Source organism: Giraffa tippelskirchi, chromosome 4 (assembly GCF_054371585.1).
Source record: "Giraffa tippelskirchi isolate mGirTip1 chromosome 4, T2T-mGirTip1v1.2.pri, whole genome shotgun sequence".
Lineage (NCBI taxonomy): Eukaryota > Metazoa > Chordata > Mammalia > Artiodactyla > Giraffidae > Giraffa > Giraffa tippelskirchi.
In genome coordinates this window covers 73,265,860-73,395,514 of record NC_137278.1, presented here as the reverse complement: position 1 = coordinate 73,395,514, position 129,655 = coordinate 73,265,860, and the positions used below count along the sequence as shown (strand labels likewise).

Here is a 129,655-nt window from a genome sequence, read left to right as displayed (position 1 = left end):
CAATGAGACTAGGCTCTTTCTCATTTTACCTATGCAAAAGTTAAGGCATTCAGATGGCAAATGAGTTACTTGGAGTAAACTAGTAAATGCACGGCAACCCTGGGGCCAGAGCCTACAACCCCAGAACTCTGGCCTATAAACCACACCAATTTCCTGATGCAAAGGCTGTTAGTGCTGCCTGGAGAATAAAAACAATGATTAAGACCCTCAACTGAGATCTAAGTGTAGATGCTCTCCAGTGAGCAAGAGCCTGGGGGCAGGGAGCATGCCCTATTTCTCCTGTCTTCAGAGTGGGAATGTCTAAGGCCTAAGGCTTTCCCCCCACACTCCAAACTCCTCCACCCCCAACACACACAGCCAGCCATGTCCCCCAAAACAGGCTCCCTGGGAACATGCCTTGGTCTTGGATGGAGAAAGAGGCCAATAGATATGTAGCTTATCCTCCCCCACACCGTCTGGTGTACAGTCTCACCAAGAGTCCCCAGAGGAGGAGGATCAGGGGCCCCATAGGCCAGTATGTGTCAAAGGTTAGTTGCAAACTAGATAGGCACTAGACAAGCAAGCCTGGAAATAGCATCAGGACATGTAGGTTGCCAACGGGCACGGTAAAGAATGCTCAACATCGCTAATTATTAGAGAAATGCAAATCAAAACTATAATGAGATACCCCCTCACACTGGCCATCATTAAAAAGACTGCAAATAACAAATGCTGGAGCGGGTGTGGAGAAAGGGGAACCCTCCTATACTGTTGGCGGGAATGTAAATTGGAGCAGCCACTATGGGAAACAGTATGGAGGTTCCTTCACGCTAAAAAATAAAGCTACCATATCTAGCAATCCCACTCTTGGGCATATATATGGAAGACCAAAAACTCTAATTCAAAAAGATACATATACCCAGTGTTCAGAGCAGCACTATTCACATTAGCCAAGACATGAAAGCAACCTAAATGTCCATCAACAGAAGAATAGATAAAGAAGATGTGACATATATATATATATAGACACATATACAATTATTTATATATATATATATAACATATACAATTGAATATTACTCAGCCATAAAAAAGAATGAAATAATTCCACTTGCAGCAACATGGATGAACCTAGAAATTATCATACTGAGGTAAAGGAAGTCAGACAAAGACAAATATCATATGATATCGTTTATATGTGGAACCTAAAAAAAAAAGATACAAATGAACTTATTTACAAAACAGAAATAGACTCACAGACGTAGAAAACAAACTTATGTTACCAAACAGGAAACAGGTGGGAAAGGGAGGGACAAATTATGAGTTCGGGATTAGTAGATACACAAAACTATACATAAAATAGATAAACAACAAGAACCTACTGTATAGCACAGGGAATTATATTCAATATCTTATAACTAGCCTATAATGGAAAAGAATTTGAAAAAGAAAAATACATATACAAATATATTTTTTTCTTTTATATATAAATAAATATATATAATCACTTTACTATATATCTGAAACTAACAACATTGTAAATCAACTATACTTCAGTCAAAAAAAAAAAAGAGAGAGAGATCAGAAGAGGTCAAGCCTCAGCGACAGTGGGCCAAGCCAGCAGTGGGGAACTGGAGAGGCTGAGGAACCCCAGGGAATCAGGTCCTGGTCCCTCATGTAACAGAAGGAGATGTGACTTGCCAGGGTCACAGCCAGACTAAGCAGGAGTAAGCCTAATCCAAAGCACAAAGGAATTAGTCAGAGACCAGGCCACAACTCCATAGAGCCAGGCTTCATTAACTCATTCAAGATATACCCAATGCCATTCCTGCTGATCAGATCTTCCTCTTGTCATGGGTCCAGAACCAGTACCCTGTCCCCAGTCCCCTCTCCTTTGGGGATCATATGACCTCTATGACTCAAGGTGAGAAAAATGTGGATGTCACAAGCAAGGGGGCAATTACTCCTCCAGAGAAACAAATTCAAATTCCACAGCACAGAAAACAAACAAATGGGCTGAGTCCAGCGGTGTGACAAGTCCAGGGTCCAGTGGGGAAAGCTTCCAGAAGGCAGGAGGAGTCAGACAGACATATGACTCGAGTGGTCCAGCGGGAGTACTTGGATAGGGTGATTTCTGTAAACGGTACATTTAAGCATTGTCCCCAAACTGGAACGGAAAGCATGGAACACCTGAATGTGAGCAGTTCCTGCTACTGAAGACAAAGGTGAAGGTAATGATACTTTCTGTAAAGAAAAGGGAAGTGACTGGCCCCAAGTGCTATTTGCAAAGAGGATTTGGGGGAAAAAAATCTTGCCTATGAAGAGACCTGTCCATTGGTCTGAGCTGATGATAACTGGGTGTTTGCTTTCCTGTTTCCAAGGGGTCTGTGGGATTTCTTTTGAGTAAAGAAGAGGTGCAAGTGCTGTGCTGGGGATCTAACAGAGAAGCAGGGAGATGGTAAAATGAAATCATGTCCATTCCATGCTTGCAAACCCTCAGTGGCTTCCCACTGTATTTAGAATAAATTCAGATTCCATAAGTGTGACATGGGATCTGGCCCTGCCCCTTCTCTCTCACCTTCACTCACTCAGTGAAGCCCCACTGACCTCCTCTCTGCTCCTCAACCCAACAGAGCTGTCTCTGCCTGGTGCCTTACACTGTGGGTCTCTCTGCTCAGAACATCCATCTTTTCTGCTCCCTTCTCCTGGATGCATGGCTGCCTCCTCCTGCTTCCCTCTGCTCCCTACCTAAGCATAAACTTTTACTTGCCGTAGTACTTAGATCAACCCAAGTCGCCAGTTGTCTACCTGCTCAGCGTAGCCAGTATCTCCACCCCACCCCCCAGCCCTGACCCCTCCCACTTGTGCCCCACCCTCCACCTCAGCAGGTTCCTCTGTAAAACCTGGAGCTTAACTGCCCTGCTCACTAAAAGGGATGTGGTGCCTGGCAGAGGGCCTGACATTGGGAACCAGCCAATACATATTTGTGGAGTGAATGAACGAAAAGGAGATCTGCTGCTCAGAATGTAACTGAGTGAACACTCAGAGCTCAAATTCCAAAGGAGAAAAGATGAGACTCTTCACACACTCCCTATTGCCTCCCTCCTTTCAACTGAAACCAATGCAGCTTGCTTCTACTTTCTCCTCCTGTCCCTCCCATCCTTGCTTCTTTCTTTTACAGAGGCTCATGAGCACTTATTCTGGCTAGGTGCTGTGTGATAAGCCCACCTTCCCACCCACTCTGCTCCCCAACATGTCCCCAGTGCCCTGACCTCACTCAGGGCCCCAGTCTAACCCTAGGCTCCCTCAAGTCACATCCTTTATACACTCACCCCCACCCTTGGTACCTCTTCTCTGTGGACCTTCATTGGACCTCTGTGCTCTGAGGACAGACACCCTGGGAAAGAGAAATGAAGGATTTAAGGAACCTGCTATAGGCATGTATTTGCTAACATATTTGTCCTCTTGGGAGTCAAAGTTTTGGAGTTCCTTATACACTAAGTTTTTCATAAAAATGAATGACAACAACCTGGTCTTATCAGGTTTTTTGCATGTAGTCCCAAGAGTCTTATTAGCTGACTATGACCCAGGACTACTTTCTTGCTTCCTTTGAGCTTCAGATTCAAATGAACACTTGGCTTTTGAGATCCCTTCAAGTTTTAGATCTTGTGTAATCTTTGGCACATGAATCCACTCAGACTTAGTAGCAGCCAGGATGAGTCAAACATCACCCTCTATGGGCTCATTTCCCAGTGACAGAAAAAAAAAAAATGTGCTCAATTCCATCACTCCAAGAGTGTACAGGAGTGGGTGGTGAGCTGGGCCAAGGTCTGCCAAGACTCTCTCTGAACTGGGGATCAATTTTGCTGTGTGTGCAAAGAGAGTGGGGTAGCTTGCCTTATAGTGAAAGGGGTCCCATACTGCAGGAAAAGACCACAAGGTGAGCTGTGAGGTTGTGCAGGAAAGCTGGGGTGCTGTGACAAAGTGAGGGTTTATCATGCTTTAGAACAGAGCTTAAGGGGAAAAAAAAGAACAGAGCTTAGGAAAGTGGGGGTGCAGGAGAGATTCAGTCCTTCCTAGTGTTGTCAATGGACTTCCCAGGCGGCAATAGTGGTAAAGAATTGCCTGCCAATGCAGGAAACATAAGAGATGTGGGTTTGAGCCCTGGGTCAGGAAGATCCCCTGGAGGAAGGCATAGCAACCCACTCCAGTATTCTTGCCTAGAGAATCCCATGGACAGAGGAGCCTGATGGCTACAGTCCACGGGGTCACAAAGAGTTGGACACGAATAAAGTGACTGAACACGCACAGTCAATGAACAGGTATAATGTCAGAGTAATGGGCTGGAAAGGTATGGAAAGGATGCAGAGAAGAGAGGAAGTGGGCAAAGACTTGAGCACCTCCCTGGGGAGTCCAATGAGGGGCTGCACTGGCTCCCCAGAAGTGTGGAGGTTGGGGTTGGCCCAGTATAGGTCTGCTGATCCCTTCAGGGGTTCCTGGAACCCTAGAGACAGAGAGGAAGCCCTGCAGAATTTTCCGAAACGCTAGCACGCTAGCACGTGTGCAAAGCTCCCTCTCCATTTCTGGCTCTCCAGGCAGCTCAGGCTCGGAATGAAATCCACACTCTGCATCCACCAAGTTATCCTTACCTTCCTGGGGCAGCAGGCCTCAGTGAAGGGCAGGGCCTGGCCACCCAGTGTTCAGCTCCCCCCAGTTCTCCCAGAGCAGGGAGTGAGCCTGCAGAACAGCCTCGGCTGGAGCACAGCCTGGGACTGCGTCAGCAGCAAACAGCTTCCCTTGCACCTCGGCAGGAAGTGTTAATGAGGAGAGCAGTGAGGAAGGGTTGTGCCTGCCTGCGGTTGTAACAGTTTGCTCCTTCTGGCTCACAGGCACTGAGGAACTTATACATGGAACATGCCTCCTTGAGGGTAAGATGGTTAACGCTAATAATGTGTCAGTTTGTAGCAGGTATCGAACAAAGTGCCCAGTGCAAACATTTCTAAAGCAAAGATCTGGACAGCAGTGCAGCTGCCGGAAAGGACAGGATGCTGACCAGCAACCGACCAGCAACCGATCCCCGCAGGTCGAGGGTAGGCCTGGGGGCTACAGAAAGGTGCCCCTTCATGGCGGAGGACCTAGCTCATCCACAGCCCCTCTACCTTCGCACCCAGGTCCAAAGCAAGCCCCTCCCCGTTTGTTTCCCAGGGAGGGAAGGGACACAATAAAACCCAGATTTGTCCAGAAGGAACCAACCCTGACTGAAGCGAGTCCTGATTGAGTTCAGGCTCCACGCATCTGCAGCCTTCCCCGCCAGGAGCAGGAGAGAGGGATTCTCTTATCAAACACCATCCCTGTGTTACAGGGTGGGCAATCCATAGTTGAAGAGGAGACAGACTCTGGAAGCCTCCACCCAGAAACCAGCGCCAGGCCAGGGCAGGAGACTGTAACAAGCATAAACGTCTGTTCAGATCCTACAACGTGCACTCCCAGTGTCAGCACTAAAACAACAGGGCAGCAGGGGGCACGGGGAAGGATGAAGACACAGTCCTGCACACAGAGAGCTGTCCTGAAAAAGATGGTGGGCCAAGCAGACAAAGCTGCTGACCGGAAATAAAGGCAATGAGGGGAAAGATCTCATCAACCGGGGCTGTGGTTCCTGGCAGCCAGGGGCTGGGAGGGCAGGCTTGGTCCACGACTGGTTTTTGTTTTGTGGAGGGAACATTATGATGGTGTAGACTGGAACACACAGGTTGAGAGGCTGAGAAGGAGGCTGGGGAGAGAGAGATAGTATCAGGCAGCTCTGGAAGAGACATCTTGGAAAACAGAGAGACACTGAAGAGGGACTGGGAGAAATTTTGTAAAGCTCTCAACTTTCCCCAAAACTTTTCATTAAAACAAGTTTGCAGAGGAGATGAATTCATATCAATATGGGGGACATGGATGATCGTTGGGGCCCCAATAATGGATTGAGGCCAACTCAGAGGGTCAGATCTGGGGTTGGCCAGGGGATCAGACACTCCTGGGTTATAGAGCTTGAAATGGGGTTAGAGTTCCCAGAAGGGGAGGCAGCTAGGGGCTCAGGCAGCTGGGAAGGGAATGCTTTCTTTACTGGGCCAGGAATGATGGCTGGGAGAGAAGGGGGTGGGCTGGGTGGGGTGTCCAATGGGACTTGTCAGGTGGTGTGAAACTCTGATGGAAAGTCTCAAGCCCTGGACAAGTGAAAGGATTTATTGGGATGGAAGGAAGGGAGGTGAGAGTGGGTAGGACACAGGTCAGTGACTCGGAACTCTTCCAGCCTGTGTATCAAAGAATTTAACCTACCTCACCAAAAAGATGGGGAGATTATTTGTCATCTCTCACCTGGGCTGACGAACATTTTCCGACGGGGTCCCTGCCCACAGTCTCTCCCTTTCTCCAATGTGTCCTTCACATACTGTGGTGCTAGAAGAGTCTTTTGAAAGTCCAGCTCTCTGGGATTTCCCTGGCAGACCAGTGGTTAAGACCCTTCCAATGCAGGGGGCGTGGGTTCGATGCCTGGTGAGGAAACTAAGATCCCGCATGCCATGCAGCTTGGTCAAATATTTAAAATAAATAAAGTCCTTCAATGACCCCTCATCACCTACACCCTGCCTCCCTTACCCGAATTCATCTAATTCCTGAGCAGAGCACAAAGCACCATGTAATCAGGCTCTGTCCATCTTTTCAGCCTCATCCATGTCACTTCCTGTCACTCCCACACTCCATCACACTGAACTACACACAGGTCCTCAAACACAACTTGCTTTTACACATCTCAGGGACTTTCCAAATGCTTTTCCACCCCCCACTCCCATCTTTACCTGAAGTTCTTTCCCCAGTTCAACTGCCAACACCCCAGAGCCTTCTGTGACCCTTTCCTTCCACCTACTACTGTATTTCCATAGCATGCTGTACACAGCACTTCTGCACTGTTTCATCACCAAGTTAACATCTGTGAATGTGTCTGTAACTAGTGAAAGAACAGGGCCAGATGGTATTCTTTGCAGCCGAGCAGTCAGCGCAGTGCCTAGCTCATTCCTGGCATTCAGAAAATTTTCAATGAATGACTGAGTTTGCAATTCAAAAGGGCCCACAAACATGACATATTTTAAGGAGTCTGTCCAGCTAACAAAGACACCCTTTTCTCATAGAACTGACCCCAGACACCAACTGGACTGGAGATGGACATCTGATCTGAGCTGGGCCAAATGGACTCCTTCTTGGAAAAGAAGAACTGACTCTAAGAAAAGCAAATTTGTTTCTGAAACTACAACATGTAGTGCATGCATGCTTAGTTGCTCAGTTGTGTCTGACTTTTTGTGACCCCATGGATCCCTCCAGGCTCCTCTGTCCATGGGGGTACTCCAGGCAAGAATACTGGAGCGGGTTGCCATTCCCTTCTGCAGGGGATCTTCCTGACCCGGAGATCAAACCTGCATCTACTGCATTGCAGGCAGAGTCTTAACCACTGAGCCACCAGGGAAGCCCACAACATGTAGACTCTGGGATATAAAGTGTATGGGGAGTGCAAACTCTACCATCTAAAATGGACAGTAAAACATTCTTCTTTAAAAAAGGAGAATGAAGTAACCATCTAGAGGACTTCATAAAGCTTTCTGATACTCAGTTCTAGCCCTCCCCTGAGACTATGACAGATGCCTGTCCCAAGCTTCTGTGAGGTGACTCTGTTTATGGATAGCCTGCCACCTATTCTGTTTTTGAGCTTCATGGGATTTCTGTTACTTATAAATTCCTGACCACACAAGCCAAGCTTTGCCCTTGGTAGAATTGCTTGCAGGTTCTTTTCTTCAAAAACTTTCTACTTTAATACAAAAATCATACTCAGGAATAAGTTAGACTTTAAATCACCATACACAGGCAGAACCAGCTGCATAATTTATGGGCCCTAATGTAAAATGAAACTGTGGGATCCTGTGTTCAAAAGTATAGTTAGGGCTTGACTGGTGGTGCAGTGGTTAAGAATCCACCTTGCAATGCAGGAGACATGGGTTCGATCGCTGGTCTGGGAAGATCTCACGTGCCATGGGGCAACTAAGCCCACATGCTACATGCTACATGCCACATGCTACAACCACTGAGCCTGTGCGCTTGAGCCTATACTCTTCAACTACTGAAGCCCGCGTACTGCAACTAGAAAGCAGCCGTCAAATGCAGCAACGAAGATATACCACAGACAAAATATAAATTAAAAACATTTTTTTTATTTTAAATTACAGTTGAGTGAGTGAAAGTCGCTCAGTCATGTCCAACTCTTTGCAACTCCATGGACTGTAGTCCATAGAATTCTCCAGGCCAGAATAGTGGAGTGGGTAGCCTTTCCTTTCTCCAGGGGATCTTCCTAATCCAGGGATCGAACCCAGGTCTCCCGCATTGCTGGCAGATTCTTTACCAGCTGAGCCACAAGGGAAGCCCAAGAATACTGGAGTGGGTAGCCTATCCCTTCTCCAGCGGATCTTCCCGATGCAGAAATTGAACCAGGGTCTCCTGGATTGCAGGCGGATTCTTTACCAACTGAGCTATCAGGGAAGCCCAAAGTACAGTTAAAGGCACAGCTGCTGCTGCTGCTGCTAAGTTGCTTCAGTTGTGTCCGACTCTGTGCGACCCCATAGACGGCAGCCCACCAGGCTCCCCACTTCCTGGGATTCTCCAGGCAAGTACACTGGAGTGGGTTGCCATTTCCTTCTCCAATGCATGAAAGTGAAAAGTGAAAGTGAAGTTGTTCAGTTGTGTCTCACTCTTAGCAACCCCATGGACTGCAGCCTACCAGGCTCCTCTGTCCATGGGATTTTCCAGGCAAGAGTACTGGAGTAGGTTGCCATTGCCTTCTCCATAAAGGCACAGAAATACTTATAAAGCTTTTTACTTATTTCTCCAGTCTCTCTTTTGGCTTGTCATGGTGTTTATTTGCTATTTAATGTCTGGGTAAATAAAAATTACAATATAAAATCCTTAGCATGAATCTGATCATTTATCTTTATATTGTGCAATGCCCATATGAAGAATCACCAAAATGACTATTTCTTGGCTTCTCCCAGAAGATGCATCCACCTGGCAACAAGAGATGAGCCCAAGTTCCCCCATGCACTGAGTTGTCTAATGGAGGACTCCGTCAGGCACAAGGAACTTTACAAGGCAAGTACAGACCCTCATAAGCTTCCAAAAGTCCCACCCTGAGACTCAGGCCCAGCAACCCTAACAACTGTTATGCCCTCCTTCCCACCAGTCCTCAGATCTATGTGTTGTGCCAAGCGTCAGGGAAGTCAAGCCATGCATCTCCCATTCCAATAAGCTGGCTGATCCAATTCACAGTAGGCAGGTGAATCCCAGGGTCATTACTTCCACACCAAGATGTGCTGGGTATCTGGTGGGTAAGAAACCCATGCTCACCAAGTTACCTGCTGGATATGCCATAGAGCTGCCAACCTGGGGCAGAGATGGCCACCATTATGCCCAGCCCTAAGCTTCTATGAAGGATACAGAAGCCTGCATACAATGGGCCCTAACCAGGGGCAGAGGGCACTAGTGTTCACTGGTTGAGGGAGAGGAAGGCAGGATCTTGGAGTACCAGGAGGCTGAGAAGTAGGTGGTCAAGAACCCATCCCAGAGAGATGCGTAGACTTCAAGAGTTAGTAGTTGCACACATGAGCCAGGGCCCAAGCCCCTGCCACACGCACTTAAGTCCTACTTGACTTCACTTATAAAGCACACATTCAAAGATAAAATTAAGAACTTCAAGACGGTTAGCTACAGAGAATTAGACCCCAGTTCAGTTCAGTTCAGTCACTCAGTCGTGTCTGACCCTTTGCAACACCATGGACTACAGCACGCCAGGATTCCCTGTCCACCACCAACTCCTGGAGCCTACTCAAACTCACGTCCATCGAGTCAGTGATGCCATCCAACCATCTCATCCTCTGCCGTAGACCCCAACTGCTGGGCAATTCTGAGCATGGAGCTCTGTGTGACTGCACTCATCATACGCCCATGAAGTTGACCCTCTACACAAGAAAAAGAGTTCTGTGCGGGTGTGCATGCTAAGTCACTTCAGTCGTGTCCCCCTCTTTGTGACCCTATGGACTGTAGCCCACCAAGCTCCTCTGTCCATGGGATTCTCCAGTCAGGAATACTGGAGTGGGTTGCCAGGCCCTCCTTGAAAAAGAGTTATAAACCTTATTAAGTAACCTAAGAACAAGAATCTGAAACAAAAGAAGAAAAACACAATTCAAATATGTATTAAGGAAATTTAGGACACCCAGACGCATATATCAAAATTACCATTCACATCTCAGCTGAAAGATGAGCTAACGAGCAGATGTCTCTACTTCTTTCAGCCCAGACTATAGAATTGACCAGGAGCTCTAGAATGTATAGATAAAATGGAATTAGATTTATAAGCATTAAGTCAGGCTTTATTCCAAAGTATAATGCCTTTAGCTAGTCAGAGAGTATTTCATAAAGATAGACTAATCCCAGAGCAAAACAGAGGAGGAGATATTACCAGTTTGCTTTGCCCTAGTAAGTTATGCTTTTACGGCTTAGAAGTTCAACAGGAGCTTCACTTTCCAGAGGCTTATATAAAAAACTTCCTGTTGGCATTGGCTCCAAACAAGGCCCTTCGTATTTCTGGCATCTTTTGCTGGGATAAGAGATCCAGTCGACTTTCCAGAGTATTAGAAACCATTATTCTCTGATCGCTACTGTAGACCTCCACACCTCCAGTTGTGTCTGTAGCCAGTTGCACCTCTTTGTCAACTTGAACTTCCACACATCTGTGGGAGACGGTGGTGTACTGGGGGATGGCTCTTTGCACTGCAGCCTCCACCAGGAGGTGATCCTGTGGCCTGCAGCGTACAATCACCACAGGCTCCAGCAGTCGGAGCAGACCCTGGAGCACTAGTTTATCCAGCAGCCCCCGGTAAAATTCTGGGTCTGACACAATCCGGCTGAGTCTCAGCTTTGCTTCATTCAGCAACTCTGAGATGAGGTCATTTCGGACTCTCAGGACTTCCAGCCTTGCCTGATTCCTCATGGTAGACATCCGGATTTTCTTCTGCTGCTCTATCTGTTTCTCTTTCTTCTCATAATACTCCATAATCTTCAGTCGCTGGGTTTGCACAAGGCGTCCTTTCTCAATGTTGAACTCTTCCTCAGCCTTGGCATCTATTTCTTCTGCCTTCTCATTGGCTTCCTGCTCAATAAAAGCCATCATGTGCTTAATCTGCTTCTGCACATCGACATCACTCAAGGCCATGGCTGCTCCTGGAAAGGGAGGTAAAGGGAGAACTGGTGGACCCTCTGGTTCCTCTGATTTAGGGCAGAATTTCAAGTGTGCTCCACTTTCTGAGCTGTGGAGCATATGAGGGGAGGAAGGATAGAGTTAGGGTCCAAAGGGAAGGATCACGGAGACCATTTAGTCACGACTCATTTCACAGATGAGAAACTGAAGCCCAGAGAGGGAAAGCAACTTGTCCAAGGTCATATCCTAGTAGAATCAGACTCAAACTTGGGTTCCCAGAGTTTCATTTCTACTACACTCACCACGTTTTTGTCATCAAATAAGATAAGACAATTAAAACAAAAGATTTCTAGCCAGCAATGGCTCAATCACAGATAACAAGTGGAGAGAATGGAAAGGTTAAATTAATACAAAAATGGAAAGTGTAGGCACATTTCAGGTTGGAGAGGGCTGGGGGAGTCATAAGAAACTTGTGGTTAAACAGGATTCAATCCAGGAAGGTTGCCTAGAAAAAGAAAGATTTTTAGTGCCTCAAATGATATGAAGAGACACAATACTCATGGGCAGATGGTGGCATCCTGGAGAGAACTGGAGGTGGGAGAGGTTGATGGTAATCCTTTAACTGGAAGTGGTTTCCAAACCTAGATGTACATACAAATCACCTGTGGACCTTTCAAAAATACAGCTTTCCAGGCCCCACTCCAGAATACTGAATTAGAATCTCTGTCAGTAGGGTCTGGGTGGGAATCCATATCTTTAAGTCTCTCTGGGCCCTCCTACACTGTTGGTGAGACTGTAAATTTGTGCAGTCACTATGGAGAACAGTTTGGAGGTTCTTCAAAAAACTAAAAATAGAGTTGCCAGATGATCCAGCAATCCCACTCCTGGGCACACATCCAGACAAAACTATAATGTGAAAAGATCCATGCACTTCTATGTTCATTGCAGCATTATTCACAAAAGCCAAGACATGGAACAATCTAAATGTCCATGAACAGATGCATGGAAAAAAGATGTGGTATATATATATTCACACACACATATATACAATGGAATATTAGTTAGTCATAAAAAAGAATGAAATAATGCCATTTGCAACTATATGGATGGACTTAGAGATTATCATGCTAAGCAAAGTAAGTCAGAAAGAGAAAGACAAACATCATGTGTATATAACTTATCTGTGGAATTTAAAATATGACACAAATGAACTTATCTACAAAAAAGAAACAAACTCACAGACATAGAAAACAAACTTGTGGCTGCTAAGGTGGATGGGATGCAGGGGAGGGCTGGATTGGGAGTTTGGGACTAGCAGATGCAAGCTATTATATATAGCATGGTTAAACAACAAGGCCCTATAGTATAGCATAGGCAAGTATATTCAATATTCTGTAATAAATGATAATGGAAAAGAAAAAGAGAAAAAGAAAAAAAAAGACTCTCTGGGATGCTTAATGAGTCCAGGCAAATGATATATGAAATTTTTTAAATGACATATGAAAAAATAAGACTAGCAATAAAGAGGTAGAAAGAACCATTAAAAAGAACCTAACAGAAAATTTGAAGCTAAAGAATATAATAGCTGAATTGAAAAATTCACTAGAGGTGTTCAACAACAGACTTGATTATGGAGAAGAAACATTCAGCAAACTCAAAGATAGGCCATTTGAAATTATCCATTATTGTTGGAGAAGCAATTTTTTTTTTAAGTGAAGAAAGTCTAGGGACATATGGGACACCATCAAACGGATTAATATATGCACTATGATAGTCTCAGAAGGTAAAGAGAAAGAAAGAAAGAAAGGAGCAGAAAGCTTATTTGAAGAAATAATGACTCCAAACTCCCCAAATCTGAGGAAGGCAATGGACATCCAGATTCACAAACAAAACTGACAAAGTAACCAAATCATGTCACTAAAACAAATCAGTGAAACACGGAGACAACAAGAGAGGGACAAAAAATGCTAGAAGACAGACAGAAAACAATGAGCAAATTGACAATAGCACATCTTTCTTTTATAAGTAATTATTTAAAATGTAAATAGATTAAACTCCATAATCAAAAGCTATAGAGTGGCTAAATGAAATTAAAAACAAAACAAGATCCAGTCATATACTGTCTACAAGAGACTCAGTTTAAGAATACACATAGGCTGTGAAACACATATCCTTTTACTTTCAGTGAACAGATAGAGAAAGATAGTCTGTGCAAATGGTAACCAAAAGAGAGCGGGAATGGCCGTACTTAAGTTATCTAAAATATACTTCATGTAAAAAACTGTCATAAGAGTAAAAAAAAGACATTTTATAATAATAAAGGTCAATTCAACAAGAAGATATAATAACTATAAATAGACATGTACCTAACATCAGACTACCCAAATATATGAAGTAAACATTGACAGGAATGAAGAGTAATAGACAGGAACACAATAATAGTAAGAGAGTTCAATATCCCATTTTCAATGATGAATAAAATATCCAGAGAGAAGATCAATAAGGAAACAGAGGACTTTAACAATGATATAGATCAAATATACCTAACAGACATAGCAAAATATTCCACAAACAGCAGCAAAATGCACATTTTTCTCAAGCACAATTTTAACATTCTCCAGCATAGATTACATGTTAGGTCACAAACCAAGTCTTAACAAACTGAAAAAGACTGAAATCATACCAAGCATCTTTTCTGACCACAATGGAATGAAACTAGAAATCAGTAGCAGAAGGAAAAATGGAAATTTCACAAATACGTGGAAATTAAAATGCTCTTGAACAACCAGTAGCTCAAAGAAGACATCAAAAGGGAAATTAGAAAATATCTTGAGACAAACAAAAATGAAATACAACATACCAAAACTTGGGATGTAGCAAAAGTAGTGTTGAGAAAGAAGTTTCTAGTGTTAAAAGCCTACAATTAAACAGAAGAAAGGACTGCCCTAGTGGTTCAATGGTTAAGAAACTGCCTGTCAATGCAGGAGACACAGGTTCAATCCCTGGTTCAGGAAGATTCCATATGCCTCAAGACGACTTAAGCCGGTGCACCACAACTACTGAAGTCTGCACTCTCTAGAGCCTGTGCTTCACAACCAGAGAAGCCAACACAATGAGAAGCCTGCACACAGCAACAAAGACCCAGCACAGCCAAAAATAAAATAAATATTTTTTTAAAAAAAGAAGAAAAATTTCAAATAAGCAGCCTAATTTATACAGTTAAGGAACTAAGAAAACAAAAACTAAGCCCAAAATTAGCAGAAGGAAATAATAAAAATTAGGGCAAAAATAAATAAAGTAGAAAAATGGGGGAAAAATCAATAAAACTAAGAGCTTTTGCAATGATAAAACTTACAACCTTTATTTAGACTAAGAAAAAAAGAGAAGACTCAAATAAAATCAAAAATGAAAGAGGAGACATTACTAATGGTGCCACAGAAATAAAAAGGATTATAAGAGATTACCATGAACAACCATATACCAACAAATTGGAAAACCTAAAAGAAATGGATAAATTCCAAAACACATACAACCTACCAAAACTAAATATAAACAGAAAATCTGAACATAGCTATAACAAGTAAGGAGATTGAATCAGTAATCAAAACCTCCCAATGAAAAAACCCCAGGACCAGATAACTTCAAAGGAGAACCCTACAAAAAAAAAATTAAAAAATTAATGTCAGCTCCTTGCAAACTCTTCCAAAAAGTGGAAGAGGAGGGAGCACCTCCAAATTCACTTTAAGAGGTCAGTATTTTTTCTTGGGCTCCAAAATCACTGCAGACAATGACTACAACCATGAAATTAAAAGATGCTTGCTCCTTGGAAGAAAAGCCATGACAAACCTAGACAGCATATTAAAAAGCCCTTTGCCAACAAAGGTCCATAAAGTCAAAGCTATGGTTTTTCCAGTAGTCATGTATGGATTGAGAGCTGGACCATAAAGAAAGCTGAGCACCAAAGAATTGATGCTTTTGAACTGTGGTGTTAGAGAAGACTCTTGAGAGTCCCTTGGACTGCAAAGAGATCAAACCAGTCAATCCTAAAGGAAATCAACCCTGAATATTCATTGGAAGGACTGATACTGAAGCTGAAGCTCCAATATTTTGGCCACCTGATGAGAAGAACTGACTCACTGGAAAAGACCCTGAAGGTGGGAAAGATTGAAGGCAGGAGGAGAAGGGGATGATAGAGGATGAGATGGTTGGATGGCATCATTGACTCAAGGGACATGAGTTTGAGCAAGCTTGGGGAGATGGTGAAGGACAGAGAAGCCTGGTGTGTTGCAGTCCATGGGGTCACAAAGTGTTGAACATGACTGAGCAACTGAACAACAATAATTACCCTGATAACAAAGCCAAAGACACTACAAGAAAAGAAAAATGCAACCCAATATCCTTGATCAACAAAATATTAGCAAACTAAATGCAAGAGCACGTTAGAAGAATTATACACCATGACCAAGTGGGATTTATCCCTAGAATGCAAGGATGGTTCAACATACAAAAATTAATGATCATACAAATGATCATTCAACATGCAAAAATCAATCAGTGCAATATACCACATTAATAGAATGAAAGATAAAATCACATGATCATCTCAATAGATGCAGAAAAGGCATTTGAGAAAGTTAGACACCCTTTCATGATAAAAACAACCAACAAAGTAGGAATAGAATGAAATTACTTCAATATAATGCAGGTCATATATGAAAAGTGCACAGGTAACATCATTCACCTCGCTTCCCAGGTGGCGCTAGTGGTAAAGAATCTGCCTGCAATGCAGGAGACATAAGGGACATGAGTTCAATCCCTGGGTCGGGAAAATCCCCTGGAGAAGGAAATGGCAACCCACTCCAGTGTTCTTGCCTGGAAAATCCCATGGACAAAGAAGCCTGGAGAGCTATGGTTCATGGGGTCACAAAGAGTCAGACACGACTGAATCGACTTAGCACACAACATCATTCATACTCAACAGTGAAAAACTGAAAGCTATTCTTCTAACATCAGGAATAAGGCAAGGATGCCCACTCTTGCCACTTTTATTCAACATAGAATTGGAAGTCCTAGTCACAGCAATTAGACAAGAGAAAGGCATCAAAATTGGAAACATACAAGATCAACATACAAAAATCAATTGTTTCTATAATATTAAAATGAATAATCCAAAAAGAAAATTAAGAAAACAATTCCAATTACTATATCATCAAAAAGAACAAAATACTGTGACTAAATTTAACCAAGGAAGCTAAATACTTGAACACTAAAAAATAGAAATTACTGTTGGAAGAATTTAATGACTCAAATAAATGGAAAGATAACCTATGTCCATTAGAAGACTTAATACTGTTCATACTACTCAAATCGATGTACAAATTCAATGCGATCTCTATCAAATTCCCAATGGCATATTTTGAAGAAACAGAAAAAACAACCCTGAAATTAATATGAAACCACAAGGAATCCTTCACAGCAAAAACAATCTTGAAAACAAGCTGGAGGCTTCACACGCCTAACTTCAAAATATATTACAAACCTATAGTAATCAAAACAGTATAGTACTGGTAGAGAGACCAATATAACAGGATACAGATCCTAGAAATAAATCCACACAAACACAATAAAATGATCTTCAACAAGGGTGCCATGACTACACAATGGGGAAAGGACAATCTCTTTAACAAATGGTACTAGGAAAACTAAATATCCTCAAGCAAAAGAATAAAATTGGACCCTTATCTTACACAGAAATCAACTCAAAACGGATTAAAGAATCCCATATAATCCAACAATTTCACCTCTGGATATTTACCCAAAAGAATTGAAAACAGGATCTCAAAAGAGATCTGCATTCAGTGTTCACTAGAGCTTTACTCACAATAACCAAGAGGTAGAAGCAACTTAAATGTCTATTAATGATTGAATGGATAAAGGAAATGTTGTATATACATTCAATGAAGTATTATTTTGCCTTAATATGACAAGCAAATTCTGTCATATGCTATATCATAGATGAACCTTGAGGACATTATCGTGCAATGTGAAACACGTCAGTCACAGGAAAAATACTACATGATTACACTTAAATGAGGTATCTTAAGTAATCAAATTCATAGAAGCAGAAAGTATAATGATGGTTTCCAGGGGCTAAGTGGAGGGGAATTAGGAAGTTGCTGTTTAATGGGTATAGAGTTTCAGTCATGCAAGATGAAAAAGTCCTAGAAATCAGCTATACAACAATGCGTATATAGCTAGTACTGTACTGTACACTTAAATTTTTTGTTAAGAGGGTAGACTTTATGTTACCTGTTTACTTTAATTGAAAAAAAAAAAAAAAGAATGCTGTCCCAGAAAGATGTACCACTCACCAAGCTTGTTGGAAAAACACCCCCGTGTTCGTGACAAAGACCAAGACTTTGAGTTCAACTTTGCAAACTGTCATCAGAAGTTAAAAAGAAAATAATTTAGCCCATCCATTCTCCATTATTTTAGGATGTAATTTTCCTTAAACTGTGCTTTTGTAAACAGAGCAAAACATTCTCTGCTCCTAAATAAGACAAGTCCATTAAATTTTTTTTTAAGGCTCTCTGGGTAACCCTGCTGATCACCAGCTTTGAGAGCCACTGTGAATGAAAGACAGAGAGTGGGAGATGCAGGAAGTCGCAGGTTAAGTGTGTAGAGGAAAAAATGTACCAGACAAATCCTTACCAGCCCCCCTGCCAAGGGCCAGCCTTTGCTCTGGCGCCGGGCGTCTGCAGGCGGAATGTGGAACTTGGAACACCCACTGGAACCTGGCACTGTTGCTTCCTTCTTTCTGCAGATGACCCTCTCAGTTTGACCTGGCAGCTCGAATCGAAAGAGCCAGGCTGTCACTGGGGAAGGTGAGCCAAGCCAGCCAAAAGGAGGCCAAGAGGAATTTCCTTGGCACACAGGCCTGGGCTGGGGGCTATGCTTGCACACCCAGAATCTCAATTAAGTTGGCACACAGTGGGCTTCAATTCTGGGGTGGGCTCACCTTAACCAAACCATCAGAAACAGATATGAGTATGAACCCAGGAAGCCAGTTTATTAATTTACTAATGAAAAATACAGCCGTCAAGCTGGCAGGTCATGGCCCTCTTTCTCTGTATGTGAGTCACATGGGAAGCCAAATGCAAAAGTTGTCTAGTGAGAAACCAGGGCAAACAAAATGTGCCAGATGGTCTCTAAAAGTGGCACAATGGCCACAGGCGCTGGCATGCTCTGGTCCATAAGCGAGGACATCCTCTCCAAGTCCAGACAGGGCTTAAAGGGGGCATCACTGGCTTCCACAGTATGGGTTCTGGAGTAAGATGGCTGGAATTGAGATCCTAGTTCTGCTCTTAACACTTGTATGACTTTGGGGAATCAGCTCATGCCTTGAAGGCTCAGTTTCCTCAATGGAAATAATAATAGCATGCACATCATAGAATTATTGTGAGGCTTAAATGAAAGAAGTGAATGTTTAGCATAATGCTAAGCACACAGTTAATCGTCATGCTTGGTAGTTACCATTATCATCAGCATCACTACTACTACTGCTACTACTTTATAACTAGCTCTTCTCCTCTGCTTTAAGCCTCATCATCGTAACTCTGTGTTTGTACAGAGTACTTATGACTACTTTGATTTCCATTCTCAAAAGTAAGTAGAAACCCATCCTAGTCTTGCTTCCTTGTATTAAACTTAGTAGCCCTGCAAGGAGCTTGAGAACCTCCTAGCGCTTCACAGCATATTCACCCATGGTCTCAGGTGGCCAGCCATATCCTTGGTGATGGGAGGTGAAGTCCTGGAATTTCAGTGCTCTTGGGCTGAGGGTGAGGTGGAGTCATCTCACAGCCTGTAACAGTCCCTGAAACTGCAGTCCTGAGTTCTCATACCTCCTCTGGGACTCCCACTTCTAATCAGTCTTGGTGCTGGGACTTGAAAGCAGCTGCAGGGTGGGGCAGGGCTAGAAGTCAGGGATTGAGCAAGTGTCTCCTCAGGAACGCAGCTGCCCTTATAATGCATCTGGCTGATGAAACTTCCAGTCTGTCTGGGATGAGGATTATGAACTCACATGAGCCTGTGGCTCAAACAAAACAATGAAAAGGAGCTAAGAAATGTGAAACATACATGTCTGCTCTTGCATGAGGGCACAGGACTCTCCCGTCCCACGAGGCAGGCTTGCACTGTAAGTGGCATCTGTCCTGCCCATGCTTGGTAGGGGACAGCATCTAGCGCACTCAAGACAGTCTTACTCCCATAAACTATTCAATACTGAGGTCTCTTCACTGCCCCCCAGACACAGCAGGCTCAGCCCTACCTAACTCACGTAGCTTGTGATCACACAGTTCCCTCAGCTAAACAGCCTTCCTCTGCTTCTCTCCACTTAACTAAATCACATCTACATCTTCCGCCCAGTGTGAATCCCACTACCTCCTTGACCTCTGGACTCCTCCTCAAAATGACAGCATGGCCTATTTTCCAGATATAATTCACAGTCTTTTGATGCTCCAGTTACCTTGCTTCCTCCAGGAAATTCCTTGAGGACAAAAATCTCCTTCTCTAGCAGGAGTTGGATGTAGATAGGCACTCATTAAACATGAATTGATTGGATTAAAGGCTTGAGGCTGGGGTGGAGGGAGTACTTTTTTTTCCATCATGAATTATAACACACATTCAGAAAAGTATATAGTTTAATGAATTACTATGAGGCAAACATGCAGTAACCAGCATCCAGATCAAGCACAGGGACATTACCAGCACCCCCAGAAACCCCTCCTTAAGACCTTGGGGAAGAAGACATTTCAAAACTGATGATTTTATATTCGTAGGCATAAGAGGTGTTCTTAGAGGAAGTGTGGGCTTGGAAATCTCTCTTTGCCAGTCCTCACCTACAGGAGCCTGTGTGCACCTTGGAGAATGAGAGGGAGGAGGGGAGGTAGGCATGCTTGGGGGCCAAATGTGTCTGTCAACCTGGAGCCCTGTCCAGACCCTGATGCTACTGTTCCTCATTCCAGCTGGGATTTGTAAGTCTGAGGGGTCATGTGTCCAGGTCTGGGATCCCTGGTTTAAAGACAAGCAGCACCAAACCAGGGCCTCCAGACACTTGGAGATGACAGAGTGAGCAAGGAAAGGGTGCATGGGGCAACTTGCAGGACCCAGGAAATGGGTGAGAAAATTTAGAAAAATAAGGACTTCTTTGGGGGGTTTAAAATACTTAATATGTGGAAAGGGGGTGTCCCCTTTTCTGTCTTTGGACAAATATTTGCTAAACATCCACTACATGCCAGGCACTACATAGGCACTAGAGATAGAGAACAAGCAAACACCAGCCCTGCCTCCCAAGCCCATGATGTCATAAGGGGGACCAGCAGGTCAACAGGAAGTCACACTACAGGGTGGCCTGTTAGCAATCAGCAGCTCCAAGACAGCTAGGTGAGGACTTCACTGGTGGTCCACTGGCTAAGACTCCAAGCTCCCAATGCAGGGGGCCAGGGTTTGATCCCAGATCAGGGAACTAGATCCCATACACTGCAACTAAAGATCCCACATGCCACAACTAAGACCTGACATGGCCAAATAAATATATAATAAAAATAAAAAATAAAAAAAGGGTAAGCAAATAAAGGGATCCAATGCCTAACCCCCCCCTCCAAGTTCACCATGGGCTCTTTTATAAAAAATTGCTCTGCAACCATTAAACTATGTAGTGGGTGGTTTGAGACACACCATTAGTGACAACAGATGCTTTAGATGCAGGTCACTTCCCTGGTAGCTCAATCAGTAAAGAATCTACTTGCAATGTAAGAAACCCAGGTTCTATCCCTAGGTCGGGAAGATCCCCTGGAGAAGGAAATGGCAACCCATTCCGGTATTCTTGCCTGGAGAACCCCATGGACAGAGGAGCATGGCGGGCTACAGTCCATGGAGTTGCAAGAGTCAGACACGACTTAGTGACTAAACCATCACCACCACTTGGAAAAGGTAGCAAGTTGGTAGTATTCATGAAGGAGGGTTTTCCAAATAGATAAGGTATCAATCAAGTTGTTAGGGATACCTAACTCGAAGCAATGCCTTGGGGTTTCCAGAAGGACTGGCTCAGAAATATGGAAAGGTACCTGGACCCAACATAGGAAGGAATAAGAGCAAGGAGAGGACACAGGCTGAGTGACTGCAGACTTCAGTAGAAGGAGTGGTCCTCTGGGCAAAGGGTCAACCTAGGAGGGAGAAGCACAGATGGGCGTTGAAGGACAGACACTTTCGAGAAGCAGGAAGAGAAAGTGAGAGTGTTTAGACAGGGAGAACGCTGTGGGCAGAGGCACTGTGCTGGGAATGTGTAGGAGTTCTGAGCACAGAGAACAGATTGGATCAGCAGCAGCAGACAGGCCTCCAGTGGCAGTGGGAGTGAGCGATGTCTAGAAAGTCGGAGCTCAATTGGGGAAGATTTGAAATGTCAGACTGAGGGCTGGGACATGAGGCTAAGGAGGCCCATTAAAGGTTTTGAGTAGGGATATAACTTGGCCAAACCCGGGCTTAGAAAAATTAGCCTGGTGGTGGTGAAGGCTGGAGAGTCTGGCTTTAAGTAAATGCCAGGTTGAGACTGCATGGATGAGGGCTTGGACAAGAACATGAGAACAGAGGCTTGGAGTGGAAGGAGATGTGGTACAAGAGCTGGCAGGTTTGAAGATTCGGGGTCTGGCCCCAGCAGCACCTGCCAAAGCTCCACCCACAGGGTTGAGCTGCTCAACTCAGTGTGAAGATGTGGGAGAGCAGGTGTGAAGGACCCTGCTTCTTCCAGAGCCAGCTGTGGGTAGAGAAAGCAACAGCCAGAGAGTTCATTTGGTTTGGAATTAAAGGAGAGGAGTTAAAAGACCCGTCCCCCCAGAGAGGAAATCAGAAGTGTCCACAAAGCTTTATCTCTGCTTCAGTTGCTGATAACCAAGGGGACACATACAGTTTTAATCTAAGAACTCCATCCCAGTGGTAAAGCAGGCTGTGGTTGGAACTAGAGAAAGCTAATGCCCACAAGAGGCAGGCAGGTAATGTAAAGGAGAGAACCAGGTAGGGTCAGAGACATTTCTTCCCCCAAATAATGTAGATTAAGAATTTACAACTTAGTTTCTCCTTTTCACACATCTGCAGGAAGGTTACTTCAAAGGAGTCAAGTTCTCCCCAAGAGCAAGGTGCTACAAAGTTGCTCGGCTAAAGGTTTTCAGTGGTGGCTCCCCCCACCTCCAAAACAAAACCCCTCCTTTTCATCCCTGCCTAAAGGGCCCAGGCTGCTGAGTCTTTTGGAAATGAGATTTGGGTGCACAAGTTCTCATATTTTAGAGAAGCTGGAAATCCCATTTGATAAGTAAAATCCTTTTATCTTTTTTCTTTGTCTTATTGTGGTAAAATATACATAACAAATTTTTGTCATTTTAACCACTAAGTAATGTTCAGTGGCATTAAATACATTCCCATTATTGTGTGACAGACATCACCAATCATCTCCAGAATGCTGTACCCATCAAACACTAACTCCTCATTCCTTCCTCCCCCATTTCCTGGCAACCACCACGCTATTTTGTGTCTCTGAATTTGATCACCCTCAGTTCAGTTCAGTTCATTTCAGTTGCTTAGGCATGTCTGACTCTTTGCGACCCCATGGACTGCAGCACACCAGGCTTCCCTGTCCATCACCAACTCTCGGAGCTTACTCAAACTCATGTCCTTTGAGTCAGTGATGCCATCCAACCATCTCATCCTCTGTCATCCCCTTCTCCTCCTGCCTTCAATCTTTCCCAGCACCAGGATCTTTTCCAAGGAGTCAGTTCTTCACATCAGGTGGCCAAAGTATTGGAGTTTCAGCTTCAGCATCAGTCGTTCCAATGAATATCCAGGACTGATCTCCTTTAGGATGGACTGGTTGGCTCTCCTTGCAGTCCAAGGGACTCTCAAGAGTCTTCTCCAACACCACAGTTCAAAAGCATCAGTTCTTTGACGCTCAGCTTTCTAGAGTTGACCACTCTTGAAACCTCTTGTAAGTGAAATAATTTGTCCTTTGTGACTGACTTATTTCACTTAGCAAAATGTATTCAAGGTTTATCCATGTTGTAGCACTTGTCAGAATTTCCTTCCTTTGTAAGGCTGAATAACATTCCATTGTATGTACATATCACATTTTGCTCAGTCGTCAGTGGCATGTGGGTTGCTTCTACCTTTTTGCTATTATGAATAACATTCCTCTGAGTGTGGGTGTACAAATATCTGTTTCAGTCATTGACTTCAATTATTATAGGTATTTACCTAGAAAGGGAATTGCTAGATCACATGGCAACTCTCTAATTTTTTGAGGAAACTGTGCCATTTTCCACAGTGGCTCCACCATTTTATATTCCCACCAGCAATGCAACAAGGGTTTCAATTTCCCCACATCTTCACCAATATTTGTTATTTTCTGTGTTTTTGACAAAAGCCTTCCTAATGGGTGTGAGGTGGTACTCATTATAGTTTTGATTTGCATTTTCCTAATGATTACTGATGTTCAACATCTTTTCATGTGCTTATTGGGCATTTGTGTATTTTCTTTGGAGAAATGTCTCTTCAGGCCCATTTTAAAAACCAGGTTGTTTTTGTTGCTTAGTTGTAGGAGTTCTTATCACTTTGTGGTCCTGAGCACTCCAGCCACCAGCCAGGTAGCCAGCCAGCCAACAAACAAAGCTCCTAGATAGGGTTTTTCAAAGTGTGGGCTGTGAAACCAAAAGGAATAGAAAATCCAAAATTCATTACAGGTAGTGAGCTTAAGTGTTGTTTGTCAAATTTTTGTTGTATATATGATGGATACGTACATATGTATTCTGGTGCACAATGAAAATGTATTTTTTTTTGCAGCTTTGCCTTTTTTAAAAAAATTAGTTTATTTAACTATTTTTTAACTTTACAATATTGTATTTGTTTTGTCATACATTGACATAAATCCACCATGGGTGTACATGTGTTCCCCTTCCAGAACCCCCCTCCCACCTCCTTCCCCATCCCATTCCTTCCGGGTCATCCCAGTGCACCAGCCCCGAGCACCCTGTATCATGCATCGAACCTGGACTGGCGATTCGTTTCACACATGATAATTTACATGCTTCAATGCCATTCTCCCATATCATCCCGCCCTCACCCTCTCTCATAGAGTCCATAATACTGTTCTATTTATCTGTGTCTCTTTTGATGTCTCTCATACAGGGTTATCTTTACCGATTAACTAAATATCATATATATGTGTTAGTATACTGTATTAGTGTTTTTCTTTCTGGCTTACTTCACTCTGTATAATAGGCTCCAGTTTCATCCACCTCATTAGAACTGATTCGAATGTATTCTTTTTAATGGCTGAGTAATATTCCATAGTGTATATGTACCACAGCTTCCTTATCCATTCATCGAAAATGTATTTGTTAACTGTGATTTAACGTACAAAACATATGAACAACAGTGACCTCTGGACTCTTCTGATGGTCTAGTGGCTAAAACTCTGTGCTCCCAATGCAGGGGACTTGGGTTTGATTCCTGGTCAGGGAACTAGATCCCACATACTGCAACTAAGACCCGGTGCAGCCAAATAAATAGTACTTTTAAAAACAAAACAACAACAAAAAACTCTGACCTCAAGTTAATTGAATCCAACCTCCTTAGAAAGCAACCAGTGTTACTCAAGCAGACCCTGGAAGTTCTCCTTCAATCTATTTATGCAAGTATTCATCCCCAAAATACGTCTCTTCTAGGTGGGGATGGGGGTGGGTGGAAGTGGTCTGAGATTCTGGCTACATGATGTATGAGGAGCATGGTCACTCAGTCATATGCAACTTTTTGTGAGCCCACGTACTGTAGCCTGCCAGGCTCCTCTGTCCATTGGATTTTCCAGGCAAGAATGCTGGAGTGGTTGCCATTTCTTCCTCCAGGCAATCTTTCTGACTCAGGGGTTGAACCTACGTCTCCTGTGTCTTCCTGCATTGGCAGGCAGAGTCTTTATCACTGAGCCACCTGGGGGGAATGAGCAACTTACATGGCTAATATCTACTGAGCATGCCCCCAGGGGCTGGGAGTTCACAGGACATCATGGGATGGTAACTGAGGGTAGGAACCAGGCTGCCCCTGAAGTAAGAGGCCTCTCTCTGCCCTGGATGCCCCCATGGGCCATAACTGGTGTCATGAGAAGTGCAATGGATGGAGCATCAGAGGCAAAATGTTCAATCCTGATGTCACTCACAGGCTGGGTGATCTGGATAAAGGCTCACAATCTGCCTGAACTCACTCTGGATAAAGAAACAAAGCCTCATCTGTTTACAGAGAGGGTGTTAATGAGGAATTCTGTGAAAACCAAATGCGGTGAGGAGTTACGAAGCTGTGTTAAATGCTAGGTGAATAACAGGTGTCCTCATTCACAAAACACCATCCCAATCATCCTGCCCTTCCCAGAACCTCAAGCTGCCTTGAGGTAGGAGCAGGCCAGCAGTCAGAGCCCTAGAAAGCCTCCAGGCAAGTGGAGGGTGCACTTGAGGTCATCCAGGAGCTCCAGGACACAAGCTTTTCCGAGGGAGCTGGCTGGCCAAGTCTCCAGCTGGTGAGCCACGGTCAGGGACAGCCTAGAAGAAGCAGATGCTCTGCTTGTTCAGGAACATTAGGAGCAATGTTTGCTACCAGTCCCAGTTCAGGGATGCACTCAGATGCCAAATGCTCCTCTAGTATTGACTTAGCGCTCACTGCTATAGGTACTGACTGGCTTTACCTCTGCTAAGAGACACAGCTCAAGCCCAGAAGCAGGGAAGCTACTGGCTTGCAAGGAAGAGAGTGTATCCACTCAACTGTGTCCCTCACGGTGCACAGGGACTTCCATATGACATAGTTGGGAAAAGTGCTCTTTCTGACCCCCTCTGCGCTCATCTTAACACTTCGCCCAGAGATCAAAGCAGTCAATCCTGAAGGGAATCAACCCTGAATATTCACTGGAAAGACTGATGCTGATGCTGATGCTGAAGCTGAAGCTCCAAGCCACCTGATGCGAACAGCCAACTCACTGGTAAAGACCTTGGTGCTAGGAAAGATTGAGGGCAGGAGGAGAAGGAGGCAACACAGGATAAGATGGTTGGGTGGCATCACTGACTCAATGAACATGAGTTTAACCAAACTCCAGGAGATAGTGAAGGACAGGAAAGCCTGGTGTGCTGCAGTTCATGTGGTCGAAAAGAGCTTAGCGACTGAACAACAACAGAGTCCAGTACATAACATTTAAGCACTATCTGTTGGACTCATAGATAAATGGATGGATAGTGAGGAAAGAGTCTTCTGTATAGACTGTCACAATCCTAGGGATCTGCAACTCTTTTTCAGATGGAGGAGAGAGGAATGTGAAGAGGTGTTTCAGTGGTTGCCCCAGGGAGACACCTCCTCCTGTTCCACCCACATACTTGGAACATAGAGCTCAATAAGAATTTAACTCCCTGTGGCATTTCACTCTGTGCCTGCACATGAGTGGAAACAGTGACAGATTTTATTTTCTTGGGCTCCAAAGTCACTGCAGACACGTGACTGCAGCCATGAAATTAAAAGACGCTTGCTCCTTGGAAGCAAAGTGATGACAAACCTAGATAGCATACTAAAAAGCAGAGATATCACTCGGCCAACAAAGGCCCATATAGTCAAAGCTATACTATTTCCAGTGGTCATGTGAGAGCTGGACCATAAAGAAGGCTGAGTGCCAAAGAATGGATACTTTCAAACTGTGGTGCTGGAGAAGACTCTTGAGAGTCCTCTGGACAACAAGGAGATCAAACCAGTCAATCCTAAAGGAAACCAACCCTGAATATTCATTGGAAGGACTGATGCTGAAGCTGAAGGTCCAATACTTTGGCCATCTGATGTGAAGAGCTGACTTGTTGGAAAAAGACCCTGATGCTGGGACAGATTGAGGACAGGCGGTAAAGGGAGCAACAGACGATGCAATCATTGGATGGTATCACTGACTCAATGGACAAGAGTTTGGGCAAACTGGGAGACAGTAGAGGACAGGGAAGCCTGGCATGCTGCAGTTCACGGGTTCGCAAAGAGTCGGACACCACTTAGCAACTGAACAATGAGCAACTTAGCATAAGCAACAGACTCAAAAGAATACTTCCTCCTCTCTGGTACTCAGTCTTAAAAAGTCTCCTCAACTCAGCAAGACCACTAAGGTCAACTTTGGTTCAACTGTGCACTGCGATTCAGAAAGTGCTTCCAGCAGAAAGGGTAATAGTAGAGTTTCTCTCATTTGCTCCTTTCTTTCAGAAATCACAGTCCTGTGCTACATTCAATATCTGAAAACAGGGATTTGGGTATGGTAGAAGTGGGAATCTCTACTCGCACTGCATGAAGCACATTGAATACAGTGATCCGGTCCTCCAATGTCTTCTCAGGAGGCTGGAGTTGTGAGGAACAGAAGCTTGAAGTGGTTCAGTTCAGTTCAGTTCAGTCGCTCAGTCATGTCCGACTCTTTGCGACCCCATGAATTGCAGCACGTCAGGCCTCCCTGTCCATCACCAACTCCCAGAGTCTACCCAAACCCAGAACAGAAAAGGAAATTTTAAGGCTCATGCATAGCTCACAGGATAGTGGCAGGCTAGAGAAGCTGCTCAGGACTGTCTTTACAGGAACCACGCCCAACATATGCCTCCGGACCTGCTCCGATGAGAAAACCACTTCTGGTATCGTTGCTGCCAACAAATTCTAGATAGTCAGTGTATACAGTAGTCACTTCTGCACCAGGAACTCAATTACACCACAACCAACTCCACCACCCACCCTATGTGCCACTTCCTGTATTCAGCACTGAGTTGTGTACCCAGCACCAAAGCTGCAAGAGTGTGCTCTGTATTTAACTGTAGTCACTCCAGCTCTTGAGTCTGACAAGGAAAGCAAGAGACTGTAACAGCTTCTACAAGGGTGATCTTTTTCTTCCCACCAAGACTTACAAAGTGGAAGATTCCCCAAATTCAAAATGTGCTTATAACATTCAGTGACCACAGGATCCACTATGGAAAAACAATCATCAACAAAGCTTGGGTGGTTTTCTGGCACTGTTAGAACTGAAGCCTGGAATAAAATCATTAATTTCATTTCTGGAAGATGGATCTATGATCCGGCCTCCTTTGGACCTTACAGGAGGCGGCCACTCCCAGATCATAGAAGTATTCTGTACCAGCAGCCTCTAAGAAGTGTCCTTTTCTATGATTCAGCAATGGTGGCAATGCCATCTGTTATAATGGCTGGTCTCCTGACCTAGGCTGCAGCAAAAGATGGTTAGAAATGAAGATGGGAAAACATTATTAAGGGTGCTTGAGCTAAAATTCTAAAGAGGCTGGGATTTACTTCTGAGTTTCTGGTATGTAATGAGCTGGAAAAGAAGAGATCTAGATGTATTCTAGAAACATAACTAGAAACGAAACCAAGTGAGCCAGATGTATTGGATGTTTTAAATCATCCTGATCATCAGGAACCCTTGACCTTTAAGAAATTGCTGCAGTGTTTAAGCCATTAACATCTCAGCTAAAAAAACTGTGTAATACATTACATCTGAGCCTTAAGAGAAAAGGATGCAGATGGGAGGTTTTATGGTAGGAAGAAAAAGAGGAATAGGTAGTGTGATGCTACAAAGGTGGGCCAGGTGGAGTCTGGGAAGCAAGAGAGCCCTGGGGAGTGAAGAGGCGGCAATCTGAAGAGACTGGGAAAGTATGGAGGAAAGAAGCATGATATAAGAGCAGAGGAGGGACTTTCTTGGTGGTCCAGTGGCTAAGACTCTGGGCTTCCAATGCAGGGGGCCCAGGTTCAATTCCTGGTCAGGGAACTAGCTCCCACATACTGCCAACTAAAGATCCTGAGGGCTGCGACAAAGATCAAAGATCCAGTGTGCTGCAACTAAGACCAAGTGCAGCCAAATAAATAAAAGAGCAGAAGGAAGCAGGTAAAAGAATGATTACCATTTGACCTCCTTGCCAATAACTCTAAGAAGGAAGTTTGAAGGGGGAAAGGACTACCTACTATCAGCCAAGAATTAGGGACTCACACCAAGCCTGGATTCATGTACTGACAAATCAACTGACAGAAATTTATAACTAATCATAGATTTGACTTCGATCCTTCTCACCTCCCTCCTCCCTTGAAATGTGCTTTTTCTTTATTTCTAGTATAGCTTGGGGAGACCTTGAAACTTTGACTGTTGGCAACAATCCAGAGGTAATAGGTATTGTTGGTTGCCTCCCCAGCCTATATTACCCCCCAAGCCCGCTGTCCACTGTGCAGGAAACATAGAATTTGAGAGGGAATAAAACTCTGGCCTTGGGGTGGGCCCTGACAGGCCTAACAAGGATAGTTCCAAGCTCCTGTCCCAGCAATGGTTTCCGGGATAGCCAGTAGCCCAGGCCTAAGGCAAAGAGCGTCTGACATTCTGCTGGCCACCGTGATGAACTCAGTTAATCTGATGAGAGGAAGTCCAAGAATTCTGCGTATTAAGTGAGTCAAGAGAAGCTCTCTCTCCTGCTGGACAGTGTGGTATATGGGTGGTAATGCCTGGAGCTGGTATAACCGTTTTGCTTTCAAGAGAGAAAGCAACCTAAGTAGGACGCTGACCCAGAGAGAAGAGAAAAACTGAGAGAAGTGCAGGAAAAAAAATAGATTCAGGGTTTCGATCAAGCCATACTTGAAGCCTGAGCTACTTCTGGTTGTTTCAATCAAAGAAGTCCATACACTCCCTTTGCTGTTGAAATCATTTGGGGTTGACTTTCCTATTACTTGTAACCCAAAGCGTCATGACACCAAATGATCTAGTAGAATCCAGTTGTCCACTTCTGGAGTAAATGTGAAGGGACACAAACAAAACGACAGAAAGTGAACACATTTTAGAAACTTAGGGTCCTTCTGGAGTTCTATTCTCAGCTTGATTTAGGTAGTTGGTCACATGTTTAGTCACCAAGAGGAGATTGGTAAGTTTTGAAAAGTTAGGAAGAAACCTAAAGAAGTAAAGAGGATAAAACAGAGAAGATTTAAAAGGAAGAGAGAGAAGGAATATGTCAATGGAATCATAACATAGACACCTCAGAGTATCCTAGCCCTTCTCTGTGTTACCAAGCCCTGTGAACTTGGTCATCTAAACATCCTGCTACTCATGGCTTCCTCTTCATTTTCACAGCCATGCCTGATCCAGACCTTCATGACCTCTCTCCTCCTCATTTTCTCTGCATTCACTCTGGTCCCCTCTAAATCCATGTTCTACACCACCCCCAGAGTGATCATCTCAAAAGATAGCTCTAAACTTGTCATTTCTAACTGAAAACTTTTAATGCTTCCTTCATGTGGAACACGGGAAATAGCATGAACTCAGACCAGTCATTTTGAAAGCCAGCTCTGCCACTTAGCAGCTACATGACTTTGAGTAAATGTCTTAATTTCTCTACACATCATCTATCTTGACTGTAGTGATAACACTATCATAGACAAGATTCCTTTAGTTACCAGTGACAGAAAACCAATCTACATTGTCTAGGCAAAAAGGAAGGGAGGATTTATTAAGTGACCAACTGAAGCCCAGTAGTATACAACAGAGTTTCAGGGATACCCAGAATCAGGAACTCACAAATATCCTGTGTCATCCCTGCCACTTTTAAGGAGGATGGGTGGAGAGCATCTCTCTCCATTTTTGTTTCTCTGTGCATTGTTGCTTCATTTCCTTGGGTTGACTATTTTGTAAATGTCTTAAACATGAAGCAGGAATGAGCCACTGCCTTTGGGCTCTTATCTTCCAGTTTAGTTAGTACCAGTTTTGAATCCCAAATTCAAACTTCTCAATAAGGGTTCTGGTCATCCCATCTGGCGTCAGGTGCCCAGGGCTAATCAATGGAGCTCAAGGACAGGATGTATAAGAGGGTATCTACCATTTAACCATATGATCGGAACTTCCCTGGTGGTCCAGGGGTTAAGGCTCCACGCTCCCAATGCAGGGAGCCTGGGTTTGATTGCATGCCACAGCTAAAAGATCCTGCATGCCACAACTAAGACCTGGAGCAGCCAAATAAATCAATAGATAAATGTTTTTAAAAAGAAAAAGACAATAAACCACACGATCACAGAAAGAACATGTAACACAAGCAAAGGGTGTTGTTTTGGATAGAGAAGCCAATAGGTATTCTCTATGAAATTTATCTTGCGTGGTTATTTTGGGGGTGTAAAGGATGACCTATGAAATGAGCGGCAAATACCCAGGACAGTGCCTGGGCACAGTACACAGAGATAGCACACAGCAAATCCTCCTTTCCTCCCTTTATCACATCCTTACTCCCAGAGCCACTGTTTACCTAGCTAGTGCCTTTGTCTGGATAGCAAGGAAATCAAACCAATCGATCCTAAAGGAAATCAACCCTGAATATTCATTGGAAGGACTGATGCTGAAGCTGAAGCTCCAGTACTTTGGCCACCTGATTCGAAGAAATGACTCATTGGAAAAAGACCCTGAGCCGACTCACTGAAGGCAGGAGGAGAAGGGGATGACAGAAGATGAGATAGTCGGATGGCATCACTGACTCAGTGGACATGAGTTTGAGCAAACTCTGGGAGATAGTGAAGGACAGGGAAGTCTGGCGTGCTTCAGTCCACAGGGTCGCAAAGAGTTGGACACAACTTAGTGAATAAACAACAATAACAAATAGAAAAAGATGTCCCTCTGTGTGTGGATGCCACCCCACAGGCATAGGTCTGATAAGCAGAAGTTGCCTCGGTGATAAGAAAAAAGTGCCCCTTCTTCCCATGTACAGAGCCTTAGGCCAGGGTCATGGCTTTGTGGGTATCACGTGGGCCTTTCTGGGTATATTTTTCCCTATGCCTTTGTGCAGTGCACAGACTGCCCAGCCCAGGTTGGCCCTGTATGCCCTTAACGTGGCATCCAGAGGCCCATGGCCTGGTAGTATCACACAGTTCTCACACAGTTCTCAATTAAATACAAACCAGTTCTTTCACACCACTAATCCTGCACTCTGTCCACCCTACATGGCTCACCATTCCCAAGAAGTTGTGTGCTGTTTCTTCTTGCAGTCTTTCCCAGGCATTCTTATCTTATCTTACTCCTATTAGTCTATTAAACCCCAGGCCAATGACACCCTTCTGCACACCCAGAGCTAGGTACTAACAGCCTCCCTGCACTTCCCAAAGACTGTTCTTCATCCTCTACCACAGCACTAAACACATTATATAGTACTTATCTGTTGAGGTCTGTTTGGTCCTTTTAGCTAACCTATCAGTGGGCTGACCTGGGCATCTGGGATAATACTCCCCTCTGGCTCCTACTCCATATACAACTGGTGGAATCAACCCAAAGCTTGAAGTACTCCTGGCAGTCTGTTTTGGCTTTTCTATGGGCCAAAGGGATGAGGTCACCATCATCAATGAAGTCACCACTGCATGATTCATCTGACATCATTTCCCCACTTGGAATGTCCTGATATTCCCAGAACTTCTCCCAAAGGATCCAGAACCTGGAGACCCTTCCATCTGTCATGGTTCTGGAGCTATCATCCAGCTCCCTGGATCCCCAGTAAATATCTGCCCTTCTGAAAAGCAGCAAAAGAACCAAGAGACTGGAGTCTTGAATGAAGGAAGCCTCCATCCTCCCAGTCCTGGGACAGACCTCATTATCCCTCATAAAAGCCTTCCCCATGTCTCTAGCAGAGCACGTTGTGAAGAGCTCTAGAATTGTCAAAGGTGAGCCTTGATCACACTCTATGGATGAGCTCACAATTATAGATGAGAAACCTGAGGCCCCGAGAAGAGGCGTGGCATGCTCAAGGTCACACTGCTAACTACTGTCAGTCAGTTCAGTTGCTCAGTCATATCCAACTCATTGCGATCCCATGGACTGCAGCACGCCAGGCTTCCTTGTTCATCACCAACTCCTGGAGCTTACTCAAACTCATGTCCATTGAGTCGGTGATGCCATCCAATCATCTCATCCTCTGCCGTCCCCTTCTCCTCCTGCCTTCAGTCTTTCTCAGCATCGGGGTCTTTTCCAATGAGTCAGCTCTTCACATCAGGTGGCCAAAGTATTAGAGTTTCAGCTTCAGGATCAGTCATTCCAATGAATATTCAGGGATGATTTTCTTTAGGATTGACTACTGTCAGAATTGGAACCAAATGACCTCTCTCATCTGAGAGTATGCAGTAGCTCCTTAACCTCTCTCAACAGACTCCTTTCAGAATTCTAGTCCCAGCAAATGCTGCCCGAAGAAGTGGTCCTGCAGGCAAAGGAGGCAAGTCCTCCTTTCTTCCCCTCTAGAAGGAAAAGGCAGAGACTGGCCTTGAACCGAGATCTGACTTCAATACACTGAACTGCCTTCCTTAACTGGTCATTCAGTACATACAAAGTGTCCTACAGATTGAGTGCATAATCTAAAGCAGCTGGCAATGTAAGTACTCACACTCAAACACGATGCAGGGGTCTGATGAGACCTCCAGTGGGACTCCACAAGGAACTTCTGAAAAGCCAGAATGTCTTTCAGGACAATGGTAATCATATTTGGGATTTGAGAGTTGAGGCCTCGGAAGCATGGCATGAGGACATAACTAACTGAGCATTTCCCACGGTGTGTTCCCAGAACCTGAATGCTGGAAAGAGGTGGAGACCTTTGGGATAACCACTTCACCTGTCTGCGTCTCAATTTGCTTACCTACAATCAGAGAGATCTCAGGGAGACCGTCTGGTTGACCTCTGCTGTGCCTCTCAGCACAGCGTTTTTTGATCCTGTGAACAGATGACAGGAAGTGATTTATCTCGTGTCAGCAAGGGGAGGGAGGGTGTGGTGTCAACGTGGAGTGTATCCTCCCCGCCTCCTCTCTCCTCCAAGGCCTAAACTTAGAAGCGGCACTTTTGGCCAGTGAACAGATGGGTGTTTCCAAGCTTCGCCCAGGCGGGAGGGCAGGGGTTGTCGTCTGGCTCACTGGCCACGTCTTTGAGCTCTGGGGTGTATCACTCCTCAGGGATCTCAACCTAACACCTTCGAGGGATACTGGGACTGTAAAGAGAATGTCGCCTCTAGGGGGAGCACAGGTACACCCGCAGCATCCAGAGTGGCCCAGTCTACCTTTTCTGGCAGTTTGGGGGGGGGGTATGGGGGGGTGGAGGGTGCGTCAGTAGTTCAAGATGCTGTAACTCCCTTAGTCACCAGTTTCATAGCAAATGATTCAAGCTCTGATGTGGACAGCATGGATTGGGTTGGTGGAGGGGAAGGAGTGGAAACCAAGCCTCAAGTCAGGAGTTCCTACTTTCCAGCTCAGGGACTACCGCCACCCCTCCCCCGTCACCCCCGTGCGCCTGAAAAAAAAATTTTTTTTTTCAAACTCTTGGCCTTTCTTCCTTCCCGATTTCTAGTTCTATTGTGCATTTAGAGGCTGATAGAATGGATCCTGCCTTCCGGATGGAGTTTAAATATATATGAATAATTTTGCACGACTATTGCGTCATTATAAGGGCAGCAAGAGTCGTCGTGGTCCCTAAAGAGGGCTCCACGTCTTCTCCCAGCTTCGGGGCCTTGGGACGCTTCTGGGCGCTGCGGGCACTTTCGCGAGGAGCCCTCGGCTCCGCCCAAGAGCGGGTCTCTCGGCCCCCCTCCCCCAGCCTCACCTTCCTCCCCGCTACGCTGCTCCTCGGCTCCTCCTCCACGCCCCCTCCCCGCAGCCCTCGCGCGGAGCCAAGCTAGGGTGAGCCGGCAGGGCAGAGCAGCGGCTGCGGGCGGGGCGCGGGGCTCTGGAGCCGGCGGGCGGGCGGGCGGGGGCGCGAGGCTGGCTGCCCGCAATCCGGGGAGGCGCCTGGGCCCGCCCTCCTCCGGGGCCCAGCGGGGAGGGGGCCCCGGCCCGGCGCGGGGCGGGGTGAGCCGCCTGGCCCCTCCCCTCCGCTGCCCTCCCCAAAGTTGCCGTCTCCCCCGGGGCCGGCCAGTCTTATGATCCAGTGGATCCTCCTGGGGAGGCCGGGCCGGGGAGAGGGCGCGGGCGCCGAACGGCGGGGGCAGCAGGCGGGCGCGACGACCGGGGCCCGGGCGGGGATCCGGGCAGCGACCGAGGCGGCGGTAGCGCCCCGGGTCCGTCGCCCCCTCCCCTCGGGCGGGGGGAGCCGCTGCATGGGGCCGGGGGGTCGGCCCTGCTGCGCTGAGCGGCGGCGGCGGCGGACCCCCCAGGCGGGCTGGGGCTAAGCCCGGGGCCGGGGCGGGGGCTCCGGGGGGACCATGCCCGGAGGCCGGCCGGCCGCAGCATGGCTCACGGGCCCGGCGCGCTGATGCTCAAGTGCGTGGTGGTCGGTGACGGGGCGGTGGGCAAGACGTGCCTACTCATGAGCTATGCCAACGACGCCTTCCCGGAGGAGTACGTGCCCACCGTCTTCGACCACTACGCAGGTAAGCTTCGGAAGTGCTGACTAAGGGGCAGCTCCCCAGGCCAGGAACTTTGGAGCAACTTTGGCTGAGCCCCCTCGCTGCCTCCCCTGCGTGCGCTCCCCGGCGCGCCCTTCCCTGGGCGCCCGGCCCCACCCCCAGGCTATCCCTTGGGCAGCCCCCTTGCCGGCTGGACCCACCCCTCTTCCCACCCCGCCCCCCAATCCCGGTGCCCCGTCCCGCGTCCAGTGTCCCGGCGCCCGGCACTTCCCAACCCCCTCGGTGCTCCGGGCCGACCTCCTTGACCTTCTTCCAGTCGCCTTCCCAACAGTCTCAAACCCCAAGGGGGAAACGTGGCTACGGGATTTAGGAGAAGGAAGTGGGCAGCTGGGGGTCACTTCATCCCAGCCTCACCCCCACTTCACCGTGAGCCTGGGAAAAGGGGTGGCATCTCCCTGGGAGCTCCCGCCTGCGAGCGCTGGTTTGGGAAGGGAGGGTTCTGGTGGGGAACAGAATTGCCCCAGAGCCTAGGTAATTGAGCTTCTCTCCCCGCCCCCACTTCTGCCCTTGCAGTCAGCGTCACCGTGGGGGGCAAGCAGTACCTCCTGGGACTCTATGACACAGCGGGACAGGTGAGTGTCTTGGCCCTGGCCAACACCCCCATCCCTTTCCCCAATTTAGGGTGGTCGCGAAGAGCCTTTAGAAACTGAGGGGTCTAGGAGCGAGGGTGTGTCTTCGAGGGTCCCTCTGGATTAAGTATTTCTTTGAGTCAGCACATTGGGAAAAAGATAAAACCTCAGCAACAAAGGCTGACCAGCCCACCCCATGTGAACCCCTGGGCTGAAAGTTTTTGCCTGTGTGTGCCTTCTGTGTGGTGCCTGGTGTGTGGGTCCCAACTCCTGTTGCAAAGTGGCAGCAGCCAATCCTGAAGCGCCCTTATTTTTAGTTGCAGATGACCAGGTCTCCCCTCACAGCCTTTGTCTGGTCCCTCATTGGTGAGTGGTCTGCCTGCCCGAGGAGCCTGATTGGTGGGAAATGGCATCATCTAATATGATGGGAAGGCATTTGGTCCTGGTTATGTTTATTACAACATCATTGCACTCTGGGACTCAAGTCCCTGAAAACGTAATTTGTGGTGTTACTGAGGACCACAGGGAAAAAAAGAAAAGAAACAACAACCTTCCAGCCACTCCCTGGGGCAGGGAGAGGAAGGAAGGGTTAGGAGTTCAGCCTGAACCTTGGAGGAAGAGCTTTTATTGTTGTTGTTCCCTAGGAAGGCCAGGTGACTTTGGGTTTTCTTTGGTAGAGATCACTGTGCAGAAAGAAAATGCACTCTCTTCCTGTCAGCCTCTAACCATTATTGGCAAATTAGAGGTGGCTTCTGAAGGATTGAAGTCTACTTTCTGACTCTGTCCCAGCTCCACCCTTTTCCCAAACCCACTTTTGCTGTGGGCCTAAGATGTGTGATGAAGTTTTGCAAAATCCAGCCCTGTGGTTAGACTTGAAAATTCAGATGGAAGTTTCTACGTGTCATCCTGACTTGAGTTCTTGAGGACATGTGGGCTGTTGAGGGCCTTAGAGAGTGTCTGTAGGGAATGTCCAACAGTACAGTTTCCTTATGCGCAAGATGGGGTGTAAAAAATTCAGACCATTCCTCTGGGCATATATTATATGCTAGATGCTTAGCGTTGAGTCTGGCACATACTTGGTAGGTCAATAAAGAAAAGGTTTTCTTTGTAACTCATCTAGATCTGGGTTTCAGAATTGTAGTATCAGGTTAGATTCTGGAAAATGTCTTCTTGGAGGGGCACCTCAATGTGACCTCTGGTTTCTGTACTGTGAAGTTAGAGGAACCTCTGAGAGAGACTGTTAGAATAGACTATAGAGTAATCTCAAAAGAGAGACTGTTGGCAAGGAGAGGTGCCTAAGGCCACCCCCTCTCATCAAACTGACCCAGGTCAGTATAACCCTTTCTTTTTGGATGTTGTGTTTTTTTTTAATGTGGATGGTTTTTAAAGTCTTTATTGAATTGGTTACAATATTGCTGTGTTTTTTTGCCCTGAGGCATATGGGATCTTAGCTCCTGATTAGAGATAGAACCTGCACTCCCTGCATTGGAAGGCGAAGTCTTAACCTCTGGACCACCAGGGAAGTCCCAGTAGGACCAGTTCTTAGCTTTCCAGGGCTACTTTTCATTACCTGCCTTGCCTTGTAGCCACTCCTTCTGTCATGGGCAGCAAGAGGCAGAACCTATCCAATCAAATAAGACCAATGTTTAAGCAGTACAGCTGGTAAACAACAGGTTGAAATTATTGGTTGAAAGGAGTGAGGTTTTTAAGAATCGTCTCTAATTTTAACTTCTCTCACTAGCGCCTCTTCCCTTTTTTTTGTTACTTGTCATCATGACTGTTTTTTGACCACGAGCCCTATTCAACAGGACGTGTATTTGTCAGAGCTGTTCTGTGCACATTCAAATCTGACTAATATTTACTGACTTTCTTCTATTGTACATATCAGGCCAGGGTCATCCACATGCAAATATTATATCATTTTCTCCATTAAACAACCCCATGAGATAGGTGATCCACTATCTTTGCAGATGAGGAAAGTGGCTCAAAGAAGCTAGGTCGCTAATCTAAGGTCACACAGCTACCAAAGGGTGTTGCTGGGGCTAGGACATGGGTCTGAATCTGCCCTAGTTAGAGGTGGTTATATACACAGGAAGCCATGGGAGGTGCTGAGATGCCACCTGGGTTGATTGGGTTGCTTGTGTGTCTGTAGACATGGTCCCTGGAATCTTCACAGCTGTTCTCTGCGTGGGGGTTATATGCCAGTCCTGCAGAGGAAAGAACCCAGGTCCAAAGAGTCAACTGCTCTTTCCAGTGGAGATCATAAGCTGTATACCTAGTGGGATCAACCTATTAGTGACTAAAGTTTTTTATTCTTTTTACCCAGTGGTGGATCACCTATTCTGTTGACCAAGAGGTGGACTAGGCCCCCTTGGTGTTTCTTCCAGTGTCTAAGACTTTTCTTAGCAATAATTCATCTTTCAGCATTCAAGCATTTATTACTAATAAGCAATCTTAGCAACATAGTCCTCAATGAAATTAAATGAGTGCCCACTTCATACCTGCATGTGTCTGTGCTCAGTCGCTTCAGTCATATCCAACTCTTTGCAACTCTATGGTACCTAGCCCTGCGCTAAGCACCTGGGGGCTACAAAGAATAAATTTAAGATAGGGATCTGCCATGGCCAATGACAGCATAGGTGGAAGTGTTTGAATTAGATGCCATGTGTGTTATATAGGAGGTACTTGTGTTATACTTGGGCATTAAGGCCTCATGCCTTTATGAATCGATATCAGATTAATCTTACAATAATAATAGTGATCAAGAAACACATATACATATATAGAGAAATTTTAAAGTCTAGTGGGCACCAGAAAAAAGCCCGTGGGCTTTGGAACCAAATTAGCTTGGGCCGGGATCTCTACTTGGCTGAACTGTTCTTGTGATTCTTACCACATTATTAACCTTCTTTGTGATCTAGTAAAAATGTAGATAATTAAAATCTGCACTGCAGTGTTGTAGGCCAACTTAAATTGTTTAATGTGTAGAAAAGCAGCTGACACTATTCTTCATTCATAGTAGTAGATGTGTAATAAAATATTTGGAGAAATTACTGTGCTCCACTGTGGGCAGTTTTGTGGGGTGAAGGGGTCGCAGGTGGAAGAGGGCAGCGTGTTATACTTGGAGTTGATAGAAATTCCACTAGGATGCCAGATCCTAGAGCCTTTTGAGTGGAGCCATGGTGCCAACTTTATACGTCCGAATTCCCACAGTCCCCATCACTACCCATGGACACAGTTGAATGCTCTCTTCTCTAAATGCCCTGTTGTGTCAGATGGTTTTCCTTTCTCGATCAGAACCTACATCCCCAATGATAGAACTCTTAGCAAAATGAAGAGTTCAGTGTAGAATTTGAGAACCAAGTGGGATATGTAGGTTTCAGTTGATGCTACTTTGGGAGGTAGGTTGGAATGGGGAAGGAACTCACACTTCCAGATGTTCACTTGTGGGTACTTCCCTGGTGGTTCAGTGGTTTGGATTCTGCACTTCCAATGCAGGGGGCACAGATTTGATCTCTGGTTGGGGAATAAGATCCTACCTGAGGCCAGAAAAAAATAAAAAAAGTTTTAAAAAATAAAGTACAATGTTCACTTGTGTACTTGAGTTCTCTCTGTATTTGAGTCATAGCAACAGCACCTTCCTTGGGTTGGTTGGGACTTCTAGTCTGTGCACCTACTCTTGGGTTCCCTCTTTTAAAAAAATTATTAATTTTTATTTTTTAGCTGCCCTGTTTGGCATGTGGGATCTTGGTTCTCCAACCAGGGATCAAACCTGAGCCCCCTGCATTGGCAGCATGGAGTCCTAACCACTTGACCACCAGGAAAGTCCCACTGGGTCCCCTCTTTGACCCCAGTCGAGTTCAAAGCCATGTAACAATGGCCCAATTTGTATATTAAAGAACATATTAGAACAATTCAAGAGGTGGCTGTAGCAGATGACCTCTTGCCTTCCAGAGCAGGCAGTTTCCCCCTTCACCTCTGCTGCTGGCAGAGAGAGAGAACGTGAGTGTGATGGGCAGTGTTACTCTGGTCACGTGCTCTGCCTGGGCCCATCCCTCAACACCATCAGCATTAGGCCAAAGGGAAGCCCCCCTCTCTTGGCCAAGACCCTGGGTGGCCTAGGAACAGGCCCAATATTTTACTGCCAAGCTTTTCAGAGTGGAAGTTGAGGACACTCCCTCCTCCTCCCTGGGGCCTGCTGGAGGGTCTGGCTTCCGGCCTGGGCGTCTGCAGTGCTTCTCCTTTCTTGCCTGGCTTTCAGAGCTCTGAGGTCGGCTCTGCAGCCCCTCTGTCTGCTCACAGAGGGGCTAGAGGGTGAAATTTTCCCCTCCTGCCTCTGTACAGGGAGCTTGGGGGAAGTGGAAAGGGCTCTGGCAGATGAGCTGGTGGGAGCTGCCTGGCAAGCTGTTCTCCAGCACCCGGCTGATCTCTTAATCCTTGGCAGAAAGGCAGAACTTGATACCTTGAAGAGGGAAGGACAGACGCCCAGTTTATCCCAGGTCCCGGAATACCCACACTCAAGAGGGTGTGTGTTGGGGCTGAGTTTGGGTTCCCGAGAGTTCCAGATTTAGTCACTGCCTCAGTGCGTACACATCCATATGTGTGCTTTGGGGTGTACTGTTGCTATATGTGTTAACTTGAACACACACAAGTTCAAGGATGCATACAGGAGAGCTATAAATACCTTAGCTCAGGTGTCCCCGGGGCTTGGTTCAGGGACAGGCGAGGTCTGTTTCTTACTTGTCATAGCCCAGCAGCTGTGGCTCCCTTGCAAGCCCTCTGGGTGCCCAGGAAAGTACTTCCTTTCCAGAAGGGAATCTCTAGGGCTGGCAGCCTGGGAATGCCCCGCCTTCTGGAATGCCCCGCCTTCAGTGTTTCCTTGGGCAGCACCCAAGGGCCCAGGGTCATGGGAAGGGGGAGGGGAAAGCCCAGGGAATTGCCACGCATGGAACACCTCCTACCTTCAGGCCAACATCCTCATGAAACCTTCCGAGGTGGACTCTTCCCTGCTGATGGAGTTGAGGGAGTGGGCTTGTGAAAACTAGACCCAGAGAAAGATTTTCCTTAGTTTGGAGGGGTCTTCAAGGAACATCAGTGGGACTCAGGAAGTGCCCACTCACGTCACCAGGCCTCCAGGTCCCTGTACCCCCTCACTCATCCTGAGGGGCTCAGGGAGCAGAGTTTGAGAGGAGGTACAGTGTTCCTTTCAGACATCAGCCGCAACAGGTGAGATGCTGGCACCGAGCACCCTGGTTTCCCTTAGTAACCTACTGTAGATTTGTCATCTCTGCATTTTGCTAACCTTTTTAGAAGCTATTTATATCTCTAGCCTGCACTGCATCATAGGGAATGCTGGTTTCCTCCTCCGCCTGGGGAAGGTGGATGGCCTTTTTTGGCTCCAAAGCCTTTGCAGTGGCCAGAGGTCCTGTGTCCCCCGTCTTGGGATTCTGATACGGCTTTGGGATGTGGTCCTCTGATCCATCTGGCTTCACTTCTGTCATGATTCTCTTGAAGTTTGATGACATTTACTCTCTGGGAACCAAAGCTTCGCAGCAGGTGTACCAGGAACGGTGTTACAGGTGTGCCCAGATACCATCCGCTCGGCTCTGGGGGGGCGGGGCAGTGTGCAGCCTCCAGGGAGCTGAGCAGATGCGGTCCTTTCTATGTGTGCCAGGATGTGAAAAAGGTGGGAAGCACTGCTTTAAAGCTCATGGGTCGGAGGCCTTATGGGGAGCTGGGTGTTTGCGGTTTTGTTGTGGAATTGGGGGTTTCAAGAGATGAGCCCTAATGGTATTAAAACAACACAAAACAGAGCCACTCTCCATGGGGCTATCAGTTTCTAGCAATGACACATGTGTTGGCAGCAGCTGGTACTACTGAGAGGCCTCAGATACAGAATAGCAATATACAAGGAGGAGGAAAGAGAGGCTGTTACAAAGAAACTAAGCTCAAGACCACACATGTCTTTAAAATTTGTGCACCTCAGCTGAATTTCTTTTCAGTCAGAGGGCTTGGTTTTGCCCTAATTTGGAGTGCTTGGGTCAAGGAGCAGCTTTCCTTGCCCTCAGCAGTTTGCTGTTCCTCTTTTAGTTTCTGGCAGACAGCTGCTTTGCACGAGGAAGTGAGGGGAGACCCAGCCAAGGAGGCTGAGCACGGTGGCAGGCTGGCCATGGCAGGCTGGCCCTGGCGAGCCGTCCAAGCCCTTCCCCGGGTCTCCCAGCCCTCCTGAGTTCAGTCCTTCTCGATCTGCTGCCTGCAGGTCTGGCTCCTTTCACTCTAAGCTCCGTGAGGACAGGCAACTGTGTTTCTTTTTCTCCACCATGTTTCCAGCCCGGTGTCTGGTGCGTGGTAAGCCTACAATGAATATTTCTTAAATTGAGTTGATTCCCATTTGGCTGTGAACCCATTTCTGCCAAAAGGTTAACCAAAGACTAGGGTTATTGCTCTTAAATAAGAACTTCTGGCACACCCCCTTTCTTGGGAAAAAAAGCTTTGTAAATTTAGTAGGGGTCTCTTGAGTTTCAAAGGAGTGACAGGCATGTAGGTAAGCAGCAGGCCAACAGTGTTATCCCCTCTTTCGGACCCTGGGGGCCTTTAGTATCACCTGTGGGTCTGTCCCCCAATGCTGTCTCAAGCATCTTTCCTGAGGCTTCTCAGTCTCAAATCCCCTGAGGAGGAGGCAGCTTGGCAGTAAATGTATGGGTATTGGATTGTCTGGAACATCTTTGAATCCCGTTCCTCCTCTCTCTGTGAGAGCATCAGGCAGCCCAGCTTCTTCCCTCCCTATAAAGTGGGGAGATAATGGCCACCTTGCAGGGTTCCATCAGGGTTAGAGATGGTCCCAAATGGCCTGGCACTCAGTCTGTGACGATGGTCCAGGCCGGCTTTGGGGGTTTCACCCCAGTTCAGTTCATCTGGTGTTGATTCAGGGCTGGCTCTGTGTGTCAGTCTCCTGGGGGAGGAGAAAAAGGGGATCAGATGGCATAAAGGTCCACCTGTGCAATAGGGAACACTCCGCGTGTGAAACCGAGTGCCACATGGTCCCAACGGAGAGGAGGTGGTCCAGACGAGCTTTTGGAAGTTGTTGGCTTGCAGGAAGAGATAGAAGGTGGCACAGTAGGCTTGTTACGATGGTGGGCCCCCACACTGGACTGCCAGGATCCACTTCCCAACAAGGGTCTTGACCTCTCAAAACCTCAGTTTCCTTATCTGTAAAATGGGGATTATAAAATCAAATCAGAGCTTTCCAGCTCGCAAGTAAGGGATTTTTCTCAGCCTCAAGGCAGCTGGGTGGGGCCTAGGATGGACAGCCCTGGGCTCAGGTTGTCCCTTCCAGCTCAATCAGCCTGACCTCAGTCACTTACCCCAGGGCCCCTCTACCCCACCCCTTGTGTGCTGAACACATATGTCTTTTCTCTCCTGTGGAGTGAAAACTTGAGAAGCAATGGACTAAATGAGATCACACAGGCAGAGGGGCATGGAGAACTGATATTCTAGGTAGAGAGGAAGAGCATGGGGAGTACAGGCATGGGGTGTCCCAAATGTGTCTTTTTATGGTACCCCAGATCCCTGCTAACAGTGTCAACATGTAGAGTAGGGATGAGTACTAAATTAAGGAGTTTTTCACCTGGTAAGTGGCAGCTTAGTAATTAGATATTAATCTGGTGCTGCGTTGCTTGTTGATTCTAACAGAAAGAGCAGAACATGGGGGAAGGGGCTGCTGTTTCATTTCAAGTGACTGAGTAGAGGCCTAGCCACCTCTTGTCCCCATCCCCACACAAGCCAGCCCTTTCCAGACTGAGGGTGGACTCTGGGCTTCAATAATGACACCCTTGTCATTGAATGGTATTCTTACAGGGTACAAAGCATGTTTCATGTCATGCCTCCATGAGGCCTCTCACCTGCTCTGTGAGTAAACAAAGCCAGTTGCCATTGTCTCCTGTGCAGGTTCAGGGAAGTTAAGTAACTTGTTCATACCACAACAGCTGATAAAAGGCAAAATGAAGGTTGCAGGCCAGACCGCCCAACTCCAAGACCTGGGTTCTTTATGTTAAATCGCTCCCATGAATCAGCTCGATGGTGTTATATGTCTCCTTTACATCATGTACACTCCATTGCTATTCCATTTAACAGTGTATTCCAGGCCTGTTGCTTTTCTGGATGGAAGAGTGGGTGGGATGGTATCTATAGTTGGGATACCAGAGGCTGCTGCTGAAATGACCCTTAAAGAGACCCCCACCACCCTGGGAGATTAAGGGCGTTTTTCTCCATGTGTTCGTTACCTTCCATTCTTGCTGAAAAAGAGGCCGTCCCCTGCGTGGTACTGGTGGCTGCACTGCCAGTGAGGCTGTGGAAGAAGCTTCGTGCTGGTGCCTGTATCGCCTCTTCCCAGGAAGGAGGACCGGGCTGTGCTTGGTGCCCCTTCGTGTTGTCACCCCTGCTCGCCTGCCAGCCCTGACTTGACTGGAGTGTGTGCGTGGCAGCTGCTGGGTAGGACCGTGACAGCCAGCAAATGGCAGGTGTCTTTTCCATCCCATAGGGGCTGTCCCAGGCTTTTCTTTTCTCCCTTTAGGAGTTTTCTTACTTAGGTAAAAATTGCTGTTTTCAACCTGTTTGTCCCTCTTCCATCGAGTATGCCCTGGATGTGCACCCAGAGGCTCCCTCTGCCACCTGTGCCTCATTTTGCCTGCCTTCCTGAGTATCCCGTTGATACCACCTCTGCTTCCACATCCCACAGCCTGGGCTGCATCCCGCCACTGAGGCTACCAGCACTAGATGAAAACATTCATTCACTCAGTCAGCAAACATTCCTTGAGTGCCAGTCTGGGCCACCAGTACCTGTGCCAGGGGCGGAGCTTACAAGACAGGTCAGGCCCTGCCCCCAGAAGCTCACAGTCATGTCCGACTCTTTGCAACCGTAGGGATTATAGCCGCCAGGCTCATCTATCTGTGGGATTGTCCCGGCAAGAATACTGGAGTGAGTGGCCATGCCCTCCTCCAGGGGATCTTTCTGACCCAGGGATTGAACCCGAATCTCTTGTGTCTCCTGTGTTGGCAGGTGGGTTCTTTATCACTAGCGCCACTTGGGAAGCCCTTGAATTAAACTACACTGATTCTCAAATGTGGTCCTCGAGCCAACATGTGTCTCCTGGGAATTTGTTAGACATCCAGACTCTTAGGTTTCACCCCAGACCTCCTGAATGAGAAAATCTGGGACAACTCTGGTATAACAGGCCCTCCAGGTGATTCTGATACAACTAAAATATCAGAGCCACCATTAATGAATAACTGTGAACCTCATGTACCTCCTCATAGCAAGCCACTTCCCCTCTCCCAACACGTGTGTATACACACACACATACACACACGTGCTGTATACCTGCTCTACTTACACATTGTCTCCAGAGTGCAGGTACACAACTTATCCATCTTTTAGCCCCTATCCATCCAAACATGCCTGCACACACCCTCATCTCTAGTTCTTTACATGCGGTTGGCATGCTCCGTATCTGTTGGAATGAATTGAATCATTCAGCCACTGGTGCTGCCTTCCTCACTTGTCTGGTGGAGATGAGGCTGAGGCAGTATCAGCAGCAGAAAACGGAAGCAGAACTTCTTAAGCTGCGTTGACTCCATTGGTATGCTGTCTGGCCCAGGGTGTGCACACAGTAGGCTCCATGAGTATTCTTTGATGAAACCCAAGTGTCAAGCCATGTTCTCCCGTGTACTGTAAGCTGCTGCTGCTGCTGCTAAGTCGCTTCAGTCGTGTCCGACTCTGTGCGACCCCACAGACGGCAGCCCACCAGGCTCCCCCGTCCCTGGGATCCTCCAGGCAAGAACACTGGAGTGGGTTGCCATTTCCTTCTCCAGTGCATGAATGGTAAAAGTGAAAGTGAAGTCGCTCAGTCGTGACCGACTCTTAGCGACCCCATGGACTGCAAGCCTACCAGGCCTCTCCGTCCATGGGATTTTCCAGGCAAAAGTAGTGGAGTGGGGTGCCATTGCCTTCTCCGTACTGTAAGCAGCCAGACAGATTTGAGGCTTAGGCCCTGCTGTGTTCACTGTAGCTGAGGTTAGCACTCTGGGAGGTGACAGGCCCGCCCCCTGAGGACAATGCTGGTTTGGTTTGTGCTAAATTAGTTACAAAGCAACAGGTGGGCATGACATCGTTTTATATTGAGACTCCCCAGGCAGGTCACTGGGACAGGCCGTTACTCAGACACTCTTCTCAGCTGTAATTACTTTTCGGGCTGACCATGGCTTTCTGTTTAAGTGTCCTCCTCCTCCATTCCCCTTCCTTTCCCCCACTTTTGAATTCCTCCTTCATTCCTTTTTTTCTTCCTTCTTTTTTTCTCTCTTGCTCTTTTTTTCAAAACTTGTTCCAGTGTAGAAAGACGATCCTCTTTCAAATGGCCTAATGGTTGGGATTATAAATGAGTTGGCTCAAGTGTGCCCCCTGTAAGAGCTGCCACTGAGGGAAAGCATTTAATTCTTATTGTCCGGCTTGATTAAAATTCCATTTACCCCAGCTTAATTTTCAAAGAGCTGTCCTTCCCAGTTAGCTGATTAAGGGTTCATAATTAAGGTGTTTCTCGTGGCCTCCCTGGCCCTGGAGGAATGGGGAAGGGCTGGAGGTGAGAGGGTTTCTTGCAGTCTTCAGACAGGGGTCTTGTCCGGCAGGAGGGAGTTTCTGGTCTTTATCCAGTCTGGAGAAAGTGAGAAGGCCCTTCTGAGGCCCAGGCATCCCATGAGCTCCTCCTCTGAGGCTCCAGCCCTCTTAAGGATTGAACTCCTTCTTTGAATTTCAGCTGAGAAAATCATCTGTAGGCTCTAGTCTAGCATTTCATTTTATTCTTGTGTAAATCTTTACTCAGCCCCCAGATTGTAAGCCCTGGGAATGGGGGAGGAGCAGGCTGCAAGTGGCACATACACTCAGCACAGCTCACAACCAGGTGTGTGTTGGATTTAGGGGACTCTGTCAGAAAGATAATCATGGAAAGTACTTTTCCCATGACTTTACATCTTCTCCATCAGCTCATTTTAAAGGGGATTCTGATCTGTCTGGATGTTACTGAAGTTCTTTAAAATCAGGTTATAGGTGGCCATTGTAATGTGTTGCCCACTGAAGCACAGTACAACTCATTTCTTAACTCATGGATGCCATTAGCAGAAAGGCTTCCAGGTCTGTTTGGATAAAATACTGGACAGGATGTGTGCTGTTCTCCAGCAAGTCTGGATCTATAGGATCCCTTCAGTGTGTTTTATGTTAGGTGTCTCTCTGTTAAAAGCAGGGGGTTAGTGGGGAGCCCGGACATCTTGCTGCTGGGTCAGGCATTGTGGAAGCATCAGTCTAGGCAAGCTGGTATTATGAGCAAAGCGATTCCTCAGAAGTTTCTCATGGGCCAGACTGCTTGATGTATAAGTTTACTCCTCTTTCCTTTTTAAAAGTCGAGGTATTATTCATATTCGCAGGTTTTATATATTCACAAAGTTGTATAATCATCACCACTATTTAATTCCAGAACACATTCTCATCATTCCCCAAAGAAACCCTGTACCTACTAATACTCTCCATTCTCCTTTCCCTCTAGCTTTTAGCAACCACTAATCTACTTTTGGTCCCTGTGGATTTGCCTATTCTGGACATTTCATACAAGTGGAATCATACAATATGTGGCTTATGTCTGGTTTCTTTCACTTAGCATCATGTTCTTAAAGTTCACTCATGTTGTAGAGTGTACCAGTACTTCATTTCTTTCTGTGGCCAAATAATCCTTGCCTGTCCTTTGTATTCCTTTTTGTCAGTCTTCATTACATGAACATTCTGCGTGAACCCTGGAAACCACTTTCTGAAGTTCTGCTGGTCATGTACTTCTGGTGCTGCCTTCACCCCAGCCTCCAGAAGGGGTCGGGGCTGGTCTCCCTCTACTCTTTCAGTGTTCCAGTTCTCCTGCCGCCTGTGATCATGATCCTCCCCCAGCTCCCACCATCCACACCCTTATGTCTTTATCCTTCAAGTACATGAATATCTGTTAAATATAGGTGACGTGAGGAACATAAAGATCCATCAGATAGGATTCTTCCTCTGTAGGAGCTTAGAGTCTATTGCAAAGAGAAGATGTATACTATGAAAGTGAAAGTGAAAGTTGCTCAGTCGTGTCCCACTCTTTGTGACCCCATGGACTATACAGTCCATGGAATTCTCCAGGCCAGAATACTGGAGTGGGTAGCTGTTCCCTTCTCCAGGGGATCTTCCCAACCCAGGGATCAAACCCAGGTCTCCCGCATTGCAGGCGGATTCTTTACCACCTGAGCCACCAGGGAAGTCCATATGACCAAAATGAAAGCAGAAAATGGGATGTGCCAAGAAAAGGTAGGAGTGTGAGGAGTGTCACAGAGGTGCCTGACTACCATGCTGCTTGCCTGGAGCCTCCCAGAGAGCTCAGCCCTCAGTGGGGCCATTGAGACTTAGAAACCTGATTTCATTGATGCATTCACACATCATCAGGTCCATGGGTCTGATTTGTGTTAATTCATAAAGATCCAGATATAAACAAGACTGTGGAGGGATTAACTTACCATGTGGCCTCGTTGGAAAAGTGGGCACAAACCATAAACCAGTAGCTCACAAGGAAGAAAAGCCAATAGCCAAAGGACACACAGTATGCAGAGATATGAAAATAAAAGCTTTTCTTCACTTATCAAATTGAACATGAGAAAAATTGATATTCAGAAGTCAGGGAAGAGGATGCTTTATGTACAGTTCGGTAAAAACTGATACAGTCCATTTGGAAGTTAATTTGGCAAAGATAGTTACATTTTCAATGATCCATTTCTATGAATTTATGCCAGGGAAACATTCAGTGTACACAAAGATTTACATAAAATGATGTTATTCATAGTGATGCTTACAATAGTGATAAATATAAACACATTAATGCATAGTAAAAAGGAATTTGTTAAATGATAGCATGATGTGTATTAGAGTAATCACAGCCATTAAAAACTGCTTTCAACAGATATTTAAAGATATATGAAAAGGTTGGTGGTATGTTAAGTGTGAAAAAGCAAGAATCAAAACTGTAGCATGATTACAACTTTGAAAAATATGCATATGTATAATGTGTAAGAAAAAAATTGGTACAAAATTGTCAAAATGTTAATCCTTTGGCTCTAGGTAGTAATAGTGAATATTTTTAGAAATTTACCTCTTTATACTTTATTCTGTTTTCCTTCAATTTATAAAAAAGGTTGCTTTATTTTATTGAAGTTATATATACAAATGGCTTAAGTTTTAAATAGTCAACAGTTCTATAAGATCCTGTTATGGAAAAACAAAAGATTCTTCTCCACTTCTCTGCAGAAAAGTCCTTCCACTCCCCCAAGGCAAGCACTTTCAATTCTTAGCAGTTTATTTTGGTAAAAGAAATCCTCTGTTGCCTTCACACTGTGAATGATGAGGCTTTAGCTCTCTTTCAGAGTTTCTTCCACTTCCCATCCACCCATCCCCAGGAGCAATATGGTCATTTTCATTTATTGATCCATGGTTATATCTTTACTACTGTGTTAGCACCAACCCACTCCAGTACTCTTGCCTGGAAAATCCCATGGACGGAGGAGCCTGGTAGGCTACAGTCCATGGGGTCACAAAGAGTTGGGCATGACTGAGTGACTTCACTTCACTCACTTCATCCTTTATCACTGGAGAAGGAAATGGCAACCCACTCCAGTATTCTTGCCTGGAGAATCCCATGGACAGAGGAGCCTGGCGGGCCATGGTCCATGGGGCCACAGAGAGTCGGACACGACTGAAGTGACTAAGCACGCATACATTCTCTGTGTTAGCACAGCTGAACCATGTAATGTACTATAATTACTTTTCCTTCTTTGTGCCACTTTTTGTTTCCCTGGAGTTACTAATTGCTTTGCTTCTTCCCTTGCTTAGTTTTCATTGTATGTCTGTTTCATCCTGAACTTGCCTTTCCAGGCATTCCAGTGTATCAAGTCTTCTGTCCGTCTCTTCTTGGAGACTTTTGCCATGAACCTACTGTTCTGCTTCAGACTGGGCTAGTTGCCTCTAGCTGCTGCACAGTTGTCATCCTGGGATTTTCCTTCATCATTATTGGGATTCCCTTTGACTCTATCTTATGTATTACATCCTTATTTTAATTTTTTTGTCTGCATAGTCTAGTTCCTCATTTTGATAGAGCATCTATTTTATTAGTTTCCTGAGAAAAGGTGCATTGTAGGCAAATTTTTTGATGGCTGTATGTTTGAATGTGTTTTTATTTCCATCATACCTGATTGACATTTTGAAAATAGATTAGAAATCATTTTTTCTTGAGAACTTGAAAGGCATTGCTCCATTGTCTTCCACTTTCAGTTTCTGCTGTCAGAAAGTCTGATCCCAACCTGGATCTGGGTTCATTGTCAAGAACTTGGTTTTCCTCTCTGGAATTTCACACTCATGGTCTTTGGGTTAGGGTTTAGCCAACTGTTGTGAGCCCTTTCACTCTAGAGATTCGTGTCCTTCTGTTTTGAGAAATTTTCCTGGTTTATTTTTTTGGATTTCTTCACTTCCAGTTTATCTCTTCTTTACACTAGAACTTCCAGGTTTTAGACATTGGAGCTTTGGGGTGGTTCTCTGAAAATGAAAGTCGCTCAGTCGTGTCTGACTCTTTGCGACCCCATGGGCTATACAGTCCATGGAATTCTCCAGGCCAGAATACTGGAGTGGGTAGCCTTTCCCTTCTCCAGGGGATCTTCCCAACCCAGGGATCAAACCCAAGTCTCCCGCGTTGCAAGTGGATTCTTTACCAGCTGAGCCACAATTGTCTTATATTTGCCCTTTCTGTGTCTTTTTGCTCTATTTTGGGAGAGTTCCTCAATTTTATCATCTACCCTTACTATTGTTTGTTTCTTTAATGTCATTCTAGCAGAACCGTTTCCTGTTCTTTGGATGTTCCTTTCTTTTTTCTTTAGCATCTTCTAAGTTTGGCTTGGCTTGCTTTTGGTTTGAGTATCTTCTCTAATTTCTCTGAGGGTAGGGGTTTTTTTTGTCTTTTTTAAAAAAATTATTTATTTTAAATAACGATGAATATTTTTAATGATAAAAGGTACAATTCACAAAGAAGATAGACATCATAAACCATGAGACACCTTAACAACAAAGAGATAAAGTTACATAAAGCAAACATCAGAAGTCTCTGACAGTATTAATGATAGGTTTTTGAAAATTTTGTTTTCCCACAGTCTTCTGTTTTGGTCTCTGCCTTTTGTGGCAATTTCTCAAGTGTCTAATTATATTTATGAGAGTGACGCTGGAGAACATGGAAAGCTCTGTGTATACATGGGGCTGGATGACTCTCATCTTTACTGAAGGTCTGGGTTTCTCGCCCTCGCACCATTGTATTTTGAGCTGGACAGCTTGTTGTGGGTTCTGCCATGTGAATTGTAGGGTGTTTAGCGCATCCCTATTGTCTTTCCCACCCCAGTCATGATGATCAAGAGTGTACCAGACGTTGCCAAGTGTTCCCTTGGGGCAACATCACCCCTTACTTCCCATTTCCCCATTTGAGAACCACTGCTGGAGGGTGAGCTGTCTGGGCCTTTTCCCTGGGGAACCTAGTCCTTCCTCTTGCACTGGTTGTGTTCCCCAGAGAAGAACCTTCCACTCTGCTGCCTGAGACGGTCCTGCTAGGCTCCACTGTTCTGGCCTTGTGTGTTAGGTATGTTCAACTGGGCCCTGTGTCCTCCCACCCAGGGAACCCTCTGTTTTACACTGTCCTGGAAATAAATATCTCTGCCTTTTTTCAGGGTTAGGGAGAGCATTTATCATGATAGAGAATGGTATCTGGGGTGTAACTGCTTTACAAGCAGACTATCAACCCACCCCTTGTTTGTGGCTCCGCTTTCAACCCACTTTCAGAACACACTGTACGAGCTCCCACACCTTTAAAGGGTTCTGTTGAGCAGAACAAGGTGCTTTATAACTTCCCCTTGTTGCTGGCCCAGGATCCAGGATTTGGCTCCCAGCGTCTGCATATCAGTTCTTACTTGTTCTTTAGCTTTCTACCTTCTAAAATTATGTGGCTGTTTAATTTGTCCTGTGGCTTTATGCCTTTTTTTTTAGTTACTATATATGTCAGAGGATTTGGGAAAGATCAAAGATAGATGCATGTGTTCAGTTGGCTAAGATTTAACTGAATTCTTCTCCAATTTGTTTTAATAGTCAGAAAACATACATATGAAGAGCAGAGCTATAGTGATAGATACCTGTTCAGTGTCTATTATCCAGTGTACCTTCCCTTAGCATTAAGGTACCAGGGAAAATGAATCCATTAGAAGCTTTCTTGGGATTCAGGCTTTGGAACAAAAGGTGGTAGAGGCTATATGAATTTCATCTGGATCCTGGAACCATATGGTTAACTGTCCCTTCCATGTGAGAGCTTGGCTTTCTAGTGTCCAGGATCAGTTTGTCCACCAGGTCCAGCATCTTACAGTTGGGCAAAGCTGGATAAGCATGAATATTTCTGATTATGCAATTTCTCCTTTGCTAGACTCTACTTGGGGTTGGGAAGATCCCCTGGAGAAGGAAATGGCAACCCACTTAAATATTCTTGCCTGGGAAATCCCATGGACAGAGGAGCCTGGGCAGCTACAGTCCACGGGTTTGCAAAAGAGGCGGATATGACTTAGCAAATAAACAACAACAACAACAAGAGTCTACTTAGAGTCTCTATAGATAATGACTTTTAAGTCAACATTTTTCAGACAGGCTAAAGCATACTCTATTAGGTTACAGCTTCCTTTAGTTACATTTTATTCACCTTGATTAGATTCGGGTGTTTTCAAGCATGTCAGTGATTTCTCAGTAATGTGATCTCTTAGTAATGACCCATATTGCAGATGACTAATGACGATTATGGTTTCATTTTCATGACTTTAGTTCTCAACATGTAGCCTTATGTCAAATTATTAGGGTGTCCTACTATCGTTCCCCTGTATTTATTAACTGCATCCCCAGATACTGACATTGGGAAGCAGGAAGGAGCAATTCCACTTTGAGGATGGGGACGGGGAGGGTCAGGACAGTTTTCTTAGGTGAGGAAGTGACAGGAGCATGTGCGTTTGAGGTTCGGAGGGAATATGGGTAGGAAAAGGTATTCCATGCAGCCTTCTCTAGTCCTCAGGCGGTAGACATAGCATATGAATTCCTGTGGCACTTAGCATATGTGTCTCTTTGTGCCTATATCAAGGGCCCTTCTTTGGACCTGTGTATCCCATTTGATCATAGCAACAACCTCTGAAGTAGGTGATATTATCTACCTCTCCCCCTGCCTTTGCTTAAATGGATGAGAAAACAGACACACTGAAATGACTTGTATGAGTTACATGCACAGCCCAGGAGAGCAATGCTGGACCTCAGACCAGGCCCACAGGCTCCAGGTCTGTTAAGTCATTATTCTAATTAGTGACTTCCCCTGCTGCCACGGTCTTACTAGAGTGCTTAACTGAGCTAGTGGCTCTCTGAAGGGAGATGTATGCTGTTTGATTTTCCAGGCAGCACGTAACATAAACTCCATAAAAGGGTTGACGTGTCACCTTGGACGGGACTCAACTTAGTGGATGACTTAGGGCAGTGCTGAGAGCTGGAACCTCACAGGTTCCTGGCGATTTGACCAGACTCTAGGGTCCACACCTCTGCAGTTGAAAACCACCTCCACCCCGACACTAACTGGCCCAACTGCTTCAGCCACTGCCTCACCAGCATTTCACCCACTGCTCTGGGCTTGGCTGCTGCTCTCTGCCCTAGTTGGGGGGCAGCTTCTGTCCCAGTGCTGCCTTCAAGTGTTTTAGAAGATCTAGGAAAGAGAATGGACATTCGAAAACGCTGGAAATGACTGAGGTTTTTCTTGAAAATTTTTTTGTTTCCTCCTCTGCTGCCTTTTGATTTTGTTGCTCTGGTTCTTGGCGTGTTTTGGCCAGTGTCACATCTTCTTCTAGCCAGGTTCTCTGTGGTGGGCAATCCAGCTCCTGGATTGGCTGAGTTTCTGGGAGCACAAAGGTGCTGGTGCAAATGTGGGTCCAATGAACCTTTTACAGGCAGCAGCTGAAAGCTGCCTATGCTGTGTGCAGGGCCGGGCGGCCACATCAAAGTCCACACGCATCTTGACTCTTTTTCACTTCTCAGGTCTCGTTAACCATTGTTTTAAAACAATACTTTAGGGGTCTATTGACTTAGCTATCTTCAGTTATTTTAGTAAAACCTCCAATTTCAGTTCTTGCCTGCCATGGTAAACATGCACTTAGTAAGCAGCCAAATTTCTCAGTGTATTTTTCACAAAGTCGATTTCCCCCTCAATCCTCCTTTTCCTCCAATTTATTCCTTTGGGTCAAATTTCCTGAAACTGAACAGAGAAGTTGTGACATCGGGTGGGGTGATAAGTTTGCAGCCACCACACAGGCTCAGTGTCTGTCATTTAATCTTCCAACAGTTGAGTCCATTTTATAGAAGAAGGAAATGGAAACAGTAAGTAACTTGCCTGAGGCCACACAGACAGTAAGACTATGATTCAGAGATTTAAAAGGTCTGTGTCTAAAATCTACTGCTTGCTTAGAACAAAGAGGCCATGAGGGTCCTAAACTAGTTGATAGGAGAACTGCCTTCCTGCCTCACTTCTGCCCAACTCAACTGTGACTTTGGACAAGTGATGAGTTTCTCTGAGCCACAGTTTCCTCATCAGTATATTGGGAGCCAAAGGTTTGGTGGGCTGATGGGACTAGTATGGTAGCAGAAACAAGGTTGTGCTTGCTGTGCTTTCTCTGCTGTGAAGTGAAATAAGGCTAAAGTAGCGTGGTGCAGTCACTCCATAATAAGCCTGGCAAAGAGCTCTGCTGGGAGCCTCCTGTAGAAGAAGGGGGCCAGAAATGGAGGGAGAAGATGAAGCAGGTTATGCAGAACTGGCAGAGTAGGGGGTGTGAGATGTGCCTGAAGGAGGGTAAGTCGTGCTCCACAATGTGGAAGCGTGTCATGTTGATGAACACACCTCCTGAGGAGTAGATGTCTTGAGAGTTTCTGCCAGGGGCTCTCTGCAGGGGAAGAGTATTTCTGCCATGTGCAAGCAACTCTCTGAATTTCATAGAAATCTGTGTGTGTGTGTATGTGTGTGTGTGTACATATGTGTGGGGATGCCCACAAGGACCTGGCTTTACACACTTGTGAACCCATGTATTTTCCTTACATTAAGGTGAAATTCACACAACGTAACATTAATCATTTTTAAGTGTACAATTTAGTGGCATGTAGGACATTTATGGGCTTCCCTGGTGGCTCGGATAGTAAAGAATTTGCCTACAGTGCAGGAGACTCCCATTCGATCCCTAGGTTGGGAAGATCCTCTGGAGAAGGGAATGGCTATCCACTCCAGTATTCTTGCCTGTAGAATTCCATGGACAGAGAAGCCTGGCAGGCTACAGTCCATGGGGTCACACAGGGTCAGTCATTATTAACACTTTCACTTTACTTCTTTTCAGTACATTTACAATGTTGCACAACCACCACCTCCATCAAGTTCCAACAGAAATTGTGTGTACTTCCTAATGGGTCTGTTCTGTGATAGTATTTGTGAATGGCATTAGGTCATACTGATTTTGCCTACCTGCCTGGAAGCCTCCTTCCCCCATCTATACCGTGTCTTTGGCCAGGGAGTGTAGTTCAAGTATTCAGATTCCAAATATGTTTGCTAGTTATGATTTAACTCCTCTGTGTAGCATGGCTGCCTCAGGTGGGCATGGAGAAAACCAGCGTTTCAGGCTCAATCAGAGGGTAGTTCCTGAGTCTTCTCTTGCTGTTTGTCCCTAGTGTATTAGAAGTCTGTGTGTAAAGGTGTCTGCCAATGAGAGATGTTAGTCATCATCAGCCTCTTTCTCAGCCTCAAAGGCAAAGAATGTAGGTCTTAGTCCACAGTCAAGGAACATGGTGTTTCCTCTGGATTTGGCCCATCCATAACTCCTAGTTCTACTTTGGCACCCTCTCCCACGGGAAGCCCAGGTGACCTGCATCCACAGTGCCCAAGGGTCCTCTGCAGCTCAGGTGTTGAAAGGATAGAAGGGCTGCTTCCCTGAAGTGTCAGGCCTGCATTGAAATTATCCATTCCTGCATTATCCAGGCCTGCGTTGAAATAGTTAGCCCTGGGCAGAAACTAGTCCCCTGTGATACAGGGACCACAGCATTGGGCAGAGTCCCTGAACAGTCTTCAGGGGCTGCAGAGATGGGGCCAGTTCAGTTCAGTTGCACAGTCATGTCTGACTCTTTGTGACCTCATGGACTGCAGCACGCCAGGCTTCCCTGTCCATCACCAACTCCTGGAGCTTGCTCAAACTCATGTCCATCAAGTCGCTGATGCCATCCAACCATCTCATCCTCTGTCATCCCCTTCTCCTCCTGCCTTCAATCTTTCCTAGCATCGGGGTCTTTTCCAATGAGTCAGTTCTTCACGTCAGGTGGCCAAAGTATTGGAGCCAGTGAGCGGTAAATCCTTCCATACTTGCTTTGGCCAGGGGATAAGGAGTGAAATTCCATGATTGGCGTAAATCCAACCAGGACTTACTTTAAGCTAAATATGGGGTCATGTGTCTGGATAGAGGAGAGGTAGGTCCTGAACTAAACCAGTTTTGGAAAGAAGGAACAAGCAGGAAAATGATGCTGGGTAGACAGTCAGTGATATCCTCCATCCTAGGTAGAATAAGTGTCAAGACAACGGAAAAAAGGTGGCAGTGAAAAACAGTAGCAGGAACTAAAATACTGGACGAATCACTCAGTCTGAGGCTTTGCTCCTTAGAGCTCACCTTATTATTTAGGAAGATGTGTTGGACAGGCAGTTGGATTCTTGGCTGAAAGTGGTAACAGCAACTTGAAAAATTCACCTGTTAGTGGAGGATTCAAATGCTTTATCCACTGTCTCCAGCTGTGTAGCTGGTGAAGGAGGTGCAGGCCTCTGTGATCTGGCTGCAACTGGCTCTTCTGACTTCACCTCCCACATGCTATCCTCGTTCATTCAGCAAGACTTTAAAAGCAGCTACTATAAACCAGACTTTGAAGAGTCATCCTCTGCCCTCAGGGAGTCCTGTGAAGGATACAGATTAAAAAAAAGAGAAGAGGCAATCTATTACAACGTAAGAAGTGGGATGACAGGATAGGGATGACATTGTGTTACAGAGGGACCTTAATCTGAATTGCGGGTTTGAAGAAAGTTTGTTGGACCAAGAGATTTTTAGCCCAAAGTATGAAAGGTGAGTGTGAGGTACCCAGATGAGGAATGTGGAGAGGGGACAACAGACTGGCTGGGCAAGTGATTGACTTATTTTGTGTTTGATGTTGATACTGAGGCCTTCCAGAATTCTGGTTTGATCCTGATTGAGTTGTGATATCTTTTCATGAGATGGTGAACCTAGGAGGACTTGAAAATTTGAGGAAGGAGAAATGACTTCATTTTAGAAATGTGAAATTTCAGATGCGTCTGGTTCAGCCAAAAGGAGACTTCCAGAGCTGAGTCCGGAACTCGGAGGCAGAGAGCTTCTCCAGATACACTTTTCCATTGTCTACTCAACATCTCAGCTTAATGGGCCCAAAATTGGTCTCTTGCATTTTCTCCCTAATGTGCTTCTCCACCCTCCGTCTTCCTCATCGCTGTAAAAGGCATTACCCATCCAGCTGCACACACTGAACCCTGGATTATTCCAGAAGCCTCCCCAACCTAAAGGCCTAAACCTCCACATCCATCACCCAAACTTGAGTCTAATTCCAGAATATATCTAGAATCCACCATTTCTCTAGCTATCAGCTGCTTCCACTTAATCTAAACCATCTTCTCTCACCTGAATTACTATTATAATGTCTCTCCTTGTACTCCTGCCCACCTCATTCATTCACCACAAAGCAGACTGAATTGCCTTTTTAAAAAAAAAACAAATTACATGACACTCATTCCGTAACTTTCCACTGTAGTAAGCTCTAAGGATCCAGGCGGGCTCCCTCTGCAGTCTCACCTTGTCATGCTGGCCTTTCCTGCATTAGCATCTGTCAGGGCTTTCCTGCCTTAGGCCTTTTGCCCCTGTAATCTTGCATCTGGCTCCTCAACGCATCCCTCAGATCTCGGGTTAGACATCACTTCCTCCAAGAGGTCTTTTCACACCAACCAGGCTGAAGCTAGTCATCCTGGTTGCCCTCTCTCTCCTGGCTCTTTTCCTTCTCAGCATATCCCAGTTTGCATTCATAATCATTTTTGTCCCAATTTGTTAAATACCTGACTCAGCGCCTCTCATATATATATGTTTTTTAATTTGGCTGCCTTGGGTCTTAGTTGCAGCATACAAGATCTTTCATTGTGGCGAATGGACTCTTTCATTGTGGCACAAGCTCAGTAGTTGCAGTGTGTGGGCTTAGTGCTTGGCCGCATGTGGGGTCTTAGTTCCCTGACCAGGGATCAGACCTGCATCCCCTGCATTGCAAGGTGGATTCTTAAGCACTGGACCGCCAGTCCAGTGGTTATTTATTAATTGTTTGGCTGCACTGGGTCTTCCTTGTGGTGCACAGTCTTTCTCTAGTTGTGGGGAGCCAGCTTAGTTGCCCCAAGGCATGTAGGATTTTAGTTCTCCAACCAGGGATCGAACCCATATCCACTGCATTTAAAGGAAGATTCTTAACCATTGAAACACCAGAGAAGTCCTTGGTATTGATACATTGGATCCACACACACCCTTTTATTTATTTACTTGGCTGTGCGATGTCTTAACTGAAGCACTCAGGATCTTTGATCTTCATTGCAGCATGCAGAATCTTTAGTTGTGGCATATGGAATGTAGTTCCCTGACCAGGGATCAAACCTGGACCCCCTGCATTGGGAGCACAGAGTCTTGGCTACTGGACCACCAGGAAAATCTCTTTCTCCCCTTTTGATAGCAATTTTTAAAATAGATTTCTCCTATACTTATCTTCAAATGAATAGGTGATATAACCTCTCTGTATACATCATTTTAAATCAGTGTTACATCCTGGCAGTAGTAAGAAGGAGAAATAAAAGGAAAGTACTTCATAATAAAAACATTTATTTCCATATTAAATTCCTAAGTTCCCAGTGCTGAGTACTTCAGAAATCATAATGAAGTCATCAGGTGAACAACTGTAGCAATAACTCCAAAAGTTCACTAACAGGGTTGTGTTTTAGTGGCAGTTAGGGTACTAGAAGTAGTATTGCCTGCTGCTGCTGCTAAGTTGCTTCAGTCGTGTCCGACTCTGTGCGACCCCGTAGACGGCAGCCCACCAGGCTCCCCCATCCCTGGGATTCTCCAGGCAAGAACACTGGAGTGGGTTGCCATTTCCTTCTCTAGTGCATGAAAGGGAAAAGTGAAAGTGAAGTTGCTCAGTCGTGTCCAACTCTTAGCGACCCCATGGACTACAGCCTACCAGGCTCCTCTGTCCATGGGATTTTCCAGGCAAGAGTACTAGAGTGGGGTGCCGTTTCCTTCTCCGGTAGTATTGACAGTGGTGTACAATTTTCTGTAGTGGTAAGCAACTCCTGTAATGTTTGAACAACACCAAGTAAATCTACCTTTGTCTCATATGCAGCAGAGGTAGGTCCTAGAGTCACTCAGTGCCTACCTAGCAAGATACACTCATCAGTCATGCGGGACCCAGGACCCGTTTTCATTACACAGGTCAGGTAGCACCCTGGCTCCCAATCCCTAAATGCTAGTGGGCTTCCCACATTCATGTTGACAATCAAAAATAACTCCTGCATTTTCCCAGTGTCCCCTGAACCTGGAGGAGTCCTGCCCTAGTGGGGAAGCACTTGCCTCTGCTGTACTCTGGTGAACTCCACGAGGGCCAGGTACGCGACTGTTTCTCCTTGGAGCACACAGGATTTAGCACCTAGTGGGTAGTATTTGTTGGACTACGTGAGTGCATGACTATTCCATCAATGTGAAATTTGTACCGAAAGAAGTGAGAAAAGGAACACACCGCACAGAAGTGTGACCTGACATTGACCATCCTTCTGCCTGCCTTAGGCCAGCTGACCTCTGTTTTAGTGAAAGAGACTTGCAATTATAGCTCCAGACAATGTAGAATTGCAGCTCTAAATCCTTTACAATGAAGGAAGTCATCTCACCACGCACCAAAGAAATTGCACTGGCTCTGAAGTTGTGGTTTGTCTTTTTTTGGAAAGTCAGGCTCTTCTTGTTGAAGAGCTCAAAACACTTGACCAGCTCTCTCATTTATCTTAACATGTGTGTGCTATATTTATTCTCCCCTCACAGATGGGGAAATGGAGCTTGCTGAAGGGCCATATTTAGCCAAGTCTTGATCCCCTGCCTTGGGGGGTCAGCTTAGATAAAACAGTACCCTAAAACTCAATTTTTATTCAGTAGTTTAAACCTCCACCCACATTAAATCTGTTACTAGGGCTGCTCACAAGGGTAAAAAGTGTTCGTCTGAGCATGTCTCACCATGTGATGTGGCAATCTAGTTCAGTCCTCTCCTTCTAGAGATGAGGAAGTGCAGGTTCATGAGACATGGTTAGATAACGGCACAGTCAGTTCTCCAGCTGGTCGTCTTTCTGCTACCACACATTTACATTTCTCTCTTTTTTACTCCAGCTAACCCAAACAGGAGTTACAATCAGTCAGACAGCCAAAAGCAAGATAATAATGGAAAAGAAGCCAAAGGTCTAGTTCACTAGCTCCTAGATAATTAGTAAATTAACTGGGAAACGGATTTATTCTAATCAAAATATATGAAGATGACAGTTACTTAAAGTTAGAAGCTGAGCCTTCAATTTCAAAAACTCTTTTGCCAGGAACTAATCAGGCTTATGATAAGTAAACACCATTTCACAACTGAACAGAAGATGTTTTTTAAAAAGGGAAGGAGGGAGGGAGCGAGGGAGGGTGGAAGAAAAGAAGAAAGGAAGGAAAAATGATGTTAAAGTCAAAAAAAATTTTTTAGGTTTTTGAAAAACAATGACCTTTTATGAATTTCTAGCACCTAAAAAAAATTCTCCCTAAATTTTATTTAGTCCAATAAACTCATTGTTAATGCATTTTGAACCAAACTTACCGAAATACTCCTCCAAAGAACCCAACCCAGCTTCCTTGAAAAAGTTATTTTAGGGGCTTTTAGGGGCTGAAAAGTGATATTTCACAAAGTGAAATACAAAATGAACATGAAAACGACAAAAGAACTACACAAAGAAGATGAGGTTTCATAGACTGCTATCACCAAGAATTATTATAGAAATGTTGATAATTTATAAGATTTCTGACAGAATACTTTTCATCTTCAGAAGCTAGCTTCAGCCCATGTGTCCTCTTGGCTTTAGTGTGGCACCCTTTGGGGGTTGGAGTGGTTCAGGAGCCATGCCTGATACCTATTTTGGGCTTCTCACCAGAAACAGATGTTTCAGATGGAGATGACTACTCCTTCATTTACCACAAGCCACCAGTTGTCAGGGACATTGTTATTCAGTTGCCTTACATTTTATATATCTTGAAGTAGTCAGAAGCTGTTTTAGACTTTAGAAGTCTGGGACTTGACTGTTACAAGAATTATTCAATTGTGGTCCCACTTCTCATTCTAGGTTGTTAAAGAGGAAAACTCTTACAGGTTTTGATAAATAACTATTTTCTAAATCAAAGTAACATCCTGGATTATTCGGAAGCATAATATATTCTTATAGCACTTTATAGTCTTCAAAGCACTTGTTGTTGATAATCTCCCATTTTACAGACTGATAAACAAAAGCTCTAAGAAATAAGTGATTTGACAAAAGGCACATGCTAATACGCCAGATATGTTCCAATCCTCTCCCTCCTGTAAGGGCCAAATCAAATGCCACCTCTTCTAAGAAGTCTTTTCTTAGCGCCTCCTGATTACTGCCCTTGGTTTTCACCACATTCTGACTTGTAACATAATGTCCGCATAGGTTTGTTTCCCTTGCTGTGAACGCCCTAAGAGCAAAAACCGTTATAAATGTTTTTGTCTCTTCTCTATCAATTCTTCTTCCTCAATGCCAACCTTAGCAGGTTCTCTCATCAGCACCACAGTTTCTCCTGTTCTAGGCTATGGCTTTGAGGTATGCAAAATTCTAGTGAGGTACCCGGGCACACCGTGGGTGCTGTTGCTCATTCAAGCTCGTTGCCACATTTTCAACATTGCAGATGTCTTATGAGCATTTTGCAAATGTTTGTGAAGTGTGTTACAAGTTAGAAATGGCTGAATCTTGTCCTTACTTCATTTCCCTGATGGTTGCACATTCTGGACACATGGTAGGTGCTTACTAATGTCTTTTTGATTAAGCATTTATATGTTCACCTGCTGGAGTTTACACTTTTCTTTCTCCCATTGCTGTACCTGACTATCTTTTTCTGTATTCATGTCTTGAATTCCCAACTAAATATGAGCTCCAGAGGGGGTGATTATTTCTTTTATTTGTGTGTACATGTCCTTGGAACATCTTTGCTAATTTTCAGTGACCAGTATGTGATAGAATACCACAAAAAGCATGGCAGAGGCTACACCACCCAATGTGAGTGGTTTGCTTAAAGTACATATTTTGGATATGTAGTTTAAGTAGGTGTACACATTCTAAAAACGTGTTTTAAACAGAACTCACTGAAGTGGGAGGGCGCACCCAGGTCCACATGAAGGGAACAAAGGTGGTGCGGAAGTAGGCACCCTGAAGAGCACTGCTGGCTGAGCTGGGTGTTAAAAGGGCTCTTCTGACTGACGGCCATTTGCTCCAGTCCTCTGTTGCACCTGAGGGTGTTTTGTTTCCTCTCAGAGCGTGTTTCATTGGTCTCATTGTCTGTGGGCTCTTGTCAGATCGTCAACTGTGATACTGTTGAAGGGTGAAGCCTGTCATCCTCACAGGTCAAGCACTCTTGATGAGCACGGAGTGTCTAATCAATCACTGAGCTACGAGAACCCACTGTAAGAAAATGGATCCCACTGGTACTCAGCCAGTTGCTAAGAAACTAAAGCTTTTACTAAGCAGTTCAGCAATCCCGAACTGACCAAGTTCACCATTGTTTTTCAGCTTTTGATGTAAGACAGTTGTCTTTAATACACTGAGAATATTTCAATTACCAGGCTGAAATGTTTAAATATCTACCTTTAAAAAAAATTTTTTTTTGAATAAAATATAATTGATTTGTGAATTAGGAGGACATGAGAATTGACTTTGAGGAATTAGGACTTTTAAAAGAAAGGGCAGTTCCACATTTAACTTTCTTTGTGTTGTCAAATTTTAAATATATAGCTGGGGAGGAAAGGGTTACATGCTTCAATTTATTTATCCCCAAATCTAAAATTGCACATTGTGTTCTCTCAAGATACTGTGCAGTGGATGTAAACAATTTTATATGATGCATGGTACAGCATGCACAGGGAATCATTTATTTTTTTTATATTTGTTATCTATTATTGGACTTGTAATTACTTAGACTAGATGGAAGCAGAAAGGTTTCATTCTGATAATCACTGCCAATGGTTTAGCTGGAGATTATAGGCAGAAGAAGTTCATATTAGATAGTTCAGACTTAAGTAACATTTCTTTCCAAGGAGTTCTACACACACTAGTCTTTTTTTTTTCAACCTCAGTTCTTCATATTTTAACTTTTGCAACAAAAATCTACAATTTAGCAAATCTAGAAATGATTAGTCTAGGTTCCTTCCTCTGTGCCCACATGTCTCTCATTGAGGTTATGAAAAGAATGCTTGCAGTAGACTTATGTTCTATAGAATATTTGGATGAATGTTAAGCATTTCTGGAGAACTTTCCATTCAGTTACTTTTTATGTCTTCCCTCATAGCTCAGTTGGTAAAGAATCCTCCTGCAATGCGGGAGACCTGGGTTCCATCCCTGGGTTGGGAAGATCCTCTGGAGAAGGGAAAGGCTACCCACTCCAGTATTCTGGCCTGGAGAATTCCATGGAGTGTAGAGTCCATGGGGTCACAAAGAGTCGGAAATGACTGAGTGACTTTCACTTTCACTTTCAATACCCTCCTCGAGAAAGAGTGCATATTCTGTTTCCCTGATGAGATAAATTTTTCATTTAAAAAATCTAATTTGATTTTCTTGAAAAATATATAATTCTTTTTGGAGGGTTACGTTGTAAATAGTCTTAAGGCTCTTGAGTCTCCAAATGACTAATTAGTACAGTAATAATATATCATTCTCTTATAGTAATCTGAAAATTATACTGTCCTTAAGAGACCTCAGTTTCATTCGTGTGTTTTGATGCCAGGGTAGAAAAGTTGTGTTTCTCACTAGAAGAGTTTCTTTTCCTGTGGCTGGAGAGAGAGAGATGCAGAGCCAGGACTGATATGGGATTGATGAGACCCTGTGTGGATGGCAGAGAATAGGAGAACCAGTTTCCCATGAGATTGAAGAATTTACGTTAAAGCATTGAAAGAGTTTTTATGTGCCTGGCACTCTGCTGAGTGCTTTAGTTGTGTTATCTTATTTATTCCTCATAATCCTATGAGATAGTATTTTCATTTCTAATTCTGTGAAAACTAGATCTCGAAATATGGTGGAGGAGGAATTTGTAGCAAGAACCCCACCCTCCTTCCCTAACCATGCTGTGTGCAAGTTTGCTCAGGAGCCGAACGGACAGCTGCTAGGGAGAATGCTAAGATCAGATGCTGTCCCTTTAATTCTCCTTCTTAACATGCAGTTTGAAATTGGAGTAGAGTACAGAAAGTATACTTAATGCAACAAATTGTACTATTTAACGCTCAAACTGATATGTGGTTGTGTTGGTTTTTTTTTGTTTTTTTTTTTTGCTTATCTAGTTTTTTATTTTTATTGGGGTATAATTGCTTTACAATGTTGTGTTTCTGCTGTACAACAAAGTGAATCAGCTGTGTGTATACATATAGCCCCTCTCTCTTGGACCCCCCCCCATCCCACCCTTCTAGGTCATCACAGAGCCCTGAGCTGAGCTCCTTGCCCTCTACAGCAGCATCCCACTAGCTATCCATTCTACGTGAATGGACTCAAAGTGATTTGTAAAACATGTTTTTGATAATCGTCCTTTTGTAATTGACTGGGGTGCCAACATGGTTCACGCCCATTCTACTTGAGCTCATCTTTAATAATTTCTTAACACTAGAGCTCTGCTTTCGAAACCAGTTAGAAGCTTCCAGTTTTAAAAACAAATGCTTAAGAAGACTGGAGATGGCATCTCCCATCTTGTCCCGAGCCAACACCTGAGAAACCTTTCAATACCCGTGGCCCCAGACTGCACGTGTGCCCTTAGAAAGCATTGCAAAAAACCAGAAGGGTTAACTCCAGAGTCAAGAGTTGGAGATAATAATATGCTTGAGTGTAACACTGTAGTAAGAAAAATGTCAGAAGATGACATGAAAGGAAAATCGTCCCATGAGAGAAATACTACCACTGAAACTCCGAGTGGAAGATATTTTTAATACGCCTTTAGTTCTACATTCATGCAGTTCTAGTAGTGAAGGGTCATTTAAGAGGGGTGGCAGCTTAGGCCAAAAATAAAATTTCCTTGAAACCAGATGAGAGGCTAGCCCTGACAAAAATGGAATCCTGATTCTGCTCGCTCCCTGGAATGTAAGCAAGCAGAATTTTGTGTCCTGGGAAATAATCTAAGCAAACAGGATATTCACTGCCTTTTGTGATGGAGAGATGTTAAAACAGCCATTGATAGTGCAGCTCTTCTGTAGAATATGAAGCAGCAGTTTAAAATTGTATGTCTGTCAAAAGATTGAAGGCAGAAGAAGGTAGCAGCAGAGACTGAGATGGTTAGATAGTATCACTGACTCAATGGACATAAATTTGAGCAAACTCCAGGAAATAGTGCTTCCCAGGTGGCTCTAGTGGTAAAGAACCCACCTGCCAATTGCAGGAGATATAAGAGATGCAGGTTCAATCCCTAGGTTAGGAAGATCCCCTGGAGGAGGCATGGCAACTCACTCCAGTATCGTTGCCTGGGGAATCCCATGGACAGAGGAGTATGATGGGCTACAGTCCATAGGGTCGCAAAGAGTCAGACACCACTGAAGTGACAGCACACACACATGCACATATATGTATAATCACACATACATACTCATTATATATATATGAATCACTTTGTTATACACCTGAAACTAACACAACATGGTAAATCAGCTATACTTCAGTTTAAAATCATATGGCAGTCTAACGTGTTCTGGTCTGGCACCAGCTCCAAGACATGCTGAAAGGTGCAGAACAATATGGATTGCACAGTCGCTTTTATGTTCAGATGTTTAAATACATACAGCTGTAGGCATATACATGCACAAAAAACAACAGAAAAGACACATCTGAAAAATCTGCAGTTCAGGAAAGGAATGGAAACTGGGGAGTAAGACAGATTTTGTAGATTTATTCCATGTGTGTCTGTCTTTAATTTTTCACACAAACGTGCACATGTACACACATACACACAATTAAGAAAACTATATAAATAGGGAAAACAAAGATTTAAGGTCTCAGTGAAGATGTATAGTGGTTAAGGCATGGATTCTAGAGTGAAGCTCCCAGTGTTTGAATCCTGTTTCCTTTACCTGCTTATTATGCTTCCCTACACAAGTCATTTAACTTGGGCGCCTCAGATTATGCAAATGCAAAACAGAGAGAGTGGTTCTTATGTCACATAGTTGTTACAAGGATTAAATAAGTAACATGAGAGAGCATATTGGTATGTTTACATAGTAACATTCAGTATATAATACTAGTTATTATACATGACTGTACCTAGATATTTAGCCACAATCAATTCTGTGTGCAAACTTTTCAGTTAAAGATGCTTCCAGTGAAAACTGTGGTCATCACAATGTATTTTCTCAAAGTTTCCTTGTAGTTGTTAATGATATTGTCATGTTTTTACCCCCCTGGTGTTTAGAACTTCCAAAAGGAGAACAGCAAAAATGAATGCAATTGTGTTCATTTGTGGAATAGTCCCGACCATGCTTTTTTGACCATCTAATCTAATGTACATATTTATTAGTAAATTCACAGTGATGGAAATAATGAGGTTTTTCTTTCTTCCTTAGGAAGACTATGATCGTCTGAGGCCTTTATCTTACCCAATGACTGATGTCTTCCTTATATGCTTCTCTGTGGTGAATCCAGCCTCATTTCAAAATGTGAAAGAGGAGTGGGTACCAGAACTTAAAGAATACGCACCAAATGTACCCTTTTTATTAATAGGAACTCAGGTATGTATGTTTTAATTTTACCTGTTCAAGAATAACCTTCCTGGCCTGCCTCGTGATGTTGCTCTTAGATGATGGCTCCAAGGTTTAGCAAATGAGATATGTGTTTAATCTCAGTTGTTAGTTATAATAAATTCTGTCACACTTTTGGGAAAGGTAGTGTCAAAAGAAAGCAATTACTGTATTAGTCCATTTTAAAAATCAAGTTCCTTTGTAATCTTTTTTTTTATATGTGGGGGTTAAATGGTACTACATGTTTTATCTTTAAAGACTGATGCTATTATGGGATGTTATCAACTTTCCTTAACTAGATTGATCTCCGAGATGACCCCAAAACTTTAGCAAGACTGAATGATATGAAGGAAAAACCTATATGTGTGGAGCAAGGACAGAAACTAGCAAAAGAGGTAATGCAACCTTTACAGAATTTAAAAATAAATGTAAATGAAGCTAAGGTAGTAATAGAAGCAAGTATTTATTGTGCATTTACCATATGCCGGGCACTGTGCTGAGTGTTTTACATGCATTCGATCATTTAATCCTTGCATCAGCTCGGTGAGGTCGATTGACCAGTTGCTCTGGAGGAGAAAACAGAGGCATGGCAACGTCATGTAACTTGTCAGGTAGCTTGTAAGGTCCTGCAGGTAATAAATGGCAGAGCTGAGTTCAGTAAAGACCTGACTCCAATCTTCAAACCTGTGCTACACTGCCAACAATATTTTCCTAATAAGTCATGTATAGAAAGAGGTGTCAGAAAAAAGGGCTTCTTAATCAGGCCCTGTCTTCAGTGAAGACTCATGGAGTAGGCAGTGGAGTGCAATTGGAGGGCAATTTAAATCTGCAGTTAAAAAACAAAAAAGTATGGCTGGGTAGGAGAGGAAATGTGTTGCAATCTTTTTATGAAAGGTGGAAAATATTATCATTCTAAAAATATAACTCTGATGCACAAAATGCCTCTTAACTTATAGTCTTCCTTTCCCCAAAGAAAGGCATACTTTTTTCTCCATTTGGCCCTAACGTTATTGGATTCTATTTTTAGATGTTATGACTTTAATGGAAATGGAATCTAATAAGGGCTTTTTAAAAACACTACCAAAAGGCAGAAAAAAGCAAGAAAACTTTTTGGAGGATAGTGTTTCCTAAAGCAAAAGAGAAATAGTTTCACTAACAAGTCACTTTAGAAATTCCAAGTACTAAATTCTGTCATCTTGGGGGAGAAGGAATTTCTAAATGTCATAAAGGTAAAAGTCATAAATGAAAACATTGATGATTTAACTACATAAAAATTTAATATATCAAAATACCAGAAATAAAATTTAAAGTCATATAACAAACTTGACATTTGTGGCAGAAAAATGGGTTAATATCAGTTTACAGGAGCCCCCCTGCATATGGATTAATCAGAGAAAGACAGGTATACATATATTGGGAATTTTACATATATATATAGATAGATAGATAGATAGATAGATAGATATAGATATACTCCAATAGGAAAAGGGACTCAGATTCTTCAAAAAATGAGGATTTCCATAGAAGATAAGAAATACGTTCATACTCCTTAGTGGTCAACTGTAAGTTCAGTTTCCATCTATAAAATTGGCAAAAACACTGTCCCAGCAGGGCAAGGTCTTCCCTGATGGCTCAGACAGTAAAGAATCTGCCTGCAATGAGGGAGACTTGGGCTCAATTCCTGGGTTGGGAAGATCCCCTGGAGAGGGAAATGGCAGCTCACTCCAGTATTCTTGCCCGGAGAATTCCATGGACAGGAGCCTGGTGGGCCACAGTCCATGGGGTCGCAAAGAGTCGGACATGACTGAATGACTAACACACGATGGGGCAAGGAAGTGGGTGCTCTGTGGTTCTATTGGTCATTGAGTAAAAGCAGCCTCAACAACATGCAAAAGCCTTAAAGTCACGAACGCTTTCGATCAAGCAATTCCATAGGTAGGAGTGTATCCTAAAAAAATTACATAGGATGTGCTTAAAGAGATGGCCATAAAGTTGCTGCATTGTTTATAACAGCAAAAAACAAAAAATCCTGCATCTATTACAATTTTATACTAATGTATCTATTACAATGTTCATGCTTATTATAAAGTTTAAGGGGAAAAAATGGTTGCAAAACACTATGATCCCGTTTTTAGACCTGTCAGCAGCATTTGGCACAATTGGTCCCTTCTTGAAACACTTTGACTTGGCTTCCTTGAATGCCCTCTCTTGGGCTTTCTCCTCTCTCGTTGGCCTCTTCTCCTTCTCCTCGTCTCCCTGTCTCTGAATGTTGGAGAGTCCAGGGATCAGCCCTTAGCTTCTTGGATGTCTTTCCTTCTATATCCACATGCAGTCCTTAGGCCTGTTGAGCTTCTATCAGTTTTGTGGTTTGAACAATCTACTACTGAGCTTCCCAAATTCCCATCTGCAGCCTGGACTTCTAGACTTGGTAGTCCAACTTTTCATCCAACAAGTCCATCCTGGTGGTAAGCATCTCAAAATTAACACGTCCAATACAGAATTCCCAATTTCATCCTCCAGGCTTGTCTTCCCAGTTACTCGGGTTAAAAACCTTGAAGTCACACTTGACCTTGTTCTTCCTCTCATACCATACAGTGAATCCTTCAGCAAAACCTGTTTGTTTTGCTTTCAAATATATCCAGAATACCTATGTTCCTCACTGTCCCCTCCTTTGGCAGCCTGCTCCAGGCTCCTTCCCTCTCTGCCTGGATTAACTGAAACAGCTTCTCACTCACCTTTCTGCTTCTGTCTGTGTCTGTTAACCTGTTCTCAACACAGCAGCCATTGAGTCTTTAAAAATAGAAGCTCCATTAGCTCACTGCTCTGTGCAGAATCCTCCAGTTGCTCCCCAGCTGACTTTGAATAAAACCCCCACTGTGGCATCCAGGCCCAGCCACCTCTGCTTCATTCATTGTGCTCGAGGCACACGGCCTCCATGCTGTTTCCTGTTTTCTGCCTCTAGGCCTTTGCCCTTTCACTGCTTCCTCTGCCTGGGAGTCTTCCTGATGTAGACATTGTTCATACTTTCCTTTTAGATATCTGATCCAATATCACTCTCTCAATGAGATCTTGCCTGACCGGTCCCCACTCCTATCCCCATGGGCTATACAGTCCATGGGATTCTCCAGGCCACAATACTGGAGTGGGTAGCTGTTCCCTTCTCCAGGGGATCTTCTCAACCCAGGGATCAAACCCAAGTCTCTCGCATTGCAGGCAGATTACCAGCTGAGCCACCAGGGAACCCCAAGAATACTGGAGTGGGTAGCCTATCCCTTCTCCAGCGGATCTTCCCGACCCAGGAGTAGAACTGGTGTCTCCTGTATTGCAGACAGATTCTTTACCAGCTGAGCTACTAGGAAAGCACTTCCTTTTAGATCTCTGCTCCAATATCACTCTCTCAATGAGATCTTGCCTGACCTGTCCCCACTCCCTATCTCCTTCCCCATTTTTCTCCAAACCACTTCTACCTCTATATTTATTAATCCATGGTCTTCTTCCTCTAAAATACATTTCATTGAGAATTGCATAGGGACTTAATTTTGTTCCTTGTTGTAGGAAGGAACAAATTCCTTCCTCTGATTTGGCAAATCAGTGCTCTTTAAGTTTTCGATAAATGGACAGACAGATGGATAGATGGATGGATGGATGGATGGATGGATGGGGCCCCTCTCAGAGTAGAAACCAAAGTCCTTACTCGAAGTCACTATCTTGAGGCTACCTCACTGACCTCATCTCTTGGCACTACCCCTGTTCACCCTCTCCCCTGCCACTCTGGCTTCTGTCCTGCCCCCCTGAATGTTCCAAGCATGTTCCTGCATCAGGGATCTTTACGTCTGTGGCTCTGTATGCTGGAAACCCTGCCAGTAGGTATCCCTCACTTTACCTTGTTGAGCAGCTTTCACTGACCATCACTACCACTGTCATGGGCACCCTCTCCCGCCCTCTCTTTTTTAACCCATCACATGTGCCACCATCTCTGTATTCCTTCCTGTGTTCCTCCCCCAGGAGAACTTAAGCAAATATAAGCATCACACAGCAGGGGTTTTGCTCAGTTCATAGACATGATTCCCAGCACCTAAAAACAGTGCCAGGCATATAATAGGTATCCAGTAAACATTTGATGATTAAAAGAATTTTTCAGAGAAAGTCTGCAAGGATATATACACTAATATTTTAACAGCTATCTCTAGGGAGTCATAAATATGATTTCATTCCTTTTGCATTTTATGATTTTCCTTATAATGGTATGTCTGTGTGGTACCAGTTGTGTAAAAAAGATTTTATATATTTGTGATTTTTTTTTTTCTCCCTCACAGATAGGTGCGTGCTGCTATGTGGAATGTTCAGCTTTAACACAGAAGGGATTGAAGACTGTTTTTGATGAGGCTATCATAGCCATTTTAACTCCAAAGAAACACACAGTAAAAAAAAGAATAGGATCAAGATGTATAAACTGTTGTTTGATTACGTGAGAAACATCTTCAGTGGCCAAGGAAACTGTCCATTTCTCTCAGAAAGCATATGAAATGCTACAGCTGTACCCAGACCTCTTATAAATAATGGAGCAGTTTAAAACTTGAAAGGAAAAAAAAACCAACCTTGCCCTCAGAATTCTATAAAAGTTCATTAAGAATGTTTCTTAAAGGTCCAAGAAGCAGCAAACAGCATCTGAAGCCACAATCTATTATAAATACTTTATTTCAACTAGAAGGTACAATCTCTCAGGGGTTTCATAGTTTAAAAAGCTACAATCACATCATGTAACTACATAAAAAACAGTGCTGTTAAGTGGAACTGCCTGGCTTAGACCATATACATTTCTGCACAGTCTTTATGGAATCTGCACAAACAAATCTCTTCTCCCTTTGCTCCAATTAATTGTTCTTGTATGTGAGTTTCTTTCTATTCCAGTATATCCAGAGTGGTGAAATGACAAGGCCAGCCACGTAGCCAAAGGTTGCTCCAAGCGTGCAGGAGATGGGCCATTCCTGAGGAGAGAATGTATGAGATCAAAAAGAACAAATGTTTTATTATTACTTGAGCACAAGTGTAACCTAAATATTTCTATATTAAAGCTTAACGTGCTTTCTTAAAGAATGCCAAAAGTGTAATAAGGTCATAACTGCATTTATCATGAACACTAAAAATGTACACATTTTAGTTAATGTGCATTCAACTGTAACAAGGCTTCTGGCGATTGTAGATTTAGTTTGATGCTCCCCAGACTGCATGAGATACATGCTGAGATTACAGATTAAAACTTTGGGTCAGACTTTGTCATAATCCTGGACTCAACTTAGCTCTCTGAACTAGTTGGTAGTTTTTTTTTTTAATTTCCACATTGGCTTGTATATCAAATGAAACAAAAAGTGTGTATGCTGACCAAACCACAAGAAACTTTAAATCATGTAAAGACAAATGACCTAGAATTCAAGCATGTTACATGGAATTTATAACAAAGCAACTGCTTTCATAATAAAACTGATGTCACCTTTCAGACATAGATATTGAAACCACAGTAGAAGTTACAGAACTACAACTTAACGTACACATCTAGAGTATGAGTTAAATGACGCACTGGCTTCGAAATACCCATTTTTCTCCAGTCATGTTACATTTCACAATATTACCTCTAGCCAGAAGTAAATAACGTTGATTTATTGATCATCCGTGAGCAGTGCATGGTGGTCCTGAGGTGAAAGGTCCTGCTTTAAAAAAGTTTTTTTCATGTTTATCTGTGAAGCTCATTTGGTATACTGGAGCCATTTCTAATTTTTCTCTAGGGAAACAGGCCGTATAACTGTGTTAGAGGTGAACCATCTTAATGACAGTTCTGTTACCTAATTAAGCTTCCTTGTTTGGTCTGCTGTTGATCTACCTTAGTCCAAATCCCATGCAACGGACAGTGTGTTAGACAAAGATTCAGTGTGAACAACTGATGCAGTTCAGAGAAGCATAATCTAATACATAATTTTTCCCTCCAGCCTTTCCTACATTTAAACTTGCTGTTGCCTAAATTATGATTTCTTTATGTCTTTGGTGAGCTTCTTTTAATTTCCATGATTTGAGCTTATAGCTATGACTATTGCACAGATTGGGTAATGGAACACTAAACTTTTATACTTGAAAATGACAGCCTTAAATGCTCATAGCAGTCACAAATCTAGGATGTATTGTCTTGTGTGTGAGCTTTGTAGAGGTTTTATAAGCATCATCTTCCCCATTAAAGAGTGGAGAATCTGCTGGATAACTGGTCAGGAGCTTTCTCTCCTGAACTGGACAGTGGATATCTTCTTTCTCCCAAGAAGCGGTGGTTCGTGTTAAGTATCATGGCCTTATGTATGCTCAAATGGAATCTGATGTAACTTTCTCATTTAATTTTGGTCTGCTATTTTTAGATAGAACTGAAAGAATTGTATAACTCAATTAGTATATTAGCCAAGTTGTCCAACACATGATATAAAGGAATTAAGACAGTAAAGTATTATATATTTATTTCCAGCTTGCCTTTGGGGATTTGATGGGAATTTTTTTTCTTCTTCACTTCACATATCTGAAACTCTTCACACATGGTTTCCTAGCCAATAAAGTTAAAATCTAGAATTTGCCCTGCCCTAAGAGAAATGGGGTCGCGCAGAGTCGGACACGACTGAAGCGACTTAGCAGCAAGAGAAATGGACGAGGAATCTAGAAACACACACTCTAGTGTCATCTCTGTTTCTTGATTGGGCCTCATTTTTCTCATCTTTTAAATATGGATTCTAATGTCTCTTCCTATCAACTGCTATTATTTTCTTCTTTCTTACAGTAATTACTGTTGGACATTACCTTTTCGGCTTCATGTTCTTAAGATGGTAAAAATCCTGTATATAAATTATTAGAACTCTAAGCAAAGATGATTGTATCATCTGAACCTGAGGTGCCTTAGGTACTCTACTGACCTTGATGGGGTTTGGAGTTTCCCATTGCTTATGAAGAACCTTTTCATTGCTTTGGTTCTTTAGTATCTCTCTTTTTTTTTTTTTTTGCAAAATCCTTTCAGCCACTTTAACTAAAACCAAAGATTTCTTTTTTCCTGTTTATAAACAGATTATAGAAAAGTTGCCTTATTTTCAGAAGCATGTCTTCACTTAAAACTTAGGTTTCCACAGAAATTCAGGCTAATCACTGGAAAAACATAGTGAAATATCTGGAAAATAAAATACTTCAAAAATATCTTACTGACATGAATTTTGCTAGTGAATGAAAATACAGTGCTTCAAATAAGATCATGTATGAATGAACTCAAACTTACTTAAGTTTTTTTGCATGTAAGTAATCAGTTTGAAGTCCTAGGGACTTCCTGACATCTTATTTAATATTTTGCTTATATCCTTATTCGATCTTTAAAGGTACATTTTAGGTTAGCCTATGTTGAATTATCATATTTCCAAAAAGTAGAGCCTGAACTAATGGTTTTGATTGTGAATTATCTTAGTTACTTTAGGCATTGCTTCCATTTGATTTTAATTATTCAGTTTACGTACCAAATTGAATACTCGTTTGTTGGTTGTTGCTTTTTAAGTGATTGTTAAACCTTTAATAGTGTCCCATCTCAACACATGGGGTTACAAATAAAATAATATGCATAGTTTACTACCTATGTAAAGTATTGAACTTCTTACCTTAGTAGTTTTTATTTAACACTCTGTGTAAACATTTGGACTAACACTCAATTTTCCTGATTCTCATTGCTGTGAGTTTCTGTATCATCGGCCAAGTGTGAGCACCTGCACTTTGGTGAAGAGCACATTGTCAAAGTGTAGGGAGAATCAGATCCCTTATGAATCCAGCCAGATTCCAATTTGGGTTACTAAATTCCATTTTAATCACTTTGTAATTTCAGTGTGGCTCTTTGTTTCCAAACACAAAGATATATTTACACATACATTCTTCAAATAGCTGCCATACCTCACCTCCAGTGGAATGCCAGAAATGAAGTAAATATTAAAAAGTTAAAAAGTTTTGCCTAAAGAGGCGGTAAGGTTTGAAACACTTGCTATTCAACATCTCAAGGAATCCATGCCATCAACAAATCAAAAGGCTGGACTAGCTGTGGACACTGTTTGCTAGTGATAGGTCACACTCTCCTGCTTGATTTTCCTTAAAGTAAGTAATTCTTATCTGTAACATAGTCATTTTTAACAAGAGATTTTCTTTATATAAGGGCAAACTTTCCTGATTTTTATAAACCAAGATAGGGAATGGCACAGAGGCTATTGGAGGGAGTTGGGGTTGGGGAGGGGCGGGAGGCTGCCAACAAACAAACTTTCCTCAAACAATTTGCTACTAACCTTCTTAACTGCTTTAAAACAATTTAAAAACTATCCTGTGGCAACAGATCATACTGAATTGTCAAACAATCCTAGATGTGTCACGTATTTTCATAAATAGATTTTGAAGTTTTCCATTTAAAAGTATCTCACATACGGAGATGTTTCTATTTATCATTCCTCATACTACAAATAGGATTAAAAACACACACATGGTATCTATTGAACAGACAATTCAACTGCGTTGCTATAAACATGTCTCCAAATGATGGTCATCTGAGATAGAGCTATATAATTATCTTGTTTTGTTTAAGGAAAATAGAAAACTCAAAGACATTCACGTAAAAGTCACATGTGTTTATCACTAAAAGACCATCTTTTTATCCAATTTTTTATAAAAGTAAAATTTTTTAAAAAGAAAATTTTCTGTTGCATAACAAAAGATAATATAGCGCAATTGGGTAAAATTACTATGGTTACTGTCAAAAAGAAAAACTTTAAAAAAATGAGTAGCTACATCATGTGAAGAAAGTATCCTGCTTTAGAGTACTACTATTATCCTTGCTCTAAATCAAATAATTCCTTATTTGTCTCAGCACTTGAAAAAAGTGTTTGCTTAAAATAATCAGCATTAACAAAGGCCTGATACATAGGATCTTAGTACATGGTACTAACAATAGGTTATTTTTCTCTTAGAAATGAAACAATTTCACCCTAATAAGCTTTAAAAAAAACTTTTAAAATAATACAGATATATGTTTTTCTGTTAGAAAATAATAATCACTATTATTGCCGCTTGAAAGACACTTCAAAATTACATTATTTCTACCTGAAGACCACACTACATTCTTCTGATCAGGCACTGCTATAAAACTCTGCTTTACATTTTAGGAAAGCATGTTCTAAGTAGTAGAGAATAGTGATTAAGAACAATGATTTTGTATTAGACTGGATTTGAGTCTCAACTCTGCCATTTATTAAATAAGTGACCTTGGGAAACTAATCTGGGTGGAATCTAAGATATGACATAAAGGAACTTATTTATAAAACAGAAATAGTCTTATAGAAAACAAACTTATGGTTACCAAAGAGAAAAGGGGATAAAGGGATAAATTAGGAGTTTGGCATTAACATATACACACTCCTATATATAAAACAGACAACAAGAATCTGCTGTATAGCACAGAGAACTAAACAATATTTAGTATCTGGTAATAACCTATAAGGGCTTCTTCTCTGGCAGCACAGACAGTAAAGAATCCGCTTGTGATGCAGGAGACATGGAGTTCGGTCCCTGGGTTGGGATTTTAGGAAAGGAAAATGTACTAATACACAGAGTTTGAAAGCATGTTCTAAGTAGTAGAGAATAGTATTCTCTATGTGTGTATATATATATATTCTGAATCACTTTGCTGTATACCTGGAAGTAACACAACATTGTAAATCAACTATACTTCAAAAAAAAAAGTTAACAAAAATATGACCCTAGGCAAGTCGCCTAACCTTTCTGTGCCTTGGTTTCTTATCTGCAAAACGAGGATCACTGTAAAACTCACCTCACAGGGTTACTGTAATGTCCAAATGAGGTAATGTCCTATGTGGTACTTAAAATCATACCTAAAACATAGGTCTGGCACTTAGGACAAGTGACTAATCAATGAGTTATAACTGATAATCTTTCAGTTCATATTTTTAAATAGGCACATATGAAATAAATTGTAATTACAATCTACAACACTATCATTCCTCAAATACACCATCTCTAAAGCTATTTTTTAAAGTATTTCTAAAAAACTACACCTACCAATATATGGCAGACATTTCTATCATTTTTAAGAGTCTCCATTTGAATGGCTCTATTCATTCAAAACTATGTATTGAGAGCCCCTACTATAAACCAAGCAATTAAGGGGTAAACTAAGATTATTTTTTAGATAAATTTTAATAACACAAACTTTAAAAAATGTGTTGCAATATAATTTTTGGAGAGGTATGTGATATGAGAGATCTCAAGGGAAAACTGACTTATCTTCAAATCAGAAAACCTAGAAACACTTAGAACAACTCACAACCATTAGGATTACTGACTCAGATAAAAAACGAAGATAAAACCCAGGCAATTCTAAGTTTCACACAAACTACTTTTTAATATGTTTTGTTTATCATGCTTACCATAGATTTACATTTGCATGGCTGATAGAATTCATCTTTCAAAACCTACTTACTTTCAAACTTCAACTGGTTTTAAATGATCATTTATATTTTCCTCTGAATTTGGTTTTAAATGATGTGTTTTTCCAGATGTCCTTAAAGTAGATGCTACTGTCTGGTGTAAGAATACATGAACAGATGAATCGACTCATCTGGATACATTTCTCTGGTTGGTTGTAACTCAGAGTTGGTTGGTTCAGAGTTGGTTGTAACTCTGCCCTGAGCCATGTATACTCTACCACTCTCCTGTGACTAAGAACACAGATTTGGGAACAGCTATTTGTGGAGAGGCCCACAGTCTCCGGGCTGGAACTTCTTGTCAAAGTGACGATATAAGGTCCCTGCCAGGACCATGAAAATGAGTTTCACCTTAGCCAGCACTCTTCTCTATCACATGCAAGTCCTACTAGCATATCATTTTCAGTATCACTGCCCTACAATGAACCCACCTTTTAAATCCCAAACCACTTTCTATCAGCTAAGTATTAGTATTTTTCCCATGCTTGAAGTATGTAGCTCATATTCATATAAATTAATATTTTATTTTGGTTTGTCTAAAACACTGTGTAAGACCTTTAGTAACAGAAACACCAATTAACCTAAAAATAGGCACTCTTTCAATAATTAAATCCATAATCTTGGCTTCATCCCTTTCTCTACCATTATTTGTTGTGATTCATTTAATTTTCCTAATGATCTCCAGCATCAATTTATTCAAGTATTATCTGTGGCACCTGTGACTTTTAATAATGAATATATGTTTCACAGATATTAATTTTTAAACCTGATAAGACGAGACAACAAAAAATAATTTTTAAATACAACAATGCCTCATTTATTTGGTATCTGATGGGAATAAGTACAAATATTTAACAATTTTAAATTGTTCTAAAGACAATCTCCATCCATTCTGCTTTTTAACTTTACAAGAAACAAATACACTCAGAAGAGATTTGATTATCTGTTCAATTCCATTTTGGAGATAGTAGCACTGGAAGTCCAGAGTTTAAAGGTATTTGTTGGTTTTCTAGGTACAAAATCCTCATGTATTAGCTTCAAATACTCTTCTACAAATATATTAAATTTTTTGGTCTAATATACACTACCAACTGAGTGGTCATGGCATTTAAATGAGATTCTCATGTGGGGAAAGAAATATAGTATAATAACTACTTGACCTTTTTCAAAAAAATCTAAGCCATGGTCATTGTTAAAGAAGAATGGGGGTAAAGAGAATCATGGTGTCCTGGAGCGCTGGATTCTGAGTCTTCCTCTAATCAGTCAAGAAATGCTGAACAAGATGCATCCTCCTCTCCTCACACTTGGCTCTCTTATGTGTAGAAATGAGGATGAAACCTACCTCGCACTATGGTTACCAGGATTAAGTTACTTTTGTGACAGTGCCAAGCCCCATGCCTGGTACATAAACAAAGAGATACTGTGTTTTCCTTCTACTGCCATCTGAAATGTCAGATAGGATTGAAAATTACATGAAATCCAAATACCCTAAATACCCAAATACCAAAGAAACAAAAAGATGAGTTAGCAATCCACTCTACCAATTTAAGGACCATTGTGCAGAACAAATAAAACAAGCTGAGGTAATGCACATTCTCTGGAGAATTCAAATAATGAATTGGCAGGTTTTTGGGAATGCTAAGAAAAAAGTCATTAACCTACTCCTTTTATAGGTCATAAATGCCTATAACATCAGTTAAGCAGTTAACTGTCAGGTTCTGAACTAAGTAATTTAGAATTATATTATTGAATCCTCACTAGCAAGTGTCAGAGCCAGGGTTTGAACCCAGTAATTTGATGCCTCAGCTCTTAAACATCCTGTTATCTGTCTACCTATTAATAAAACATGCGGGTTTAAAAACTTCCTGTAAATTTCCTTTGTTTAGAATGATCAACAACAGTTCTTAACTTTGTACTAATTTTTTTAATAACGTGAAGTGCCGATTTTTGATAAGACATTTTCCAGATGAAAAGCTGATAACCATATATTCTGAAAATATTTAGAGCATATTAAATCTGAATCAGAATCTAACTCACAATCTGGATCGAAATTATCATTACCAAACAAATTCCAGTCCTGGTAATATTTCTGTTATAACTGACAGTTAACTGTCAGGTTCTGAACTAAGTAATTTAGAATTATATTATTGAATCCTCACTAGCAAGTGTCAGAGCCAGGGTTTGAACCCAGTAATTTGATGCCTCAGCTCTTAAACATCCTGTTATCTGTCTACCTATTAATAAAACATGCGGGTTTAAAAACTTCCTGTAAATTTCCTTTGTTTAGAATGATCAACAACAGTTCTTAACTTTGTACTAATTTTTTTAATAACGTGAAGTGCCGATTTTTGATAAGACATTTTCCAGATGAAAAGCTGATAACCATATATTCTGAAAATATTTAGAGCATATTAAATCTGAATCAGAATCTAACTCACAATCTGGATCGAAATTATCATTACCAAACAAATTCCAGTCCTGGTAATATTTCTGTTATAACTTATACAGAATATGTACTTTGTACACAGTAAGAACTCAACAAATACTGATTTGCTATATTTACGGCAGATGGAAGCATCAAATTATAATGTAAAAAGATTTTCCATAGTCAAAAATTTTGTCAGTTACTGCAGCTATAAGTTTTCTCTGGGAGTGAAAAAGGCAGTCTGGGTTATGGACAATTCAATGTTTATAATGTAATAATTAAGGCAGGGAAGAGAAGCAAGATGACTTTGAATTACTTTCAAAGAAAACAATAAAGATGACCAACAACATAGTGGGCAGCCATCAACCATATTCTCTTTCACCAAATTCTCTTGATGCCTCCTAGAAATGGAAGGATTCCTCCAATTATAAAGATGCCTGGTATCTTTTGTCATTTGTCATGACTTAAAATTATTTAAAATTCCTATTAGTAAGTGAAAAAAACCTTTTCATTAAGGTTATATATTTTCAATGGGCCTTTCCAGTCACTAAATTTTGAAACAATTTAAAAACTATAAATATTCTTGAACTTGCTCAGTACAGAACTCACATCATTATATAATCTTATGCTTGGCCTCTGGGCACTTTATACACAGTCAGATTGAGTACAAAGTAGAAAAATGGAACTAAAATATGTGAAGGTTTTTGTGAGGTGGTTTGTGTGTATGTGTTTTTAAAGAAAGTGTAATTGCTTAACTAGATACTCTTGCTTCTCCAAGTTTACTTATTTTTATTAAACATAAGTAAAATCAGATCACAACCCAGAAAAGCTTGCTTTACCACAAACATATCAAATCTTTATTGGGCTACAAGGAATACAGAGCTAAAATCTTTTCCTAATACTATAATATTAAAGTTTAAATAATAAAGTATAGACAGAAGTTATCTTCTTCTGAAATTCTACTTTAGAAAAATCTCCATTCTGAAGTAATGCCATAATCTTTTATCTGGCATATTGTTTCACTGGCAGATTCTGTCAGCATCATGAGCCACACTGAGTACTTATTGTGTAGTTAGGTTTACAAAGAAAAAAACAGAACAGAAAACTTTGATAAAAATAAAAAGTGAAAAAAAAAGACATCGTTTCTCTAGTTTATAATGGCTAAACTAGTTAATAATTGCTAAACTGGGGAGGGGCAGGTAATTATTATGTGACTAAAAGATGATTAATTATGCATCACTTCTAACATATCTATCATAATTTTAAAAGATGATAGTGAATACATATCTATCATAATTTTGAAAGATGATAGTAAATAAGTGGCTCATTAACTTGGAATACTCTTAAAACAACCCAGTAGTAAAGATTATTAAATAACCAGCAATATTCCAGTCAAATGAAACATTCCTAATGAAGACCAACATTTGTTACATACTAAATTAGCTAGCTAGAAATTTTTTTTAAAGTCAATAATTCAAATAGAAAATTTGTATTAATTTAAAAAGTCTGATACCATTAATTTAGATCCGGTTCACCTCTTACTGTAAATAAGAATTGAGGTAGAAAAATGAGAGTCACTAGCTAGAAGCCTAAACAATCAAAAATGGATAATTGGATTGTAAATAATTGAAATATATATTTTCTACATAAACCTAAACCCAGATTTTAGAAAGATGCATCTACTCCCCATAATTCAACATCTACTTCTCCATAGTCTTTTTTGCCTGTCGTTCCCCCCACCTTTAGCTGCACCACACAGTATATGGGATCTTAGTTTCCTAATCAGGGATCAAACCCACACCCCCTGCACCAGAAGGCAAAGTCTTAACTACTTAACCACCAGGGATGTCCCTGCATATGATTTATACAGGTGTAAGATGCAAAGAGTCAATTCATTGGAAAAGACCCTGAGGCTGAGAAAAATTGAGGGCAGGAGAAAAAGGGGGCAACAGAGGATGAGATAGTTGGATGGCATCACTGACTCAATGGACATGAGTCTGAGCAAACTCCAGGAGATGGTGAAAGACAAGGAAGCCTGGTGTGCTGTAGTCTATGGGATCGCAAAGACTTGGACACGACTTAGTGACTGAACAACAACAAGATATAAAACTTTTACACTCCAAAATATTCCATCTATATGCAAACTAACAAGCTAATTACATGTTACCTTACCAACTCATAAGCTGATGGCCCATGGTGCATTATATATTGATACTTTGTATTAGGTTTAATTTCATATATCTGAAAAAAGGGATTAAAACACAATTTCCTATGTATACTTTTCAGTGATTTTGATTGTCCTCCAATTTAGAAATTATGACACTATTGAATGAAATTAAGTTTCATAAGATGGTAACTTGAGTACAAATGAATCTCTATTTTCTAGCAATCACTGAGATGGCCAAGAGAATATAAAAGAAACCTTTATTAATACTATAGCCTTGGGAATGGTATCAGTGACACCACACATGCCAAACCTCCAGGGATTTCTATAACATATAAGTAGGTGAAGAACTATTACAGGGAAGGGCAAACCTACCAGACTTACTGAATGTAAAACAACAACTCATTTGTTCGGGAGACACAACATCTAATAGAAACCACAAAGAATGGACTTAAAAAGTAGGCAGTTAAGTGCAAGACATACAATCCAGCTCCCTCAATGGACTTTGGAAAGTGAGACACATATCAGAGATTCATTACCTAGGAATTTATTTTAAAGAGAAAACTGGACAAACTAAGAAAAATTTAAGGAGATAATTGGACAAAACTGCAAGGATGTATGTTTTACCATAATCATGATAATTAATAATAGTGAAAACTGTAAATAATCTAAATATCCATTCATAACAAATTCATATATGATTTTACCCAAATAATACAGCATTACACCTATGCAACTTTTCACAGACATGGAATGAGTTCCATAATATACTGCTGAAGGGGAAAAAAACAGATTAGAAATAATATGTGTACTATGAATAGTTAGTTATACAAAGAGAGAGCTGCAAAGATTGTCACCAAAACACAAATGGGAGTTGCCTCTGGATGGCTAGATATTTGATAATTTTTACTTACTTTTTATAATTATTAGTACTGCTGAAGTTTTCTAAATAAATGTACACTGTCTTTGTAATCAAGAGAAAAATTCTCATTTTGGAAAAAGAAAGTATATTTACATTTTAATACTAAAATTGATTTGGGGGAAATTATCTTGATAATTGGAAACATCCATTAAGATACAGATTAAAAGATCTTTATCATAACATTGTTTATAACAGTAACATAGTAAAAATGGTAAATTATTAGCAGTAATTTAAATGATCAATAGCGAATTTGTTAAATTTTAGAATAACTATATAATGATTTACTACAAAGCCATTAAAATTACGACAAAGATGTATTCATCACTAGCTCAGTGACCTTGGAAATATCACAAGTCCTCTAGGTATCAGTTTTCTCATCTGTAAAATGCGGATAAAAAGAATACTTACAGTGCTTCTCCTAGCTTATTAGCTATACTCTATTGTGACAGAAAATGAAAAATCTGATGTTTATAAGTTTCCTCTAATTTCACAAACACTTATTTCAAAATCGACTTTGCTATATGCTAAAATAGTGCTGGAAGACAGAAACAGGCTAATCTGGATACCTGTAGCACTGAGGCCCCAATAAGTCACCCAGATTACAGTGAAGAGGGAACCGACGTCCCTATTTAACTGAACAATGGAACAATTTATATATACACTTGTTGGCATCATCAGTTTTACCCTCACGGTACAAATATTTACTTTGCTGCTTTAAGGAGTTGAAACCAACCTGCCATGGTCTTCCCCAATCGAGTGGAATAGGAAAGGCTCCAAGCCATATTCCTACAAAACTAGAAATTGTAGTGATCTGAAGACTATTCTCCCAAACGGACGTAACTCTGTAAAACACAAATATATAAATCATTGGTGGAACAGATCTCAGCTGCTGGGAAATCAAACGAATAGCACACATTAACACCACACATATGTACGTATTCTGTTCATTTCAAATAAGCATCTAAAATTGACACATAAATATTGGCCATGAATCATTAACAATTAATTGGCAAGAAGCTATAAGTGGTTTTCAGCTGGAAAAGTAACATATACACATACTGAAAGTCAAACAATACAAGAGAGTATTTGCAATGAATGCTAAGTCCTCTTCTCACCTTTATCAACTTTGGTTCCTTTTCCCAGAAGTAACTATTACTAACTTAGTACATATCCTTCCAGAAATATTTTATACACACAAAACCACACAATTTTGTTTAGAATGATATATGCACATCTGCTTATATGCACACATGTATGCATAAACCCTTCAAAACAAAACTCAAAAGTACCATGTCATAAACACGGTTTTGCTGTGTGCCTCCCCCTGTTAACAGTTTTACTAGTATTCCATTGTACCAAGGAAGCACATTTATTCAACTAGTCCCTTATGGCACATTTCATTTAAGAAAATCAACTCTATTTGGCGGGGAAGGAGTAGAGAATGAGAACAAAATATTACAAAAGATCCAATGATTTGGCCTACCATTCTTATTTATTAAGTGCACATCTTATAGTGTAAAGGTAGAAAGAGATAACTCTGCCTGTCTCTTAGTAAGTCTTGGCTTCAGTCTGCCCCTAATGTGATTACTTAGCTGGGTGGAATAAGAATCTTACTACAGTGGAGTAAACCACTCCCCCAAAACGCAGTAACTGGAGTCCAAATATTCAACTGTTTCAAATGCAGTGTTTAGTTATTCTGAAGTTTATGAAAAGCAGTTTCTTCTGTTAGTGTGGTAAAGGGGGGAAACATTTGCTTTGTTAGATGACTGCTTTAGAAACAGGCTAATTACTATACACAAAACGTACACTGAATTAAAACCATCCAGAATGACAAGCCAGTCCATAAACCAACGTCCCATCATCCATCCATCTCATTACTACCTTTCCCTCACCTACACGAGTTAAGAGCTTCAGCCTGTTTCTATTGAAAACTAGGGCTGGAAGAAGATTGGAGGCAATCCCCATACATCTAAATCTGTGTTATTTGTTGCGCTTAATTGTTCTATTCTATTTTGTGTAACACTTAAAAATAAAAGTCAATTTCTTCAACTAACATTCAACAGAACAGAGATCTATTCCAGTCTTAGAGGTGAAAAAACTGATGAGTTGAATGTAAAGAGAGAAATGTACGATTCAGGCCAACTTAAAGGTTTGTCTAATGTAATTTTTTACTTTATGTCGCTGAGAAATGTTGACTACCTTTCACTAAAACACACACCTCTTTGTATTGCAATGTGTAAAGTGATTTGCCGAGAGATACAAAAGTTGAGAGCAGAGTTTACTTTCTGCTACTTTCTTTTTTTTATGAAAGAGGAAGTTCAGCTGAATTTGGAAGAATGAGCAGTATTTGATCTTAAAGAAATGGAGAAAGAGGTATACTATAGGTTAAGAGAACGTAAGTAAAATTGGTTGAGCCCAAGTGGAAGAATGGGTAACAACACTGGAAAAGTAGGTTACAGTAGGATTTTTTAAAAAAATAATGGCTTTACTGAATACAGTAAAAAAAAAAAAAAAGAAAAAAATGCTACAGAGAAAACTTTTCCAGCCATACGATTCACTTAAAGTGCACAATTCAATGTTGTTAGTATATTAACAGAATTGCACAATCATCACCCACAAAACAAAACCCTTTACATTAGCAGTCACTCCCAATTTCCCCTTCTCTCTAGATCACTAATCTACTTTTTGTCTCTATGGATTTGCCTATTCTGAACATTTCAGGCAAATGAAATCAATGTGTGGTCTTCTATGACTGGATTATTTCACTTAGCGTAGTTTCCAAGGTTCATCAATTTTGTAGCACATAAAAATGTCATTCCCTTTCATTGCCAAATAATATTTTGTTATACGGATATATCACATTTTATTTTTTCTACACATTAGTTGATGGACACCTGGGTCATTTTGACTTTTTGGCTATTACTATATATATATGCTACTATAAACATTTATGTATAAGTTTTGTGTGAACATATGTTTTTCTTGGGGATATACTAAGGAATAGACTTGCTGATAACTCTGTGCTTAACCTTTTGAGGAACTGCCAGACTATCCTCCAAAGCAGCTGAGCTATTTTCTATTCCCATCAGCAGTGTATGTGGGTTCCACTTTCCAGATCCTCACTAACACTTGCTACTACTGATTATAGCCATCTTAGTGAGTGGTGAAGTGGTATCTCACTGTGGTAAATTTAGGGTTAGGATTTTATAAAAGCCTTAAAAGTCAAATTTTTTAAGTCAAAAGAAGTCTCTGAAGGCTTCAAATCCAGTCAGCAATATGAGGTAAGTCTAATAAGATTTATGTACATGTCTAATCTAAGCTCCAAGTTCCTTGGGCTAAGGGGCAAGATCCATGTCTTCACACTTTTTTTTTCATTGTTATAAGCACACTTGTGGTCATCTTATATTTGTTAAAATAAGGGCAAATATCCAAGAGGTTGTCCTCTATTTTGTCTGTTTGATGTATGAAGAGTGTTTACGATCTTACATACAACAAACGGGGAACCAAGACCTAGTTTAAAAATTAGATGAAATCTGTAGCCTATCTTTTTAAAATTAAAAATTTATCAAAAAAAATATATAAATATCTTTAAAATCAAAGATCACATTTAGACTAATAATAACCCCTCTCTGATCCCTCCTCACTCCTGATTTCAGCTTCTAAAGCAGATAGTTTCAGTGCTTCACTGTTTCTTCCATGTACCTCATACTTAAAAGAACATACATGTATAGTTTTTCAAGATTTAGTTACTTTCTGCTCTCTACAGTGGAAGAAGAGGACTTAGAACTCTTCACCCACAAGCCTCCCATCCCCACATGCACATTTCTCTATGACTCTTTATCCTCTTTGATGGTAATATCTCCTCCTCTCAGCTGTACCTACATTATTATGATTATGGAAATATTCATCACAGCTGAAGCACACAGCTAACCATAATTAAACTCTTTCTTAGAGTAAAATTTTAATTTTCTTTGGATATTAAGAATGCCTCTTCTTTACCATTTGTTTACGTATCTGTCACTAAGTCATTCTCAAATATTCCAAGGAAACCAAACATCACCTCTAAATGCTTGTTGGTGCTCCCCCTCTCTGGTCTCCCCCTCTCTCTATCTTTTGTGGGGTCACCTCACCTGCTCTAAACTGGACTGCTTGCTGTCTAAGCCTTAGGCACAACTGTGTTCCTGTGAGTGCCCTACACCATCTCGTGAATTCCCTTTGCCTCTCTCAGTGCGCCTGGGTTTCCATTTTCCTGAATTCCAAGACTTTTTCTATTTCCCCCTTTTTTTAAAGCACATCCTTTAATATATTCCTGAGGAAATGTAGGGGGAAAACAGATTTTAGAGACATTTAAGGTCTGACAGTGCCTTTACTATAATTGTAGGCAATCATTTTGTCTCAGAATGTTGAAGGCATTGCTCCATTATTTTCTGATTCCTGCTTGAGAAGTTCAGGGCCATCTGGCTCCCAGTTCTCTGCAAGTAACATGTTCTCTACACCCCACCCTCCCACCATCCTGTCTGGGAGCCTTTAGAATCATCTCTTTATTTCTTGTTATTAAAATTTCACATTACTATGTCTTGGAGTGGGTCTTTTCGTCCATAATGCCAGAAATACACATGGGCTTTCTTAATTTAGACTCTCAGGTTTTTAGTTCTTGAAATTTTCATTTATTTAAAGACTTGCCTTTTGATGCCCAGATCCCTTAAGAATTGTGTTTTTCTTACTCTTTTGCTGGGGATACTATCATTATGAATTAATTCTCTAATCTTACTTTTTAACTCATTTCCCATATCTTTGCCCTTCTGTTTGACTAAAAGATCTTTTCAACTTTGTCCCCACTTCTGTTGAATTTTTTAATTCCCAAGAAGCTTTCTTCTCTGAATATTTCCTTTGATTACCTCCTATTCATGTTTATGGATGTAAAAATATACATTTTTTAAAGTTATCTTCTGGTTCTTACACTGCTTTTATTTCCACTGAGTTTCTTTTTTGTTGTTTGCATTTCTGGTTTTCAGCTTAGAGGTGTTCTTCAAATGTCTAGTAACTCTTCAGTTACCATTCTACTTAAATGTAAAACACTATAATATGAAATGTCCAGAAAAGGCAAATTTATAGAGACAGAAAGTACTTTAGTGTTTTCCTGAGATGGAGGGTAAGGGGGTGGGAGGGAGAGAAGGGTGGGAATGGAGAATGACTGCTAACAGGAATTTCTTTTGCGTGATGAAATGTTCTTAGATTGTGCTGACGATCACAAAACAGTACCTACACAAAAAAACTGTCGAGTTACACATTTTATTGTTTTATTTTTTGGCCGTTATGTGGGATCTTAGTTACCCAACCAGGGACTGAACCTCTGTCCCCTGCAGTGGAAGCATGGAGTCTTAACCACCTCACCACCAGGGAAATTCCCTTGAACTGTACGCTTTAAATGGGTGAGTTTTATGGCTTGAAGTTATATCTCAATAATGTGCTTTTTAAAAAGACAACAAAAAAGTGAAACTCTAAACAGCTGGCTGGATGATCACTGTCCACGAGTAGCATGATTCAACTGATGGGCTTCACTGTTTCAGGAACTGGGTAGGAACCCTGCCTGTTAAGAGAAATCTCAAATGTCAGTATCTATAGGTGTTTTGGTACCATTTTTCCCAGAGAGAAATCATTTCGGTATTCTGCCTAGACGGTATAAGCCTGCCTGTCAGTGTTCTGGGCCCAGAAGATAAAAAGGACTAGGCATAAGGTAAAGACTCATTGCTTAGTATGTAGAATTTTGTTTAAGCCTTCCTGAAGAGGTTGTAGCAACTAGGCTCAGGATCTGGGGGTAGCCAGAGTGGTTGGGGGTGCATCTTTCTCCATCTTTCCTTCACCCAATGTATAACTTCCATCACTATGATATTTATACAGTATTTATATTCTGTTCTGAACTTCAACTCATTCAATTATTTTCTTGATATAGTAAGCCCCCTTATATACGAACTCAGTAATTCCTTCATCTGGGGAAACTGTCTTCTATCATATCTTTGAATTATTTTTTGCTTTGTATTTTAGGGGCACTAACTTGTCTTAAGTTGATCTCCTTTGTGTGTTCTCTATATTTATCATTTCTTCTCTAATTGCTTTATTCTTCCCAATGCCTGTTAGTCTTCATTCATTTTGATTACCTCAAACCTTTCTTGCTGCTACAACTTGATCTTCTATTATCTATGTTTCTAATTTATGATCTAATAGTATGATCTGGAGTCTCAATTTATTTCATTAATTTTTCAATTTCCTTCTCCACCTCATTTTCTTTAATTATCTCATCTGTGAGCTCTTATTTTATTGCATTAATACCCTTAATAACATTTTTTTCTGTGGTAAACTGTGTGGAGCTTTTTTGTTTTTGTTCCTTGGGTAGCATTTTCTTCCAGGCTGAGTTCCTTATCTTCTACATGCCTTTTTCTTCTTCTATAGTTTGTTTTTAGGCGTTGTCATTTCTTTTCAACTTGCCTATGCTTCATATGTCAGGCTGCCCAAACTACCCATTTGCTTGGATAAAATGAATACACTACTTGAAGCTGCCTTCCCATCTTAACCGGTATCAATTTTTCGTGTCTTGAAGTTGCATTTTGAGGACTGGATGTTCTTTTCTATCAAATTTTTGGTGACATGAGGCAGAAGGAAAGAATGGAGGCAGAGAGCCAAGGCAAGGGAAATGGTGTCTTTGCAATTTAATCAGAAATATTCAGCTGAAATTTAATGAATGGTGGTTCTAGAAATTAAAAAAATTTTTGACCAGGGCTTATGCATCCCATTAGGAATCAGATGAAACTATATTAGAACAGTCTGCTTCCTGGGTAAAACCCAGTAGGCAGCAGCCCTGGGAGACTGACAAGGAGTCTAAACAGCACTGATGGGGACTCAGGGCAACTGGCACTCTGTTGAGGTGTATGTGTTTGTGTGTGTGTGAGTTTTGATGATGATGTGTGTGCTCAGTTGTGTGATGTGAGGTCAGATGTGCTCAGATAATGTGTACAACTCTTTGCGACCCCATGGACTGTAGCCCGCCAGCCTCCACTGTCCATGGAATTTTCCAGGCAAGAATACTGGAGTGGGTTGCCACTTTCTACTCCAGGGGGTCTTCCCAACCCAGATATTGAACCTGGGTCTCCTGCATTGGTGGGCAATTCTTTACCACTGTGCCACCTGGGAAGCTATATATATATGTATGTATATGTGTGTGTGTGTGTGTGTGTGTGTATAAAATAATAAACTATATGTGTGTGTGTGTGTATATTTCAAATTAAAATTTTAATTTGGTGATGTCTATCAACTTCTTTTGACCTAGGAATTCTACTCCAGAAATCTGGTATACAGAAATCAGTGTGCTGCTGCTGCTGCTGCTGCTAAGTCGCTTCAGTCGTGTCCGACTCTGTGCGACCCCATAGACGGCAGTCCACCAGGCTCCTCCGTCCCTGGGATTCTCCAGGCAAGAGTACTGGAGTGGGGTGCCATTGCCTTCTCCGGAAATCAGTGTACAAGTTTACAAAATTATATGGTACAAAGATGTTCATAACAACATTATTTATATCATGAAAATTTGATAATAACCCTCAATAGTAAATTAGCTAAATCATGGTACATGGAATATTTATAATGATGATTAGTTGCCAACATTCATCTCATCTCTGATGATTAGGCTGATTAAATCATGGTGATCCCATTCTTTCCCAATGATTAGTTTAGGAAGATTTAAGGAAAGAAGAGAAGTTGCTGCCATTTCCCAGCAGCCCAATAAGTGATAAAGCAAAGCAAATTATAAAGCAGTGACTAGTATAACCAGTCTTGTTTTTAAATTACATATATTTTTGCATAGATAAAATCTGGAACATATAAAATCTGTTAGTAACGGCTGTTCTTTACATAGCATTCCAAGATCTTTAACTTTTGATATTTTTCTATTATTTGAATTTTTCTAATATTCTTTTGTAAAAAACAAAAAGCATAAATTCCTTTCTATTCATTGATTTATAGCAGCACTGACATTGATTTATTTTCATTTTATAAATTTCCACAATAAAGCCATTGGAATTCAATGGTTAATGGCTAATTTCTTCATAGTTAAGTTTTATATATATATGCAGAGTACATCGTGAGAAACGCTGGGCTGGAAGAAACACAAGCTGGAATCAAGATTGCCGGGAGAAATATCAATAACCTCAGATATGCAGATGACGCCACCCTTATGGCAGAAAGTGAAGAAGAACTAAAGAGCCTCTTGATGAAAGTGAAAGAGGAGAGTGAAAAAGTTGGCTTAAAGCTCAACGTTCAGAAAACTAAGATCATGGCATCTGGTCCCATCACTCCATGGGAAATAGATGGGGAAACAGTGGAAACAGTGTCAGACTTTATTTTTCGGGGTTCCAAAATCACTGCTGATGGTGATTGAAGCCATGAAGTTAAAAGACGCTTACTACTTGGAAGGAAGGTTATGGCCAACCTAGATAGCATATTTAAAAGCAGAGACATTACTTTGCCAACAAAAGTCTGTCTAGTCAAGGCTATGGTTTTTCCAGTGGTCATGTATGGATGTGAGAGTTGGACGGTGAAGAAAGCTGAGCGCCGAAGAATTGATGCTTTTGAACTGTGGTGTTGGAGAAGACTCTTGAGAGTCCCTTGGACTGCAAGGAGATCCAATCAATCCATCCTAAAGGAGATCAATCCTGGGTGTTCATTGGAAGGACTGATGTTGAAGCTGAAATTCCAATAGTTTGGCCACCTCATGCAAAGAGTTGACTCTTTGGAAAAGACCCTAATGCTGGGTAGGATTGGGGGCAGGAGGAGAAGGGGACGACAGAGGATGAGATGGTTGGATGGCGTCACTGACTCGATGGACACGGGTTTGGGTAGACTCCGGGAGTTGGTGATGGACAGAGAGGCCTGGAGTGCTGCAATTCAGGGGGTCGCAAAGAGTCAGAGACGACTGAGCAACTGAACTGAACTGATATATATATATATGATTGAGAATAGAATACATAGTGCACTATTCTATAAACAAACTTAAAAGTGACTAAATATTACAGATCAGTCTTCATGACAGTGAGTTCTACATAAATGTCCACATTATTTGACTCCATTGAAATTCATTTTATCAAATCTTAATTGAAATACATAAACCATTTCAAACACCTACTATCTATGTTCCGGACACTGTATTAGTTATCTGAGATAGTTAACAATAAATACTATGGCTCAGACAGGATGTCATCAGAACAGTGCTTGTTTAGATAAAGGTGATCTTTTTAACTGTTGATCTCTATCTAAAAAAGAGGCACTAAACAACTCCTCCTAGTGGCTAAAGATACTTACAGAAGTCTTACATAAACTTTCCCCTTCCCCCACTGAATAAATATTAAAACCAATGCTTCTTTGCTACTAAATTTTTGTACCCACAGTAAGACTAAATTACCTAATTTTAATACATATAAAAGTTGGTCATTCTATGGAAGCAACCTAGATATCCATCAGCAGACAAATGGATAAGGAAGCTGTGGTACATATACACAATGGAATATTACCCAGCCATTAAAAAAATACATTTGAATCAGTTCTATCGAGATGGATGAAACTGGAGCCCATTATACAGAGTGATGTAAGCCAGAAAGAAAAACACCAATACAGTATACTAATGCATATACATGGAATTTGAAAGATGGTAACGATAATCCTATACGTGAGACAGAATAAAAGACACAGATGCATAGAACAGTCTTATGGACTCTGAGGGAGAAGGTGAGGGTGGGACATTTTGGGACAATAGCATTGAAACATGTATATTATCATAAGTGAAACAGAACACCATTCCATGTTCGATGCATGAGACAAATGCTCAGGGCTGGGGCAATGGGATGACCCAGAGGGATGGGATGGGGAGGGAGGTGGGAGGGGGGTTCAGGATGGGGAACACATGTAAACCCATGGCTGATTCATGTCAATGTACGGCAAAAACTACTACCATATTGTAAAGTAATTAGCCCCCAACTAAAATAAATAAATTTATTAAAAAAAAAAAAAAGTTGGTCATTCACCATCCTTTCACTTTTAATGTCCACAGTGGTTTTTTCAATATAAAGTCCATTTCAACACAAAGATGGCAAAAAGAGGCCTATTGTTTTCACTATACAAATAGGGCTTATAGGCCGTCTCTACCTTGGCAAGATAATCACAGATTCAGGAACATATTCAGAAATTAAATTTTTTCATTTCACGAAAAGTGATCAGATTCTGAAACATTCAAGTAAAAGCATAAAATAAACTGATAAAAGAAAAAGCAAACTTGAATGAAAAATATAGGATGCAGATAGTCAAATTACTATTTTCCTTTGTAAGGAAGTCAACAAATGGAAAAAAAAAAAAAAATGGCCCCACAATAATTACAACACCAAAGCAACAAATTGAAGTAAACTAGTACAAATTGAGTATATTCAGTAATAAAGTATATCAAAAAGAAGTTGCTAGAATTTCTTAGGAAACCAAATGACTTTTCTATCTTCAAGCTTCTTTAAAATAGCATTTAAAAAAAAAAATTTACAATAACTTTACATGACTTTAAGAGAAAGTCTTGTTAAAACAGTGTCATTTAACTACATATTCAATCTGAATAGTGTCAGAACTGGCCGTTTACTCTTGGGATGCATCTCCTACATAGTTCTCAAATTCAGAGCTTTGGTGTCTTCAGTCTTTATTTGATTATCATCTACTCAGTGTTAAACATGCAAATAAATACACTAAAAATTAGGATATAATGATATTTCACTTAAAAATAGTACAAAATATTGATTCAATACTGAACAAGATGTCAGCCCAATTCAAAACTGAGCCATTCATACTGAACACCTGAATTAGTTATATTTCAAAAATAATACAAGAGCCAACTTTAAATAAGCAAAACAAAAGGAAAAAACTCTACTGTTCTACTATGTTTTGTATACTAAAACACGGGATGAATGATAAAAATTTAAAGTTCTAAAATCTTCAATCAGTACTTTAAGGTATTTTAAATATTTTCAGTGAATTAGAACTATAGCATAAGTACTTCAAATCAGAACTTTAATTTCTGTTGAAAATGATTACTGGATAGGAAGAAAAGTATTATTCATACGTTCTATATAACCTCCTTAAATTATAATAACATTATTTTAAATTAAAGTTGTGACTCAATATAAATAATGTTAATATATTCAAATAATTTCAAAATAACACACAAGTCATTGTTTTTCTTAGGTATTTCATACTATCACTGCAGAATCACCAGATCTTTGAATTTTTAAAATTTTTGGCATAAAAGTGAACATTTAAAGCTAACTCTAACATTAAACAAGTTACTGTATCAGATTATTTCCTACTTCATTCAAAATTGGACATGTGACATATTTATACTAAATCCTTGAAGTGTGATAAAAGTGATAGGGAAGTGATAGGAGGAAACTGAAATATCACTAATGTATGGTAGAAACATGAAGACTTAAGTTCCCCACGACAAAGTTCAAACCAACTTTACATTAAATGTACTGTAAAAACCATTCCTCCTTCCCTGTGGCTGTGCTCAGCACTCCTTGGTCTGTTACCTAAACCAAGAAAAGTACTAAGACAAATGGCAGTCAGGATCGGGAGTATGAAGTATAAAAATGTCTCCTGACAATTGTTAATCCAGTTGACAAACATTTCTTGAGCACTTACTATTTCATAATCTCACTCAATCTCAGGGTGGGAGGGGCAATACAGGGGCAGGGAATTAAGAGGTACAAACTATTATGTACAAAATAAGCTACAAGGATATACTGTACAACATGGGGAATACAACCAATATTTTATAACTGCAAATGGAGTATAATCTTTAAAAATTGTGTATCACTATACTGTTCTGTACACTTGTAATATATAACATATAATACAACTGTACTTCAAAAAAATTAATTATCAAAAGAAAGAGGCTCAGAAAATGTCTATATAATAAGTTCATGATAAATTACTACGAGAAACTAAGAGCAGTTACTTTGTTTCCCTTCAGTTTTAAAGTTTGACTTTTTTCAATTTTAAAATATTAGGAATTTATATATAGTCAGTTCTGCTATAATGCTTGTTTTGAAAATTTGAATTTATTCCAATTTGATTGATATATTAAAGAACAATAGGAGTGATTTTGTCTGTGAGAAACACTGAGTGAACACAAAAACTGCACCCAGTTGAACTGAGCAGAGTATGAATACATAAAACATGCACACCCCTCAAGTATCTACCAGCTAATCAAGACGGTGTTGTACTGGCATCAGAATATACATTAATGGAATAAGAGCTGAAAGTCCAGAAATGGAATCATGTGCTTATGAACAACTGATTTTCAACAGAGGTGCCAAGATCACTCAGAGGGATAAACGGCTTTTCAACAAATGATGCTAGGACGACCGGGAAGCCACATGCAAAAGAATAAAGTGGGATAAATTTTAAAAAATTGAAATCATTCCAAGCATCTTTTCTGACCACAATGCAGTAAGATTAGATGTCAATTACAGGAGAAAAACAATTAAAAACTCCAACATATGGAGGCTGAACAACACGCTTCTGAATAACCAACAAATCACAGAAGAAATCAAAATATGCATAGAAATGTACGAAAATGAAAACACAACAACCCAAAATCTATGGGACTCTGTAAAAGTAGTGCTAAGGGGAAGATTCATAGGAATACAGGCTCACCTCAAGAAACAAGAAAAAAGCCAAATAAATAACCTAACTCTATACCTAAAGCAACTAGAAAAGGAAGAAATGAAGAACCCCAGGGTTAGTAGAAGGAAAGAAATCTTAAAAATTAGGGCAGAAATAAATGCAAAAGAAATAAAAGAGACCATAGCAAAAATCAACAAAGCCAAAAGCTGGTTCTTTGAGAAGATAAATAAAATTGACAAGCCATTAGCCAGACTCATCAAGAAACAAAGGGAGAAGAATCAAATCAACAAAATTAGAAATGAAAATGGAGAGATCACAACAGACAACACAGAAATACAAAGGATCATAAGAGACTATTATCAGCAACTATATGCAAATAAAATGGACAACTTGGAAGAAATGGATAAATTCTTAGAAAAGTACGACTTCCCAAAACTGAACCAGGAAGAAATAGAAAATCTCAACAGACCCATCACAAGCATGGAAATTGAAACTGTAATCAGAAATCTTCCAGCAAACAAAAGCCCAGGACCAGATGGCTTCACAGCTGAATTCTACCAAAAATTTAGAGAAGAGCTAACACCTATCCTACTCAAACTTCCAGAAAATTGCAGAGGAAGGTAAACTTCCAAACTCATTCTATGAGGCCACCATCACCCTAATACCAAAACCTGACAAAGATGCCACAAAAAAAGAAAACTACAGGCCAATATCACTGATGAACATAGATGCAAAAATCCTTAACAAAATCCTAGCAAACAGAATCCAACAACGTATTAAAAAGATCCTACATCATGACCAAGTGGGCTTTATCCCAGGGATGCAAGGATTCTTCAATATCCACAAATCAATCAATCTAATACACCACATAAACAAATTGAAAAATAAAAACCATATGATTATTTCAATAGATGCAGAGAAAGCCTTCAACAAAATTCAACATCCATTTACGATAAAAACCCTCCAAAAAAGCAGGAATAGAAGGAACATACCTCAACATAATAAGAGCTATATATGACAAACCCACAGCAAACATTATCCTAAATGGTGAAAAACTGAAAGCATTTCCCCTAAAGTCAGGAATAAGACAAGGGTGCCCACTCTCACCACTACTATTCACCATAGTTTTGGAAGTTTTGGCCACAGCAATCAGAGCAGAAAAAGAAATAAAAGGAATCCAGATTGGAAAAGAAGAAGTAAAACTCTCACTGTTTGCAGATGACATGATCCTCTACATAGAAAACCCTAAAGACTCCACCAGAAAATTACTAGAGCTAATCAATGAATATAGTAAAGTTGCAGGATATCAAATTAACACACAGAAATCCCTTGCATTCCTATACACTAACAACGAGAAAACAGAAAGAGAAATTAAGGATACAATTCTATTCACCATCTCAACAAAAAGAATAAAATACTTAGGAATATATCTACCTAAAGAAACAAAATACCTATATATAGAAAACTATAAAACACTGGTGAAAGAAATCAAAGAGGACACAAATAGATGGAGAAATATACCATGTTCATGGATGGATTGGAAGAATCAATACAGTGAAAATGAGTATACTACTCAAAGCAATCTATAGATTCAATGCAATCCCTATCAAGCTTCCAATGGTATTCTTCAGAGAACTAGAACAAATAATTTCACAATATGTATGGAAATACAAAAAACCTCGAATAGCCAAAGCAATCCTGAGAAAGAAGAATGGAACTGGAGGAATCAACCTGCCTGACTTCAGGCTCTACTACAAAGCCACAGTCATCAAGACAGTATGATACTGGCACAAGGACAGAAATATAGATCAATGGAACAAAATAGAAAGCCCAGAGATAAATCCATGCACCTATGGACACCTTATCTTTGACAAAGGAGGCAAGAATATACAATGGAGAAAAGACAATCTCTTTAACAAGTGGTGCTGGGAAAACTGGTCAGCCACTTGTAATAGAATGAAACTAGAACACTTTCTAACACCATACACAAAAATAAACTCAAAATGGATTAAAGATCTAAATGTAAGACTAGAAACTATAAAACTCCTAGAGGAAAACACAGGCAAAACACTCTCCAACATAACCACAGAAGGATCCTCTATGACCCACCTCCCAGAATATTGGAAATAAAAGCAAAAATAAACAAATGGGACTTAATTAAAATTAAAAGCTTTTGCACAACAAAGGAAACTATAAGCAAGGTGAAAAGACAGCCTTCAGAATGGGAGAAAATAATAGCAAACGAAGCAACAGACAAACAATTAATCTCAAAAATATACAAGCAACTCCTGCAGCTCAATTCCAGAAAAATAAACAACTCATTCAAAAAGTGGGCCAAAGAACTAAACAGACACTTCTCCAAAGAAGACATACAGATGGCTAACAAACACATGAAAAGATGCTCAACATCACTCATTATCAGAGAAATGCAAATCAAAACCACAATGAGGTATCATTTCACGCCAGTCAGAATGGCTGCTATCCAAAAGACCACAAGCAATAAATGCTGGAGAGGGTGTGGAGAAAAGGGAACCCTCTTACACTGTTGGTGGGAATGCAAACTATTACAGCCACTATGGAGAACAGTGTGGAGGAGAGTCCTCAAAAAACTGGAAATAGAACTGCCATATGACCCAGCAATCCCACTGCTGGGCATACACACTGAGGAAACCAGAAATGAAAGAGACACGTGTACCCCAATGTTCATCGCAGCACTGTTTATAATAGCCAGGACATGGAAGCAGCCTAGATGCTCATCAGCAGACAAATGGATAAGGAAGATGTGGTACATATACACAATGGAATATTACTCAGCCATTAAAAAGAATACATTCGAATCAGTTTTAATGAGGTGGATGAAACTGGAGCCTATTATACAGAGTGAGGTAAGCCGGAAAGAAAAACACCAATACAGTATACTAACACATATATATGGTATTTAGTTAATCTGTGAAGATAACCCTGTATGCGAGACATCAAAAGAGACACAGATAAATAGAACAGTATTATGGACTCTATGGGAGAGGGCGAGGGTGGGATGATATGGGAGAATGGCATGGAAGCATGTAAATTATCATATGTGAAACCACCAGTCCAGGTTCAACACATGATACAGGGTGCTCAGGGCTGGTGCATTGGGATGACCCGGAGGGATGGGATGCGGACGGAGGTGGGAGGGGGGTTCTGGAAGGGGAACACATGTCCACCCATGCCGGATTCATGTCAATGTATTGCAAAACAAATACAATATTGTAAAGTTTAAAAACAGATAAATACACTAATTTAAAATAAATAAAGTGGGAGACCCTTACTTCACACCATACACAAAAACTAACACAAAATGGATCAAAGACTCAAATTTAAGAATTAAAATTAGAAAGCTCTTAGAAGGAAACACAGGAGTAAATCTTCAACATCCTGGATTTGGCCATGGGTTCTTAGATATGACTCGAAAAGTACAAGCAACCAAAGAAAAAAATAGATTTCATCAAAATTAAAACCTTTGTGTCTCAAAGAACACTATCATGGAAGTGAAAAAACAACAGACAGAAAGAAAGTAAATAATATTTGCAAATCATACATCTGATAAAGGACTTGTATCCAGAATACATAAAGAACTCCAACAACTTAATAATAAAAACATAAAAAACTCAATTGAAAAATGAGCAAAGGATCTAAAGAGATATTTCTTCAAGGAAAACATAACAGCCAATAGGAGTAGGAAAAGATGCTTGACCTCACTAGTCAAAAGGGGAAGAGAAATAAAAAACACAAAGAGATAATACTTCACTCCCATAAGGATAGCAATAATTAAAAAGTCAAATACTAACAACTGTTGGTGAGGATATGGGGGATTGGAGCCCTCACACGCTGCTATGGACGTGTAAAATGGAACAGCCACATTGAAAAAGTCTGGCAGTTGTTCAAATGGTTAAATGTGGAGTTACCATATGACTCAACAACTCCACTCCTCAGCATATACTCAAGTGAAATAAAAACATTTATCCATATGTGTTACTTATCTTGATCTTGGAATCATTCTGCAATGTATATCAAATCACTTTAAATATGTATAATTTTATATCATCAATTATTCCTCAGTAAAGTTTAAAAAACATAAAATAAAAAACTGTTTCATTATTTAAAAATATATCCACACAAAAACCTGCACACAGACTCCTTCAGCAACTTATTCAGAATAGCAAAAAGTAAAAACTCAGATGTCTATCAGCTGAGGAATGGATAAACAAAATGTGGCACATATCCATCCTTATTATCGAACCATAGAAAGGAATACAGTACTAACACATGCTACAACTGGCTTCCCAGGCAGTTCAGTGGTAAAGAATCGCCAGCCAAGCAGGAGACAGGGTTCGAACCCTGGGTAGGGAAGATACCCTGGAGAAGAAAATGGCAACCCACTCCAAATTCTTGTCTGGGAAATCCCCTGGACAGAGCAGCCTGGCAGGCTATATGGGGTTGCAAAAGAGTCAGACATGACTTAACAACATGCTACACAATGTGGATAAACCTCAAAAACATCATGATAAATGAAAAAGCCAATCACAAAAGATCACATATTATATGATTCCATTGTTATGAAATGTCCAAAACAGGCAAATCTACAGACAGTAAATAGATTAGTGGTTGCTTAGGGCTTGTTCAGTTGCTAAGTCTCTGCGACCCATGCTATATCCCACCAGGCCCCTCTGTCCATGGAATTTCCCAGGCAAGAATACTGGAGTGGGTTGCCATTTCCTTCTCCAGGGTGCTTACAGCTAGAGGAGAGGAATAAGGGAGTTATAGCCAAAGGATACAGTTTCTTTTTGAGGTGATGAAAATATTCAAAACTGACATATCTGTTGCACATATCTGTGAATACATTAAAAATCACTGAACTGGACACTACATAGGTGACATATATGGTGTCTGAATTATATCTCCATACTATTTAAAAAAAACCCGTCTCCCAGCTGTCTCAGTTCCGGTCACATATCTGAGCCACACCTTCCACTATCTGCCTTAACTTTTCAACAGCCCTCCTTACAAGAGGCAACCTCTCCCACATCTACTTCCAAATTTCAGGTTTAGTCCAAGAAAAAGTGACAAACTTATTATAATATTTATGTATTTCTTAGCCATTTAATGTTCATTGGAAGGTCTGATGTTGAAGCTGAAACTCCAATACTTGGGCCACCTCATGCGAAGAGTTGACTCATTGGAAAAGACCCTGATGCTGGGTAGGATTGGGGGCAGGAGGAGAAGGGGACGACAGAGGATGAGATGGTTGGATGGCATCACCGACTCGATGGACATGGGTTTGGGTAGACTCCGGGAGTTGGTGATGGACAGAGAGGCCTGGAGTGCTGCAATTCACGGGGTCGCAAAGAGTCGGACACGACTGAGCGACTGAACTGAACTGAACTGAACTAGCCATTTAACATGTCTTAAACTGCCCTATCATTTTTATTAAGTTCCTACTTTTTTAATGAATCCACCTGCCGATGCAAGAGACACGGGTTCAGTCCCAGGACTGAGAAGATCCCCTGGAGGAGGGCATGGCAACTCACTCCAGTATTCTTGCCTGGAGAATCCCCATGGATAGAGGAGCCTGGTGGACTACAGTCCATGGGGTTGCAAAGAGTCAGACACAACTGAGCACATGTGCACATGCTCTTCTGAATACTGAATATCTTTTATGATGTGTTACTGACGAGGTTTCTGGGTGTTGCACCTCAATCTCATTTTCTTCACAAGCTCTGTGTTTCTTACTGCTTAGTTTTGTATAATGCAAGGATTTTTAGATATGCATATGCCATCACATAGCAGAACTGACTGTACAATCAGATAACGGTATCACTCTAAATGCACCATCAGTGCTATCATCAGAAACTGAAATCAAAGCTGGATAAGTCATCAATCCAAACCAATAAGATTTCAACTGATTTTCACTGTTTAAAATTTTCAAACTAAAATGCTAAAAGAAATCAATGCTATTTGGAATACTATGGTAATGATGTGGGAAAAGGTATTCAACGGTGATACACTTTTGTTTTCTAGAGACTTTATGAACACTAGAAGATGGTCCCAAAGGGGAACAAACAGTATGCATTTCAAAAGGAAAAAGTCAGTAATGTATGGAGTCTAGCTACACAGCAAGTATCTGCTCTACTTGGGCTGTTCTCTTCCAAATCACACAAAAATACCATGTTCATTTCAGTTTCTATGATTTCACTCATTCCTCTAGCACGCAGTGTCTCCTCTTTCCCCTTAGTCTCACCAAGTCTCTTACTCCTGATCCAAGTCTTTCATAGATATCCCTATTTCAGCTTACTCTTCAGGGATCTTCTCCACTACCGAGTTCCTAAAACTTTACTGTTCACACAAATTTAGTCTTATGTTTTTGCTCGTCTTATCCCTGCCCCTCGAATATCCAAGCCCCTCAGGGAGAGAATCACAGCTGATTCAGACTCCACAAACTCTGTACAAACTCTAAACAGAGTTAAAGGCTCAAGAAGTTTCTGCTGCTGGATGATAAATAGGACAAAATCATGGGTACCAACTAACTTCTAGTTTTCTTAGTTATGACTCAACCATTTCTGATACAAGTAATTTCAACACTTTTTAAGAAGCTAAAACTTTAACTTAGTGATGCTGAAAATACATATAGCTACTAAGGGAATAAAATCCTCTAAAACCTGCACTTGGATGTCTCACCACAAAAGAGGCTGAACAAGAAACTCTGGTTGTTAACACTAAACATTTTTTGCTAATGAACACCAATTCTACATTATAAGATGTACGGAAGCAATTTTATCTGCAGCAATTTTATCACAGTGACAAGGTATCCCCGAGGAGTGTTTCCAAAGTTTTCTTTCGGTAGCAGTTTTCTTTTTCACACAAAAGACTAAGCGAAATTCTACCATATGGGAAAAAAAAAAAAGCAGAGCTGATCGTGCTCAAGTGGAGGGAGAGGCCTATAGTTCTGCCTGCTGGGTCCCCCTCAAGTGCACACAACCCTTCCCTGGTCCCAGTCCCCAACTGCAGTGGGCCTGGAAGGCATCTCTGAGAACCATCCAGGGCTGAGAAACAGTTGCCCTGAATAGAAAAGTACCCCGTTAGTTTTTTAATACTAACTAGTTAGTTTTTTTAATGCTTCAAACATCTCTAGAATATAAAATTAAAACTTACCCATTTCTACTGAAAATTCTCAGCCAGGCTTTAAAGTTTGGTCCTAACAAACATAAACAAGGTACAGTGGTGAAAGCGGACAAAATAACTGCAAGTGAAAATGTTTCCAATGCCAACCTAGAAAAAAGGAAACCTTCATAAACTTTTTAAGAAGTGTTACACATGTACACATACATGTGTCATTTTTACTTAAACAGATTTAATAATATAAACCTAAGGTCTTACCAAATGATGACTATAAAAAATGTTACTAATGAAATGCAAACTATAAAAAACAATCTAGCAGATTTCTGGCTCTAACTGTAGAGTTCAGAAGTGTTAAATGCCCTGTGAGACTGAAACTGTCCATTGCAAGAAAACCCACTTCTAGATCATTAACTTTTTCCTCAATAGTCTCTGGAACTTTCTATGCAACCAGTGGTTCGATTTAGCTTATATTGGAACCATGTGAAGAACTAGTAAACTAGTTTCTGACTAAGGGCTGAGAATTTGCATTTTGATAAAATGCTGATGCTGTTGGATTTACAACCACACTTGGAGAACCACTGCTCCAGGCATCCACTCTACTCTAAATGGATTAGACAGAAAACTACCATTTCCTGTTACAAAGGTCTTGTCCCTCCTCTAGAAAATAACTGCCTATTAACTTATTGTGTGTACATATAACCAGACACACTCACATACACACACAAATATATACACACACAGCTATGTGTGTGTGTGTGTATTACATCACTCATTTCACCATGATCATTTATCACTACTAAGCTGAACTTTTTTCAACTACTGTGCGCATAAGACACATTCATGAATCTGTCTTTCACTAATTTAAAATTTTTCAGTTTAGAAAAGGTATTCAGTCAAATTTTACCTTTCAACTATAAACATTAGCTTATTATGTAATTAAATACAGCAATCTACTGACTTTTAAAAAAACAAACTCTTTTCGAGCAGTTTAGAATCACATTTACTAGGGACTGATATGCTGTTTATAGCTAATTTATATTTATCATTATAATCAGTTTCCTTAGAGGTTCTAAGGAATTATGATTACCAGTATCATACACTTACTGGTATAGGACAATTTCTCATGTACCTTCCTCCTCAGGCAACTGGGTAACAGAAGGCTAGGTAACAGGAGCATTTAGTGAATTAAGTTATTTCACTGTCTTTAAAAAAACAAAAACACTGGCAAGGAAGGGCAATGATGTCAGTATCCTTCCGTGATTCATTAACTGAACATACCATTTTTTTTCTCTAATCACCAACAGAATCAGCATTTGGTTTTACCAATGAATGTTCTCAAATATAATTGGCTGAAGGTACACATTTCAGACTTACTCTATTAGTGGTGCTCCATACAGAACAAAAATAACATGAAAGAAGAAACAAGACATAAGCAAGTAGATACAGCATTTCAAAAATCTGGTTACCTAAAAAAAGAAATGAACAATTTAAAGAGTCAAGAGAGTGCCTGAAGGACAGCAGATACTTTGAATTTTATCTACAAATACAACTTGGTCCCACATTGAGTGGTACAGGGGACTATTCTTTGGATTTGCTCCTGAAGTCAGATCACATATGCTTTGCACAGCACTTTTAAAAAGCCTAAAAGACGAGAATCGACCCCCATATTCCACACACCTAACCAACAGCAGAGTCAGAAAACATTTTTGTTCCTCTGCTATGTACTGAATTATGCTATTAAGCAGTATTTATGAAATATTTACCAATAAGAGTGCTAGGATACACACAAAAAAACACAAATACAGTCCTTATTGTGTGATAATGTTACACGTGAAATATCTACAGAAAATAACAACTATAATAAATCTTTTTCATTTTAAAACAAAATTCCGAGAAAAACTGGACAAAAAATTACAATATTAAATAATTCCCCAAATCATATTTATGTTACTATAAAAAAGACCTGCATGTTTGAAAATCAGTGTGTGGGACCTACTGGACTTTAAGAAGCTCTAAGGCTAAAACACACATTGAGTTTCTTATATCAAAGGGCAGTGAACATGTTTTAAATTACCTAATAGCATATGTATAGTACTGAATAATGTTCAGTGAGGAGTTTTCAAATAATAGTTGTGTTACACTGTAATAAACATTCCAGAAAATAGATTCCAATATCTGAAACTTCAACTACTATTTAGTCAAGGAAGGCCATGTTTGAAACAAGAGCTACCAAGGTGGCTTATTTTATAATGTCTAAAAAACCCAGTGTCTTTCAGAAATGCAAAAGATGCATGAAAATAAACCGAAATGTCTTATAAGGTTTAAAGGTGCAATTGCTACATGTTTTTATCTTCATCATGTTTTATGTTGACATAAAACATGACTATATAGGTTCACAATACTATGATATCCGATGAACTCATGGCAAGAATCTATCAAACATCATGGACAATCTTTCAGCAAGCAATACACTACTGATTTTGGGGGGAAAATATCAGCTTCTTTATTCACTGTAAATAGCCTAATAAGTGCTTGACTAATACTTTATCCTTCCAGTAAAAGAAAAATTACCTACATCTAAAAATCATTTACCAAGAAATAAGCCTTACCTTGTATGATAATGAACTTCTTTTAGAAGATACATTTGGTTTCACTACTAAATACAATACTAAATTGACGGCAGTTACAGAAACAGAACAGATGCATAACCATGTCAAGTGTGTCTCCAATATTGAGAAGTTCTCCAAGAAGAATGATGGAATGAAGATGCTTAGGATAATTGAAAATATGCATAAAAGATGGGAATGCAGTAGTTTCTTGATGTCAGTATCTTTCATGGTGTTTTCTTGAGTGGCTATCTAATGAAAAACAAATTAAGAAAAGAGCATAGACAATAATGACTTTTTGCATTGTCCTAAATGCTTCAACGTCTAAAAATAAGCCATGAACCAAAGTCAGTTTTCTATGGGCAAAAATGTCTAAGTGCTAGAATACAGGGAGATGCATATGTGGAAATATATATGTAGACTAATATGGTACAAATTGTTCTCACAGCCTAAAAAAGGACACATTAATTTCTTAAATATTTGTGTTTAGTTTCTGCAACATGGTCATGTGCTAGGACTATTTAAGCAATCCATTGTATTTTTCCTTTCCTTTTTTTCTTTGCCAAAATCAGAGGTGAAAACAAAGGGCATAGGTTAATAACTTGCCCTGCTGGAATTATAAGCTATGCATTCTAGGAACCCCATAATACACTTCAAATGGACTGTTGGCATTTTTTATCATTACTGACCTTTGTCTAACATCACAGTAGTTCACATTTTCTAGCAAATACCAAGTAACACCAGGTACACACTGGAATACTCAAATGGTGGCCAGTGTTATCAAGGGCCTTCAAAGAACCTTATGCTAAACCAAGGAATCCCAGTGCTGCAAAAATACCAAAATGGCAATGTCTGTTACAGATGCCCGATTCCAACCAAAAGCAGGGTATGAATGAAAGGAAGAAAAATATTTACTTTCTTTCTATAAAACACATATTTGATATATATACATATTTACAAATTACCTAACAGAGAGCTTATACATGGTATGGACTGATGTTAAGTAAGGAGTTTATTAAAGTAATAGTCCACAGGTTACACTGAGGTGAACAGTCCAGAAAAAATTATATATACATACATATAGATATGGACAATGTGCTCATTCACGCATTCGTGTCCAATTCTTTGCGACCCCACAAACTGTAGCCTGCCAGGCTCCTCTGTCCAAGGGATTGTTCCGGCCAGAATCGAACTCAGGTTCCTGAGTTTCCTGCTTTGCAGGCAGATTCTTTACCACTGTGGAGAAGGAAATGGCAACCCACTCCAGTATTCTTGCCCAGAAAATCCCACGGATAGAGGAGCCTGGAGGGCTATAGTCCACAGGGTCGCAGAGAGTCGAACAGGACTGAGCGACTGAGCACTCTACCTACCACTGATCCACCAGGGAAGCCTATATATATATATATATTTTATAGACACACACACAGGGCACCCACTAGGGCAAAAGGGTGAATCCACACCTTATCCCAACATTCTCATTAATTCACACTATACTTTTCAAAGGCAAATATTAATATTCTACTGATAAGGAAACAGGCTAAAACAGATTAAGAAATACTCCAAGGTCTCAAGCTCTCAAGTGCTAAAGCCATTTCAAAACCTAGCCTCGCTGATATATACGCACCAAGGGGTCGAGAAGAGAATAAATGGCAAGAAAGGAAACGTTTCTCACAGGTGCTATGCTCAGCTGAGGGGCGGGGAGAGAAATCTAGAATATATTCTCTCAATAGACAACCCTTCAGATATTTTTCTGGGCCACCCTCAGAATCCCAACTGACAGAGCAGATCTGGACCTAAGACCGTGAGCGGCACCCAAACTCAGATGGCTTGTGGAAGGAGTGAATGAATAAAGAGTTGGCCCAGTGCTGCCCTCCTGAGAAACCCGCCCTGGTCAGCCGAGGACGACTCTGGTCAGGTGCCCTCTCGGGTGGCCAGGAACCCGGCATCCGCAGTCAGACCTGACCCGGGCCCTCAAGCCTTGCAGAGGTAGAGAAGGCCCTTTTGAGCGACTCCTAGAGGAGCCTTGGCGGGACATTAACCTGCAGCTTCATCCCAAACTGTATCGCTCTGGACTCTGCCTAAGCCTGCCTCAGCCGATCGGAGTGTGGGCAGCGAGGGACGAGCTGAGAAGCATAATCAAAGAATGCAGACTTGGAAACCAAGAGAAACGGAGGGACAGACACAGAAAGATGTATCCGAAAGAGACCAGTCCATCAGGGCAGCCCTTGGGTAACGCCGGAAGGGCGGCGCTCGAGCGGCAGGCAGGCGCCAATTGGCCGGGGACAGATTTCCGGCCAGTTGGCGAAAGTGGCTTGCAGTCTCGGGAGGCTCGCGTGCGGGGGCGTTCGGCTGGGCTTACCTATCTCTCCCGCCCGCGAAAGGGAAAGGAAGGTTACTACCTCCCACCATCAGGTGCCACTCACTGCCCTGAGCCTCACGCAGGCGCAGCCTGTGGGGCGGAGACCCAAGGCCTCACAGCCAATCGCAAAAGTGGAGGGGCGGACCAAGAAGGCAGCCCCGCCTTCTCGCTCGCGTTTATTCCTCCTTCAGCTTCCCAGGTGCAGGATAGGCGGGGCGAAGGGCGGTGGGGCCGGAAGTGGGTTTTAGTAACCCGGAAGGGGAGTTCTTTCCTGGCTGTGGTGTTGATATCTTCCAGCTGCTGCTTGTTCTGCGGCTGAGGGTATCGTCGCGAAAGGATGGTGTGCGAAAAATGTGAGTTAAGGAGACTTTTCTCCGGGAGAAAGAGGCTGGGAGACTCGGGAGATTTGCCCTTTCTTTGTTTTTTCTTCGGCCACAGGCCTCTGATTCTAGTCTCTGTCCTCTGTCTTGCTATTTGACCATTCCTGCCCCTCCCCAATGACCATATAGTCCTGTATCTGTTGGATTCGGGGTGGTCTGAGTTTTGCCCCGTTTTGTCTATTTCGGTTGCTTCCCCTCGACCCCGGCTATCATCCTGTACTGCTTCTTGACAGGCTCCCTCGCTTCACAGACCCTCAAGGTTGGAATGGATCTTAAAAATCACTCCCACAACATCTGGAGTTGCTGGATTTAGCAAATAAAAGTACCGGACGCCCAGTTAAATTTGAATTTCAGGTAAACAACGAATAACTTTTAGTGTGAATATGTCCTATGCAGTATTTGAGATTTGGCCCTGTTTGCTGCTCCTTACTACTATTAAGTGCTTTGTCGTAAAGCACTCACTTTTACATTCTTTACTGAAAAAGTATTCTTTGTTTATCTGAAATTTAAATCTCACTGGGTGTCCTGTACTTTATCTAACAAGCCTAAATCAGGATCCTACCCAATGGTTTAAGTGTTCTTTGCATGAATGCCTAGAGTACTGAGGCACGGAGCTAGGATAATCTTACCATCTTCAAAGAAGTCTCTGTAGTTTTCACTGGCTTTTAGAGAAGTCTTTCCTCCTTATGGACTTCCCTGATGGCTCAGAATCTATAGAATCTGCCTGCAGTGCAGGTGGACCCAGGTTCCTTCCCGGGGTCTGGAAGATCACCTGGAGAAGGGAATGGCAACCCACTCCTGTATTCTTGCCTGGAGAATTCCATGGACGGAGCAGCCTGGCAGGTTACAGTCCATGAGGTCGCAAAGAGTCAGACACAACTGAGCAACTAACACTTTCCTCCTTATAGCTGCCATTCAGTGACTCTAATGCTAACCCTTGGGAGTTCTAGAAAATATGATTTTTTGACTTCACAAACTGGTTATAGGTTTAAAAAGAGCTGTCATATCCTCAAATACCTTTTTCCTACCGTTAGGTATGTCTGACTCTTCTGTAAAAAAGATTCAGGTCCTCATATCGTGATAATTAACATGATCCATTTTGTTTATATCCCCATAGTATATAAAACTTTGAACACAGACGCCCATGAGTTTGAATCAGAGTTTTTATATTAGGTGAAAGAATGACCGTGGATGGTTTCTTTATTAAATTCTCAGAGTACAGAAAATAATTTGGTGTTTTTATATTTGGTGCCTGGCATTCGGGAGGACACTCCACAATAAAGCCTCAGCTTACGTTTTAAACTTCATTTTCAATAACCCTTATTTTCTTCACTTCAGCCAAACCAAACTATTTTGTATGCCTGTATGTACATACCCTGAGTTTTCCATGCCTTTCCCCAGGATGTGTCCTTTATCCAGGTTACCTTCATCCTCTTTTCTCCTCTCTCTTACCAGTCCCATTGCCGCTAACCCTCTCTATTGCCTTCCCCACAAAGGTTTCCTGGATTTCCCTGATCAAGGTTATTTTTTCTTCCATGGGATTTGTCCTAATACTACAGTTCTGAATTGTTATACTGTTTATTTTCCAGCTTATATTTCAGTTGAAAAGTTCTTAACTTTTGGGGGTGGTTCTCTGAGCCCTTTGAGAATGTGATGAAAGCTATGGACTTAATGTAGTCTACTTAAAAATGAATATACAAAAAGTTTGTGTACGGTTTCGTCTTATTCATATATCATCTGTGGCCTACCTGTAAGACTCAGACTAAGGACTACTGTTAGGGAAATCAGTGTGCTATAAACTCCTTGAAATCTAATTCATTTTACTTTTCTCTGTACTTTGTACAATGGCCTATACATCAGAGATGCTTAGTAAATATTTATGGAATGAATAGATTTATCGGATTTGTTTATACATGTGCAGAGGAAGCCTATTGTAAGCCATTCTGTTATCGACAAATTTGACTTGAGAGTCAGTTATCCATTGCCCACAGTTAATATCTTAAATCTCAGTTCAGTGGCCCTGACCCCAACATTAACAGGCTTGTACATATTATGACTGGTGATACCATTGTGAACTTTAGGTACAGTGTAGTGTATTTGTTAGATAGTAAACACTAATCCCCCTTGTTTTTACTATCTTTTTATAACAGGTGAAAAGAAACTTGGTACTGTTATCACTCCAGATACATGGAAAGATGGTGCAAGGAATACCACAGGTATTTTTCCTTTTAGAACATAGATATTGAATCAGATACTTCCTGTGAATAATGTTTTCATTTTCACATTATTTGTAAAATGAAATATTGTTATATGTACAACATACTTCGTTTATTAAACATTAAAGAATACTAGATCTCCCAACAATTTAATATATTCTTCTATTTCGTTCTTTCAGTGACATGTCAGGGTTCCTGATTTGGTAGAAAGGAAATAGCTAAATAATTAAATGAATTTTAAGCAACGAGTGCATCATAGTATTAATAATTGATTTGATTAAGTTAAGTAGGGTTAGTATTGAAAGCCCCTTTTCCTCACCTGATTTTTATATTCCTGAACAAATTATTTAAATGTTTTCACTGTCATAATCATTAAATACAGGGAGGATTTTTTCAGAGGGAACAAAAAGAAATATTTTCACTATTCAATGTCACTGGCACTAAAGTAGTGCCATCTGGATTTTACATTAGATAAGAGTAAATATAGACCCATTCCCAAATTCCTACATTGAGTCTGAGGAATAAGATGATTGCTTTTTTTCCACCACCACACCTTGTCCCCCATCCCCATCCATGCTGTGAAGCTTGCAGGATCATAGTTCCCTGATTAGGGATCGAATCCACCCCCTTGGTAGTAAAAGTGCAGAGTCTTAACCATGGACTGCCAGGGAATTCTTACAATGATTGCCTTTTATCGAAATTTTATTCTCCTAGTAAAAAATTGTTTTATTTTTAAGTAGTGTCTTTAAAACTTGGCTTTTAAATGAAGATTTTTGAAAATGTTGATATAGGCTAGTCTACCTGGAATGTTAGGTCCGTGAATCAAGGCAAACTGGAAGTGGTCAGACAGGAGATGGCAAGAGTGAATATCAACATTTTATGAATCAATGAACTAAAATGGACTGGAATGGATGAATTTAACTCAGATGACCATCATATCTACTACTGTGGGTAAGAATCCCTTACAAGAAATGGAGTAACCATCATATTCAACAAAAGAGTCCAAAATGCAATACTTGGACACAATCTCAAAAACGACAGAATGATCTCTGTTCGTTTCCAAGGCAAACCATTCAGTATCACAGTAATCCAGATCTGTGCCCCAACCAGTAATGCTGAAGAAGCTGAAGTTGAACGGTTCTATGAAGACCTACAAGACCTTATAGAACTAACACCCAAAAAAGATGTCCTTTTCATTATAGGGGACTGGAATGCAAAAGTAGGAAGTCAAGAAACACCTGGAGTAACAGGCAAATTTGGCCTTGGGGTACAAAACAAAGCAGGTCAAAGGTTAACAGTTTTGCCAAGAGAACACACTGGTCATAGCAAACACCCTCTTCCAACAATACAAGAGAAGACTCTAAACATGGACATCACCAGATGGTCAATACCGAAATCAGATTGATTATATTCTTTGTAGCCAAAGATGGAGAAGCCCTATACAGTCATCAAAAACAAGACTGGGAGCTTGTTTGGCTCGGATGGCTCAGATCATGAACCCTTTATTGCCAAATTCAGAGTTTAAATTGAAGAAAGTAGGGAAAACCACTAGACCATTCAGGTATGACCTAACTCAAAACCCTATACAGTGGAAGTGACAAATAGATTCAAGGGATTAGATCCGATACACAGAATGCCTTCAGAACTATGGACAGAGGTTCGTGACATTGTATGGGAGGCAGTGATCAAGACCAACCCCAAGAAAAATGCAAAAAGGCAAAATGGCTGTCTGAGGAGGCCTTACAAATAGCTGAGAAAAGAAGAGAAGCTAAAGGCAAAGGAGAAACGGAAAGATATATACCCATTTGAATGCAGAGTTCCAAAGAATAGCAAGGAGAGATAAGAAAGCCTTCCTCAGTGATCAATACAAAGAAGTAGAGGAAAACAATAGAATGAGAAAGACTAGAGATCTCTTCAAGAAAATTAGAGATACCAAGGGAACATTTCAAGCCAAGATGGGCACAATAAAGGACAGAAATGGTATGGACCTAACAGAAGCAGAAGATATTAAGAAGAGGTGGCAAGAATACACAGAAGAACTGTACAAAAAAGATATTCAGGACCCAGATAACCACGATGGTGTGATCACTCACCTAGAGCCAGACATCCTGGAATGCAAAGTGATGTGGGCCTTAGAAAGCATCACTATGAACAAAGCTAGTGGAGGTGATGGAATTCCAGTTGAGCTATTTCAAATCCTGAAAGATGATGCTGTGAAAGTGCTGCACTCAATATGCCAGCAAATTTGGAAAATGCAGTAGTGGCCACAGGGCTGGAAAAGATCAGTTTTCATTCCAGTGACAAAGAAAGGCAATGCCAAAGAATGTTCAAACTACTGCACAATTGGACTCATCTCACACGCTAGCAAAGTAATGCCCCAAATCCTCCAAGTCAGTCTTCAGCAGTATGTGAACCATGAACTTCCAAATGTTCAAGCTAGTTTTAGAAAAGGCAGAGGAACCAGAGATCAAATTACCAGCATCTGTTGGATCATTGAAAAGGCAAGAGAGTTCCAGAAAAACATCTACTTCTGCTTTATTGACTACGCCAAAGCCTTTGACTGTGTGGATCACAACAAACTGGAAAATTCTGAAAGAGATGGGAATACCAGACCACCTGACCTACCTCTTGAGAAATCTGTATGTAGGTCAGGAAGCAACGGTTAAAACTGGACATGAAACAACAGACTGGTTCCAAATCAGAAAAGGAGTACGTCAAGGCTGTGTATTGTCACCCTGCTTTTTAACTCATATGCAGAGTACATCATGAGAAACACTGGGCTGGATGCAGCACAAGGTGAAATCAAGACTGCTGGGAGAAATATCAATAACCTAAGATATGCAGATGACACCACCTTTATGGCGAAAACTGAAGAAGAACTAGAGAGCCTCTTAATGAAAGCGAAAGAGGAGAGTGAAAAATTTGGCTTAAAACTCAACATTCAGAAAACTAAGATAATGGCATCCAGTCCCATCACTTCATGGGAAATAGATGGAGAAACAATGGAAACAGTGAGAGACTTTATTTTGGGGGGCTCCAAAATCACTGCAGATGGTGAGTGCAGCTATGAAATTAAAAATGCTTACTCCTTGGAAGAAAAGTTATGACCAACCTAGACAGCATATTAAAAAGCAGAGACGTTGCTTTGCTGACAAAGGTCTGTCTAGTCAAAGCTATGGTTTTTCCAGTAGTCATGTATGGATGTGAGAGTTGGACTATAAAGAAAGCTGAGCACGGAAGAATAGACGCTTTTGAACTGTGGTGTTGGAGAAGACTCTTGAGAGTCCCCTGGACTGCAAGGAGATCCAACGAGTCCATCCTAAAGGAAATCAGTCCTGAATATTCATTGGATGGACAGATGCTGAAGCTGAAACTCCAATACTTTGGCCACCTGATGCGAAGAACTGAGGCATTTGCAAAGACCCTGCTGCTGGGAAAGATTGAAGGCAGGAGGAGAAGGGGATGACAGAGGATGAGAAAGTTAGATGGCATCACTGACTTGATGGACTTGAGTTTGAGTAGGCTCTGGGAGTTGGTGATAGAGAAGGAAGCCTGGCATGCTGCAGTCCATGGGGTTGCAATGAGTCGGACATGACTGAGCAACTGAACTGAACTGATTGGTTAGAAGTCAAAAAATGAGCTTTCTAATTGTTAAATGTTGCATGGCTATGTTATTATGTGAAATGTATAGAAATATCCCACTAAAGTGTGTGTATATTTCAATGCAGAAAGTGGTGGAAGAAAGCTGAACGAAAATAAGGCTTTGACCTCAAAAAAAGCAAGGTAAAAGAGCATCTGTAAAGCAGTCATAAATTTCCATTGTTTTTAATATTAAGTGTATTAGAGTGAATTTGTTTTGCCTCATTCTGTTGTAATAAAGCATAGACTTAGGTACTTCCCAGGGTGTATAACCAAGCTATCTGTTACATCCTATTAGTTTCACCCTGTTCTTTTCACTGTATCAATATATGAAGATATTATATATTATTTTTATAATTTGACCAGAAAACAGTACTTATATTTTCTAGTTGTTTGTTTTTCTATGAATCACAGGCAGCAGACAAATGTGCACAGATCATGAGCTCTAAAGTCAGACATAAATTTGAATCTAGACTTTGTTACTATCTAGTTCTATAACCTTAAGCAAATCAAAACAGTTCCTTAACTTTCCTGAACATTGCTTTTTTACCGAGGAATGGGGATAAAAATGTCTCCCACCATAAAAATTTTTGACACCATGCTCTACTATATTCAGTTTTAAAAGCTCCATAAATTCTTCCAGCTGACATCCATTTTCTTGCTTCCTTTTATAGCAGAAGTTTTCAAAAGCCCTATCTAGAGGTACTTTCTCGGTGTCCTTAAGTTCTATTCACTCCTTCAGCCACTGTAGTCAGGCCTCCATCTCTACCACACTCGTAAACCTACTCATGTCAAGATCACACATGATCTTTGAAACTGTTGGCTACTTCTCAGTTCTTACCTTTCTTAACCTTTCAACAGCGTGCTGTCTCTCTCTCTTTTTTTTTTTTGCAACCATTTATTCTCTTGGCTTTGAGATACCACATTCTTCATTCCTCTTAACTCACTAACTGTTCCTTCTCAATCCACTGCTTCTAGACTCAATCCTAGACTTTTTTTTTTCCCCATTTATAAGTTTGCTATCTCTCCTCAAGTGACTAGTCCAACACCTTTAAATTCAAACTGTATGTTAATGACTTCCACATGTATATCTCGTCCTGACTTTTCTGAACTCCAGACATATATCCAGTTGCCTCCTTGACTTTTCTAATTTGATGTTTGACCGGCAAGCTCTTTTTTTTCAGTCTAATCATAGTCTTCTCATCATGGCTCTGGGGTTCAGTCTGCTTGTACAAATCAAAATTCCTCACTGATTTCTTCATTTCATTCACTTCCCGTATCCATTAGCGAGTTGTTTGGCTCGACTACCAAAAAGTAACCTGAATCCACCTTCTTCTGTTCATCTCACTGCTATTACCCTCTTCTAAACCATGATTATTATTTCTTATTGAATACTGTAATAAGTTCTGTCTCCCTGTTTCCTCTCTGATTCCCTATACTTCATTCTCATAATAATCAGAGTGGTTCCTTAAAGGATATGTAACTCCTTTGCTCAAAACTGTCCATTGGGTTTCTTTTTACATTGAATAAAATCCAGGCCCTGTACCATGTTCTCACAGGGTCCTTTATGGTCTGGCCCCTCCTACCTCTGTGACTTCCCATTGAGCCAACTCTTGAATCAGATTTGCCAAGCCCACTCTCATTGGAAGAGGTTTTACTTACTGTGCCCTCTTCCTAGAACTCATCCCTAAGAGCTCACATAACTGGCTCCTTCTGGTTACTTGAGTCTGGTTACTTGAAATGTCATTTCTTCAGAGACAGTCCCTAACCAGCATCTAAACTAATGTCTTCCTTCCTTCCTTCCCCTCCTGTCCACCACAGTATCCTCTTTGAATTTTCTCTACAACAGGTATTACTATCTTAAAAGTGTGGTTGTCTCCTTAATTACTGTCTCTCTTCTCACAGATGTCAACTGGATGAAAACAGAAGCTTTGTCAAGTTCATCTTTGGCTTTTAATAATAAAGCTTCTAATACGTAAAGTGCCTTACACATAAAGATGTTTATTAAATAATGAGTATAAAATAGCATAATAGACTTAAACTTCAGTGCATTGTCTCATTGTGTATTGTTGACTGACCTATTGATGTCTTCTAAGATCATTCAGTTATTATTGACCAAGTTGTTCCTTTTACAGAGCATACAGTTTTAGGTCCTTCTAGTTCCTTTATGCTCCCAAACTTACTTCAGTATCATTGATAAGTAGCTATTACTTTTGGGTATTTTAAATGTCTCACTTTGGGAAGTATACATAAGATTTCTGAGATATTAAAATGTACGTTTTAGAAAAATACATAATTCTAAGAAAAAGTAATCTCTAGACTTGTAGATCCAAACAAATTGAGCTTGTTATTCAAAGGAAGAATCAGGTTCACTCTTAACTTCCCTTGTGGGAAGTAAAGTGACATTCTTTTGGATTTAGAAAAATTAACCTTTGAAAATTAGCTATTGTATTGTACCCAAGAAAAGAAACCAGATCTGGACAGTGTTGGTATTCAGTAAATGAGTTCAGTTACAAAAAGTTATTGCCAATTTGATGGGAAGTATTTCCTCTAAAATTATTTTGCACTCCAGTTACAGTAAGGTGACATTTTCATTTAATAGAAACTTTTTATCCAAAGAAGTTTACATCAGTTAATTGAAAATATCAGTTAAACTAGGCAATCATGAAGAGATATGCATACCTTATTTTAACTCAGAGCCCATAACTGTACATATATTTCACCAATCATTTTACATTGAGACAAGACTTTTTGAATATGAGTCTACTTTATCATTTGCCTTATATAAATCAGAACCAGAATATATATTTTCAGTATCTTTAAAGTAGCTCAAGAACTGACACTTTTCAAGTGCCAAGTCCTTCAAAGCATTTAGACTTTTTTTCTCAGTTTTTAAGTTTTCTTACCCATGACTAATGCTGTAACAGTTTTAATGATTCACTCTTTTCTGGTCATCCTAAAGTATTCACTTAGTTTTTAATAGAATCAGTTACTTTTTTTGTACTCTTCATTTCATGAGTTTCCATAATATTTAATTATATCACATGAATAGATTGACAAATACAACTATTATAAACAGGTTTGGGATTAAGTACAGATGACTCTTTATAAGCATGCAGCTTACATGGAAGGGGCAGAAGTGTGCAGGTATGTTAAGAGAGTAGCCAGTTAGAAGAGTGCTGTGCCTATCAATTGTAGAGTTTTATAGAGGGACCAGAAAGCCTAGATTAATCACATTTGTTCCTTAAGTGAGGTTATTTAAGAGTATTTCTATTGTATTGTACATTTTTCTTTCTTTAAAAAAAATCTCTAGATTTGATCCATATGGAAAGAATAAGTTCTCCACTTGCAGAATTTGTAAAAGTTCTGTCCACCAACCGGGTTCTCATTATTGCCAGGGCTGTGCCTACAAAAAGGGTAAGTATCTCTTAATACCACTTTTCTATTCATATCAAATGTACTTCTTTTGATACTGATTTGGATAACACAGTAAAAGAATAGCCCTTCATAAATCTTATTTGTCAGATAAATGCTCTTTTTTCTAAGGCAAAATATACAGAACTTGTCATAGTTAAAAGTTTATACGTTTTCTCTTTTCTGATGCTGGTGTTGTTTTTTTTTTTTTTACCTTCAACGACTTAAATAAACCAAATCATTGGTATTAGTTAAATATTCGATTGGTATAATTAGTTGTTAACATTTGATTGCTTACATGAGTTTTCTGTTTGTTTGTTTGTTTTAGGCATCTGCGCTATGTGTGGAAAAAAGGTTTTGGATACCAAAAACTACAAGCAAACGTCTGTTTAGATGTATTGAAGTTTCTGGTTTTCTGTATGATTTTACTTTTTGCTTTGAATTTTCAAGGCATAACTTAGATGTTCAAGTTACAAAATAACATGTCTTAAGACAAGTAAACCAGGGAAGTAGACTGGTGTTCTTTCTTTTGCTGTCAAGAAGTTGAGCAGCAATGTAACTAGTTTTCTGCCTTAAGCTTTTATTTTCTTTACAAACATCTTATTTAACTGGAGTAAGTAACAAATTAACAAAAATATTTTCCTAGTTCTGTATGCACTTTTTAATTTATCATTACTCATATAATTTTTATTCTTTTTCCCTCTACATTATAGATATTGCAAAAGTAAGAAGGAAGTTATTGATATATGGCTTTGAATTTGGCATTCAGACTTGTAATTCTTCCCTCATTCCCTGTTGGTTGTGTAGTTTTAGGATCAGCAGTTCCTTAATTAATTGCAGCATCATAGGGTATTTAAATATCTGAGCCCATTATTGTTAAATAGTTCCTTAAATAAATTAGCCCAGACCCAAATTAAACGAAAGTTGTTTTTATGTTATTTTTTATTCATTTGTGAAGCCAAAGTGCCAATACCTTTCATATGAGAACAGGAACTCAAGGGACAACCCACATATGTCCAAAAAAATACACTGGATTTCAGAAAAAACACATATCACCTTGAATTCAGACCATAATGAAAGCCAGAAGAACAGTGTGCATCCATAATGATGTATAGTGAATGAATCACCATTCTTTGGGAAAGTACTTTGAAGCAGACACCAAACATTTTTTTAACCTCTTCTTTTCCCTCCCCCACCAAAAATAAATAGACAAAGCAAACATTTTGACTCTTTTTTTTGATATATATATAATATAGACTGCTAAAAGACTGCTTTGAGGTTTCTTTTTTTTAAACTATAGTTGATTTACAGTGTTGTGTTAATTTTTGCAGTGTACAACAGAATGATTCAGTTATACATATATATACATTGTTTTTTAAATTCTTTGCCATTATGGTATATCACAAGATATTGAATACAGTTCCCTGTGCTATGCAGTAAGACCCTGTTGTTTATCCATTCTGTGCATCTGCTAACTCCTAACTCCCAATCCATCTCCCCAACCTCACAGCCCCCTTGGCAGTCACAAGGCTGTTCTCTTTGTCTGTGAGTCTGTTTCTGTTTCTTAGATAGGTTCGTTTGTGCCATATTTTAGATTCTGCCTTTAAGTGAAATCATATGGTGTCTGTCTTTCTGACCTCACTTAGTACAGTAATTTCTAAGGCCATCATGTTAATTGGACATTATTTCATTCTTTTTATGGCTGAGTAATATTCCATTGTATGTTGTCAGTCTTTTTGAATTATAGTTTTGTCTGAATATATGCCCAGGAGTTGGATTACTGGATCATTATGTTAGTTCAGTTTTTAGTTTTTTGAGGAACCTTCATACTGTTTTCCATAGTGACTGTACCAACTCATATTCCTACAAACAGTGTAGGCGGGTTCCCTTTTCTCCACACCCTCTCCAGCGTTTGTTTGTAGACTTTTTAATGATAGCCTTTCTGACTGGTGTGAGGTGGTTCTTCATTGTAGTTTTGATTTGCTTTTCTCCAATAATTAGTGACGTTGAGCATCTTCTCATGTGCCTATTGGCCATCTATATGTCTTCTTTGGAGAAGTGTCTAGGTCTTCTGCCCATTTTTTGATTGGGTTGTTTGGGTTTTGTTGTTGAATTATATGAACTGTTTGTGTGTTTTGGAAATTAAGCACTTGTCAGTCACATCATTTGTAAATGTTTTCTCATATTTTCTCACAGTCTGTAGGTTCTTTTCATTTTGTATATGATTTCTTTTGTTATACAAAAGCTCATAAGTTTGATTAGGTCTGATTGGTTTATTTTTGCTTTTGTTTCTATTGCTTTGGTAGATTGACCTAAGAAGCATTGATATGATTTATTTCAGAGAATGTTTTGCCTGCATTCTCTTTTAGGAGTTTTATGGTATCAGTATCACATCTTATACTTAAGTGTTTAAGCCATTTTGAGTTTATTTTTGTGTATGGTGAGAGGGTCTGTTCTATGTGATCTAACTTCATTGATTCACATGCAGCTGTCCAGCTTTCCCTAACACTACTTGCTGAAGAGATTGTCTTTTTTCCATTGTGTATTTTTGCCTTCTTTGTTGAAGATTAATTGACCATAAGTGTGTGGGTTTTATTTCTGGGCTGTCTGTTCACTTTCAGGTTTCAGATAAAGCCTTTTCTTTTGCTGCCTTTAGAGGTACAGGACTTCTGCTTTTGAAACAAGCTTGAACTCTGGGAGGCCAAAAAAAGTATTCCCCATTGCCAAGTGCAGTATAAATACGTATCACTATAAAATGGTAGACTAGATACGATGATGATACACATGGTATAGATACCACATTTTTATTTGTTTTAAAATTACTGTGGAAAGTATTTTTTAATTTTATCTATAAGGTTTTTCCCCCTAGGATACGTTCTTATTCTTACCCAGAAAGATCACAATGATAATGAAAAATATAATAACAGTAGCTCTGAGGGCAAGAAGTATTTTCTCATGCTTTAATTTGGGATTTTAAACTAAAATCAACACAAGGGACCCATAATAGGACCTGGTTAAGAGAGTGACCCAGATCCATTAAAAGCTGCATTGGCCAACTGGGAAAGTACATTTTGGGGTGTGGTTTTCCACAACTCATATTTCTTATTCATGCCTGACTAGCCTTCTACTGTAAATGATCCAATGGCCAGACTCAGGTTGTCCTGTGAAGATATTTGTCAGTGTTATACCTCAGAGAAGTATAAGTGTTATAAACCTTCATAATGTTGAAATAACAATGTGACTGCTGTAAGTTGAATAGAAGTTATTAAAAGAGGAAGAAAGTCCCAAAATAAAACATAAACATATAACTTTTTTTAATTAAAAAATAGAAAATGTAACATTAAGATGACAGGATTAATATCGTATCTAGCCTGTATCAAGTTAAATAACATTAAAGTCTCAGATTGTATTTAATGTATGTATGTCAAAACAAATACCAACAGAACACTTCTTAAGTACTTTCACTCATTAAAATATTTAGCCATCAAAATAATACAAGATTTACGTATTTGTGCAGAAGTTTATGTATACAAATAGAAAACATCTGAAAGCCACTGATACAGTTTTTCTTTGTGGAGTAGAACTAAGGGTTGAGAAAAGAGAGACTTAACCCTTTACAGCCTCATGCCAACTACCTAGTACTTTTTAGCTTCTAATTCCTTTACCTAGGGGAGCAGGAGAGTACTAATAATTTTAGTATCCTAGAAATATATATTTACATGCATAGATACATATTTATTTTTTGAGAATTTCAAGCAGAAGAAATATGTGCATTGTTCTGAACTTCAGCTTGTTAATGTTTCTCCTATGTGCTTTACCACTTTCTGTCTTACACATTTTTTTGACTACATGATGAATACATTGCAGACATCATACCCTTTAATACTACATATGTACTTCATAAGAACAAGCATGTGAAGTATGGTTATCAAATTCAGGAATTTAACATCAATATTTTCATCTAATGTATAGTCCTTGTTCCAGTTCCATTTGTTGTCCCATTGGTAAATTTTTTTACAGCAATAGGGTCTAACCCAGGATCATACGTTAGATTATCATGACTCTAATCTGGACCAGTTCTTCAGCCTTTCTTTGTCTTTTGTAATATTTGTTTGGAGAATACAGGACAGTTAAAGTATAGATTACCCTTCAGTTTGGGTGTTTCTGATTCTTCCTTGTGGTTAGATTGGATGATGCAGTGTGGGCTGAAATACTATGTATGATGTGTCCTCCCGGTGTCACATCCAGGCTCTCAGAACATCCCCTCGCCTCTTATTGGTGATGTTAATTTCATCACTTGAGTAAGATGTTGTCCAGTTTCTCCACTGTATAGTTAGTTCCTGTTTTAAGTTTTGCAGTTAGTAGATAATTTGTGAGGAGGAACTTTGAGACCCGGTTGATTGATGTTCTATTCCTTGTCAAACCTTCCCCTCCTAGATTTAGCATCTTTTGATAATTCTTGTCTGATTAAATTTTTACTGTGATGTTTACAAAATTGTGGTTTTTCTAACATTATTCTTTTTATATTAATTAGTTGTCATACTACTCTAAAGAAAAGATTTCCCTTTATTTATCATGAGTGTAGAATACTTTTTTTCTGACCACTTGAATATTACTTACAGGTGATTCCTCTTTATCCCAAATAACTTAAATGTGTATTCTCTAAGAATAAGGATATTTTCTTATATAACCACAGCATAATTATCAAAATCAGAAAATTAGCATTAATACAGAATCTAATGTTTTCCACATTTCACTGGTTGTTCCAGTAATGGCTGGGGAGAGGGGCAGGAGTGAATTGGCCCAGGATTCAATCCAGAATAACACATTCCATTTAGTTATCAAGTCTCTAGTCTCCTTCAGTCTGGAGCAGTTCTTCAGTCTGTCTCAGAAACATCAAGGGCGTGAAAAACATAGACTACTTATGTATATGAAGTGTCCCTTAATTTGAGATTTTCCGCTGTTTGTTTATGATTAAATTGAGCTTATGTCTTTTTGGCAAGAATATCATAGAAATGACACTGTGTCCTTTTCAGTGCATCAAATCATGATATTGGTTGTTCCATCATAAGCTGTTCATTTTGATCACTTATTTTTGGTGATATCTGCTAGATTTTTCCACTGTAAAGTTTCTAATTTTTTTCTTTTAAGTTAGCAAGCATTTTATGGGGAGATACTTTGAGACTGTAAATATTCTGTTTCTCAGCAAACTTTCATACACTAAGTTTAGCATCCAGTGATGCTTCTTGGCTGAATTGTTACTCTAATGGCTGCCAAATGATGGTTTTCCAGTTCTGTCATTCCCCCACATTTATTAGTTGGCATTCTACTATAAAGAAAAGATTCCTTTTCTCACTTCTTTTAGTATGAACTCATAAATTCCTCAGAGAAGGCGATGGCACCCCACTCCAGTACTCTTGCCTGGAAAATCCCATGGACAGAGAATCCTGGTAGGCTGCAGTCCATGGGGTCGCTCAGAGTCGGACACGACTGAGCAACTTCACTTTCACTTTTCACTTTCATGCATTGGAGAAGGAAATGGCAACCCACTCCAGTGTTCTTGCCTGGAGAATCCCAGGGACGAGGGAGCCTGGTAGGCTGCTGTCTATTGGGTCGCACAGAGTCGGACACAACTGCAGCGACTTAGCAGCAGCAGCAGCATAAATTCCTATTTTATTCACCTGTTACTCTCATTTGTTTTAATGTCAAGTTGTTCCATATTTGGTCAGTGGGAGACTTTTTAGGCTGGCTTCTGAGTCTTTTTGATATGTTTTTATCATTCTTTGAGAAATTTCTTACTCTCCAGCACAAAATGTTCCAAGTTTATCTTGTTTTCCCTTCACCCATCCCTGGAATCAGCCGTTTTTCCAAAGATCCTTAGTTTCTTTTAGTGGACAATGGTGTTTAGAAACTAAGATCTAGACCTGCTGGCTTGTCATTGCTTATAGCGCCCTTCAGCAGAAAGAACTAAGAAACATTTATTAGAAATCACCAGTTTCTCTAATACCCTCAATTCCAAACTAACCCCACAGGGTTCTTTCTTGCCTTTACCCATTTGATATTTGTATCTTCTTCCACAATGAAAACCTGGGTCTCCAGCATCATTACTGCAGAACTCTGAATTGTTTAATACTGCTCATGTATTTCGGAGAAGGCAATGGCACCCCACTCCAGTATTCTTGCCTGGAGAATCCCAGGGACAGAGGAGCCTGGTGGGCTGCCATCTATGGGGTTGCACAGAGTTGGACACAACTGAAGCAACTTAGCAGCAGCAGCAGCTCATATATTTTGCAATTAAAAATAGTTTTAAGTTTCTTAAAAATCTAAGTAAGCCAACAGGAGAATGATACATATGAATGTCGTTCATCAGTCTGTTAGTGCAGGAAAAAAGCTTGGGAACTTTTGTGCTTATGCTGCCTCCCAGATAAATTTGGTAAGTGAATAACTGGTACTAAATGCTTGTTTTGATTCAGCTAACATTTATTGAATCTATACTATGTTCTCATTCCTAATCAGACTACTTTTATTGGCTCCAAGTTTTTTGCCCATAACCATCAACAAGAATGTGATAAACAACCCATCAATTAATATAGTATTATAAAAGTAAGGTACAAAGAAAATATATTAAATAGTAACTAAAGAGACACTTTCAAAAACAGCAATTCTAGCAAAAATAAGGAATTAGACTAAGGTGATACTCAGAGAATGGAAATGAACGGACAGATTCGAATGACCTGTTAAAGATTTGACTGCCTTGTTGACTAATGAGGAAATGAGGAAGTTGAGTTATAGTGGGTCTCCTTTATATGTTCTAATAGTAAGTTCCTCCACCAGAGGGCAATGGTGTTCTTTCTTGGTTTTTAATTTTCCATCATGCCAAAAGATTTGCAGATTTAGATGTACAGATCAAATAGATGGATTTAAGTCTCCAACAACATAGTGAAAAGATAGCCAAAAAAACTTAGTCATACAATAAAAATCCTAGAAAATATTTATTTACATATATACATATTCATATAAGTATATAAAATTTCTGTGTATATATCAACTGGCAGGAAATAATGATGATTCTTAGAGCCCAGAAACGAAGAAAAAGAAGTCCAAAATGTACATTAGTACCAAAGCCTGTGCTTGCCTTAAAAGAATTATCTTCCAATCTGTCAGTGTCTAAAACCTGCTTAAAGCATCATGTGCACAGAAGACAAAGCCCTGGACTTGAGCAAGGTGGGAAGGTTAGATCAGACATGGGTGCATAAAGCCTGGATCCCTACAAGGCAGGTTTTCAGTGGATTTACTATAAAACCCCACTTAAAAAAGCAGTGGGAATATGTTTTTATCCTAGCCTTAGCCTTGGGAAGACATGGGGAAGAAAATTAAAATCTCTCCTTAAGAACAGATAGAATGAGATAAACATTTTTAGGCAATCAGGTGAGTTTAAACAACCAAATCCTCAGTAGAGGACATTCCAAAAGGCATATTGCAGGAAGAAGAAACTGAGTTCAAAAATTAATGAAATACAAGAAAGAATGGTCAGTTCCAGAAAATGATAAATATGCAGGTAAGTATAAACAAACATTGATTATGAAACATGTTAACATGTAGTTTGTGGAGTTAATAACTAAAATAATGGAAAATAATAAAATAGTTGATCAGATTAAGTACTCAAGAAGAAAAAGATATTGACAAACTTTCAACTTGGTTAAGTTAAAAAATACATTTTAAAGCAATACATGTTAAAATTTCTTAACAATGAATAAAATAAAGAGCATATTTTCCAAACTGAGGTATATGGAGTAAGGGAAAATATATCAATCTAAAAGAAGTCAAAAAAGGAGAGTGTGAGGAAAAGACATTTAGAGAACAGAAGGGACAAAGTAATATGGAGGAAATAAATTCAAATGTATCTCTAACACAAATGATGTGGATATACTAAATTTTCCAGTTAGAGGAAACAAATTCTGTCACATTTCTTTTAAAGTTCCAGCCATATGCTGAATGTGCATTTATAATAAAAGGATGGGAAAGTATACCAGGCAAATATTAATTAAAAGAAAACTGATGTGGCTGTATTAATATGGAGAAAGTAAGTCTTAAGGTCAGAACCATTACTAGAGGAAAAAAAGACCATTACATACTGATAAAAGGTTCAAGTTTCCGAGAAGATAAAAACAAGTCTTGGTTATATACTGCTAATAGCTTCAAAATATATAAAGGGAAAATTGACAAAACTGTTGTAGTGAAAGATTTTACATACTTCTTGCACTAATTGATCAAACAGCTGAAATAAAAAAATTTCAGTAAGATTTGAACAATACAATTAATAACTTGATCTAATGGACACAGAAAATATCATCTCATTAACTGAATAATATGCATTGTTAAGCATACAACAGTTATCAAAAAATCATACTAAGCCATAAGACAGATGTCAACAATTTTCAGAAATTTGGTATCAGAAAGACCAACCTCTAATCATACACAGGTTAGAAATCAACAACAGAAAGATAATTTCTTTTTAGAGTGTGTATAGTCGGCCCTCTATCCTTGGGTTCTGCATCCACAAATTCAACCAACCATGGATTGAAAATATTCCCCCCAAAATTTGCAGAAAGGTCTGAAAAGCAAAACTTAGATTTGCCATGTGCTGGCAACTATTTAGACAGCATTTACACTGTATTTACAACTATTTACATAGTATTATAGGCATTATAAGTAATCTGGAGGTGATTCAAAGTATATGGTAGGAAAGATGTACATAGTTTATATGGGAATACTATACCATTTGATAAAGCGACTTGAACATCTGCAAATTGTGGTGTATGGAGGGTGGTCCTGAAAACAGTCCCCTGAAGATATGGAGGGACAACTGTATTTGGATAAAACATGCTTCTAAATAACTGAGTCCAAACAATCATAGTTGAATTAGAATTCACTTAAGATCAAATAATGAAATAATTTATCAAAACTTGTGGGATACAACTAAAGTGGAATTCAGAGGGTTGTATGATATTAGAGCTTAATTCTAGATACAGCAAAGAAAAAGGATACTGTGGACATGTCAGTATATTTGAAAAATAAGATGAAATGTATATTTTCCTATAAAAATAATAATGATTGAAATTGACAAGAATAAATTTAAAAACCTGAAAGATCCTATAGTCACTAAAGAAATTTTATCAGGAATCAAACATAAGAATGAGATAGTTTTGCAGGTGAATTATACCAAAATTCTAATAAGTGATTCCAAACTTAAACCTTTCAAAAGAGAAAAAGTGGGACTACTGAACTCACTTTATAATGCTAGTATAACCTTGTTACCCAAATCAGGCAAGTACTGTAAAGAAAAGAAAATTACAGAGCATTATCAGTCATGAGAAAAGATGGAAAATATTAGAAAACTAATTGCTCAGTTCTTAACAGTTGATAATATTTTGTGACCAATGCAGGTTTATCCCAGAAATGCAAGATTGGCCAACATTTTAAAAAATCTATTAATTACCCACATTAACAAATAAATGAAAAAAAATACTATATGATCATTATTGGTAAAATCCAACAAACAATGAAAACTAGAATGGAAATTCTTAACCTCCTAAAAGGTAACATCAAAGTCCATAGCAAACATGTCAAGTGTTAAATGTATCACCTTTAAAACTAGTAACAAGACAAGAATGCCTACTCTTACCACTTCTTTATTAAAGTATTTCTTTTTATTTGCACTTCCCTGGTGGCTCAAATGGTAAAGAATCTGCCTTTTTATTTATTTGGCTGTTGTGGGTCTTAGTTGCACCACATGTGATCTAGTTCCCTGACCAAGGATCAAACCCAGGCCCCCTGTGTTGCGAGTGCAGCCTTTACCACTGGGCCACCAAGGAAGTCCCTCACCATTTTTGTTCACATTGTACTAGAGATTCTAGCCAGTGCAGTAAAACAAGACAAAGAGGAAAAAAGTATAGAGGTCAGAAGGAAAAAACAAAACTAATTGTTTGCAGTATTTCAGTGTGTTGTGGCTCCCCAAAGAATCCCCAATAAATTACTATACTGAATAGTTTATGCAATTTATTGCTAAGGAGATCAGTATACAAAAGCAGAATGCATTTAAGCATACCAGCAAAAACTAAATGTAATTTGAAAATATATAAATAGAAACTATATAAAAATATAACAAAAGGTGTCCAAGTCCTTTTGGAGAAAGTTATAAAATTTATTGAATAAGACAGAACTCAGCAAGCTGATCATAAAGTGTATATGGAAGAGCAAAGGGCCAAAAGATACTTTTAATGATTAATAAGTTGGGAGGGACTTGATGTACCAAATAGCAAAGTTTATTATAAAACTGAATTATTAGGACAGTATTATACCAGCACAAAGACAGAAACAGAGCAACTAAGAGTAGATGAATACGTGTGTGGAAAGGTGGCATATGACGCAAGTGGCATTATAAATCAGTGGGGAAATTCTTCAGTAAATTAAAACTGGATCCTTGTAGACAAAAGTCAGATCCAGGACTTAGATGTGAAAGGCAGTCCTGTTGTCCAATATCAGAAAACAGTTTTCTAGACTTGTCTGGATTCCTAATTGTTTGGTCCCTGGTAGTCCATCATGGTCATAAGTGGGGGGCAAGTGTGGTTTTGTAGTTTTTTTCTTCCTGTAGTCTCTGTTTCCTCCATGTTGCTTTTATCTGTTTGCTTAGGTCTCTGTTCTTGTTTTCCTCAAGTGTCTGGTCTTTTTTCCTTTCTTGAGGAGACTATTGGAAACTCTGCTCGTGTTGGTAGAAGTTGACCATGAGTTTCATGTAAGGCAGAGGTTATCAGCAGTAACACTACTGATGTTTTAGATTGGGTAATCGTTTGTTGTGCGAGGCTTTTCTTGTGCATTGTAGGATATTTTAGCAGCATCCCTAACCTCTACCCTTTAGATGCTAGAATCCCCCACCCCACCAAGTTTTGTGAAAATAAAAATTGTCTCCAGACTTTGCCATACGTGTCTTAATTTTAGAATCACTGATTTGCGGTGATCTATCTAAGGCATTTGCAAAAGGACTCCTAAAGTCAGTATATTTAGATACTTCTTTTTGAGATGGTCATATTCTGCACAGATTAGTCCTCCAGTTTCTCTTGGCTGAAAGATAAAGTGGCAGAAGAAGCAGGAAGTCTTAGTATTCAATATACATGCATCCACTTATTTTTCTTGTTTTAAGTACCACCCACCCTCAACCATGACTGGTTTTCCTCCAACCAGAATCCGTCTGTTTTCCCATCTCTGAAGCCTAAACCTCTAGACTTTGGCCAGAGTGTGGGAGGGGTGATCAACCAGTGATGTGGAGTATGGGAAGAGGAGAAATCCAGGAAGCTACCTGATCCTCAAACAACCTTAATTCAACCAGTCTTCCTTATTTCAACACCCCATTTAACCCCTCTTCCGGAGATGCCATCAATCCTTGAGTTTTTTGAGGATTCTAGAGTCCAGTAGTCATGTATGGATGTGACAGTTGGACCATAAAGAAAACTGAGGGCCAAAGAATTGATGCTTTTGAACTGTG

General features: G+C 40.9%; 4 protein-coding genes and 1 long non-coding RNA gene across 12 annotated transcripts; 2 read left to right on the top strand and 3 right to left on the bottom strand.

The window, feature by feature from the left end:
• Positions 1-10,405: 10,405 nt before the first annotated feature.
• Positions 10,406-34,031, bottom strand: ATP6V1E2 (ATPase H+ transporting V1 subunit E2). Of its 7 annotated transcripts, none has more exons than XM_081592023.1 (2): positions 33,979-34,031; positions 10,406-11,277 (listed from the first exon to the last, which is right to left on the bottom strand). In XM_081592023.1, the coding sequence occupies exon 2, from the start codon at positions 11,267-11,269 to the stop codon at positions 10,589-10,591; it is 681 nt and encodes a 226-aa protein (XP_081448149.1). In that variant the 5' UTR covers positions 11,270-11,277; positions 33,979-34,031; the 3' UTR covers positions 10,406-10,588. The 7 variants fall into 7 exon arrangements, with proteins under 7 accessions (XP_081448149.1, XP_081448143.1, XP_081448145.1 ...); XM_081592017.1 differs by lacking the exon at positions 33,979-34,031 and adding an exon at positions 19,156-19,556; XM_081592019.1 differs by lacking the exon at positions 33,979-34,031 and adding an exon at positions 17,626-17,997.
• Positions 34,032-35,241: 1,210 nt separating this feature from the next.
• On the top strand, positions 35,242-75,222 carry RHOQ (ras homolog family member Q). The gene is made up of 5 exons (XM_081592027.1): positions 35,242-35,697; positions 36,247-36,305; positions 67,414-67,578; positions 67,887-67,982; positions 71,904-75,222. The coding sequence occupies exons 1-5, from the start codon at positions 35,556-35,558 to the stop codon at positions 72,057-72,059; spliced, it is 618 nt and encodes a 205-aa protein (XP_081448153.1). The 5' UTR covers positions 35,242-35,555; the 3' UTR covers positions 72,060-75,222.
• On the bottom strand, positions 53,112-56,562 carry LOC145546116 (uncharacterized). The gene is made up of 2 exons (XR_014082519.1): positions 55,964-56,562; positions 53,112-54,789 (listed from the first exon to the last, which is right to left on the bottom strand). It is a non-coding gene; the product is annotated as an uncharacterized LOC145546116 (long non-coding RNA).
• PIGF (phosphatidylinositol glycan anchor biosynthesis class F) lies at positions 72,268-108,534 on the bottom strand. 2 transcript variants are annotated; one of them, XM_081592025.1, is made up of 6 exons: positions 108,145-108,534; positions 106,109-106,357; positions 104,874-104,965; positions 103,533-103,649; positions 84,373-84,481; positions 72,268-72,575 (listed from the first exon to the last, which is right to left on the bottom strand). In XM_081592025.1, the coding sequence occupies exons 1-6, from the start codon at positions 108,154-108,156 to the stop codon at positions 72,462-72,464; spliced, it is 693 nt and encodes a 230-aa protein (XP_081448151.1). In that variant the 5' UTR covers positions 108,157-108,534; the 3' UTR covers positions 72,268-72,461. The 2 variants fall into 2 exon arrangements, with proteins under 2 accessions (XP_081448151.1, XP_081448152.1); XM_081592026.1 differs by having other exon boundaries at positions 108,465-108,534.
• Positions 108,535-108,737: 203 nt separating this feature from the next.
• Positions 108,738-119,031, top strand: CRIPT (CXXC repeat containing interactor of PDZ3 domain). Its single transcript, XM_081592028.1, has 5 exons — positions 108,738-108,817; positions 110,995-111,060; positions 114,789-114,843; positions 118,013-118,116; positions 118,442-119,031. Exons 1-5 carry the CDS (start codon positions 108,802-108,804, stop codon positions 118,504-118,506), a joined length of 306 nt encoding a protein of 101 aa, XP_081448154.1. The 5' UTR covers positions 108,738-108,801; the 3' UTR covers positions 118,507-119,031.
• Positions 119,032-129,655: the final 10,624 nt, after the last annotated feature.

What these genes read in the sequence shown, in the direction of transcription:
- PIGF (XM_081592025.1), bottom strand. An exon ending in GAAGTTCATTATCATACAAG is followed by an intron (nt 104,966 to 106,108) that starts GTAAGGCTTATT and finishes TTCTTTTTTTAG; the next exon opens with GTAACCAGATTTTTGAAATG. An exon ending in ATTGGGGAAGACCATGGCAG is followed by an intron (nt 72,576 to 84,372) that starts GTTGGTTTCAAC and finishes TTCTCTCCTCAG; the next exon opens with GAATGGCCCATCTCCTGCAC.
- CRIPT (XM_081592028.1), top strand. An exon ending in TGGTGCAAGGAATACCACAG is followed by an intron (nt 111,061 to 114,788) that starts GTATTTTTCCTT and finishes ATTTCAATGCAG; the next exon opens with AAAGTGGTGGAAGAAAGCTG. An exon ending in TTGACCTCAAAAAAAGCAAG is followed by an intron (nt 114,844 to 118,012) that starts GTAAAAGAGCAT and finishes AAAAATCTCTAG; the next exon opens with ATTTGATCCATATGGAAAGA.
- ATP6V1E2 (XM_081592017.1), bottom strand. Translation starts at nt 19,285, where the DNA reads ATGCATTATAAGGGCAGCTGCGTTCCTGAGGAGACACTTGCTCAATCC. An exon ending in AAGTGGGAGTCCCAGAGGAG is followed by an intron (nt 11,278 to 19,155) that starts GTATGAGAACTC and finishes CTCCCTTTCCAG; the next exon opens with GAGCAGCCATGGCCTTGAGT.
- RHOQ (XM_081592027.1), top strand. Translation starts at nt 35,556, where the DNA reads ATGGCTCACGGGCCCGGCGCGCTGATGCTCAAGTGCGTGGTGGTCGGT. An exon ending in CGTCTTCGACCACTACGCAG is followed by an intron (nt 35,698 to 36,246) that starts GTAAGCTTCGGA and finishes CTGCCCTTGCAG; the next exon opens with TCAGCGTCACCGTGGGGGGC. An exon ending in TCTATGACACAGCGGGACAG is followed by an intron (nt 36,306 to 67,413) that starts GTGAGTGTCTTG and finishes TTTCTTCCTTAG; the next exon opens with GAAGACTATGATCGTCTGAG.